Source organism: Cannabis sativa, chromosome X (assembly GCF_029168945.1).
Source record: "Cannabis sativa cultivar Pink pepper isolate KNU-18-1 chromosome X, ASM2916894v1, whole genome shotgun sequence".
NCBI classification, from domain to species: Eukaryota; Viridiplantae; Streptophyta; class Magnoliopsida; order Rosales; family Cannabaceae; genus Cannabis; species Cannabis sativa.
In genome coordinates, this window is record NC_083610.1 from 28,848,011 (window position 1) to 28,986,559 (window position 138,549).

Genomic DNA, 138,549 nt, shown 5'->3' on the forward strand with positions numbered 1-138,549 from the left:
ACTCAAAACCATGACTCTGACTCGGACCCAAGTTTGGGGTACGGGTCTGGGTATGAGTCTGGGTTTGGGTTTGAGTTCGGGTATGGGTCCTAGATCCAAAAACTAACTACGGGTTAGGTCCAAGCCCCGAGTGTAGATGTGGATCACGGTCTCGGGTCCCAGTGTAGTTCCACTTCGGGTCCTGTGTCCCGGTCCGCCCGGGGTCGGATTCTGGGTCTCAGTCCCAGTTCTAATGCCCGTGCCCTAGTGTTGGAAATTATTTTACCAGGATCTTAGATCTACTCACTATGTTGTTTAACACCCTAAATATGAACTTTCTAAAATGATAAATAAACACATATAAAGTTAAGAAAACCTTACATTGGTTGCAGCGGAATAATGTCTCCTTCCACTCGGAATCTCTAAACCTTCTATCCTTTTACGTCGCGAGTATTATCAAGATCTGAGCCCGAATGTCCTTCTCTTTGTGTGTGATCCTTCACAGTCTTCCAATCTATGATTGAGGTACCACTTGCTGTGTGTGGGCACTACTCTATCACTGAGGGTTTCGAAATTATGAAGAGGAAAAGAGAGAGGTATAGGGTCGGCTATAGAGAGAGAAGTGGAAGGCTCAGTTTTTTTGAAAAAGTAATTTTCTGAGAAAAAGGTTATGAAAACTTGTTATTTGACTGAGCCATCACTTTCTATTTATAGGCAACTACTAGGTTTAGGTTAGTAATTATTTGACATTAAAATAATGAAAATATTAATTAGAAAAACTATCCCAAGTGGTCGGCCATAGGTGTTATATGGATTTTGCAGTTTTCACAATTTTTATTTCTATTTTCTCAAAAACGCCAATTTTCAAATTCTAACCATTTAAATGCCAAAACTAATTATTTAATAACTAAAATAGATTATTAAATAATATTGTCATTTAATTTAATTATTAATTAGACATATAAAGTCTCTTAATTAATAAATAAACCTAGAATCTCTTTTCTTTACAATTTCACCCCCTTTGCTTAGTGAAAATTCACAAATTAGACATAGTCTAACTTTAGAATTATAATTGATTAATGACAAATCAATTATTGAGTCTTACAAGCAGTATAGTCTCAACTAGAATGGGGACCATGGATCTATATGCTGAGCTTCCAATAAGTGAACCGAATTTACTAAGTAAATTCCTACTTATTAATTCTTCGTTGAATCCACTCTGAGAACTTAGAATTGCACTCTCGTACTTATATAGAGCATATTATATGTTCTACGATATAGATATGCTATCTCATTTAATTAATAAATAAACCTAGAATCTCTTTTCTTTACAATTTCACCCCTGCTTAGTGAAAATTCACAAATTAGACATAGTCTAACTTTAGAATTATAATTGATTAATGACAAATCAATTATTGAGTCTTACAAGCAGTATAGTCTCAACTAGAACGGGGACCATGGATCTATATGCTGAGCTTCCAATAAGTGAACCGAATTTACTAAGTAAATTCCTACTTATTAATTCTTCGTTGACTCCACTCTTAGAACTTAGAATTGCACTCTCAGACTTATATAGAGCATATTATATGTTCCACGATATAGATATGCTATCTCATTTAACCATTGTTATAATCTTATTGTGATCAAAGATCCTCTATATAGATGATTTACATCGAGATGGGTTAATTTTACCGTTCTCACCCCTCAACGTATTTTGCCCCTTAAAACACTTAGCTACTGTAAATGATGTTTAGTGATCTAAGAATTAGTCACTTAAACAAGAGCTCATCCATTTACTTCTATTTAACTAAGCTCGAAGGGAATCATCACTTGACTTCTATACACCAGTAGAAGCTATAGATTCCATATTTATGTTCAGCACTCCCACTCAATCATACTATCATGTTCCCAAAATATACGTATCACCCTGACCCAAAAGTAGGCTTAACTAATAAATCAAAGAACATGAATAGCACTCCTGAGTTGAGCCTAATCATATCAGAATTTAGATTCTTTTAATCTTAAGATCAACTACTCATATTGACTTGGAAAGATATAACGGTAAGTTTATAATATCTTAACTAAGTTCAATATCGGTCCAATCTAATGTATACTCCATACATTCGAAACTAGTATACTTTACCAATGTCCTGGAAAGAACATAACACTTACTCCAAGTGTAAGTACACATCATCGCTGATTATCACATCAGTGCAAATCCAAAACACTGATGAAACAAGGACTTAGTCTTTTGATTCATATAATCACAATCACACTCCACTGTGTTGACAATACTGTAATTGTGAATAAACACTTGATCTGGACTTAACAGATTTTGTGTGTAAATGTAATAAACATATTAAACCATTAGCATGTAAAATTCATGCAAACATAAATCACTTCAAATTTCTTATATTGATAACTAATCAGATTGTAAAAGGGTTTTATTTAGGGCACGAAACCCAACACCTAGGTCCAAGTCCCCAATCCAGGTTCGAGTCCTAGGTCCCGTTCTGAGTCCAAGACCTGATCGGGGTTCAAGTCCTGGTCCGAGTACGGGTCGAGTTCTGATCTTGGCTTGGGTCTAGATCTCGGTTTGAGTCTAGCTCCAGGTCAAGGTCCGAGTCCTAGGTCTCGGTCTAGGTCCATGTTCGGGTTTGGGTCCTAGTCCTAGTTTCGATTTTGATTTAGTGTCTGGGTTCGGGTTTGGGTCTGAGTCTAGGTCGGGGTCTGAGTCCTTGTCCGAGTCTTGGTCCGAGTCTAGATTTAGGTCCAAATCCCAGTTTGGGTCTGGGTTCGGGTCCAGGTCCGAGTTCGGGTCCGGTTGCGGGTCCGGAGTCTAGGTCCGGGTCACGGTTTGGGTCCGGATCTAGGTCTCAAGTTTCGATCCCGTCCGGGTCCGGGTTCGAGTCCGGGTTCGTATCCGGATCCCTATCTAGATCCGAGTCTCGGGTCCGGATCGGGTCCTAGGTCTAGGTCTCGGGTCCGGGTCTCGGTCCCGGCTCGGGTACAAGACCGTGTCCGGTTAGGATCCAAGTCCGAGTGCGGGTCTCGGTGCGTGTTCGGTGCGGGTCCTTGTCTCGCGTCTTGGCCTAGTCTCGCGTCCGGGTCACGGTTAGGTTCTCGGTGTCCTATGTCTCGCATCGGGTCCCGGTCCCGGGTCCCGGTCCCGGGCCCGATCCGAGTTCAAGTCTTAGTCCAGTTCGGGCCTCGCCCCTAGTCGTGTCCGGATCGCAGTCCTGATCTAGGTCCGAGTCCGAGTTCGAGTATGAGTCCGGTCTCGGGTCATGGTGTGGGTTTTGCTCTAGTGTCTGGGTTTCAGTCCATGTCTAGGTCCGGGTTTTTGTCTGTGTCTAGGTCTAGGTTTAGGTCCGGGTTCTCGTATGAGTTTGGGTTCTGGTCAAGGTTCCGGGTCATGGGTCCTGGGTCGCAGGTACTGGCACAAGTCTGGGTCCGGGTTCGGGTCTGGGTTCGAGTTTCATCACGGTCTGGGTTTGGGTCCATGTTCGGTTTCGCGTCTAGATCCAGTTTTGGTTCAAAGTCCAATTCCTATTCCAAGGTCCTGATTTCGGTTCTTGTTCCAATTCGTCTCGGGTCCGAGTTTTTGTTTGGGTCCCGGGTCCGGAAATGGTTCCGTGTTCGGGTCTTGGTACGATTCCAAGATCTACACACCGACTACGGGTTGGGTCCAAGCCCCGCCGTGGGTAAAGATCCCGATCCCAATCTTTCGTCCCAATCTCGTTTCGATTCGAATCCTACATCCGTGTCCGTGTCTCGGGTTCGGGTCCGGGATCGAGATCGGGGTCGAGTCTTGGGTCCCAGTCCTAGTCCTTGGTCCCGATTCTGGCTCTAATTTAGGTCTGGATTGGGATCCAGCTCTGGGTCCAAGTTCGTGTTTAGGTTTGAGTTGGAGTCTTGTTCTTAGTCTGGTTACGGTTTCGAGTCTAGGTCTAGGTCCGGTTACGGTTCCGTGTCCATGTCCTAGTTTCGGTCCCATTCTCGGGTCCGGTATACTTCAAGTTTCGGTTCTAATTTTGGGTCACAGGGTACGAGTTCGGGTCTAGGTTTGGGTCCGGGACTCGGGTTCGAGGTCCGTGTCTTGGTTCGTGTCTTGGTCTTGGTTCAGGTCTGGAGTTGGTCAGCAAATGCAGACAACGGCTATGGGTTTGGTCCAAGCGCTGGGTCCATATCCGAATCACGATCTTGGGTCCTAGTTTGGTTCCATTTCGGATGCCGAGTCACAAGCTGGGTCCTAGGTTCAAGTCCATGTCGGGGTCGGGTACTAGGTCCCTGTCCTTGTTCCGGTTCCTAGGTCTCTATCCCAATTCTATGTCACAGTCCGGTTCTGGTTTGGGTTTTTGTCCTAGTCTAGGTTCGGATTTGAGTCCTAGTCTTTGTTCAGGTTTGGGTCTCGGTCTGGGTTTTTATCTAGGTTCGGGTTCGGGTTTAGGTCCTGGTCTTGGTCCGAATCCTAGTCCGATTCTAGTTCTAGTTGTGATTTGGAGTTTGAGTTAGGATTCGAGTTCAAGTCGGGCTTCAATCCCTGGTCTGAGTTTGGGTTCGGGTCGGGATTTTCTAGGTCTGGATCAGGCTCCGGGTGTGGGTTCGGGTCCTTGGTGTGGGTCCAGGTCCAGGTTCAAGTCCCAAGTTTTGAACTCGTTCTATGTTTAGGTTCAATTCTAGGTGTAAGTCCTGGTTCCAATCTCGGTCTGTGTTCGAGTTCAGGTTTAGGTCCAGGTCTATGTTTGGGTGTTATTCTAGGTCTGGGTCTGAGTTCGGGTCCCGAGTTCAGGTCCGATTTTGGGTTCAAGTATGGGTTCAGGTTTTGTCCTGGTCTGTGTCTAGGTTCCTGTCCTTGTTTTTGTTCGGGGCAGGTTCTGGGTCTGGGTCTGGGTCCGACTTCGGATTACCTGGGTCCAGGTCAGGTCCTGGTTTGGGTTTGGGTCTACATTTGGGTTCTAGTCCAGGTCCTGTGTTTCGATCCCAGTCTGGGTCTGGGTCGGTATTCTATTCTAGGTCTAAGTTTGTGTCTATGTCTAGGTCAAAATTCCAGTCTCGATCAAGGGCTTGGTCTAGGTCCGAGATCAAGTCCCGAGTTCAAGTTTGGGTTCGGGTTCGAGTCTCAGTCCTAGTCAAGGTTCGGTACCAGGTCCGGGATTGGGTCTAAGCTCGAGTTTTGGGGCTTGGTAATGGTTTAGTTTGGGTACGAGTCCTGAATTCCGATGTAGGTCTCGGTTCCAAGGCCTCGGTCTAAGTCCCCCATCCAAGTTCGGGTCCTAGGTCCCGGTCTGGGTCCATGTTTGGGTTTGGGTCTTAGTCCCAGTTTTGATTTTGATTTAGTGTCTCGGTTCGGGTTTGGGTCCGGGTTTGGGTCGGGGTCTAAGTCCTAGTCCGACTCTGGGATTAGGTTTGGGTCCAGGTTTAGATCCCAGTCTGGGTCTGGGGTCATTTCAAGTCCGAGTTTGGGTCCCGGGTGCGGGCCCAGGTCTGGGTCTGGGGTCATTTCAGGTCCGAGTGTGGGTCTCGGTTTGGGGTCAAGTCATGGATCTCGATCCAAGTTCTGAGGCCACAGTTCTGGTCCTAGTTCTTGGGCCCAATTCCCAGGTCTGGGTCCCCAATCTATGTTTAAGTCCTAGGTCCTGGTCCGGGTCCATGTTCTTGTTCCGGCTCAGGTTCGGGTCTCGAGTCCCGATCTGAGTCCAAGTCCCAGTTGTTGGAATTTATTTTACCAGGATCTTAGATCTACTCACAAGTATGTTTATTAACATCCTAAATATGAACTTTCTAAAACGATGAAATTAAACACATATAAAGTTTAAGAAACCTTACATTGGGTGCAGCGGAATATAATGACTCCTTCCGTTCAGATATCTAGCCCTTGATTCCTTTTCGTAGCGAGCATTATCAATATCTGAACCTGGATCTCTTTCTCTGAATCTTTGATGCTGAATCTCCTTTGCTGATGATCTTTCTTCACGATCTTCCTCACTATGATTGAGGTATCACTTGATGTGTGTGGGCACTACTCTAATCACTAAGAGAGGTTCGAAATATTGAGGAAGAAAAGAGAGAGAGAGTGGCGGCTAGAGAAGAGAGTGGAGGCTCAGGTTTTTCTGATTCAGAAAGTGTATATTTTCCTGAAGCCTTCACTATCTATTTATAGCATTCCTCTAGGGTTTGATTTGAATTATATGGCATTAAAATAATGAAAAAATCATTTAAAAAAGCTACAAAGGTGGCCGACCATACACTTAATGGATTGGGCCTTGGGCTTTGCAATTTTGCAATTTTAACACCTTTTGTATCTGATTTTCTCAAAAATGCCAATTTCCTAATTCAATCATTTAAATGCCAATTCTAACTATTTAATAACTATAAATAATTATTAAATAATATTGTCATTTATCATATTTATTAATTGAACCATACAAAGTATCATAATTAACAAATATGCCCTTATAAACTCTTTCTTTACAATTTCGCCCTTACTTAGTGAAAATTTCACAAATAGACATAGTCTAATTTGAGAATTATAATTGATTAATCAAAACCAATTACATGAGTCTTACAAGCAATATTATCTCAACTAGTGGGGGGACCATGGGTCTATATAACCGAGCTTCCAATAAGTAGATCAAGAATTTAGCACTAAAATTCACTAACTTATTAATTCTTCGTTGAATCCACGCATAGAACTCAGAATTGCACTCTCAGTATATAGAATGCTCTATATGTTCCACCATATAGACACATCATTAGTTATCCATTGTTATAATCCTAATGTGATCAATGATCCTCTATATGAATGATCTACACTGTAAAGGGATTAAATTACCGTTACACCCTACAATGTATTTATTCCTTAAAACACTTGACCCCGTATAAATGATATTTCAGCTTATGTGAAATGAGTACTCCACCATTTATGTTCGTTTGGTCAAGCTCGAAGGAGATCATCCTTTGCTTACTATTCGCCAGATAGAAGCTATAGATTCCATGTTTATGCTAGCGCTCCCACTCAATTGCACTACCGTGTTCCCAAAATGTACGTATCACCCTGACCTAAAAGTAGGCTTAACTAACAAATCAAAGAACACGAATAGCCTTTCAAGATTGAGCCTAATCATATCAGGATTAAGATCATTTGATCTAGGATCAACTTAGGCGATATTGACTTGAATAGATATTACGGTAAGTTTAATAAATCTAAGTCAAAGTTCAATATCGGTCCCTTCCGATGCATACTCCATGCATCCAACCTGAGCTTTACTTTAACCAATGTTCTGGAAAGAACATAGTATTTCTCCAAATACAAGTAAACTCTGTTGTAGATTATCATATCGCAAAACCCTGTGTCCGATAAATCTAGGAAACTTTATTCACATAGTCATGTTTACTTTCCAATGTGTTGACGACACAATAAACAGGATCAAGTATGTGAAAAGGGTTTCAGATGAATTTATACATTATGTACATATAATCATGAAATAAATCATGTGAACCATGCAACATTAAATGTTATTTCTGATCTATATTAATAAACAAATCTGATTATATTGAAATGAGTTTTATTTAGGGCATAAAACCCAACAAACTCCCACTTGCACTAATATAAAACAAAAAGTGCGTTTCAAATAATCTCAACACCTTGATATGCAAATCAAGTGTAGTAGTAGTAAACTCCTCGTAATAGGATCTGAAAGGTTGAATTAACCACAACCTTTTCTCCACCATTACTCTTCCTTTAATCACAAAATCATTGATAATGTGAAATTCCTCTCTATATGTTTACTCTCTTGGGATACTGGATTCTATACCTTTGGCAACTACTTTTGGTTAATCAGGAAATTAACACTAGTAGTTTAAGGCAATTTGGAATGGTGCCAAAGATGTATAGAACTTTCCTTAGACTGAATAAGTAACTTTCCTGCAGCTTTAACATTCAGTCCCTTTCTGGTAGACCTAGAGACTTCAGATAGGTTTTTACACTTCTCCAAAATCACTATTCCACCCCGCAGTAACCACCATCTTATCAGAAAGATTTACTAGCACATAGGCAAATTTCGAAATCTGATATGGTGTAGTCTAAGAGTTTTAAACACACCCTTATAGACTAACATATAGTTCCTCTTCTTTATCTTAAGATTTACTTGATTGTCTTCCAATGTTCTTCTCCTGGATTAATCTGATACCTACTCATTACTCCCACTCAACAGCAGGTGTCTGGTCTAAGGCATACAAAAGCATATCTAAGACCTCTCACTGTTGATATAAGAAATTCTTTCATGGCTTTATCTTTTCTGGAATAGTTAGGACTTTTCCTTAGATAAAATCTATGCCTAAGAAGTTGTGAAGCTTCTATAGATTGCCATTAGAAAGAAAATGCTTCAGCATCTTACTAAAGTAAGTTGCTTGCATTAGAGTAAGTAATTACCAGGTATACCACAAGCCATAGGTTTAGATAAACTCAAATCTATAATACTAGGAACAGGAAGTTTTGTTAAGTCCATTGAATGGACTTATAAACGAAAATTTACTTTTATGTCCTTGTAATAGAAAACTTTAGGTTACTCCATGTGAATGGATTAAACCATAGTTCTATTGGCTTTCTTCTTAGTTTCTTATCTTGACAATCCATTACTTGTTTAAACTCACAATGGATTTTAATCACTAGTGTCTCCCAAGTCATAAGAAGGTGAGTTCCTAGAAACTCTCCCACTACGACAAGGTACCGTGAATTATGTCTAAGAAAACTAAATGGTATTGATCTTTTCGGTTGTGACAAGACAACAGAGGCAGTGGGATCATCATATGTCATATAAGATGATAGAACACTTTTGGAATCAAGAATTAAGTATCTCCTTTATTTGCTACTTGTTTTTCGGACTTAGTCATTTTCTTAGAAAAGTAGTATTTGTTTGAACAAACACTTTCTTATCTATTGACAATGGGATGGTCCACCCCTAATCACTTAGAATAGCTAAGAAAACATGGTTAACAGTTCTAGCTTTTCTTAAGATTTTGATTAGGTCATCCATGAATCTAGTAATGATTTACATTAAGTATACAACCATTACATCATTCTGAAATTGTATTACCATAGAAGGATTTAGGCAACGACTAGTAACTAATCATCAACATGCAACTCGAAATTTCTGGGGAGGTAAGTTTGGATATAATTCAAAAATCAATTTAATGATCTTTGAACTGCATATCTACTAACTATTTCTCCACCCCTATCGCTCGCAAGATCTTTAACCACTTACCTTAATGGTTTTAACCATTGCTAGAAATTAATGAAATATTTAAACATTTCAAATTTCTTTGCATAAGGTATAATCTAGAGTTATCGTTTTAAGAATGCAACGAAAAACTCATATCCATCCCTGAATGTACATCCATCTTCGAATGAGATGAACTACTTTCAGTGGATATAGGCATATTAACTCTTTGCAGAGATTGATCTTGTCAAATACACTATGAACAAGATACAAATGCCATAGATTAAGAAAATGTGGTAGTGTCTATGATGACATAGGTTTAGTTACATCAAAGAGTTCTTAGAATACTTCAAGTGGATCCTGTCACGAATACCTAACTCATATTCCATACAACTTTGAATCCATTAATAAAAGATGGATATTAAACACTTGAGAAAGTGTAACTGTATTGTATCTGGAATTAGAAATATAAGAAAATTTCTGTTTGGATTCTAAAATTAAAGTCAAAGACTTAAATTCAACCAAATATAATGAGTAATTCTTTCTTGGACCACCACTACTAATACAAACTCTAAGTCAGATTTGCCCATACAAGTAGGAGATTTCTAAGATTGAGGATTTATATCAATTGGGAATAGAATTTCGGGATTATAATCATATGCGTCATATAAAATGACATGAAATGATTTATAGACCATTCATCCAATGATATGTTTTGAAAGCTAATTCGAAATGAATAAGCTAAGAGGAATTAGGATAATTTCGTTTAAAATAAGAATCCAACGATGCTTCGATTAGCGAAAGTCAAAGTAATCTTATTTATATAATCTTCTTGTTTCATATCGTAAAAATACTAGTCTAAGGTGTCATCAATTGATGAACAGCTAGATGTCGCATGTACAATATTTATCTTTCGAAATCTAACACTATTATGTATGTCTAATGGTGAAAATCCACTAGGGATTTATCTCATTAGATAAACAAGCCAAGTTAGACCAACAATGAAGATTCGAAATTAAACTACAACTTAATAACAGAAAATAACATGGTTCAATATAAATTCATACACAATTCAGAAATTATAAGCATATAGCAAGTAGGAATGACAAGTGAAAATACTAAAACATACAATCCTAAATAATTTCCAAGGTTTTCAACAAACTGATATCAGTGTCCCGTTTAGGCGAGAGTCAAAGCTACCATTCATTGAATAGAGTTGTCTGCTCGTCTAAAATGTTAAACATTCTAGCAACCTTTTATTCGATCAAGATTGGAATTCGCCGTTGTCCCGTTTAGGCGAGAGTCAAGGCAATTCTATCTTATGAGCTTCCACCATTGTTTCATAATTTGCAAGTCAAGTATGGTCGCCACCATTAGGGTGATCCATACCATACAAAACACTTACAAACTACTTATCATGCGAGGTTAAACGGTGCGAAATTGCTAATGAACGTTCCTCCATTAGGGAGGATTACTCACTAAAACAAACGCGGTGTAAAACCCACAATGGAGATCGAATGTCTTAATAATAAAGCTCATTATTTAAAAAGAGTTGTATTTTCTTTTATTCTCTTTATTTATTCTATTTATTTTAAATATATATTTATTTATTTAAAATTTCCAATTTAGAATGAAAAATTCTAAATATAAATTTTAATTTAATATTTATAAATTTTACTTAGATGGATATGAAAATAACATGAATTATTTCCATCTTAGTAATAATTTCCAATAAATATTTAGAAAAAAATATTTAAGTTGTTACAAAATTAATTTAAATTAATTTACAACTCAAATTTAATTTTCTATAAATATATATTGCATTTCGAAAAATTAAAGTATATAAGAATACAATTTTCGAAAAATGCATATTAAAATAAAAAATAAATCCCGGAAAAATTATTCTAATTTAATGTTGGCCCAAAATTAATTAATAAAATTAATTTACAACAAAAAATATAATTTTCCTATTTAATTAAATATATAAGAAAAATTACAAATATTTAAGTATGATGATGAAAATCAACTCAAATATTAATTTTCTATTTAATTAAATACACTAGAAAAATACTTCAAGCAAAAATATCACCTATCTAGATTTTCCTTTGACTAATTAATTCTATTTCTAATAATATACTTTAATTCAATTTATTTTAAATTAATCAATAAATGAAAAAATCATTGATTTAAGTTGATCCAAGAATTAATTAAAATAATTAATTTACAACTTAATCTATTTTTCAAGATAAAATTCGAAATTCTAGCATTTAAGAAATACAATTTCGAAAATTGATTAATAAAATAAAGAAAAAATATATTTTGAAAATTATTTAAATTTAGTTGAAAAAAATAAATTTCAACTAAAAATAATTTTCTATTTAATTAAATGTCATGAAAAAGAAATATTTAAGTATGATGATAAAAATCAACTTAGATATTTAATTTTCAAATTAATTAAATGTATTAAATTCAAGAAATAAATAATTAAGTGTAGAGAAGGCTTAATTATTAATCTCTAGTTTAATACTAGGAAAAAATATATTTAAAATAAATTGTACCAAAATTAATTAATAAATAATTAATTTCACAATTTATAATATTTTCCTATTTAATATTAGAAATAATAAGTAGTCTATAAATAACTATCTAGAAAATATCTTATTTGACTAAGTATCTTTTCCACAAAATTTGAAAAATATCTAATTTAAGTTGTACTAGAAAAATCTAGAACTTAAATATTTTCAAATTTAAATTTAATTAAATATCAAAAATTAAGTTGTAACCACTTAATTTGAAAATATTCCATTTTAAGTTAATATTTGAAAAAGATATTAACTTAAAAAAGTATCTAAAGAATCTTAATAACCAATGCCTAAAATTCCTCAACTTAATTTTGAAATTTTGAATTCAAAAGATATTCGCATTTAAGTTGGTTAGTTGAAGATAACTAAATATCAACTTAAATAGGAATATTTAATGAAAAATTTAAATTAAGTTCCAGAAAGAATCTAGATGGTTATAATTCTATATTTAATTAAATACAAGAAAATACATATAGTTTAGCTTAGAATATAAAATTCCTTAAACTATATTTTTCTTAAATTAATTTCAAAATAAATGAAATTAATTATGTTGCTAATCAATTTTATTAGGTTAAACTAGTTTAATTAACCTAGTACAGTCATTCAAATCAGGCAAATGGGCCTTCACAATTGGGGTGGTTTGTGTGAGGGGGTGCTGGGTTCAGTATGTCGTACCCACTTCTATGGCTCCCAACTCTCACACAAGGCCCAAAAGAGAGGAATTTAACCTTAATAAGAACAACTGTTATTCATTGAATAAGCCCAATAACTAAATGGGCCTAAATAAATTCTATCAAGAACTATGATAATTTATTTTAGCAACAACAACCTATATGTATCTATAATCAAATTAAACACATAGGCTCACACAGGCACACTTTGGATGGGTCCTATCATGTTGCTAGGTCATACACAGATGAAAGAAGATTGTAAAATTTACCTGTTACAAATTATTAACTTGACCAAGGGAGCCATCAGATCATTAGATCTGGCAAAAAGTAACCATGGCTATTTGCAATCAAGTAATAATAGGTTTTGAAAACTTACAAACAAGCTAAAACACATACTCCTGCAACAGGGTTAGTTGGATAGTTGGATGTAGGATTTATTTAATTTTAAATTAAATATTTAATTTCGAAAATAATTAATTAAATAAAAAAATAATTTTTCGAAAAATTTAAAAAAAAATTTGAAAAATTCGAAATTTTTTTTTTTTTTAAAAAAAAATAAAATTTAAAATTAAACCTACAATTTTTGAAAAATTAGGTTTCAACCAACCTAAATATCATTTCAAAAAAAAAATTTGCTAACTACTTTTAAATTTTAAATGTTATTTTATAAATAAAAATTAAATTAAAAATCAGAAAAGATAAATAAATATCTTTTTCAAATTTTAAATTTAATTTAAATAAATAAAATAACAAAATTTAAAAAATTAGCAAAATATCTTATATCATTTAAAAATTACATAATTATAAATATCTTATTTTTAAATTTAAAATAAGATAAGATATAATCAAATTTTAAAATAAGATAGATTTTTAAGCAAAAAGATAAATACTAATTCTATTCGAATTCAAATTACACTAATATCTTGAATTAATTTAAAAAAAATTAAATTAATTCAAAATGATAATTAGAATTGAATTAGGAATAGTAATAGTATATATACAAAACAATACAAAAAATTGGAAGTTAATTCCATGAAAAAGTATGAAAAATTGAAGAAAAAAGGAAAAAATCCGAAACTGTACGGACAGTTCTGCGATCATGTGAAACTATCAAGACAAATTTCCGATTTTGTCAAATCTTCAAAAAATCATAACTAATTCAAATAAAATCCAAATTGAGTTCTGTAAAAGGCTAACTTGCTTAATTTTTTCCATACTATCCAATAAAAATAATTCCAGAGATAAAATCGCAATTATTTTTCACGAAAATTTCACAAACATCAATCAATCATCAAATAACACTCAATACAACATGATACCATCCAAAGAACATACAAACAATCGTTTTAAAGTCCAAATTTCTTGCAAGTAAATCAATTACCATGGCTCTGAGGCCAGTTGTTGGATATTTATTTTACCAGGATCTTAGATCTACTCACAAGTATGTTTATTAACATCCTAAATATGAACTTTCTAAAACGATGAAATTAAACACATATAAAGTTTAAGAAACCTTACATTGGGTGCAGCGGAATATAATGACTCCTTCCGTTCAGATATCTAGCCCTTGATTCCTTTCTGTAGCAGAGCATTATCAATATCTGAACCTGGATCTCTTTCTCTGAATCTTTGATGCTGAATCTCCTTTGCTGATGATCTTTCTTCACGATCTTCCTCACTATGATTGAGGTATCACTTGATGTGTGTGGGCACTACTCTAATCACTAAGAGAGGTTCGAAATATTGAGGAAGAAAAGAGAGAGAGAGTGGCGGCTAGAGAAGAGAGTGGAGGCTCAGGTTTTTCTGATTCAGAAAGTGTATATTTTCCTGAAGCCTTCACTATCTATTTATAGCATTCCTCTAGGGTTTGATTTGAATTATATGGCATTAAAATAATGAAAAAATCATTTAAAAAAGCTACAAAGGTGGCCGACCATACACTTAATGGATTGGGCCTTGGGCTTTGCAATTTTGCAATTTTAACACCTTTTGTATCTGATTTTCTCAAAAATGCCAATTTCCTAATTCAATCATTTAAATGCCAATTCTAACTATTTAATAACTATAAATAATTATTAAATAATATTGTCATTTATCATATTTATTAATTGAACCATACAAAGTATCATAATTAACAAATATGCCCTTATAAACTCTTTCTTTACAATTTCGCCCTTACTTAGTGAAAATTTCACAAATAGACATAGTCTAATTTGAGAATTATAATTGATTAATCAAAACCAATTACATGAGTCTTACAAGCAATATTATCTCAACTAGTGGGGGGACCATGGGTCTATATAACCGAGCTTCCAATAAGTAGATCAAGAATTTAGCACTAAAATTCACTAACTTATTAATTCTTCGTTGAATCCACGCATAGAACTCAGAATTGCACTCTCAGTATATAGAATGCTCTATATGTTCCACCATATAGACACATCATTAGTTATCCATTGTTATAATCCTAATGTGATCAATGATCCTCTATATGAATGATCTACACTGTAAAGGGATTAAATTACCGTTACACCCTACAATGTATTTATTCCTTAAAACACTTGACCCCGTATAAATGATATTTCAGCTTATGTGAAATGAGTACTCCACCATTTATGTTCGTTTGGTCAAGCTCGAAGGAGATCATCCTTTGCTTACTATTCGCCAGATAGAAGCTATAGATTCCATATTTATGCTAGCGCTCCCACTCAATTGCACTACCGTGTTCCCAAAATGTACGTATCACCCTGACCTAAAAGTAGGCTTAACTAACAAATCAAAGAACACGAATAGCCTTTCAAGATTGAGCCTAATCATATCAGGATTAAGATCATTTGATCTAGGATCAACTTAGGCGATATTGACTTGAATAGATATTACGGTAAGTTTAATAAATCTAAGTCAAAGTTCAATATCGGTCCCTTCCGATGCATACTCCATGCATCCAACCTGAGCTTTACTTTAACCAATGTTCTGGAAAGAACATAGTATTTCTCCAAATACAAGTAAACTCTGTTGTAGATTATCATATCAGTAAAACCCTGTGTCTGATAAATCTAGGAAACTTTATTCACATAGTCATGTTTACTTTCCAATGTGTTGACGGCACAATAAACAGGATCAAGTATGTGAAAAGGGTTTCAGATGAATTTATACATTATGTACATATAATCATGAAATAAATCATGTGAACCATGCAACATTAAATGTTATTTCTGATCTATATTAATAAACAAATCTGATTATATTGAAATGAGTTTTATTTAGGGCATAAAACCCAACACCAGTTTGGGTTATGGTCCCAGTTTGGGTTCCGATCCTAGTGCGAGTCTGAGGTTCGGGTCCCTTGTTTGAGTCTGGTTCTTACGTCCTGGGTCCGGTCCCAATTTTTGGGTTTGTGTCTAGGTCTAGGTTCGGGATCCGGTCTAAGTCATAGGTCCCGGTCTAGGTCCAAGTCCCGGTATGGGTTTTGGTTTGAGTTTGGGTTTAGGTTTGGGTCCTGTTTCTGTCCCAGGTCTGGGTTCTAGTCCCATGCTTGGTTCGATTCCAATTTTGGGTCCGGGATCGTGTCTGGATGCCAGTTTGGGTCTGGGTCTAGGTCTGGGTATGGATTTGGGTATGGGTCATGGATTCAAGCACTGACTACGGATTAGGTCGAAGCCTCAGGTTCAGATTCGGATCTCAGTCTTAGATCTCAGTCTTGTTCCAGTTCGGCCCTAGGTCTAGCGTCGGGTCCTAAGTTTGGGTTTGGGTCCGTGTTTGGGGTTGTGTCCCCGTAGTCAGGTCCTGGGTTTCGGGTCTAGGGTCGGGTCCTCTGTCTCGAGTCTAGGGTCGAGTTTTGGGTCTTAGTCCCTGTTCCAAGGCCCAGTTTTGGGTCCAAGTCTCCTATCCAGGTCTGAATCCTTGGTCAAGGTCTGGGTCTAGGTTCGCGTTTTGGGCCCAGGTCCCCCATCTAGGTTTGGATCCTAGGTCGCGGTGTAGGTCCAAGTTCAGGTTCGGGTTTGGATCCCGAGTTTGGGTCTGAGTCTAGGTCGCAGTACAGGTTCAGGTTTGAGTTTGGGTCTGTGTCGCGGTCTGACTCCAGGTCCCTATTCGGGTCCGGGTTGGGGTCCTAATCTGGGTCCCAATGAAGGTCTAGGTCTCGAACCAGGTTCCGGTCTGTGTTTGGATCCAGGTTCAGGTCATGAGTCTGGGTCTAGGTTCGGGTCTATATTCAGGTTTGGGTCTGGGTCCTGGGTTCCGATCTCGGTATGGGTATGGGTCTAGGCCCATGTCCAGGTTAGGGTTTTGGGTTTATGGTTTTGGGTTTAGTGTTTAGGGATTTAATGTTTAGGGTTTAGGGCTTAGGATTTAGGGGTAAGTGTACAGAGTTTAGGATTTAGGGTTTAAGGTTTAGGGTTTAGGATTTAAGGGTCTTCTTCTAGTTCCAGTTCACATTTTTGGTCATAGGGTAAGATTTAAGGTTCGGGTGTGGGTCTAGGTCCGAATCCTGGTCTGGGTCTAGGTTCGTGTTTTGGTTTAGGTCCGAGTCTTTGTCCCAAATCCAGACACTAACCACATGTCGAATCTAGTTGGAGTTCTGGTACGGGTTCCAGTTCTGGTCTGGGTCTGGGTCCGGGTCCAAGTTCTGAGGCCAGAGTTCTGGTCCTAGTTCGTGGGCCCAATTCCCAGGTCTGGGTCCCCAATCTATGTTTAAGTCCTAGGTCCTGGTCCCAGTCTGGGTTCTAGTCCTAGGCCAAGTTCAGGTCTCAGTTTTTGTCCAGATCTGGGTCACAGTCCTAATCTTGGTTCGGGTCTGAGTCCCGGTTTCAAGTCAGAGTTTTGGTATGAGTCTGGGTATGGGTCTGGGTCCAGGTTTCAGTCAGTGTTTGGGTTCGGGTCTTGGTTTGAGTCTGGGTTTGGGTTCTTGTACGGGTCTGGCATCTGGTCCAAGTCCCGAGTCACGGGTCCTGGGTCGCAGGTCCTGGCACAAGTCTTGGTCCGGGTTCGCGTCTAGAGCTAGTTTAGGGTCCAGGTCCAATTCCTGTTCCAAGGTCCTTATTCCGGTTCTTGTTCCGATTTCGGCTCTCGGGTCTGAGTTTGGTTTTGGGTCCTGGTGTAGAAATGGTTCTAGGTTAGGGTCCTGGTACGATTCCAAGATCTAGACACCAACTACGGGTTGGGTCCAACCCTAGGTCGTGGGTCTAGATCTGCATCCCAATCTTGGGTCTCGATCTCGTTTTAATTCGGATCCTGGGTCCCAGTCCGTGTTCGGGTCTGGGTCTGGGACCGAGACCGTGGTCGGGTCTTGGGTCCCAATCCCAATCCTGGGTATCGATTCTGGTTCAAATTTTGAGTTTGGTTCCCCAATCTAGGTCTGGTCCTAGGTCCAGGTCCGAGTCTCCAATCTCAGTCCGAATCCTAGGTCTTGGTCTCGGTCCATGTCCGTGTCTGGGTTCAGGTTCGCGTCCCGAGTCCAAATCCAGTTCCAATTTCGGGTCACAGAGTACGATTTAAGGTTCGGGTGTGGGTCTGGGTCCGAGTCCTGGCTTAGGTCTAGGTCCGTGTTTTGGTTCAGGTCTGAGTCTTAGTCCCAAATCCAAACACAAACCACATGTCGAGTCTAGTTTCGAGATTTGGTACGAGTTCGAGTTCTGGTCTGGGTCTAGGTCCAAGCCTAGGTCTAATTACCAGATTTAGACACCGAATATGGGTCGGGTCCAAGCCTTGGGTCTTGGGTCTAGTCCCGGGTCTAAATCCAGATGCTGGTCCAGTTCGGGTTTGGGTCCTAGTCCCAGTTTGTATTTCGATTCAGTGTCTGAGTTCGAGTTTGGGTCCGGGCCTGGTTGGGGTCTGAGTCTTGGTTTGAGTCTAGGTCAGAGTCTGGGTCTAGGTCTGGGTCTGGGTTCGGGTCCAGGTCCAAGTTTTGGTCTTAGGTGCAGGTCCAGGTCTGGGTGTGGGTCAGGGTCTCAGTATGGATCTAGGTCCCGAGTTTCGATCCCGACTTGGGTCTGGGTCTGGGTTCGAGTCTAGGTTCGTATCCGGATCCCTATCTAGGTCCGAGTCTGTGTCTTGGATCGGGTCCCAGGTCTAGGTCCAGGTCCGGCTCTCGCTCCCAGTCTGGGTACACGATCGTGTTTGGGCTCGAGTTTTGGTCTCGCTTTGGGTTTGGGGCTAGGTCCGAGTTCGGTTCTAGGTTTGGGTCCGGGTCTTCGTCATAGTCCTAGTCTTGTTCAAGGGTCATGGTTTTGCAGTTCTTGTTCAGGTTCCAGTTCCGTCTCCCGGGTCTGGGTCAGGGTCCGCGTTTGGGTCGTGTTCGGGTTCGAGTCCTGGTTTGAGTCCCTAATCTGGTCCCGATCACCTATCCCAGTCTAGTTCCGGTTCAGGTCCTGGGTCCCAAGTCCGAGTTTGGGTTCGGGACAGAGATTTGGGTGCGGTTCTAGGTCTCGGCCCCAATTTTGTGTCCCGAGTCTGGTTCCATGTTTGGGTCTAAGTTTGGGTCTAGGTTCGGCACTGAGTCTAGGTATGAGTTGGGATCTAGGTTTGGGTCCCGATTCAGGTCTAGGTCCTTGTTTCCGGGTCCAGGGTTGGGTCCCGTCTCCCGAGTTTGGGGTCGAGTTTTGGGTCTTCATCCCAGTTCCGGTGCCTAGTTTCTAGTCCAAGTCCTCAATCAAGATCTGGATCCTTAGTGAAAATTTGTGTCCATGTTCGGGTTTGGGGCCCAAGTCCCCCATCTAGGTCCTAGTTGAGTTTCGGGTTTGAATCTCAAGTTTGGGTCTTACTCTAGGTCCCAGTATGGGTTCATGTATTAGTTTGGGTCTGGGTCCAGAATGAGTCCAAGTCCCTATTTGGGTCCAGGTCGGGGTCCCAAACCGGGGCCTAGTCAAGGTCTAGGTCACGAAACAGGTTTTGGTCTGGGTTTTGGTCCGGGTTTAGGTCTTGAGTTTGGGTCTAGGTTTGGGTCTGGATCTGGGTCTGGGTCTTGGTCCTGGGTTCCAATCTCGGTTTGGGTATGGGTTTTGGCCCATGTCCAGGTTTGGGTTTAGGGTTTAGGGTTTACTATTTAGGGCTTTAGGGCTTAGGGTTTAGGGGTAAGTGTAAAGAGTTTGGAATTTAGGGTTTAAGGTTTAGGATTTAGAGTTTAATGGTCCGCTTCCAGATCCAGTTCCAATTTCGGGTCACAGGGTACGATTTAAGGTTCGGGTGTGGGTCTGGGTCCGAGTCCTGGTTTAGGTCTAGGTCCGTGTTTTGGTTCAGGTCTGAGTCTTTGTCCCAAATCCAAACACAAACCACATGTCGAGTCTAGTTTCGAGTTTTGGTACGGGTTCGAGTTCTGGTCTGGGTCTATGTCCAAGCCTAGGTCTAATTACCAGATTTAGACACCGAACATGGGTCGGGTCCAAGCCTTGGGTCTTGGGTCAAGTCCCGGGTCTAAATCCAGATCCTGGTCCAGTTCTAGCTCATGTCTTGGGTCCTGGTCTGGGTCTTATGTCCAAGTTTGGGTATAGGTTTGGGTCTTGGGCCTGAGTCATGGGAACGGTGATGCAAACCAAGGAGCTGCTGGACATGCTGATCATGAACATGGGAATGGAGTTAAATTTGCACAAGACCATTTGTCACTTCCTAGTGGCCCAATTACAAGACTTAGAGCCAAACATTTCAAGGAAGCACTAAATGGGCTAATCCAAGAGAATTGGGCTGATTCTAAAAAGACCAAAATGGGTTCAAATAATAATCAAGGCTTAGTCCATGTCATCAAAGCCATTGAAGAGACTAATTAGCATACAAAAACGTGGTCAGCATGGTTTTAACATTAAAGGGCAAGAATCTGTTGAATTTCAAAAGATATTAGGTGGGGGAATAATAATGGCCTTGGTTGGTTATGTTAAATACATTGAATTTAGTCATCTAGATAATTTTGGCAGCCTTAAGAAGTCCAAAAGGCTAAAAAAACGTGGGACTTGTTTGTATTAATGTTTGTGTTGCTTTTATAACTATAGTTTTGACTTTTCCTATTCTTGGAGGGTTGTTCCAAGTATAAAAAGGGGGTACTACGAATTGTAAGGGCAGATTATGTTTTCAGAAATATTATTGTGAGGTGTGTTTCTCTTTGTTCTTAAAAGAACTCTTGAACTTATCAAGTTAATCTTGTGGTGTTCAAACAACCAAACTTATCACCTTGATTCTTGAGATATTCTTAGGTTTCTGGGTGTGGCGTTTCAATCCTTCGTAGTCTTGGTTTTCATCTAGTTAGGTGACGGGTCAAGGCTCAACAAATCTTGTCTACACGATCTTGGGGCTCCAACCCATCGTTGTTATTGGGTTTCATCACAATTGTTGGTGGAGTTCATATCATTTGGTATCAGAGCCTTGGTTCTAAGGCAAGTTTTGATTATCTTTTATTTTCGATTTTCTATTCCTTGTTGTAGCAAAAAAAAAAAAAAAGAAGAAGAAGAAGAAGAAGAAAAGAAGCAAAAAAAAAAAATATACGATTTTAATAAGAAAATTTCTTCATTTCATTTTCTCACCTTATTCAAGTTAGACCTTTTGATTAGTTTTGGTTGTTTTCTCATATTGTTTTTGTGCTGCTGGATTATTTTGGAATTTGTTTCTTAAAGTTCGATTAAGAACTAAAGAAAACACAAAAGAGTGGAAAAAGGCAAGAGTGTGTGAGACCATAAGAGGGTGAAAGCCATTTAGAGTGAAAACACGAGAGCAAGTGTATCAATTCTTGAGTGAAACACGTGAGGGAGTGCTTGTGAGGATTCTAACCTTGTTTTGCAGAGTCTAAACATGTGCAATAATCAAGAAGAACACTTAACCGAAGAATTTCGACAACCCCCAACTCCGAACCTCCAAATGCAAGCATTGTTAGGGGAGATGAGGCGTATGTTGAGGGCTGAATTAGAACCTATTCAAGAGAGGTTGGACAGGGTAGAAGCGGGAACTCGTAGGAGACAGCCACAAGACATCCACAATAATGGACGTGGTCCGTGGCGGAATGTTGAGGAAGAGGTGGAGTCGGAGGAGTTTGATGAGCCATATATGAACCGGGGCAGGTTTGAACGTGGGTATGGAAATAGAGAAGCTAGGATGGGTAGACCTAGGAGGGATAATGATTTAGGAAACATAAAAATTAAAATCCCATCTTTTCAAGGTAAAAATGATCCTGAAGCTTATTTGGAGTGGGAAACTAAAATGGAGATGGTGTTTGATTGTCACAACTACTCGGAGATAAAGCAGGTTAAGTTGGCTGCAATTGAATTCACCGATTATGCCATTGTTTGGTGGGATCAATTACTGATTAATAGGAGGAGGAATAGAGAGCCACCTGTGGACACTTAGGAGGAGATGAAAATGCTTATGAGGAAGCGTTTTGTACTCAGCCACTATTATAGGGGATTGTATCAAAAGTTGCAGAGGCTAATTCAAGGCTCCAAGAGCGTGGATGAGTATTACAAGGAGATGGAGGTAGCTATGATCCGGGCTAACGTAGAAGAGGACCGAGAAGCCACCATGGCTAGGTTTTTGCACGGTTTAAATCGTGAGATTGCGGATATAGTCGAGTTGCAACATTATGTTGAGTTGACAGATATGGTGCATCAAGCCATAAAGGTGGAGGAACAACTCAAACGGAAGGGAATGGCTAGGAGGGGACAACCTATGGCTACCACCAGCCCATGGAAGGCAGCTCCAAGGAGAGATGAGCAGCTGCAAAATAAGCCAAAATTTGAACCCTCAAAGAATGTCAAACCAACGCCTGCCACTACTTTAGGTAACACCGAGACTTCTACTTCTAAAACACGTGATATTAAGTGTTTTAAATGTCAGGGGCGGGGACACATAGCCAGCCAGTGTGTAAACAAAAGGGTGATGATGATAAACGCCCAAGGAGAGCTTGAGTCGGAGGATGAGGAAGAAGTAGATGATGATGACATGCCACATTTAGAATATGCCGATGATGAGCAAAATGCTGTGGTTGGAGATTTATTAGTAGCAAGGCGCATTCTCAATATGCAGCAGGTCAAGGAGGAGGAAATTAACCAAAGGGAGAACTTGTTTCATACGCGGTGCTTTGTCAATAACAAAGTTTGCAATGTCATTATCGATGGAGGGAGTTGTACAAATGTAGCCAGCACTTATTTGGTGGAGAAACTAGCCTTAACCACCTTAAAACATCCTCATCCTTACCGGCTTCAGTGGCTGAATGATTGTGGGGAAATCAAGGTGACAAGGCAAGTGTTGGTGGCATTATCCATTGGCAAATATGAGGATAAGGTGCTTTGTGATTTGGTTCCTATGCATGCATGCCATTTATTGTTGGGAAGACCATGGCAGTATGATCTGAGGGTTACACATGATGGATTCACAAATAGGTACTCTTTCACTCTTAAAAAGCAACCTATTACTCTTGTGCCATTAACTCCAAAACAGGTCATGGAGGACCAACTAAAATTACAAAGATCAAATGAAAAAAAGAAAGAATAAGGAAGGAAGGCTGAAATTGAAAACAAAGAGTTTAAAAAAAAAAGAAAGAGAGAAAAATATTGATCAGAGTGAAAAAGAAAGAGAGAAGATTTCAGCCATAGTGAGAGCAAGAGAGGAAAAATTCAATTACATTGTAAAAAAAAGTGAGATCAAGAGAGTATTATTTTCACACCAGCCCCTTATTGTACTCATGTACAAGGAGGCTCTTTTATGTACTAATGATCTCGTCGGTAGCTTGCCGAGCAATATTGTTTCTCTTTTGCAGGAGTTTGAAGATGTCCTGCCCGAAGAGGTACCATATGGCTTACCTCCAATCCGAGGGATTGAACATCAAATTGATTCATTCCGGGTGCATCAATTCCAAACCGACCAGCTTATAGGAGCAACCCCGAGGAGACCAAGGAGCTTCAAATTGGAGAAAGGGTATGTGCGTGAAAGCATGAGTCCTTGTGCGGTTCCGGTGCTATTAGTTCCTAAGAAGGATGGAACCTGGAGGATGTGTGTTGACTGCCGAGCCATCAACAACATAACGGTAAAGTATCGTCATCCCATTCCTAGATTAGAAGATATGTTGGATGAATTGCATGGTTCTTGTGTCTTTACAAAAATTGATCTTAAGAGTGGATATCATCAGATTAGGATGAAGGAAGGTGATGAATGGAAAACTGCTTTTAAGACTAAATATGGTTTGTATGAGTGGTTAGTGATGCCTTTCGGTTTAACTAATGCTCCAAGCACATTTATGCGTTTGATGAACCATGTTTTGCGTGCATTTATTGGCAGATTCGTAGTTGTGTATTTTGATGATATCCTAATTTATAGCAAAAACTTGGAAGAACATGTAATTCATTTAAAATCTATTTTGGACATTCTAAGGAAATAAAAATTGTTTGCTAACCTCAAGAAGTGCACCTTTTGCACGGATAAGCTTGTGTTTTATGGTTTTGTTGTTAGTAAGAGAGGAATTGAGGTGGACGAGGAAAAGGTGAAGGCAATCCAAGAGTGGCCAACCCCAAAAACAATCAGCCAAGTGAGGAGTTTCCACGGCTTAGCAAGCTTCTATAGACGGTTTGTGCGTGATTTTAGTAGCTTAGCCACCCCTCTTACTGAAGTCATCAAGAAAAATGTGCCGTTTAAGTGGGGAAAAGAACAAGAAAGGGCATTTAATCTGATCAAAGAAAAGTTAACTAATGCACCTTTGCTTGTTTTACCAAACTTTGCTAAAACTTTTGAAAGTGAGTGTGATGCTTCAGGAATAGGTATTGGAGCTGTTTTGATGCAAGAAGGTCGTCCAGCTTGCTTATTTTAGTGAAAAGCTGAGTGGGGCAGCCCTAAATTACCCCACTTATGATAAAGAGATGTATGCCTTGGTAAGGGCTTTGGATAATTGGCAGCACTATCTATGGCCAAAGGAATTCGTGATTCACACAGATCATGAATCTTTGAAGCATTTGAAGGGACATCAAAGGTTGAACAAATGCCATGCCAAGTGGGTGGAATTCATTGAAACATTTCCATATGTGATCAGGTACAAGCAAGGTAAGGAAAATGTGGTGGCTGATGCATTGTCCCGAAGGTATGCTTTACTTTCCATTTTAGATACAAAATTGCTCGGTTTTGAATACATTAAGGATTTGTATGCACAAGATTCTGATTTTGGTGATGTGTTCAATTCATGTGAAAAAGTGGCATTTGGTAAGTTTTATAGGCATGACGGATTTTTGTTTCGGGAAAATAAATTGTGTGTGCCTATGTGTTCTTTGCGTGAATTGTTTGTGAGAGAAGCTCATGGTGGTGGTTTGATGGTCATTTTGGTGTAGCTAAGACTTTAGGAATTTTGCATGATCATTTCTTCTGGCCCCATATGAAACGTGATGTGGAAAGAATCTGTGAGAAGTGTATCACGTGTAAATGGGCTAAGTCTAAGTTGAAACCCCACGGTTTGTACACCCCTTTGCCAATACCTAGTGAACCTTGGACTGATATTTCTATGGATTTTGTTTTAGGTTTGCCTAGGACTAAGAGGGGTAGAGATTCTATTTTTGTGGTGGTAGATAGATTTTCCAAGATGGCACACTTCATTGCATGTCATAAAACCGATGATGCATCACATATTGCTGATTTCTTCTTCAAAGAAATTGTTAGGTTACATGGCATGCCTAGGACCATTGTTTCTGATAGGGATGCAAAAGTTTTGAGTTACTTTTGGAAGACTTTACGGGGAAAATTGGGAACCAAGTTGTTATTTTCTACTACTTGTCATCCACAAACGGATGGTCAAACTGAAGTAGTGAATAGAACTTTGTCTTCTTTATTACGTGCTATCATTAAAAAGAACTTGAAAACATGGGAAGATTGTTTGCCACATGTTGAATTTGCTTACAATAGAAGTATACATTCTGCATCTAAGTTTTCACCATTTGAAATTGCTTATGGCTTTAACCCATTGTCACCTCTCGGATTTAACTTCTTTACCTTTGAGTGAACGTGTGAACTTAGATGGCAAAAAGAAGGCAGAATTTGTAAAGATGATTCATGAAAAGGCACGACTGAACATTGAACGAAGGACTAAACAATATGTCCATCAAGCCAACAAGGGGCGCAAGAAGGTAGTGTTTGAACTAGGAGATTGGGTTTGGTTGCACTTAAGGAAGGAACGATTTCCAGAGAAACGGCGTTCAAAACTCCTACCTCGTGGTGATGGACCATTTCAAGGAGTGGAACGCATCAATGATAATGCTTACAAGCTTGACTTACCAGGTGAGTATGGTGTTAGTGCAAGCTTTAATGTTGCTGATTTGTCTCCTTTTGAAATAGGTGATGATTTGAGGACAAATCCTTCTCAAGAGGGGGAGAATGATGCTAACCAAGGAAATGATGCAAACCAAGGAGCTGCTGGACATGCTAATCATGAACATGGGAATGGAGTTAAATTTGCACAAGACCATTTGTCACTTCCTAGTGGCCCAATTACAAGACTTAGAGCCAAGCATTTCAAGGAAGCACTAAATGGGCTAATCCAAGAGAATTGGGCTGATTCTAAAAAGACCAAAATGGGTTCAAATAATAATCAAGGCTTAGTCCATGTCATCAAAGCCATTGAAGAGACTAATTAGCATACTAATTGGTCAGCATGGTTTGAACATTAAAGGGCATGAATCTGTTGAATTTCAAAAGATATTAGGTGGGGGAATAATAATGGCATTGGTTGGTTATGTTAAATACATTGAATTTAGTCATCTAGATAATTTTGGCAGCCTTAAGAAGTCCAAAAGGCTAAAAAAACGTTGGACTTGTTTGTATTAATGTTTGTGTTGCTTTTATAGCTATAGTTTTGACTTTTTCTATTCTTGGAGGGTTGTTCCAAGTATAAAAAGGGGGTACTACGAATTGTAAGGGCATATTATGTTTTCAGAAATATTATTGTGAGGTGTGTTTCTTTTTGTTCTTAAAAGAACTCTTGAACTTATCAAGTTAATCTTGTGGTGTTCAAACAACCAAACTTATCACCTTGATTCTTGAGAGATTCTTAAGTTTCTGGGTGTGGCATTTCAATCCTTCGTAGTCTTGGTTTTCATCTAGTTAGGTGACGGGTCAAGGCTCAACAAATCTTGTTTACACGATCTTGGGGCTCCAAGCCATCGTTGTTATTGGGTTTCATCACAATTGTTGGTAGAGTTCATATCATTCGGGTCCCCGATTCATGTCAGGGTCCTAGGTCCCGATCTGGGTTAGGGTTCCAATCCGAGTCCTTATCTCGGGTCTTGGCCAGGTCAAGGTTTATTAACGGTTCGGTTCTGAGGTCCCGCGTTTGAGCATCGCGTCCCGTGCTCGGCCCCGTCCCGCCGAGTTCTAGTCCTAGTCTAAGTTTTGGTCTCGGTCCTAGTCTGGGTCTAAGTCCAAGTTCTGATCTATGTCCAGGTCTGAGTCCTGAGTTTGAGTCCGAGTTTTGGTACGAGTCTGCGTCTGGGTCAAGGTCTAGGTCTGGGTTTGGGTCTGGTCCCAGTTTTCAGTCCGTGTCTGTGTCCTGGTCTTGGTTTGGGTCTGGGTCTGGGTCTATGTTCGAGTTCTGGTACAGGAATGGGTTCTGGTCAAGGTCTTAGGTCACGGGTCCTAGGTCCCAGGTCCTGGCACAAATCTGGGTCCGCGTTCGGGCCTGGGTCCTGGTATTGATCCTAGTCTGGGTCCGGGTCTGTGTTCGGTTTCGTGTCTTGGTCTGGTTTTGGATCGAGGTCCAATTCCTGTTCCAAGGTCCTTATTCTAGTTCTTGTTCCTATTTCGGGTCTCGGGGTCCGGTTTGGGTTTGGGTCCTAGTCTAGAAATTGTTCCAGGTTCGGGTCTTGGTACGATTGCAAGATCTAGACACCAACTACGGGTCAGGTCCAAGGCCCACGTTGTGGGTCAAGATCCGAATCCCATTCTTGGGTCCCGGTCTCATTTCCATTCGGATCCTGGGTCCCAGTCTATGTCCGTGTCCGGGTCTGGGACCGAGATCGGGGTTGGGTCTTTGGTCTCAGTCCTAGTCCTGAGTCTTGATTCTGGTTCTAATTTTGAGTTTGGATCCCCAATCTAGGTCTCGGTCCTGGGTGCAGGTCTGAGTCTCCCATCCCGGTCTGGGTCCTGGGTTCGGGTCTAGCTCCAAGTCTGTGTCTCGGTTCGAGTTCGTGTCCCGAGTCCCGATCTGAGTTTTGATTCAGATGCGCGTCCTGATCTAGGTCTGCGTCCCAATCCGGGTCTGGGTCTGGGTCCTAGTCAAATTTTAGTTCCCGGATTCAAACCCGCATCGGGACTCGGACCCTGGTCTGGGGTACAGGTCTGGGTCTGGGCCGGGGTCTTGGTCCGACTCCGAGTCTGGTTTTGAGTCCGTATATGGGTCCTAGATCCAAACACTGACTACGGGTCAGGTCCAAGCCCTGGGTCTAGATCTGGATCACAGTCTCGAGTCCTAGTCTAGTTCCACTTGGGGTCCCAGGTTTCGGTCTGGGTCCTAGGTCAAGGTCCGGGTCCAAGTTCATATCCTGGGTCTCAGTCCCAGTTCTGAATCCCGTGTCCAGAGTCTAGGTCTGAGTCCTAGGTCTCGGTCCGAGTCCAGGACCCAATCGGGGTTCAAGTCTTGGTCCGAGTCTAGATTCAGGTTCCGATCTCGGTCTGGGTCCAGATCAGGGTTCGAGTCTAGTTCCAAGTTCAGGTCCAAGTCCCAAGTTTTGATCTGGGTCTGGGTTCTGAGGCCCAAGTCTAGGTCCCCCATCCATGTCTAGGTCATAGGTCCCGGTCTGGGTCCATGTTCGTGTTTGGGTCCTAGTCCCAGTTTCAATTTCCATTCAGTGTTTGGGTTCAGGTTTGGGTTGAGTTTGGGTCGAGATCTGAGTCCTGGTCTAAGTTTGGGTCGGGGTCTGAGTCTAGGTACAAATCCCGGTGTGGGTTTGTGTTCGGGTCCAGGTCTGGGTTTGGGTCCCAGGTGCGGGTCTAGATCTGGTTCTGGGTCAGGGTCTCTGTCCAGATCTAGGTCCCAAGTTTGGATCTCGGTCTGGGCTTAAGTCCAGGTTTGTATTCGGATACCTATCTAGGTCAAAGTTTGGGTTTGGGATCGTGTCCCAAATCTAGGTCCAGGTCATGGGACCCAGTTCTGAGTTTGGCTTCCAGACCGAGACTAGTGTTCGGTTACTAGGTCCCGAACCCACTCGTGTCCCGAGTCGGGTTCCATGTTGGGTTCTTAGTTCGGGTCCGTGTTCGGCACCGGTCGAGGTATGGGTTGGGATCCGGTTCGGCCTGGGTCCGGGTTGGAGTCCGAGTCCCGGTCCTACGGTTTTAGGTATAGGTTTGGTTACGGTTTGAGGTCCAAGTCCAGGTCTAAGTCCTTGTTCCGGTCCCATTCCCGGTCTCGATCTACTTGTGGTTTCAATTCCAATTTTGGGTCACAGGGTACGGGTTCGGGTCCATGTTTGTGTCTAGGATTGGGTTTGGGTCCGGGTCTGAGTTTGGTTCCTGCTCTGGGTTCGGGTCCGGGGTTGGGTCCTAGATCCAAACACCGACTACGGGTTCGGTCCAAGCCCCGTGTCGGCATCTAGATCCCGATCTTGGGTCTCGGGCTGCGGTTCCATTTCGGTGCCGGTCACGAGCCGTGTCCTATGTTCAAGTTCGGGTCCGGGGCTCCGGCTCTTGGGTCCCGGTCCTAGTTCCGTTGCCTAGGTCTCTATCCCGATTCTGGGTCCACGTCTCGGTTCTTGTCAGGCTTTGGGTCCTAATTGCGGTTTGGGTTTTGGTCTCATTATGTGTATTTTTTTGGGTTTGGGTCCTGGTCCTAGTCCTATTCCGGTTCGAATTCTAATTGTGATTCCAAGTTCGAGTTTGGGTTCGAGTTCGGGTTGGGGTTCGAGTTCTGGTCGGGGTTTGAGTCCTGGTCCGAGTTTGGGTTCGAGTTCGGATCTCGGTCTAGGTCCGGATCGGGCTCCGGGTGTGGGTTAGGGTCCTTGGTCTGGGTCCAGGTTTAGGTCCAGGTCCCAGGTTTCGATCTCGAACTGAGTTAGGGTTTAGTTCCTGGTCTACGTCCTGGGTTTCGATCACAATTTGGGTTCGTGTTCGGGTCTGGGAGCAGGTCCAGGTTTGGGTCTGATTCTGGGTCTGGGTCTGAGTTCGGGTCCTGAATTCAGGTTCGATTTTTAATTCGAGTCCAGGTTCGGGTTTTCTCCTGGTATGGGTTCGTGTCCAGGTTCCTATACTGGTTTGGGTCCGGGGAAGGTTTCGGGTCTAGGTCTAGGTCTGACTTCAGATTCCTGGGTCTAGGTCAGGTTCTAGTTTAGGTTTGAGTCCCGGTTTAGATCTAGGTCTGGTTCCGGGGCCTAGGTCCTTGGTCTAGGTCCCCCATCCAAGTCTAGTTCCTAGCTCCTGGTCTAGGTCCAGGTTCGTGTTCGGGTCTCGAGTCTTTGTTTTAGTCCAGGTCCTAGTTCGGGTTCGGGTCCAGGTCTCGGTCCTAGCCTTGGTCTGGGTCCTTATCAGGGTCCAGATCCTGGTCTGGGTCGCGGGTCTCACGTCCAGGGGAGGTTTTAGGACAAGGTCAAGTCGAGGTCCTAGTAAGGGTCCCGATCTAGGTTCCTGTCCCAGGTCTCAGGTCCCAGTCCTAGTCAAGGTCTCGGTCCCGGTTTTGGTCTAAGTTTGGGTTATGTTTTGGGTTCGATTCGGTCTCGAGTCCGGTCCTAGTCACAGTTCTAGTTTTGATTTTAGTTTTGGGTTTTGTTCCAGGTCCGGGTCTAGGTCTAAGTTGGGGTCAGGGTCCGAGTCTCAGTCCTAGTCCGGGTACGGGTTTTTCGGATCCCTTTCTAGGTCCAAGTCTGACTCCGGATCTAGGTTCGGGTATTGGGTCTGGTCCTGTGTTTGGGTCCGGTATGCGTCTGGGTCCGGGTTTGAGTTCGTGTCCATGTCTAGGTCCAAATCCCAATTTAGGTCAGGTGCTTAATTTGGGTCCGGGATCGAGTCCCGAGTTTGGGTTTAGGTTCTAGTCTAAGTCCTATTTTGGGTTCGGATCGGGTCCAAGCACGAGTTTCGGGCCGGGTTCGGTCTAGTTCTGGGTCCCAGTCCAGGTGTGGGTCCTGGTCACGTTCCCGGTCCTGTACCAGGGTCCTAGTCATGTTCTTGTTCATGTTTCAGTTTCGGGTCCAGTGTCCGGGTCTAGGTCCGTGTCCTGGGCCGGCTTCGGTCCTAATGCGGTTACAGTTTTGGGTCTGTGTCCAGGTCTTGTTCCTAGGTCCCGATCTGCTTCTAGTTTCGGTTCCAGTTTTATGTCACGGGGTACGGGTTCGACTCGAGTTTGGGTCCGAGTCTGGGTTAAGACATTATTTGGGTCTGGAGCTAGGTTCAGGTCTGAGTTTCGGTCTCGTTTAGGGTCCAAGGGTGGGTCCAGTTTCGGGTTCGATTCTGGGTCCAGGTCCCGGTCCCGTTCCAAGATCCCTGTCCGACATACCAAGTTTCGGTTTTGGTTCCCGAGTGTGGGTTTGGGTCTTGGTATGCGTCCGGTCCGTGCATGAGTTCGAGTGTGGGTTTATGTTCTTGTCTAAGTCCTAGATCCTAATACCGAGCTACGGTCCGGTCCAAGCATCGAGTCCTGGATCTTAAGTCCCGAGGTGGGTCCTAGGTCCAGGTTTGTGTCTGGGGTTGAGTCCCGGATCACGATCCAAGTTCTGACGCCCAAGTTCTGGTCCTAGTTCAGGGGCCCAATTTCCAGGTCTGGGTCCCCCCTCGATGTTCGGGTCCTAGGTCCCGGTTCGAGTCCAAGTTCGTGTTTCGGTTTGGGTTCGGTCCGGTCCAAGTCCAGTCCTGGTTAGGGTTCGAGTTTGAGTTCAGGTTCCAGCCCCAGTTCTGGGTCTAGGTCCAGGTCTCGGTCTGGGTCTAGGTCCCAGTCTTGGTTTAGGTCCCAAGTCACAAGTCCCGGCCTGGGTCCAAGTCCCGGTATGGGTTCTTGTCTCAGTATGGGTTTAGGTTTGGGTCCTGCTACTGTCTCATGTCTGGGTTCTAGTCCAGACCTGGTCTTATTCCAATTCTGGGTCTGAGATCGGGTTTGGATCCCGGTCTGAGTCTTAGTCTTGGTCTGGATCCCGGTCTGGGTCTGGGTCAAGGTATAGGTACAAATCCAGGTTAGAGTCCTAGTTTCAAACAATGACTACGGGTTAGGTCAAAGCCTTAGTTCCAAATTCGGATCTCAGTCTTGGATCTCGGTCTTGTTCCAGTCCCAATCCCGGTCTTCACCGGGTCCTTAATTTGGGTTCGGGTCTGGGTTCCGGTTTGTGTCCCTGTAGTCAGGTCCTCAGTTTGTGGTCCAAGGTCAGGTCCCGTGTCTCGAGTCTAGGGTCATGTTTTGGGTCTCCGTCCCGGTTTTAAGGCCTAGTTTCAGGTCCAAGTGCCTTATCTAGGTCTTGATCCTTGGTCCAGATGTGGGTCCAGGTTCGCGTTTGGGGCCCAGGTCCCCCATCTAGGTCTGGATCCTAGGTCCAGGTCAAGGTCCAAGTTTGGCTCCCAAGTTTGGGTCCGAGTCTAGGTCCCAGTATGGGTTCAAGTTTGATTCTGGGTCCGGTCTCGATTCGAGTCCAAGTCCCTATTCAGTCCGGCCTGGGACACGACAAGGTCCCACTCAAGGTCTAGATCTGAGACCAGGTTCTGGTCTCAGTTCGGTCCGAGTTAAGGTTCTAAGTTTGGTCTAGGTTTGGGTTTGGATCCGGGTCTGGGTCTGGGTCTTGGGTTCCAATCTCGGTATTGGTATTGGTCTAGGCTCGTGTCCAGGTTAGGGTTTAGGGTTTAGGGTTTTGGGTTTAGTATTTAGGGATTTAGGGTTTAGGATTTAGGGCTTAGGTCTTAGGGGTAACTGTAAAGAGTTTAGGGTTTAGGGTTTAAGGTTTCGGGTTTAGGGTTTTAATGGTGCGCTTCCAGCCTTCGGCCCAATTTCGGGTCACAAGGTACGATTTAAGGTTTGGGTGTGGGTGTTGGTCCGAGACCTGGTTTGGGTCTAGGTCCGTGTTTTGGTTCAGTTCTGAGTCTTGGTCCCCAATCCAAACACCAACCACATGTCAAGTCTAGTTCGAGTTCTGGTATGGGTTCTGGTTTTGGTCCGTGTCTAGGTCGAGGTCCGTGTCGAATTCCCTAATTTAGACAACGACTATGGGTTGGGTCCAATGCTCGGGTCTTGGATCCTGTCCTGGGTCAAAATCTAGATCTTGGTCCAGTTCTAGCTCATGTCTTGGGTCCTGGTTCGGGTCTTAGGTCCAAGTCATGGGTCTTGGTCCCCGATTCAAGTCAAAGTGGTAGTTCTCGATCTTGGTTAGGGTCCCAGTCCGCGTGTAGGTCCCGGTCTGTGTTCAGTAATGGTCCTTGTCTCGGGTCTATGCCTATTCTTGGTCTAGGTCACGGTTCAGTTCTCAGGTCCCAGGTCTGAGTATTGGGTCCTAGGTCCCAATCCCGGTCCTGTGTCCTGGGTCCCGTCCCTGTGTCCTGGTCCTGTGTCCTGGCCTTGAGTTGTAGTCCTAGTCCGGTTTGGGTCCCGGCCCCGATCTCCGTCCGGTCTAGGTCCGGGTTTGGGTCCGAGTCCGGTTTCGGTCTGTGTCTTGGTTCGGGTCTTGGTCTAGGTCTGGGTATGAGTCTGAGTTCTTGTACGGGTCTAGGTTCTAGTCCAGGTCTCGAGTCACGGGTCCTAAGTCACAAGTCTTAGCGCAAGTCTGGGTCCGGGTTTGGGCCTGGGTCCTGGTATTGATCCCGTTCTAGGTCTGGGTCTGTGTTCGATTCTGCGTCTAGATCCAATTTTGGGTCCAGTCCAATTCTTATTCCAGGGTCCTGATTCTGGTTCTTGTTCCGATTTCGGGTCTCGGGTCCGAGTCAGGGTTTAGGTCCTGGTTTGGAAATGGTTCCAAGTTCGGGTCTAGATATGATTCCATGATCCAGACACCGAATACGGGTTGGTTCCGAGCCCCGGGTTGTTGGTCAAAATTCAGATCCCAATCTTGTGTCCCTGTCTCATTTCAATTCGGATCTTAGGTCCTTGTACCGTGTCCGTGTCTTGGTCCGGGTCTGGGATAGAGACCGGGTCAGGTCTTGGGTCCCAGTCCCTGTCCCGGGGTCCTAATTGTTGTTCTAATTTTGAGTTTTGGTCCCCAATCTAGGTCTTGGTCCTAGGTCTAGGTTTGAGCCTCCAATCCCAGTCTGGGTCAAGGTCCAAGTCTGTGTCTCCGTTCGCGTTCGTGTCCCGAGTCCTGATCCGAGTTTTGATTAAAGTCCGCGTCCCAATCCGGGTTTGGGTCTGGGTCTTAGTCAGATTCCAGTTGTCGAACTCAAACCCAGTCTCGGACTCGGACCCAAGTTTGGGGTACGGGTCTGGGTCTGGGTCCGAGTCCGGGTTTGGGTTTGAGTCCGGTATGGGTCCTAGAACCAAACACGTACTACGGGTCAGGTCCAAGCCCCGAGTGTTGATGTGGATCACGGTCTCGGGTCCCGCCTAGTTCCACTTCGGGTCCCAGGTCTTGGTCCGGCTTTGGGGTCGGATTCTGGGTCTCAGTCCCAGTTCTAATGCCCGTGTCCTAGGTCCAAGTCCCCAATCCAGGTTCGAGTCCTAGGTCCCGGTCTGAGTCCAGGATCCAATCGGGGTTCAAGTCCTTGTCCGAGCCTGGGTCAGAGTTTCGATCTTGGCTTGGGTCTAGATCTCGGTTTGAGTCCAGCTCCAAGTATGGGTCCGAGTCCTGAGTTCCGATCTAGGTCGGGGTTCCAAGGCACAAGTCAATGTCTGAGTCCTAGGTCTTGGTCTGGGTCCATGTTCGGGTTTGGGTCCTAGTCCTAGTTTCGATTTCGATTTAGTGTATGGGTTCGGGTTTGGGTCTTAGTCTAGGTCGAGGTCTAAGTCCTGGTCCCAGTTTGGGTCTGGGTTTGGGTCCAGGTCCGAGTTCGTGTCCCAAGTGCGGGTCCACGTCTGGATCTGAGTCACGGTCGCAGTCTGGATTTAGGTCCCGAGCTCCGATCCAGGTCTGGGTCTTGGTCTGGGTCTAAGTTTGAGTCTAGGTTCGTATCCAGATCCCTATCTAGGTCTGAGTCTGGGTCTAGGATCGGGTCCTAGGTCTAGGTCTGGGTCCGGGTCTCGGTCCCGGTCTGGGTACACGATCGTGTACAGGTTAGGGTCCAAGTGTCTCGGTGCGTGTTCGGTACTGGTCCTTGTCTCGCGTCTTGGCCAAGTCTGGGTCTGGGTCACGGTTAGGTTCTATGTCCTGCATCCCGTTCTGTGTCCGTGTTTGGGTTCGGGTCTGGGATCGAGATCGGGGTCAGGTCTTGGGTCCCAGTCCTAGTCCTTGGTTCCGATTCTGGCTCTAATTTTGAGTTTGGGTCCCCAATCTAGGTCTGGTTCCTAATTCTAGGTCTGAGTCTCCTATCCCAGTCTGGGTCCTTGGTCCAGGTTTCGGTCCAAGTCCGTGTCGGGGTTCAAGTTCGTGTCCCGAGTCCGATAAGGGTTTTGATTCGGGTCCGCGTCCTACCCGGCTCGGGTCTAGGTCCTAGTCAGATTCCAGTTCCTGGACTCAAATCCAAACTCGGACTCGGACCCAAGTTTGGGGTACGGGTCTACGATCAGGTCAATTTCCCAAATGGCAAAAGGCCAAGGACTTTGCATCTGAGTTAACTCGTTGGGCGGAGCTCGAGGTATCTTTGAAAATCTTTGTTATTTATCACATTTTTTAACGTAGGCGTTTGAATCTTCGTTCATTTTCGGCTAGAAATAACCTTACCTTAGAATTTTCTTAGATAAACTCTGCCCGGTGGTGTGGTTTCCACAAAATCCATCGCGCACTTCAGACAAAATTCGTGCAACTTCTTCTTAGGTAACACATCTAAACAATGGCATGGAGAATCGTCGTCTGTACATAATTCCCTCTACTATGATGTACTGTGCAGCCTTCCCTCTCATCTTTTGAGATTCATTTCGATTATCTGGGAGTTCCCCAGTGTTGAGGTAGGGTTCTATTGGCGTCATCCAGTTTGGGGAAGTATCAATCATTTCAATCTCTTCTATGCCAATGATGCTAGGTTCTTCAAGGAAGTGTAAAGAGTATAGGATTTAGGGTTTAAGGTTTAGGGTTTAGAGTTTAAGGGTCCAATTCTAGTTCTTGCTCCAATTTTCGGTTATAGGGTAAGATTTATGGTTTCGGTGTGGGTCTGGGTAAGAGTCTGATGTCTCGGCTCTAGGTTCGTGTTTGGGTTCGTAACCGAGTCTCGGCCCCAAATCCAAACACCAACCACATGTCGAGTCTAGTTTGAGTTTTGGTTCGGGTTCGGGTTCTAGTCTGGGTTTGGGTCCAGGTTGAGGTCCGATTCCTAGATTTAGACACCGACTATGGGTCGGGTCCAAGCCTCGTGTCTTGGGTCCTAGGTCCTGGGTCCAAATCTAGATCCTGGTCCAAGTCAAGGTCTGGGTCCTTTGTCTGGGTCCTAGTTCTGGTCTCGGAGTCCGTGTTTGGGTCTAAGTTTGGGTCTTGGGTCCTGAGTCATGGGTCAAGGTCCCCGATTAAGGTCAGGGTCCTAGGTCCCAGTCTTGGTTATCATCCTAGTCTGAGTGCAGGTCCCAGTCCTTGTTCGGTACTTGTCCTTGTCTCAAGTCCGAGTATTGTGTCCCGTATCCTGGGCCTCGGTCCGGGGTCCTGGGCCCTGGGCCCTGGGTCCTCGGGGTCCTAGCCCCAGTCCATGTTCAGGTCTCGGTCGTTGTCCTGGTCTGGGTCCCAGTCTTGATCTCGGTCCTGCTCCAAGTCTCGTGTTCCAGTCCGTGTTCGTGTACGAGTCCGGGTTTGGGTCTGGGTCCCAGTTTCAGTCCGTTTTAGGGTCTGGGTCTTGGTCTCGATCAGGGTCTGGGTTCTTTTATGGGTCTGGGTTCTTGTCAACGTCTCAGGTCATGGGTCCTGGGTTCTGGGTTCTTGGTCGCAGGTCCTAACACAAGTATGGGTCCAGCTATCGATCCCAGTTGGGGTTCGGGTCTGTGTTCGGTTCTGCGTCTAGATCCGTTTTTGGGTCAACGTCCTGGGTTCGAGTCTAGGTCCAAGTCCGTGTCTCGGTTCGACTTCGTGTCCCGAGTCCCGATCTGAGTTTTGATTCAGATGCGCGTCCTGATCCGGGTCCGTGTCTCGATCCGGGTCTGGGTCTGGGTCCTAGTCAGATTCTAGTTCCCAGATTCAAACCCGGACTCGGACTCGGACCCTGGTTTGGGGTACGGGTCTGGGTCCGGGGCCGTGGTCTTGTCCGACTCCGGTCCGGGTTTGAGTCCGGATATGGGTCCTACATCCAAACATTGACTACAGGTCAGGTCCAAGCCCTGGGTCTAGATCTGGATCACAGTCTCGAGTCCTAGTCTAGTTCCACTTGGGGTCCTGTGTCTCGGTATGGGTCCTAGTTCAAGGTCCGGGTCAAAGTTCATATCCTGGGTCTCAGTCCAAGTTCTGATGCCTGTATCCCGGGTCTAGGTCTGAGTCCTAGGTCTCGGTCCGAGTCCAGGACCCAATCGGGGTTGAAGTCTTGGTCCGAGTCTAGATTCAGGTTCCGATCTCGGTATGGGTCCAGATCAGGGTTCGAGTCTAGTTCCAAGTTCAGGTCCAAGTCCCAAGTTTTGATCTGGGTCTGGGTTCCGAGGCCCAGGTCTAGGTCCCCCATCCATGTCTGGGTCATAGGTCCCGGTCTGGGTCCATGTTCGGGTTTGGGTCCTAGTCCCGCTTCAATTTCCATTCAGTGTTTGGGTTCGGGTTTGGGTCTGAGTTTGGGTCGAGGTCTGAGTCCTGGTCTAAGTTTGGGTCGGGGTCTGAGTCTAAGTATAAATCCCGGTGTGGGTCTGTGTTCGGGTTCAGGTCTGGGTTTGGGTCTCAGGTGCGGGTCTTGGTGTGGTTCTAGGACAGGGTCTCTGTCCGAATCTAGGTCTCGAGTTTTGATCTCGGTCTGGGTTTGAGTCCAGGTTTGTATTCGGATATCTAGGTCAAAGTTTGGGTTTGGGATCGTTTCCAGAATCTAGGTCCATGTCCGGGTTCGCGTCTCGGTCCCGGTCTGGGTACACGACCGTGTCTGGGCTCGAGTTCAGTTCTCGGTTTGGGTTTGGGGCTAGGTCTGAGTTCGTTTCTAGGAATGGGTCTACGTCCTCGTCACGATCCTAGTCTTGTTCAAGGGTCCTGGTCTGGCGGTTCTTGTTCAGGTTCTAGTTTCGGGTCTCAGGTTCTGCATCGAGTCGAGGTATGGGTTGGGATCCAGGTTCGGGCCTAGGTCTGGGTTGGATTTCGGGTCTTGGTCCGGTTACGGTTTTAGGTCTAGGTCTAGGTCTAGGTTTTGTTACGGTTCGAGTTCCAAGTCCAGGTCCAGGTCCTTGTTCCGGTCCCGTTCCCGGGTCTCGATCTAGAGCCAGGGCTTGGATCGAACCCATAGTCGGTGTATGGATTTGGGACACAACCCCGGACCCGAACCCAGACTAGCACCCGAACCAAAACTCAAACCAGAACCCAATCAAAGACCCAAACCTGGACCCGAAGCCGTACCTTGTGACCCGAAATTGGAACCGAAATCAGAAGTTGACCTTGACCAAGAAATGGGACCAGAACCAGGACTTGGACCTAGAGCTGTAAACGAACCTACACCTAGACCCAAAACTATAACCAGACCAAGACCAAGACTCAAACTTACACCTAGACCCAAACCGCGACCCGAACTCGGATCCCCACCCAGACTTGGACTCGAGACTTGAACCCAGACCCAAATTATGGGGAACCCAGAGCTGGGAATCGGGCCCACAAACTAGGACCAGAACTTGGGCCTCAGATCTTGGATCGGGATCCGGGACTCGACCCCAGACCAAAACCTGGACTAAGGACCCACCTCGGGACCTGGGATTCGGACTCGATGCTTGGACCCGACCCGTAGTCAGTGTCTGGATCTAAGACTTAGACCAGAACCCAAACCCAAACTCGAACTCAAACTAGGACCCAGACACATACAAAGACCCAGGCCCACACACGGGAACCAAAACCGAAACTTGAACTGGAACTAGACCGGGATCTTAGAACGGTACCGGGACCTAAACCCGAACCCGAACTCGAAACTAGACCCAGCCTCAGACCCTAACCGAGACCAAAACTCAGACCTGAACCTCGCCCCGGACCCAAATCAGGACCCGAACCTGGACTCGAACCAAAACTTGACCTGAACCTGTACCCCGTTACTTGAAACTGGAACCGAAACTAGAAGCGGATCGGGACCCATGAATAGGACCAGGACCAGGACTTGGACTTAGTCCCAAAACTGTAACCGGACCTGGACCCAGATTCGGACATAGACCCACCCTGGGATTGGGTCCAAAACCTGAACCTAAACCTAAACCGGGACTTGGGACCCGAACCCAAACCTGAACTCAGACTCGAACATTGAACAGGACTCGGGACCCAGAATTAGGATGGAGACCCAAAACTGGACCCCAGTCTCGGTCCCACACCTAGACCCATACCCAGAGCGGGACTTGGGGCATGAATTGAAACTCAACTACGACCCGTGATTAGGATCCAAATCTTGTCCAAGGATCCGAGAACCGGGGCTTGGACAAGACCCATAGTCGATGTCTTGATCTCGGACTCGGACAAAGACTCGAAGCTGGACCAATACCTGGACCTTGGACTCAGACCTTGGACCCGAAACAAAAACTTGAATCAGAATGTGACCAGGACCCTGGAACAGGACCGGGAATGTGACCAGTACCTGGACCTGGGCGGGGACCCGAATTACACCAGAACCCAACCCCAGAACTCGGCCTCAGACCTAGTCCTCGACCCAGTCCCGAACCTAGACTAGGACTGAGACTTGAGCCCAAAATCGGGACTCGATCCCGAAATCAAACAAAGCCCCTAACCTAAATTGGGATTCGGACCTGGACATGGACACGAACCCAGACCCAAACCTGAATACCGACCCTGACCCAGACCGGGATCAAAACACTGGACCTGGACACGGACCCAGACGTAGACCCAGACATGAACCTGGGACCCAGACCCAAGAATCGAACCTGGACCCCGACTGGGATCTGAAAAACCCGTACCCAAACTCGGAGGAAGACTCATTACCCGACCCCAACCTAGATCCATGCCCAGACCCGGAACCAAACCCAGACCCGGAATCATAATTGGAACTATGACTAGGACCCAAACTTGAGACCAGAATCGAACCCAAACCATAAGCCAAACTCAGACCAGAACCTGGACCGAGGCCTTGACTAGGACTGGGACCTGAGACTAAGGACCTGAACCTCGACCGAGACCCGGACCGGGACCTAGACCTGACCAGGTCCTAAACCCTCGCAAGGACCTGAGACCCGTGACCCAAACCAGGATCAAGACCCTAACAAGGACCCAAACCTGAACCCGGACCAAGACAGGGATCGAGACCTGGACCTGAACTTAGACCGAGACCTAGAATAAAACCAAGACTCGGGACCTGAACTCGAACCTCGACCTAGACCAGGACCTAGGAACCGGACTTGGATGGGGGACCTACACTAGGGACCTTGTCCCGGAACTAGGGATGCACATTTTCCCCATGGGGATGGGGCCCCGCGGGGACCCGCCCCTAATGGGGCGGGGATTCCCCATCTAAATGGGGAACGGGGCGGGGCGGGGATCAAATTTTGTCCCCGAATGTTAAACGGGGCGAGAACGGGGATGACACTCCCCCCCCCCCGACGGGGACCCGTTTAATTTATTAATTATTTTTTTATTAATATTTTATATTTAATATATGCGTTTGTATTTTTTTAGTATATTAATATCATTTTTACAATTTTTGAAGTTGTGTCTTTGTATAATAATTACTATATTGAATAGTAAATAATATGTTATATTTTATCTTTCATGTAATTTAATAATTTTAGACATTTAAATTTTTAAAATAAACTTTATTTTTACAATAGGGGATTCCCCGCCCCGTCCCCGATGGGGAATAAGCGGGGATGGGGCGGGGATGGGGATTAAAATCCTTAACGGGGATGGGGATGGGAAGAGCACTCCCCGCTAATTCCCCGCCCCGTGTGCATCCCTACCCAGAACCTAGACTAAGATCTAAATCTGGGACTCAAACCTGAACCAGGACCTGACCTAGACCCACGAATCTGAATTGGACCAAGACCCAGACCCGAAACCTGCCCCCGACCCAAGCTAGGACAGGAACCTGGACACGAACCCATATCAGGACAAAACCCGAACTAGGAACCGAACCAAAAATCAATCCCGAACCTGGGACCCAGACCCAAACCTTGGCCTGCAGCTGGACCCGAACTCGAACCCAAACTGGGATTGGATCCCACGACATAGACCTAGAACTAAACCCCGACTCAGATCGAGATCGAAACTTGGGACTCAGAGTCGAACCTAGAACTAGACCCAGGGCCCTAACCACAACTCGGAGTCCGATTCTGACCTAGACCGAGATCTAGACTTGAACCCAAACTCAGACCAGGACTCGATCCTTGACCCGAACTCAAACCCTAACCCAAACTCGAACTTGGAATCGCAACTAGAACTGAACCGAACTAGGACTAGGACCAAGACCAGGACCAAGACCCAGACTCGAACCCGAACCCAAATAAAAAACTGGGCCGAGATCCAAACTCGAACCGCGACTAGGACCCAAACCCGAACTTACACCTGGACACAAACCTTGACTAGAATTGGGACCTGGAACCAGAATCGGGATTGGGTCCTGGGCAACGTAACTAGGTCTGGGACCCAAGACTTGACGCCAGACCCGGACTTGAACCTAGGACCCAGCTCATGTCCCGACACCAAAAATGGACCTAGACCAGCACGCGAGATCAGGGTCCAGATCTGGACCCGGGGCTTGGACCAAACCCGTAGTCGGTGTCTAGGTTTGGGACCAAGCCCCAAACCCGAACCCAGACCAAGATGCAAACCTGAACCCAGACCCGAACTCATTACCAAACCCAAACCTTGATCCAAAGCCATACCCTGTGACCTGAAACTGGAACAAAAATCGGAAGTAGACCGAGACTGGGAACGGGACCGGAACCAGGACTTGGACCTAGACCTAAACCCGAAATTGTAACCGGACCAGGACCCAGTTTCGCACCCAGACCTAGATCCGAACTGGGACCCGGACCTGAATCCTAATCAAGACCTAGACTCGGTGCCGAACCTTGACCCAAACATGGAACCAGACTTGGGACACAGAATTTTTGGCAGAGACCTAGAGGTGCACCCTAGTCACACTCCCGAACCCAAACTTAGACATGGGACCCAAGACCTGAACCAGAACCAGAACCGGACCGAGACACGTGATAGGGATCTAGATCTGGGACTCAAACCAGGACCCGAACCCAGACTAGGACCAAAACTCGGACCCTAACCCAGACCCGAGACTTGAAACTGGAACCTGAACAAGAACTTCGAGACGAGGATACTCGAACAAGACTAGGACCGTGATTAAGACCCAAACCTAGACCTAGAACCAAACTCGGAACTCTGGCCCATGCACGATCATATACACAGACCGGGAACAAGACCCGGACCCAAACCTGGACCCAGACCTAGACCTAGGACCCGATCCAAGACCCAGGCGCGGACCTAGATAGGGATCCAGATACGAACCTGGAGTCGAACCCAGACTCAGACCCACATCGGGATCAAAATTCGAGACCTAGATCTGGACTGAGACCCTGACCCAGACCCAGACTTGGACCCACACCCGGGATCCAAACTCAAACTTGGACCCGAACGCAGACCCAAACCAGGATCCGAACCTGGACCCAAACCCGGACCCAAACTCGGACCAGGACTTCGACCAAAACCCAGACCCGGACCATAACCCAAACCTAGACACTGAATCGAAATCAAAATTGGGACTAGGACCCAAACCCGAACATGGACCCAAATCGGGACCTAGGACCCGGACCTGGATTGGGGACTTCGACATGGGCCTCAGATCTGAGACCCAGATCAGAACTCAAAACTCGAGACTCGGACCCGAACCTAGACCTAGACTCAAACCTAGATGCGGACCCAGACCTAGATCAGATCCTGAACCCAAACTCGGAGCAAGACTTGAACCCCGACTTGGTCCTGGACTCAGATCGAGACCTAGGACTCGGACTTGGATGGGGGACTTGGACCCGGGACACGGGCATGACAACTAGGATTGAGACCCACGACCCCACCCAGACCCGGACCCTGACCTAGGACCCGGACCGAGACCTGGCGTAAAGTGGAACTAGATAGGGACCAGAGACCGTGACCCAAATCTGGACCCGAGGCTTGGACCTAACCCGTAGTTAGTGTTTGGATCTGGGACCTATACCCAAACTCAAACCCAGACCCGTACTCGGACGAAGACCCTGACCCAGACCCGTACCCCAGACCTGGGTCCGAGTCCAAGTCTAGGTTTGAGTCCAGGAACCGGAATCTGACTAGGACCCAGACCCAGATCTGGACCGGGACACGAACCCGAATCAAAACTCAGATAACGACTTGGGACACAAACCCGAACTCAGACACGGACTTGGACCCAGTCCCAAATCCAAGACCCGAACCGAGATTGGTGACTAAGACCTGGACCCACGAGCCCGACAAAGATTGGGGGCCCAAACTCAACTGGGACTGTAATCCAAGACCCGACCCCGGTCTCAATCCTAGACCCAAACCCGGACACGAACACAGACCAGGATTTAGGATCCGAATCGAAATGAGACCGGGACCCAAGATTGGGATATAGATCATGACTCACAACCGTGGCCTAGACAAAACCCGTAGTCGGGGTCTAGATCTTGGAATCGTACAAAGACCCAAACCTGGAGTAATTTCTAGACTAGGACCCAAACTCAAACTCGGGCTCGCGACCCGAAATTAGAACAAGAACCGGAATGAAGACCTTGGAACAGGAATTGGACGTTGACCCAAAAACGGATATAGACGCAGAACCGATCACAGACCCGATCCCCAATTGGGATCGATAGCTGGACCCATACATGCATTAGGACCTGCGACCAAGAACCCAGAACCGAGGACCCGTGACCTGAGACCTTGACAAGAACCCAGACCCATACAAGAACACAGACCCAGACCCAGATCCAGACCAAGACCCGGACCCTAAAACGGACTGAAACCAAGACCCAAACCCAGACCCAAACCCAAACGCGGACTCGTACTGGAACCCGACACTTGGACCAGGACCGAGATCTGGACTGGGACCCAGACCAGGACAACGATCGAGACCTAAACATGGACTAGGGCTAGGACCTAGGCTGGGACTGGGACTGGGACTAAGGACCGAGACTGGGATACGGGACCCAATACTCGGACCTGAGACCTGAGAACCAAATTGTGACCCAAACCCAGACAACGCCAAGACCCGAGACAAGGACTAGTACCGAACAAGGACTGGGACCCCGCACTCGGACTAGGATGATAACCAAGACTGGGACCTAGGACCCTGACCTTAATCGGGGACCTTGACCCATGACTCAGGACCCAAGACCCAAACTTAGACCCAAACCTGGACCTGAGACCCGAACCAGGACCCAAACTAAGGACCTAGACCTTGACTTGGACCAGGATCTAGATTTGGACCCGGGACCCAGGACCCAAGACACGAGGCTTGGACTTGACCCATAGTCGGTATCTAAATATAGGAATCAGACCTCGACTTGGACCCAGACCCAGACTAGGATCCGAATCGAAACGAGACAGAGACCCAAGATTGGGATGCGGATCTTAACCCACGACCTAGGGTTGGACCCAACCCGTAGTCGGTGTCTAGATCTTGGAATCGTACAAGGACCCTAACCTAGAACCATTTCTAGACTAGGACCCAAACCCAAACTCGGACCCGAGACTCAAAATCGGAACAAGAAGTGGAATAAGGACCTTAGAACAGGAATTGGACCTGGACCTTAAACTAGCTCTAGACGCGAACCCGGACCAAGACTTGTGCCAGGACCTGTGACCCAGGACTCTAACTCGAGACCTAGACCAGTTGCCAGACCCGTATAAGAACCCAAACCCAAACCAAGACCCAGACTCAAACCAAGACTCGAACCCAAACACTAACTGAAACCTGGACCCAGACCCGGACTCATACCAAAACTCTGACTTGAAACTGGGACTCAGACTCGAACGAAGATTAGGACTGGGACCCAAACCTGGACAAAAACCGAGACCTGAACTTGGACTAGGACTAGAACCCAGACTGGGATCGCAATTGGGAACTGGAACGAGACCAGGACCCGATACTTGGACTTGGGACCTAAGAACCAAACCATGACCTAGACCCAAACTAGGCCATGACTCGAGAGAAGGACCGGTACCGAACAAGGATCGGGACCTGCACTCAGGTGGGACGCTAACCCAAACTTAGACCTAGCACCCTGATCTGAATTGGGGATCCAAACCCATGACTTAGGACCCAAGACCCAAAAGCTCGGACCTGAGACCCAAACCAGGACCCAAGACATGAGCTAGAACTAGACTAGGATTTAGATTTTGACTCTGGACAGGACCCAAGGCTCGAGGCTTGGACCCGACCCATAGTCGGTGTCTAAATCTGGGAATTGGACCTTAACCCAGACCCAGACCCGGACCAAAACCAGAACTCAAACTAGACTCGACATGTGGTTGGTATTTGGATTTGGGACCAAGACTCGGACCTGAACCTAAACACAGACCTAGACCCAGGCCAGGACTCAGACCCAGACCCACACCCGAACCTTAAATCGTACCCTTAAACCCGAAACCCTAAACCTTAAACCTAATTTTCTATTTAATTAAGTGTCATGAAAAAGAAATATTTAAGTATCATGATGAAAATCAACTTAGATATTTAATTTTTCAATTTAATTAATTGTATTAAATTCAAGAAATAAATAATTAAGTGTAAAGAAGGCTTAATTATTAATCTCTAGTTTAATACTAGGAAAAAATATACTTAAAATAAATTGTACCAAAATTAATTATTTAAATAATTAATTTCACAATGTATAATACTTTCCTATTTAATTATTAGAAATAATAAGTAGTCTAGAAATAACTATCTAGAAAATATCTTATTTGACTAAGTATCTTTTCCATAAAAATTTGAAAAAATATTTAATTTAAGTTGTTATAGAAAAAATCTAGAAGTTAAATATTTTCAAATTTAAATTTAATTAAATATCAAAAATTAAGTTGTAACCACTTAATTTGAAAAATATTCCATTTTAAGTTTAAAACTAACTTAAAAAATATCTTAAGAATCTTTAATAACTAATGCCTAGAATTCCTCAACTTAATTTTAAATTTAAATAAAATATTTAAATTTAAATTAGATAAGAAAAATCAGTTAAAGTAACTAATTTATAACTTAAATATGAATATTTAATTAAATAAGCTTCAAAAAGAATCTAGTTAGTTAAAATTCTTTATTTAATTAAATATAAGAAAAATACAAATAGCTTGTCTAGAAATAATATCTAAAACTTAGAGTGTTTTTCTTAAAATTAACTTTAAAATATTAAAATGAAAATAAATTTCATATATTTTAAAAGTTAATTATGTTGCTAATCAATTTTATTAGGTTAAACTAACTTAATTAACCTAGCACAGTTATTCAAATCAGGCAAATGGGCCTTCACAATTGGGGTAGTTCATGTGAGGGGGAGCTGGGTTCAGTATGTCGTACCCACTTCTAATGGCCCCCAACTCTCACACAAGGTCCAAAAAAGAGGAATTTAACCTTAAAATAAATAACTGTTATTAATTGAATAGGTCCAAAAACTAAATGGACCTAAATAAAATCTATCATGGTGTGACATTTTATTTAGCAACAACCTATATGCATCTATATAATAAAATAAACATATAGGCTCACACAGGCACACATTTGGATGGATCCTATCATGTTGCTAGGTCATACACAGATGAAAGAAGATTGTAAAATTTACCTGTTACAAATTATTTACTTGACCTATCGTCAATTGAACCATGGGTTAAAATCAGATCATTGGATCTGTCAACAAGTTAACCATGGAAATTTAGATCAAGCAATAATAGGTTTTATAAAACTTACACATAAGCTAAAACACATACTCCTGCAACAAGGTTAACTGGATAGTTGGATGTAGGATTTATTTAATTTTAAATAATTAAATTTCGAAAAAATAATTAAATAATAGAAATATATATATTTTCGAAATTAATAAAATAATAAATAAAATAATATTTAAAATTAAACCTACAATTTTGAAAAATTAGGTTTCAACTAACCTAAATATCATTTCAAAATTTGCTAACTACTTTTTAAAATTAATGTTATTTTATAAATTAATTATTCAATAAAAATTAAAAAAGATAAATAAATATCTTTTTCAGATTTTATAGTTTAATTTAAATAAATAAAATAACAAAATTTAAAAGTTAGCAAAATATCTTATTTCTATTCAAAATATCATGATTATAGTTATCTTATTTTAAATTTAAATAATGTCAAATTAAAAAAAATATTTAATTTAAAAAAAAAATTAATATCTGACCATAAATTTAAAAATAAGATAAGATATAATCAAATTTAAAAATAAGATAAAAAATCAAGCAAAAAGATAGATATTTACTTGTTTTCAAATTCAAATGACACTAATATCTAAGATTAATTTTAAAAAATTCAAATTAATTTATTTCTGATATTAGATTTGAAAATTGAAAAGTAAAAATCTAAATACAAAACTACACAAAAAATCGGAAGTTAAATCCATGAAATAGCATGAAAAATCAAAGAAAAACGAAAAAAAAAAATACGAGCTGTACGGACAGTATGTTGTGCATACTGCCCGCGCGCGCAAGGGGGGTGCATGGCCGAGGTCCCTCGGCGCAGGAGGCTGCACGCAGCCTGTTCTGCGCGCGCAAGGACGAGTTTCAGACAAAAACTCGGTCGAGCAGCTGTCTGAACGCGTGCTGTCCGAGGGTATCACCCTCATCCGCGCGCGTGAGAGGGTTGCACGACCCTGATATTTTTCGAAACTTCAAAAAATCATAACTAATTCAAATTAAATCGAAATTGAGTTCTGTAAAAAAGTAAATTGCTTAATTTTTTCCATACTATCCAACAAAAATAATTCCAGAAACATAATTTCAATTATTTTTCACGAAAATTCACAAACATCAATCAATCATCATACAACACACAACACAACATGAAACCATCCAAATCATAAACAAATCGTTTTAAAGTCCAAATTTCTTGCAAGCAAATCAATTACCATGGCTCTGAGGCCAGTTGTTGGAAATTATTTTACCAGGATCTTAGATCTACTCACAAGTATGTTGTTTAACACCCTAAATATGAACTTTCTAAAACGATAAATAAACACATATAAAGTTAAGAAAACCTTACATTGGTTGCAGTGGAATAATGTCTCCTTCCACTCAGATCTCTAATACTTGTATCCTTTCTGTCGCAGAGTATTATCAAGATCTGAGCCCGAATGTCCTTCTCTTTGTGTGTGATCCTTCACAGTCTTCCAATCTATGATTGAGGTACCACTTGCTGTGTGTGGGCACTACTCTATCACTGAGGGTTTCGAAATTATGAAGAGGAAAAGAGAGAGGTATAGGGTCGGCTATAGAGAGAGGAGTGGAAGGCTCAGTTTTTCTGAAAAAGTAATTTTCTGAGAAAAAGGTTATGAAAACTTGTTATTTGACTGAGCCATCACTTTCTATTTATAGGCAACTACTAGGTTTAGGTTAATAATTATTTGGCATTAAAATAATGAAAATATTAATTGGAAAAACTATCCCAAGTGGCCGGCCATAGGTGTTAATGGGCCTTAGTTGGATTTTGCAGTTTTCACAATTTTTATTTCTATTTTCTCAAAAACGCCAATTTTCAAATTCTAACCATTTAAATGTCAAAACTAATTATTTAATAACTAAAATAGATTATTAAATAATATTGTCATTTAATTTAATTATTAATTAGACATATAAAGTCTCTTAATTAATAAATAAACCTAGAATCTCTTTTCTTTACAATTTCACCCCTGCTTAGTGAAAATTCACAAACTAGACATAGTCTAACTTTAGAATTATAATTGATTAATCACAAATCAATTATTGAGTCTTACAAGCAGTATAGTCTCAACTAGAATGGGGACCATGGATCTATATGCTGAGCTTCCAATAAGTGAACCGAATTTACTAAGTAAATTCCTACTTATTAATTCTTCGTTGAATCTACTCTTAGAACTTAGAATTGCACTCTCAGACTTATATAGAGCATATTATATGTTCCACGATATAGATATGCTATCTCATTTAACCATTGTTATAATCTTATTGTGATCAAAGATCCTCTATATAGATGATTTACATCGAGATGGGTTAATTTTACCGTTCTGACCCCTCAAAGTATTTTTCCCCTTAAAACACTTAGCTACCTGTAAATGATGTTTAGTGATCTAAGAATTAGTCACTTAAACAAGAGCTCATCCATTTACTTCTATTTAACTAAGCTCGAAAGGAATCATCACTTGAGAAATACACCAGTAGAAGCTATATTTTCCATATTTATGTTCAGCACTCTCACTCAATCATACTATCATGTTCCCAAAATATACGTATCACCCTGACCCAAAAGTAGGCTTAACTAATAAATCAAAGAACATGAATAACACTCCTGGGTTGAGCCTAATCATATCAGGATTTAGGTCCAGGTCCGAGTCTCCAATCTCAGTCCGAATCCTAGGTCTTGGTCTCGGTCCATGTCCGTGTCTGGGTTCAGGTTCGCGTCCCGAGTCCAAATCCAGTTCCAATTTCGGGTCACAGAGTACGATTTAAGGTTCGGGTGTGGGTCTGGGTCCGAGTCCTGGCTTAGGTCTAGGTCCGTGTTTTGGTTCAGGTCTGAGTCTTAGTCCCAAATCCAAACACAAACCACATGTCGAGTCTAGTTTCGAGATTTGGTACGAGTTCGAGTTCTGGTCTGGGTCTAGGTCCAAGCCTAGGTCTAATTACCAGATTTAGACACCGAATATGGGTCGGGTCCAAGCCTTGGGTCTTGGGTCTAGTCCCGGGTCTAAATCCAGATGCTGGTCCAGTTCGGGTTTGGGTCCTAGTCCCAGTTTGTATTTCGATTCAGTGTCTGAGTTCGAGTTTGGGTCCGGGCCTGGTTGGGGTCTGAGTCTTGGTTTGAGTCTAGGTCAGAGTCTGGGTCTAGGTCTGGGTCTGGGTTCGGGTCCAGGTCCAAGTTTTGGTCTTAGGTGCAGGTCCAGGTCTGGGTGTGGGTCAGGGTCTCAGTATGGATCTAGGTCCCGAGTTTCGATCCCGACTTGGGTCTGGGTCTGGGTTCGAGTCTAGGTTCGTATCCGGATCCCTATCTAGGTCCGAGTCTGTGTCTTGGATCGGGTCCCAGGTCTAGGTCCAGGTCCGGCTCTCGCTCCCAGTCTGGGTACACGATCGTGTTTGGGCTCGAGTTTTGGTCTCGCTTTGGGTTTGGGGCTAGGTCCGAGTTCGGTTCTAGGTTTGGGTCCGGGTCTTCGTCATAGTCCTAGTCTTGTTCAAGGGTCATGGTTTTGCAGTTCTTGTTCAGGTTCCAGTTCCGTCTCCCGGGTCTGGGTCAGGGTCCGCGTTTGGGTCGGGTTCGGGTTCGAGTCCTGGTTTGAGTCCCTAATCTGGTCCCGATCACCTATCCCAGTCTAGTTCCGGTTCAGGTCCTGGGTCCCAAGTCCGAGTTTGGGTTCGGGACAGAGATTTGGGTGCGGTTCTAGGTCTCGGCCCCAATTTTGTGTCCCGAGTCTGGTTCCATGTTTGGGTCTAAGTTTGGGTCTAGGTTCGGCACTGAGTCTAGGTATGAGTTGGGATCTAGGTTTGGGTCCCGATTCAGGTCTAGGTCCTTGTTTCCGGGTCCAGGGTTGGGTCCCGTCTCCCGAGTTTGGGGTCGAGTTTTGGGTCTTCATCCCAGTTCCGGTGCCTAGTTTCTAGTCCAAGTCCTCAATCAAGATCTGGATCCTTAGTGAAAATTTGTGTCCATGTTCGGGTTTGGGGCCCAAGTCCCCCATCTAGGTCCTAGTTCAGTTTCGGGTTTGAATCTCAAGTTTGGGTCTGAGTCTAGGTCCCAGTATGGGTTCATGTATTAGTTTGGGTCTGGGTCCAGAATGAGTCCAAGTCCCTATTTGGGTCCAGGTCGGGGTCCCAAACCGGGGCCTAGTCAAGGTCTAGGTCACGAACCAGGTTTTGGTCTGGGTTTTGGTCCGGGTTTAGGTCTTGAGTTTGGGTCTAGGTTTGGGTCTGGATCTGGGTCTGGGTCTTGGTCCTGGGTTCCAATCTCGCTTTGGGTATGGGTTTTGGCCCATGTCCAGGTTTGGGTTTAGGGTTTAGGGTTTACTATTTAGGGCTTTAGGGCTTAGGGTTTAGGGGTAAGTGTAAAGAGTTTAGAATTTAGGGTTTAAGGTTTAGGATTTAGAGTTTAATGGTCCGCTTCCGCATCCGGTTCCAATTTCGGGTCACAGGGTACGATTTAAGGTTCGGGTGTGGGTCTGGGTCCGAGTCCTGGTTTAGGTCTAGGTCCGTGTTTTGGTTCAGGTCTGAGTCTTTGTCCCAAATCCAAACACAAACCACATGTCGAGTCTAGTTTCGAGTTTTGGTACGGGTTCGGGTCTATGTCCAAGCCTAGGTCTAATTACCAGATTTAGACACCGAACATGGGTCGGGTCCAAGCCTTGGGTCTTGGGTCTAGTCCGGGTCTAAATCCGCATCCCGGTCCGGTTCTAGCTCATGTCTTGGGTCCCGGTGCAGGTCTTATGTCCAAGTTTGGGTATAGGTTTGGGTCTTGGGCCTGAGTCATGGGAACGGTGATGCAAACCAAGGAAATGATGCAAACCAAGGAGCTGCTGGACATGCTGATCATGAACATGGGAATGGAGTTAAATTTGCACAAGACCATTTGTCACTTCCTAGTGGCCCAATTACAAGACTTAGAGCCAAACATTTCAAGGAAGCACTAAATGGGCTAATCCAAGAGAATTGGGCTGATTCTAAAAAGACCAAAATGGGTTCAAATAATAATCAAGGCTTAGTCCATGTCATCAAAGCCATTGAAGAGACTAATTAGCATACAAAAACGTGGTCAGCATGGTTTTAACATTAAAGGGCAAGAATCTGTTGAATTTCAAAAGATATTAGGTGGGGGAATAATAATGGCGTTGGTTGGTTATGTTAAATACATTGAATTTAGTCATCTAGATAATTTTGGCAGCCTTAAGAAGTCCAAAAGGCTAAAAAAACGTGGGACTTGTTTGTATTAATTGTTGTGTTGCTTTTATAACTATAGTTTTGACTTTTCCTATTCTTGGAGGGTTGTTCCAAGTATAAAAAGGGGGTACTACGAATTGTAAGGGCAGATTATGTTTTCAGAAATATTATTGTGAGGTGTGTTTCTCTTTGTTCTTAAAAGAACTCTTGAACTTATCAAGTTAATCTTGTGGTGTTCAAACAACCAAACTTATCACCTTGATTCTTGAGATATTCTTAGGTTTCTGGGTGTGGCGTTTCAATCCTTCGTAGTCTTGGTTTTCATCTAGTTAGGTGACGGGTCAAGGCTCAACAAATCTTGTCTACACGATCTTGGGGCTCCAAGCCATCGTTGTTATTGGGTTTCACCACAATTGTTGGTGGAGTTCATATCATTTGGTATCAGAGCCTTGGTTCTAAGGCAAGTTTTGATTATCTTTTATTTTCGATTTTCTATTCCTTGCTGTAGCAAAAAAAAAAAAAAAAGAAGAAGAAGAAAAGAAGCAAAAAAAAAAAAATATACGATTTTAATAAGAAAATTTCTTCATTTCATTTTCTCACCTTATTCAAGTTAGACCTTTTGATTAGTTTTGGTTGTTTTCTCATATTGTTTTTGTGCTGCTGGATTATTTTGGAATTTGTTTCTTAAAGTTCGATTAAGAACTAAAGAAAACACAAAAGAGTGGAAAAAGGCAAGAGTGTGTGAGACCATAAGAGGGTGAAAGCCATTTAGAGTGAAAACACGAGAGCAAGTGTATCAATTCTTGAGTGAAACACGTGAGGGAGTGCTTGTGAGGATTCTAACCTTGTTTTGCAGAGTCTAAACATGTCCAATAATCAAGAAGAACACTTAACCGAAGAATTTCGACAACCCCCAGCTCCGAACCTCCAAATGCAAGCATTGTTAGGGGAGATGAGGCGTATGTTGAGGGCTGAATTAGAACCTATTCAAGAGAGGTTGGACAGGGTAGAAGCGGGAACTCGTAGGAGACAGCCACAAGACATCCACAATAATGGACGTGGTCCGTGGCGGAATGTTGAGGAAGAGGTGGAGTCGGAGGAGTTTGATGAGCCATATATGAACCGGGGCAGGTTTGAACGTTGGTATGGAAATAGAGAAGCTAGGATGGGTAGACCTAGGAGGGATAATGATTTAGGAAACATAAAAATTAAAATCCCATCTTTTCAAGGTAAAAATGATCCTGAAGCTTATTTGGAGTGGGAAACTAAAATGGAGATGGTGTTTGATTGTCACAACTACTCGGAGATAAAGCAGGTTAAGTTGGCTGCAATTGAATTCACCGATTATGCCATTGTTTGGTGGGATCAATTACTGATTAATAGGAGGAGGAATAGAGAGCCACCTGTGGACACTTAGGAGGAGATGAAAATGCTTATGAGGAAGCGTTTTGTACTCAGCCACTATTATAGGGGATTGTATCAAAAGTTGCAGAGGCTAATTCAAGGCTCCAAGAGCGTGGATGAGTATTACAAGGAGATGGAGGTAGCTATGATCCGGCTAACGTAGAAGAGGACCGAGAAGCCACCATGGCTAGGTTTTTGCACGGTTTAAATCGTGAGATTGCGGATATAGTCGAGTTGCAACATTATGTTGAGTTGACAGATATGGTGCATCAAGCCATAAAGGTGGAGGAACAACTCAAACGGAAGGGAATGGCTAGGAGGGGACAACCTATGGCTACCACCAGCCCATGGAAGGCAGCTCCAAGGAGGGATGAGCACCTGCAAAATAAGCCAAAATTTGAACCCTCAAAGAATGTCAAACCAACGCCTGCCACTACTTTAGGTAACACCGAGACTTCTACTTCTAAAACACGTGATATTAAGTGTTTTAAATGTCAGGGGCGGGGACACATAGCCAGCCATGTAAACAAAAGGGTGATGATGATAAACGCCCAAGGAGAGCTTGAGTCGGAGGATGAGGAAGAAGTAGATGATGATGACATGCCACATTTAGAATATGCCGATGATGAGCAAAATGCTGTGGTTGGAGATTTATTAGTAGCAAGGCGCATTCTCAATATGCAGCAGGTCAAGGAGGAGGAAATTAACCAAAGGGAGAACTTGTTTCATACGCGGTGCTTTGTCAATAACAAAGTTTGCAATGTCATTATCGATGGAGGGAGTTGTACAAATGTAGCCAGCACTTATTTGGTGGAGAAACTAGCCTTAACCACCTTAAAACATCCTCATCCTTACCGGCTTCAGTGGCTGAATGATTGTGGGGAAATCAAGGTGACAAGGCAAGTGTTGGTGGCATTATCCATTGGCAAATATGAGGATAAGGTGCTTTGTGATTTGGTTCCTATGCATGCACAGGTGCGGACGTAGTTACTACAATATAGGGCCATGGCTCCCCTAGAATATATATGCTTAATTAAATTTATATATCCAAACTATTTTTTTTTTATAATTATTGTATGAAATTCTTTTGAAAAAGTCAAACTAAAATTTATAAATATTAACTTCTTTCAATCTATATGTAATTACTTTATTTATTTATTTTACATGAAAAATTTATTTGTTTTTTTTTTCTTTAAAGCATTTATTTCTTCTTTAATAATATTCAAGACATACATTTTTTTTTATTTATTTCTTCTTTAATAATATATATTGATTTGCTTAGTAAGACATACCATTTTTTTTTTTTTGAGGTACCACTTTAAATTTTTTTTAATTGTGTATAAAGTGATAAATCTTATAACTACATTTTTATAACTACTATAAAATAATCATTTTCAGCTATGAATATAGTAAAAACTGCATTTCGCAACAAGATAAAAAAAATGAATATTTAAGTAGTCGTTCGCTAGTATTATACATTAAAAAAGAAAAATTATCAAAAAAATTTAGTATGGATTCACTTATAGATAACTTTTATGATATGTAAGAAAGATGTTCTACATTTTAATTTAAATTATAAAGTTAATAAAGTATTTTGAAAACATTTATCACCTAAATTTAGAAAATAGTTTGGCCCCCCTAATTTTATATTCTGGCTCCGCCCCTGTGCATGCATGCCATTTATTGTTGGGAAGACCATGGCAGTATGATCTGAGGGTTACACATGATGGATTCACAAATAGGTACTCTTTCACTCTTAAAAAGCAACCTATTACTCTTGTGCCATTAACTCCAAAACAGGTCATGGAGGACCAACTAAAATTACAAAGATCAAATGAAAAAAAGAAAGAATAAGGAAGGAAGGCTGAAATTGAAAACAAAGAGTTTAAAAAAAAAGAAAGAGAGAAAAATATTGATCAGAGTGAAAAAGAAAGAGAGAAGATTTCAGCCATAGTCAGAGCAAGAGAGGAAAAATTCAATTACATTGTAAAAAAAAAGTGAGATCAAGAGAGTATTATTTTCACACCAGCCCCTTATTGTACTCATGTACAAGGAGGCTCTTTTATGTACTAATGATCTCGTCGGTAGCTTGCCGAGCAATATTGTTTCTCTTTTGCAGGAGTTTGAAGATGTCCTGCCCGAAGAGGTACCATATGGCTTACCTCCAATCCGAGGGATTGAACATCAAATTGATTCATTCCGGGTGCATCAATTCCAAACCGACCAGCTTATAGGAGCAACCCTGAGGAGACCAAGGAGCTTCAAAATTGGAGAAAGGGTATGTGCGTGAAAGCATGAGTCCTTGTGCGGTTCCGGTGCTATTAGTTCCTAAGAAGGATGGAACCTGGAGGATGTGTGTTGACTGTCGAGCCATCAACAACATAACGGTAAAGTATCGTCATCCCATTCCTAGATTAGATGATATGTTGGATGAATTGCATGGTTCTTGTGTCTTTACAAAAATTGATCTTAAGAGTGGATATCATCAGATTAGGATGAAGGAAGGTGATGAATGGAAAACTGCTTTTAAGACTAAATATGGTTTGTATGAGTGGTTAGTGATGCCTTTCGGTTTAACTAATGCTCAAAGCACATTTATGCGTTTGATGAACCATGTTTTGCGTGCATTTATTGGCAGATTCGTAGTTGTGTATTTTGATGATATCCTAATTTATAGCAAAAACTTGGAAGAACATGTAATTCATTTAAAATCTATTTTGGACATTCTAAGGAAATAAAAATTGTTTGCTAACCTCAAGAAGTGCACCTTTTGCACGGATAAGCTTGTGTTTTATGGTTTTGTTGTTAGTAAGAGAGGAATTGAGGTGGACGAGGAAAAGGTGAAGGCAATCCAAGAGTGGCCAACCCCAAAAACAATCAGCCAAGTGAGGAGTTTCCACGGCTTAGCAAGCTTCTATAGACGGTTTGTGCGTGATTTTAGTAGCTTAGCCACCCCTCTTACTGAAGTCATCAAGAAAAATGTGTCGTTTAAGTGGGGAAAAGAACAAGAAAGGGCATTTAATCTGATCAAAGAAAAGTTAACTAATGCACCTTTGCTTGTTTTACCAAACTTTGCCAAAACTTTTGAAAGTGAGTGTGATGCTTCAGGAATAGGTATTGGAGCTGTTTTGATGCAAGAAGGTCGTCCAGTTGCTTATTTTAGTGAAAAGCTGAGTGGGGCAGCCCTAAATTACCCCACTTATGGTAAAGAGATGTATGCCTTGGTAAGGGCTTTGGATAATTGGCAGCACTATCTATGGCCAAAGGAATTCGTGATTCACACAGATCATGAATCTTTGAAGCATTTGAAGGGACATCAAAGGTTGAACAAATGCCATGCCAAGTGGGTGGAATTCATTGAAACATTTCCATATGTGATCAGGTACAAGCAAGGTAAGGAAAATGTGGTGGCTGATGCATTGTCCCGAAGGTATGCTTTACTTTCCATTTTAGATACAAAATTGCTCGGTTTTGAATACATTAAGGATTTGTATGCACAAGATTCTGATTTTGGTGATGTGTTCAATTCATGTGAAAAAGTGGCATTTGGTAAGTTTTATAGGCATGACGGATTTTTGTTTCGGGAAAATAAATTGTGTGTGCCTATGTGTTCTTTGCGTGAATTGTTTGTGAGAGAAGCTCATGGTGGTGGTTTGATGGTCATTTTGGTGTAGCTAAGACTTTAGGAATTTTGCATGATCATTTCTTCTGGCCCCATATGAAACGTGATGTGGAAAGAATCTGTGAGAAGTGTATCACGTGTAAATGGGCTAAGTCTAAGTTGAAACCCCACGGCTCAACAAATCTTGTTTACACGATCTTGGGGCTCCAAGCCATCGTTGTTATTGGGTTTCATCACAATTGTTGGTGGAGTTCATATCATTCGGGTCCCCGATTCATGTCAGGGTCCTAGGTCCCGATCTGGGTCAGGGTTCCAATCCGAGTCCTTATCTCGGGTCTTGGCCAGGTCAAGGTTTATTAACGGTTCGGTTCTGAGGTCCCGCGTTTGAGCATCGCGTCCCGGTGCCGGTCCCGGTCCCAGTCTGAGTTCTAGTCCTAGTCTAAGTTTTGGTCTCGGTCCTAGTCTGGGTCTAAGTCCAAGTCCTGATCTATGTCCAGGTCTGAGTCCTGAGTTTGAGTCCGAGTTTTGGTACGAGTCTGGGTCTGGGTCAAGGTCTAGGTCTGGGTTTGGGTCTGGTCCCAGTTTTCAGTCCGTGTCGTCTTGGTCTGGGTCTGGGTCTGGGTCTATGTTCGAGTTCGGCACGGGAATGGGTTCTGGTGAAGGTCTCGGGTCACGGGTCCTAGGTCCCAGGTCCTGGCACAAATCTGGGTCCGCGTTCGGGCCTGGGTCCTGGTATTGATCCTAGTCTGGGTCCGGGTCTGTGTTCGGTTTCGTGTCTTGGTCCGGTTTTGGATCGAGGTCCAATTCCTGTTCCAAGGTCCTTATTCTAGTTCTTGTTCCTATTTCGGGTCTCGGGGTCCGAGTTTGGGTTTGGGTCCTAGTCTAGAAATTGTTCCAGGTTCGGGTCTTGGTACGATTGCAAGATCTAGACACCAACTACGGGTCAGGTCCAAGGCCCACGTCGTGGGTCAAGATCCGAATCCCATTCTTGGGTCCCGGTCTCATTTCCATTCGGATCCTGGGTCCCAGTCTATGTCCGTGTCCGGGTCTGGGACCGAGACCGGGGTTGGGTCTTTGGTCTCAGTCCTAGTCCTGAGTCTTGATTCTGGTTCTAATTTTGAGTTTGGATCCCCAATCTAGGTCTCGGTCCTGGGTGCAGGTCTGAGTCTCCCATCCCGGTCTGGGTCCTGGGTTCGGGTCTAGCTCCAAGTCTGTGTCTCGGTTCGAGTTCGTGTCCCGAGTCCCGATCTGAGTTTTGATTCAGATGCGCGTCCTGATCTAGGTCTGCGTCCCAATCCGGGTCTGGGTCTGGGTCCTAGTCAAATTTTAGTTCCCGGATTCAAACCCAGACTGGGACTCGGACCCTGGTCTGGGGTACAGGTCTGGGTCTGGGCCAGGGTCTTGGTCCGACTCCGAGTCTGGTTTTGAGTCCGTATATGGGTCCTAGATCCAAACACTGACTACGGGTCAGGTCCAAGCCCTGGGTCTAGATCTGGATCACAGTCTCGAGTCCTAGTCTAGTTCCACTTGGGGTCCCAGGTTTCGGTCTGGGTCCTAGGTCAAGGTCCGGGTCCAAGTTCATATCCTGGGTCTCAGTCCCAGTTCTGAATCCCGTGTCCCGAGTCTAGGTCTGAGTCCTAGGTCTCGGTCCGAGTCCAGGACCCAATCGGGGTTCAAGTCTTGGTCCGAGTCTAGATTCAGGTTCCGATCTCGGTCTGGGTCCAGATCAGGGTTCGAGTCTAGTTCCAAGTTCAGGTCCAAGTCCCAAGTTTTGATCTGGGTCTGGGTTCTGAGGCCCAAGTCTAGGTCCCCCATCCATGTCTAGGTCATAGGTCCCGGTCTGGGTCCATGTTCGTGTTTGTGTCCTAGTCCCAGTTTCAATTTCCATTCAGTGTTTGGGTTCAGGTTTGGGTTGAGTTTGGGTCGAGGTCTGAGTCCTGGTCTAAGTTTGGGTCGGGGTCTGAGTCTAGGTACAAATCCCGGTGTGGGTTTGTGTTCGGGTCCAGGTCTGGGTTTGGGTCCCAGGTGCGGGTCTAGGTCTGGTTCTGGGACAGGGTCTCTGTCCAGATCTAGGTCCCAAGTTTGGATCTCGGTCTGGGCTTAAGTCCAGGTTTGTATTCGGATACCTATCTAGGTCAAAGTTTGGGTTTGGGATCGTGTCCCAAATCTAGGTCCAGGTCATGGGACCCAGTTCTGAGTTTGGCTTCCAGACCGAGACTAGTGTTCGGTTCTAGGTCCCGAACCCAATTCTGTGTCCCGAGTCAGGTTCCATGTTGGGTTCTTAGTTCGGGTCCAGGTTCGGCACCGGGTCGAGGTATGGGTTGGGATCCGGGTTCGGGCCTAGGTCTGGGTTGGAGTCCGAGTCCTGGTCCGGTTACGGTTTTAGGTATAGGTTTGGTTACGGTTCGAGGTCCAAGTCCATGTCTAAGTCCTTGTTCCGGTCCCATTACCGGGTCTCGATCTACTTGTGATTTCAATTCCAATTTTGGGTCACAGGGTACGGGTTCGGGTCCATGTTTGTGTCTAGGATTGGGTTTGGGTCCGGGTCTGAGTTTGGTTCCTGCTCTGGGTTCGGGTCCGGGGTTGGGTCCTAGATCCAAACACCGACTACGGGTTCGGTCCAAGCCCCAGGGTCAGATCTAGATCCCGATATTGGGTCTCGGTCTGGTTCCATTTCGGGTGCCGGGTCACGAGCTGGGTCCTATGTTCAAGTTCGGGTCTGGGGTCGGCTCTTGGGTCCCGGTCCTAGTTCCGTTGCCTAGGTCTCTATCCCGATTCTGGGTCCACGTCTCGGTTCTTGTCAGGCTTTGGGTCCTAATTGCGGTTTGGGTTTTGGTCTCATTATGTGTATTTTTTTGGGTTTGGGTCCTGGTCCTAGTCCTATTCCAGTTCGAATTCTAATTGTGATTCCAAGTTCGAGTTTGGGTTCGAGTTCGGGTTGGGGTTCGAGTTCTGGTCGGGGTTTGAGTCCTGGTCCGAGTTTGGGTTCGGGTTCGGATCTCGGTCTAGGTCCGGATCGGGCTCCGGGTGTGGGTTAGGGTCCTTGGTCTGGGTCCAGGTTTAGGTCCAGGTCCCAGGTTTCGATCTCGAACTGAGTTAGGGTTTAGTTCTTGGTCTAAGTCCTGGGTTTCGATCACAGTTTGGGTTCGTGTTCGGGTCTGGGAGCAGGTCCAGGTTTGGGTCTGATTCTGGGTCTGGGTCTGAGTTCGGGTCCTGAATTCAGGTTCGATTTTTAATTCGAGTCCAGGTTCGGGTTTTCTCCTGGTATGGGTTCGTGTCGAGGTTCCTATACTGGTTTGGGTCCGGGGAAGGTTTCGGGTCTAGGTCTAGGTCTGACTTCAGATTCCTGGGTCTAGGTCAGGTCCTAGTTTAGGTTTGAGTCCTGGTTTAGATCTAGGTCTGGTTCCGGGGCCTAGGTCCCTGGTCTAGGTCCCCCATCCAAGTCTAGTTCCTAGCTCCTGGTCTAGGTCCAGGTTCGTGTTCGGGTCCCGAGTCTTTGTTTTAGTCCAGGTCCTAGTTCGGGTTCGGGTTCGGGTCCAGGTCTCGGTCCTAGCCTTGGTCTGGGTCGCGGGTCTCATGTCCAGGGGAGGTTTTAGGACAAGGTCAAGTCGAGGTCCTAGTAAGGGTCCCGATCTAGGTTCCTGTCCCAGGTCTCAGGTCCCAGTCCTAGTCAAGGTCTCGGTCCTGGTTTTGGTCTAAGTTTGGGTTATGTTTTGGGTTCAGTTCTGGTCTCAGGTCCGGGTCCTAGTCACAGTTCTAGTTTTGATTTTAGTTTTGGGTTTTGTTCCAGGTCCGGGTCTAGGTCTAAGTTGGGGTTAGGGTCCGAGTCTCAGTCCTAGTCCGGGTACGGGTTTTTCGGATCCCTTTCTAGGTCCAAGTCTGACTCCGGATCTAGGTTCGGGTATTGGGTCTGGTCCCAGGTTTGGGTCTGGGTATGCGTTTGGGTCCGGGTTTGAGTTCGTGTCCATGTCTAGGTCCAAATCCCAATTTAGGTCAGGTGCTTAATTTGGGTCCGGGATCGAGTCCCGAGTTTGGGTTTAGGTTCTAGTCTAAGTCCTATTTTGGGTTCGGGACTGGGTCCAAGCACGAGTTTCGGGGCTGGGTTCTGGTCTAGTTCTGGGTCCCAGTCCAGGTGTGGGTCCTGGTCACGTTCCCGGTCCTGTTCCAGGGTCCTAGTCATGTTCTTGTTCATGTTTCAGTTTCGGGTCCCAGGTCTGGGTCTAGGTCCAGGTCCTGGGCCAGCTTCGGGTCCTAATCTAGTTACAGTTTTGGGTCTGTGTCCAGGTCTTGTTCCTAGGTCCCGATCTGCTTCTAGTTTCGGTTCCAGTTTTATGTCACGGGGTACGGGTTCGACTCGAGTTTGGGTCCGAGTCTGGGTTAAGACATTATTTAGGTCTGGAGCTAGGTTCAGGTCTGAGTTTCGGTCTCGTTTAGGGTCCAAGGGTGGGTCCACTTTCGGGTTCGATTCTGGGTCCAGGTCCCGGTCCCGTTCCAAGATCCCTGTCCGGTTACAGTTCAAGTTTCGGTTTTGGTTCCCGAGTGTGGGTTTGGGTCTTGGTATGTGTCCGGGTCCTGGTATGAGTTCGAGTGTGGGTTTGGGTTATTGTCTAAGTCCTAGATCCTAATACCGACTACGGGTCTGGTCCAAGCATCGAGTCCTGGATCTTAAGTCCCGAGGTGGGTCCTAGGTCCAGGTTTGTGTCTGGGGTTGAGTCCCGGATCACGATCCAAGTTCTGACGCCCAAGTTCTGGTCCTAGTTCAGGGGCCCAATTTCCAGGTCTGGGTCCCCCCTCGATGTTCGGGTCCTAGGTCCCGGTTCGAGTCCAAGTTCGTGTTTCAGTTTGGGTTCGGGTCTGGTCCAAGTCCAGGTCCTGGTTAGGGTTCGAGTTTGAGTTCAGGTTCCAGCCCCAGTTCTGGGTCTAGGTCCAGGTCTCGGTCTGGGTCTAGGTCCCAGTCTTGGTTTAGGTCCCAAGTCACAAGTCCCGGTCTGGGTCCAAGTCCCGGTATGGGTTCTTGTCTCAGTATGGGTTTAGGTTTGGGTCCTGCTACTGTCTCATGTCTGGGTTCTAGTCCAGACCTTGTCTTATTCCAATTCTGGGTCTGAGATCGGGTTTGGATCCCGGTCTGAGTCTTAGTCTTGGTCTGGATCCCGGTCTGGGTCTGGGTCAAGGTATAGGTACAAATCCAGGTTAGAGTCCTAGTTTCAAACAATGACTACGGGTTAGGTCAAAGCCTTAGTTCCAAATTCGGATCTCAGTCTTGGATCTCGGTCTTGTTCCAGTCCCAATCCCGGGTCTTCGGCTGGGTCCTTAATTTGGGTTCGGGTCTGGGTTCCGGGTTGTGTCCCTGTAGTCAGGTCCTCAGTTTGTGGTCCAAGGTCAGGTCCCGTGTCTCGAGTCTAGGGTCAAGTTTTGGGTCTCCGTCCCGGTTTTAAGGCCTAGTTTCAGGTCCAAGTGCCTTATCTAGGTCTTGATCCTTGGTCCAGATGTGGGTCCAGGTTCGCGTTTGGGGCCCAGGTCCCCCATCTAGGTCTGGATCCTAGGTCCAGGTCAAGGTCCAAGTTTGGCTCCCAAGTTTGGGTCCGAGTCTAGGTCCCAGTATGGGTTCAAGTTTGATTCTGGGTCCGGGTCTCGATCTGAGTCCAAGTCCCTATTCAGGTCCGGGTCGGGGACACGACCAGGTCCCACTCAAGGTCTAGATCTGAGACCAGGTTCTGGTCTCAGTTCGGTCCGAGTTAAGGTCCTAAGTTTGGTCTAGGTTTGGGTTTGGATCCGGGTCTGGGTCTGGGTCTTGGGTTCCAATCTCGGTATTGGTATTGGTCTAGGCTCGTGTCCAGGTTAGGGTTTAGGGTTTAGGGTTTTGGGTTTAGTATTTAGGGATTTAGGGTTTAGGATTTAGGGCTTAGGTCTTAGGGGTAACTGTAAAGAGTTTAGGGTTTAGGGTTTAAGGTTTCGGGTTTAGGGTTTTAATGGTGCGCTTCCAGTTTCGGTTCCAATTTCGGGTCACAAGGTACGATTTAAGGTTTGGGTGTGGGTGTTGGTCCGAGACCTGGTTTGGGTCTAGGTCCGTGTTTTGGTTCAGTTCTGATTCTTGGTCCCCAATCCAAACACCAACCACATGTCAAGTCTAGTTCGAGTTCTGGTATGGGTTCTGGTTTTGGTCCAGGTCTAGGTCCAGGTCCAGGTCGAATTCCCTAATTTAGACAACGACTATGGGTTGTTTCCAAGGCTCGGGTCTTGGATCCTGTCCTGGGTCAAAATCTAGATCTTGGTCCAGTTCTAGCTCATGTCTTGGGTCCTGGTTCGGGTCTTAGGTCCAAGTCATGGGTCTTGGTCCCCGATTCAAGTCAAAGTGGTAGTTCTCGATCTTGGTTAGGGTCCCAGTCCGCGTGTAGGTCCCGGTCTGTGTTCAGTAATGGTCCTTGTCTCGGGTCTATGCCTATTCTTGGTCTAGGTCACGGTTCAGTTCTCAGGTCCCAGGTCTGAGTATTGGGTCCTAGGTCCCAATCCCGGTCCTGTGTCCTGGTCCCAGTCCTGTGTCCTGGTCCGGGTCCCGGCCTTGAGTTCTAGTCCTAGTCCGGTTTGGGTCCCAGTCCTGATCTCTGTCCGGGTCCCAATCCTGGGTTCTAGTACGAGTTATAGTACTAGTCCAGGTTTGGGTCCGGGTCTAGGTCTGGGTTTGGGTCTGAGTCCGGGTTTCAGTCTGTGTCTTGGTCCGGGTCTTGGTCTAGGTCTCGGGTATGAGTCCGAGTTCTTGTACGGTCTAGGTTCTAGTCCAGGTCTCGAGTCACGGGTCCTAAGTCACAAGTCTTGGCGCAAGTCTGGGTCCGGGTTTGGGCCTGGGTCCTGGTATTGATCCCGTTCTAGGTCTGGGTCTGTGTTCGATTCTGCGTCTAGATCCAATTTTGGGTCCAGGTCCAATTCCTATTCCAGGGTCCTGATTCTGGTTCTTGTTCCGATTTCGGTCTCGGTCCGAGTCGTGGTTTAGGTCCTGGTTTGGAAATGGTTCCAAGTTCGGGTCTAGATATGATTCCATGATCCAGACACCGAATACGGGTTGGTTCCGAGCCCCGAGTTGTTGGTCAAAATTCAGATCCCAATCTTGTGTCCCTGTCTCATTTCAATTCGGATCTTAGGTCCCGGTCTGTGTCCGTGTCTGGGTCCGGGTCTGGGATAGAGACCGGGGTCAGGTCTTGGGTCCCAGTCCCTGTCCTGGGGTCCTAATTGTTGTTCTAATTTTGAGTTTTGGTCCCCAATCTAGGTCTTGGTCCTAGGTCTAGGTTTGAGCCTCCATTCCCAGTCTGGGTCAAGGTCCAAGTCTGTGTCTCCGTTCGCGTTCGTGTCCCGAGTCCTGATCCGAGTTTTGATTAAAGTCCGCGTCCCAATCCGGTTTTGGGTCTGGGTCTTAGTCAGATTCCAGTTGTCGAACTCAAACCCGCTCGACTCGGACCCAAGTTTGGGGTACGGGTCTAGGTCTGGGTCCGAGTATGGGTTTGGGTTTGAGTCCGGGTATGGGTCCTAGAACCAAACACTTACTACAGTGTCGTGTCCAAGCCCCGAGTGTTGATGTGGATCACGGTCTCGGGTCCCAGTCTAGTTCCACTTCGGGTCCCAGGTCTTGGTCCGGCTTTGGGGTCGGATTCTGGGTCTCAGTCCCAGTTCTAATGCCCGTGTCCTAGGTCCAAGTCCCCAATCCAGGTTCGAGTCCTAGGTCCCGGTCTGAGTCCAGGATCCAATCGGGGTTCAAGTCCTTGTCCGAGCCTGGGTCAGAGTTTCGATCTTGGCTTGGGTCTAGATCTCGGTTTGAGTCCAGCTCCAAGTATGGGTCCGAGTCCTGAGTTCCGATCTAGGTCGGGGTTCCAAGGCCCAAGTCAATGTCCGAGTCCTAGGTCTTGGTCTGGGTCCATGTTCGGGTTTGGGTCCTACCAGGAGTGGGATTGGGACCCAAGACCCAACCCCGGTTTCAATCCTCGACCCGGACCCGGACCCGGACCCGGACACGGACTAGGACCCAGTATCCGAATCGGAACAAGACCGGGACCCAAGATTGGGATCCGAATCTTGACCCACGACCTAAAGCTTAGACCCAACCCGTAGTCAGTTTCTCGATCTTAGAATCGTACCAAGACCCGAACAATTTCTAGACCAGGACCCAATCCAGACTCGGACTCGGGACCCGAAATCGGAACAAGAATCGGAATGAGGACCTTCGAACTGGAATTGGACCTAGACCCAAAATAAGATTTAAATGCAGAACTGAACATGAACCCGTACCCAAACTAGGATCGATACCAAGACCCAAACTCAAACCTGAACCGACACTTGCCAGGACCTGCGACCTAGAACCTGGAACCCTGGACCCGTGACCCAAGACCTGGACCAGAACCCAGACCCGTACAAGAACCTAGACCTAAACCACGACCCAGACCCAGACCGAAAACCGGACCCAGACCGAGACCCAGACAAGCAGCCGGATTCATACCACAACTAAGACTCGAACCCAAGACTCAGACCCGGACCGAGATCAGGACTGGGACCCAGACATAGACTAGGACCGAGCCCTGAACCTCCACTAGGACCAGAACTTGGATTGGGACCGGGACCCGAGAACCGAGACCGAGACCCGAGACCCAAGACTCAAACCTGGGACCTAAGAACTGAACCGTGACCTAGATGGGGGACTTTGGCCCCAAACCCGAACCTGGACCAAGACTTGGACAAAGGATCTGAACCTAGATGGGGGACTTGGACCCAATACTGGGCCGAAGAACCGGGGTCTGAGACCCAAAATTTGACCCTAGACTCGAGACACAGGACCCAACCTTAGACTTGGAACCCAGGACCTCACTACCAGGACACAACCCCAAACTCGGACCCAAACTAAAACTTAGGACTCGGCCCGGGACCCGGGACCCGAACTAGAGCAAGACTGAGATCCAAGACCGAGATCTGAATCTGAACTAGAGTCTTCAACATGACCCATAATCAGTGTTGGAATCCAGGACCCAGACCCATCCCCGAACTGGGATCCAGACCCAATCTTGGACACAGAATCAGAATCAAACCAGGACTGGGACGAGAACCCTGACCTGGGACTGTAACAGGACCCAAACCTAAACCCAAACTCATCCTGAACCCATATCGAGACTTGGACCCAGACTGGGACATGTGACCTGGGACCTAAACCAAGACCGAGACCCGGACCTAGACCCAGACCCAAGAACTGGGGTTGGATCTAGGAACAAAGAACCAAACTCGGACCCGAGATTCGGGACCTGACCCCAGACCCAAACCTTGACCTAGGACCCACCCCGAGACTTAGGATCCAGGACTCGATGCTTGGACTCGACCCGTACCCCATGACTTGAAAGTAGAACAAAAACTAGAAGCGAATCGGGACCCAAGAACAGGACCAGGACCAGGACCTGGACCCAAACCCAAAACTGTAACTGGACCAGGGCGCGGACTCGGACATAGACCCACACTCGGATTCTGTGTTTGGGTTTGGGTTTGGGTCTGGGTCTTGGTCGGGGTTTGAGTCCTTGTTGAGTCTAGGTCCAGGTCTGGGTCCAAGTGTGGATCCCAATCTGGGTCTGGGTTCGGTCCAGGATGAGTTCAGGTCCCTGGTGCGGTCCAGGTTTGGGTTTGGGTCTGGATCTAGGTCCCAGGTTTCGATCTTGGTCTGGGTCTAGGTCTGAGTCCAGGTTAATACCTTGATCCCTATCTAGGTCTGAGTCTGTGTTTGGGATTAGGTCCTTGATTTAGGTCTAATCCAATTCTCGGTTCTGATCTGGGTACACGACCATGTCTAAGCTTGAGTTTCTGGCCCCGCTTGGGTCTTGGGCTTGGTTCGAGTTCGGTTCCAGGTCTTGGTCTGTGATGAGGACATCAAGGACCAAGTATCAAGTCCAATTCCAGTGGGTCCAGTGACTAGGGCACGAGCTAAGAGATTCAAGGAAGAGCTTAACAACCTAGTACACAAAGTCTTAAATCAAGAAGAGACCGTGGTCAACACGGAAGGAGAACAAAGATTGGTCATACTCATCAAAGTGGACTGAATTTTGAAGCTTCATTATATGTGTCACGTTTTTATCATATGGTCGTAGTTGTCACATTTATATGTGTCAAGTTCTTTTGTGTGGGAGTTACAAGAGTGGAGTCAAAAGGTCTTCATTATGGAGCTTTCATTATGAAGACCAAGAGTCTTATTTAGTATGCTTTTATTGGAAAGACCAAAGGTCTTAGGTGTGTTAATGTTGAAGTCCAAAGGTCTTGTAGGTGTCATTTTCGTCCTATAAAAGGGACTACTACCTTTCCATTGTAAAAATCAGATTATCATATATGCAAATTGTGAGTTTTTATCTTCTAGAGTTCTTGAAGAAACTTGTGAACTTATCAAGGAGGTATCCTTGTGGCGTTCAACTTGACTTATCAAACGGATTTCCATCCCCGTTTGTGGCGTCTTCCTTATACCAAGGTTCGTGCTTCGCGAAGCATTGGGTCGAGGTTCCATTCCAACATCGTTTGTTCTTGGTGGCTGTTCCATATTTGGTGTCGGGTTTCATCACAAGTTGGTGTGGTTCGTATCAGTTGGTATCAGAGCCAGGTTCATCCGGTTTGGCTTATCCTTTTTATTCTTTTAGTGTCTCAATATTTCAAAAAAAAAAACTCTATTCGTGTTCTTTATTATTATTTTTTTTTTGTTGTTAGTCTTGTTCTTGTTCTCTTTCTTAAAATCCGTAACCATTGTTGTTAATTTCTTTGTCACACTCGTTTCCTTGTTCAATCTTTCCTTATTTTTTTTTCTTGTCCTTGTGAAATTCCTTGAAATTCGAATCTGTTTGATATTGCTAAGTCCTAATCTGTCTTCATTTCAACTCATTTGTTTTCCCTTGTTCCCATTGTTTACTCTAGTGTCAAAGAGTTTTGGAAGCATTGTTATTGAAGCGTTTTGGTATTAATTCGTACTTGAATTCAGGTTGGCTTTTGGTATTCAAAAAAAAAAAAAATTCGTACTTGAAGTCTGGAAACCCATCTTAAATTTTTTTTTGTTATATTCTTGTTCCTTATAGTCTAAAGGCCATTTTGCCTAAACCCCACTCTAGTGTTCCAAAATCACCACTTTTCGCCACTTTTTCATCGGTTTTCGTTTGCTTTATTGGGTAGAATTGACTGCTTGAACCTCCATTTCACTAGTTTTCAAAGAGCTTAAAGAAGATAAAGAGCGGAAAAAGGCAGAGGTGTGAGCTTATTTGAGGGTAAAAGCCATCATTGAGTGAAACACGAGTGACTTTGAGTGACCACTTTTCTTTGAGTGGAACACGTGAGGGAGTGTAGTGAGGTCCTTTCTATACTTGTCTAACTTTATTGTTTTGCAGAATTTTTAATCATGTCACAAAACACGGGTGATAACAATCCACAACCTACAGTTCCAAATCTACAACTTCAAGCCATTATGGGGGAGATGAGGAGATTGTTGAGGGAGGAGTGTGAGCAAATACATGAGCGGTTGGATAGGGTGGAAGAAGGAGCACAACGGAGACCAAGGGGGAGAAGAGTACACCAAAGGGGGAATGAAAATGAAGGAGATTTCGAAGGAGTAGTTTCTGATGAAGAGGTTGATAGGATGTCGACGGGTACCAATAGGAGGTATGGTGGGAATAGAGAAGATAGGAACCAAGTAGACTATTATTTGGGGAATATAAAGATGAGAATCCCAGCCTTTCAAGGGAAGAGTGATCCTGAAGCATACCTAGAGTGGGAGAAGAAAATGGAGTTAGTCTTTGATTGTCACAACTATTCAGACATGAAGAAGGTAAAACTTAATGCCATTGAGTTTACTGATTATGCTATTGTTTGGTGGGATCAGTTGTGCACTAACAGGAGACGGAGTGGAGATCGCCCTATTGAAACATGGGAGGCAATGAAGAGGGTAATGAGGCGACGGTTTGTACCACCTCATTATTATCGTGATCTCTATCTTAAGTTGCAAGGCCTTCGTCAAGGCTACAGAAGTGTTGATGAGTATTACAAGGAGATGGAGATGGCTATGATTAGAGCCAATGTTGAAGAGGATCGGGAGGCAACAATGGCGAGGTTTTTAAATGGGTTGAACCGAGAGATTGCTGACCCAATTGAGCTACACCATTATGTGGAGTTAGAAGATTTGGTTCACATGGCAATCAAAGTTGAGAGACAGCTCAAGAAGGGTAGTTCAAGTTCGAGATCAAGGCCGAGCACACACAAGCCAAGTACAACACCTTGGAGGTCGAACTATCCAAAGAAGGATGACCAACCCAGTTCATCATCTACACCAAAACCATCCACTACAGCCACGCCACCTCAAGGTAAAACAACTCAATCTAAGTCTCATTCTAGTGAGATAATGTGTTTCAAATGCCAGGGGCGGGGACATATAGCCAGTCAGTGTCCAAACCAAAGAGTTATGGTGATTCGGGAAAGTGGAAAAATAGATTCTGAAGATGAAGATGATCTTGCTGACATGCCACCATTGGAAGATGCTTCTGACAATGAATATGGCCCAGAATCTGGAGAGATGCTTGCACTAGTTACAAGGCGAGTCCTGAATTTGCAAGCAAAAGAAGAGGCGTAAGAAGTGCAAATGAGAACATCTTTCACACTCGATGTCATGTGAGGGACAAGGTATGTAGTGTCATTATTGATGGAGGCAGTTGTACTAACGTTGCAAGTGCTTCTATGGTTGACAAGCTTGGGCTTACAACGCTTAAGCATCCTTGTCCATACAAGTTGCAATGGTTGAATGATAGTGGTGAAGTGAAGGTTACAAAACAAGTACTTGTTTCATTTCGCATTGGCAAGTATGAAGATGAGGTGCTGTGTGACGTCGTTCCAATGCAAGCTGGACACCTCCTTCTAGGAAGGCCTTGGCAATTTGATCGACGAGTACAACATGATGGCTTCACCAACAAGTACTCATTTACTTTCCGTCAGCGGGCAATCACTCTAGCGCCTTTGACACCAAAACAAGTGTATGAAGATCCAGCGAGGTTGCAAAAATTGAGTGACAAAAAGAAACTGAGTGAGCAAAAAGAGAGTGGAAGGATGAGTGAGAGGAAACAGAATGAGAGAAAAAGAGAGAAAAGTGTGGAATCAAGTGAGAGAAAACAACACTTTTATGCAAACAAAAGTGAGATTAAGAGAGCATTGTGCACAAAACAGCCCATGATTTTACTAGTGTATAAGGAGGCTCTTTTAAATGCTAACCAACTTGATTCTTCGCTGCCAAGTACCATTGTGTCTCTTTTGCAGGAATTTGATGATGTATTTCCTGAGCAGGTACCACATGGGTTACCACCTATTAGAGGAATAGAACATCAAATTGATTTTGTTCCAGGTGCTTCCATCCCAAACCGACCAGCCTACAGAAGCAATCCTGATGAAACAAAGGAATTGCAAAGGCAAATTGAAGAATTGATGGAGAAAGGACATGTGAGAGAAAGCATGAGTCCTTGCGCTGTTCCAGTGATTCTAGTTCCAAAGAAGGATGGAACATGGAGGATGTGTGTTGACTGTCGAGCCATCAACAATATAACGGTAAAGTATCGACATCCCATTCCTCGTTTAGATGACATGCTAGATGAATTGCATGGTTCTTGTGTGTTTTCAAAAATTGATCTCAAAAGTGGGTATCATTACGTATGAAAGAAGGGGATGAATGGAAAACTGCTTTTAAAACTAAACATGGTTTGTATGAGTGGTTAGTCATGCCTTTTGGATTAACTAATGCACCTAGTACTTTCATGCGCTTAATGAATCATGTATTGCGTGCTTTCATTGGCAAATTTGTGGTTGTGTATTTTGAAGATATTCTTATTTACAGTAAGAATTTGCATGACCATGTGTTGCATTTGCAATCTGTTTTGGAAGTCCTTAGGAAACAAAGTTTATACGCTAACCTTAGCAAGTGTACATTCTGCACCGATAAGCTTGTATTCCTAAGTTTTGTTGTAAGTGCTACAGGTATTCAGGTGGATGAGGAAAAGATCAAAGCCATCCAAGAGTGGCCGACCCCTACATCGATAGGTAATGTTAGAAGTTTTCATGGACTTGCTAGCTTCTACAGGAGGTTTGTGCAAAATTTTAGCACAATTGCCGCTCCACTTACAGAAGTAATAAAAAAGAATGTGTCATTCAAATGGGGTGAAGCTCAAGAGGAGGCATTTCAGCTGCTGAAATACAAGCTTACGCATGCTCCTTTACTTGCTTTGCCTAACTTTTCTAACACTTTTGAAATTGAATGTGATGCTTCTGGGCTTGGTATTGGCGCTGTTCTTATGCAGATGGGAGACCGCTTGCATACTTTAGTGAAAAGCTAAGTGGGGCTGCCCTCAATTACCCCACTTATGACAAAGAATTGTATGCACTAGTGCGTGCCTTAGAAACATGGCAGCACTATTTGTGGCCAAAGGAGTTTGTGATTCGCACGGATCATGAATCCTTGAAACATTTGAAAAGCCAACACAAACTCAACAAGAGACATGCACGATGGGTTGAGTTCATTGAGACCTTTCCTTATGTCATTCGGTATAAACAAGGTAAGGAGAATGTGGTTGCTGATGCCCTTTCTCGCAGGTATGCTCTAATCTCTACTCTTGATGCTAAATTGCTTGGGTTTGAACATATAAAAGAGTTGTATTCTGCTGACCATGATTTTGGGGAAATTTATGCTCTTTGTGAAAAGACTGCTGAAGGAAAGTTTTATCGGCATGAGGATTTTCTATTTAGGGAACATAGATTGTGTGTGCCTAATTGTTCTGTGAGAGATTTGCTTGTTAGAGAGTCCCACTGGAAGGGTTGATGGGACATTTTGGAGTTGCTAAAACTCTAGCTATGTTGCAAGAGCATTTCTTTTGGCCCCATATGAAACGGGACGTTGAGCGAATTTGTGGTAGGTGTGTCACTTGTAGGCAAGCTAAATCAAGAGTGCAGCCAAATGGCCTTTACACACCCCTACCTATCCCTAGTTCACCATGGGTTGACATTTCTATGGATTTTGTGTTAGGTCTACCAAGAAGTAAGCGTGGGAGGGATTCAATCTTTGTGGTAGTAGACCGATTTTCTAAAATGGCTCATTTTATCCCTTGTCATAAAACTGATGATGCATCTAATGTTGCAGATTTGTTCTTTAGGGAAATTGTGAGATTACATGGTATGCCTAGAACAATTGTATCAGATAGGGATGCTAAGTTCCTAAGTTACTTTTGGAAAACATTGTGGGGAAAACTTGGGACAAAATTGTTATTTTCTACTACTTGTCACCCTCAAACAGATGGTCAAACAGAAGTAGTTAATAGGACCCTATCCACCTTGTTAAGGGCAATCATAAGTAAAAACATTAAGACTTGGGAAGATTGTTTGCCACATGTTGAGTTTGCCTATAATCGTGCAATGCATTCTGCTACGAAATTTTCACCATTTGAAATTGTGTATGGTTTTAATCCTCTAACTCCTTTGGATTTATCACCTTTACCTGTTTCTGAGCATTTGAATTTAGATGGCGAGAAGAAGGCAGAATTTGTGAAGAAATTCCATGAGAGGGCCCGACTCAACATAGAAAGGAGGACTGAACAATACCTTAAGCAAAGCTAACAAGGGTCGTCACAAGGTGTTTTTGAACCAGGTGATTGGGTATGGTTACACATGAGGAAAGAGAGATTTCCAACACAAAGGCGTTCTAAATTGTCGCTCGCGGAGATGGTCCATTTCAAGTACTTGAACGGATCAATGACAATGCCTACAAACTCGATTTGCCAGGTGAATATAATGTTAGTGCTACATTTAATGTTTCTGATTTAAGTCCATTTGATACAGGTGAAGATTTGAGGACAAATCCTTCTAAAGAAGGGGGGAATGATGAGGAAATCAAGGACCAAGTATCAAGTCCAATTCCAGTGGGTCCAGTGACTAGGCACGAGCTAAGAGATTCAAGGAAGAGCTTAACAAATGTACCTAGTACACAAAGTCTTAAATCAAGAAGAGACCGTGGTCAACACGGAAGGAGAACAAAGATTGGTCATACTCATCAAAGTGGACTGAATTTTGAAGCTTCATTATATGTGTCACGTTTTTATCATATGGTCGTAGTTGTCACATTTATATGTGTCAAGTTCTTTTGTGTGGGAGTTACAAGAGTGGAGTCAAAAGGTCTTCATTATGGAGCTTTCATTATGAAGACCAAGAGTCTTATTTAGTATGCTTTTATTGGAAAGACCAAAGGTCTTAGGTGTGTTAATGTTGAAGTCCAAAGGTCTTGTAGGTGTCATTTTCGTCCTATAAAAGGGACTACCTTTCCATTGTAAAAATCAGATTATCATATATGCAAATTGTGAGTTTTTATCTTCTAGAGTTCTTGAAGAAACTTGTGAACTTATCAAGGAGGTATCCTTGTGGCGTTCAACTTGACTTATCAAACGGATTTCCATCCCCGTTTGTGGCGTCTTCCTTATACCAAGGTTCGTGCTTCGCTAAGCATTGGGTCGAGGTTCCATTCCAACATCGTTTGTTCTTGGTGGCTGTTCCATATTTGGTGTCGGGTTTCATCACAAGTTGGTGTGGTTCGTATCAGTCTGGGTCTTGGTCACGGTCCTAGTCTTGTTACACAGTCCTGGTCTAGCAGTTCTTGTTTAGGTGCTAGTTTTGGGTCCCGGGTCTAGGTCCGGGTTTGGGCTTGGGTCCTAGTCCGGGTTCGGGTCCAAGTCTAACTCCCGCATTCAAACACCGACTTCGGTCTATTTCAAGCCCCATTTACCGCATTTCGAGTCAAGATCCGGAACCCCGTCACGGTCTAGGTCCGGTTCGGGTCCCGGGTTTCAGTCCGAGTTTGGGTTCCGGATTGAGATCGGGTGCGATTCTAGGTCCCAGCCCCGTTGCCAGTGTCCCGAGTCTAGTTCTATGTTTGGGTTTGAGTTTGGGTCCTGGGTTCGGTCCCGAGTCCATGTCCGGGTGGGGATCCGGTCCGGTCCCGCTTGGGTCTAGGTCTAAGTTTGAGTCCGGGTCTTGGTCCGTTATAGTTTTGGGTCTAGGTCCAGTTCTACACGCTCTAGGTCCAAGTCCCGGTTCATGTCCCATTTCCGGGTTAAGGTCAACTTTTGATTTCGGTTCAAATTTCGGGTCACAAGGTATGGTTTCGGTGTCCGAGTTTTGGTTCTGTGTGCCGGTCTAGGTTCGGTTCCTGGCCGTGTCCCCTGATCCATACGCCGACTATGCGTTCGATCCAAGCCCTGGCTCTAGATCCAGATCTTGATCTCGGGTCCTGGTCTGGTTCCATTTTGGGTGCCATGTCATGAGCTGGGTCTTAGGTTCAAGTCCAGGTCTGGGGTCGGGTACTAGGTTTCGGTCCTAGTTCCGTTGCCCAGATCCCTATCCTGATTGTGGGTCCAAGTCCCACTCGGGTCCGGGATTGGGTCCCGCCCAGGGTTCGGGTTGAGTCCTAGTCTCGATTCGAGTTTGGGTCTTTGTCTTGATTTTATCTCGGGTCGTTTGGGTCTAGGCCTTAGTCCTAGTCCTAGTTCGGTTCCGCTCTAGTTGCAATTCTGAGTTTGAGTTTGGATTCAAGTTCATGTCGTGGTTCGAGTCTTGGTCCGAGTTCGGCTTTCAAATTTCGGTCTAGGTTCTGGATAGGCTCGGGTGTGGGTTCGGGTCTAGGTCCGGTCTCGGGTCCGAGTCCCAAGTTCCATTCTCGATCCGAGTTTGGGTTCGCTTTTGGGTCTAGGTCCCGGGTTCCGATCCTAGTCTCGGGGTTTGAGTTCGTGTCCGTGTCTAGGTCTAGGTTTGGGTCCGATTCTACGTCCGTGTCCGAGTTCGTGTCTCGAGTCGTGGTCCAATTTTGGGTTTGGGTCCTGGGTTCGGGTTTGATCCTTGTTCGTGTCCGTGTTCCTATCCTAGTTTGGGTTCGGTAGGTTTCTGTCCGGTCTAGGTCTCGACTTCGCATTCTCGGTCTAGGTCAAGTCCTAGTTCGGGTTCTAGTCCCGGATTTCGATTTGGGTCTGGGTTCTGGGGCCTAGGTCCCTAGTCTAGGTCCCCCATCTATGTACGGTTCCTAGGTCTTTGTCTTGGTCCAGGTTTAGGTTTGGGTCCCGAGTCTTGGTTTGAGTTTGGGTCCCATTTCGGGTTCAGTCCAAGTTTCGTTCCCGCATTGGTCCGTGTTCGGTTCGGTCCGGTCCTGGCCCCGGTGTGGTCCGATTTTTAAGTCCCATGTCTAAGTCTTGTTGTTAGTTCCTGGGTGTGGTCCCAGTTTTTTGGTCTAGGTCTAGGTCGTGGTCCGGACACGGCCCGGGTCCTTGTCCCGGTCTTGCTTTAGGTCCCAAGTCACAGTGTCCCGTCCGGTCGAAGTCCCGCATTGGTTCTCGTCCGAATTTGGGTTTAGGTCCGAGTCTTGATCTAGGGCTCGGGTCCCGTGTCTCGAGTCTAAGGTTCAATTTTTGATCTCGCTCCTAGTTCTCGGGGCCCAATTTTTGTCAAAGTCCCCCATCTAGGTCCCGATCCTTGGTCTAGGTCTTGGTCAAGGTTCGTGTTTGGGGCCCAAGTCCCCTATCTAGGTCCGGATCCTAGAACCCGCCTAGGTCCAAGTTCAGGTTCGGGTTTGGATCCCGAGTTTGGGTTTAAGTCTAGGTCCCAAGACGTGTTCAGTTTGAGTTTGGGCCTAGGTCCCGGTCCGAGTCCAGTCCCTGTTCGGCCGTGGTCGCACCCCGATCTCGTGTCCCGCCAAGGTCTAGGTGCGAGACAACGTTGTGGTCTAGGTTTGGGTCTAGGTTCAGGTCCTGAGTTTGTGTCTAGGTTGAGGACTAGATCTGGGTCTGGGTTTGGGTCTTGGGTTCTGATCTCGTATGGGTATTTAGGGTTTCAGTGGTTTTGGGTTTAGTGTTTAGGGATTCGTGGTTTAGGGCTTAGGGCTTAGGGTTTAGGGATAAGTGTAAAGAGTTTAGGATTTAGGGTTTAAGGTTTAGGGTTTAGGGTTTAAGGGTACGATTTAAGGTTCGCGTGTGGGTCAGGGTGTGAGTCCTGGTCTGGGTGTAGGTCCGTGTTTGGGTTCAGGTCCGAGTCTTGGTCCCAAATCCAAACACCAAGCACATGTCGAGTCTAGTTTGAGTTCTCGGTTCCGTCCGGTCCGGGTCCGGTTAAGGTCCAATTCCCGCATTTAGACACCGACTATGGGTCGGGTCCAAGCCTCGAGCCTTGGGTCCCGTCCACAGTCCAAATCTAGATCCTAGTCTAGTTCTAGCTCATTTCTTGGGTCCTGGTTCGGGTCTCATGTCCAGGTTTGGGTCTAGGTTTGGGTCTTGGGTCCTGAGTCATGGGTATGGATCCCCAATTCAGGTCAGGGTGCTAGGTCTCGGTCTGGGTTAGCGTCCCACCCAAGTGCAGGTCCCGGTCCTTGTTCGCATCGTTCCTTCCCTCGAGTCATGGCCTCGGTCCGGGTCCGGGTCACGCGCTTGGTTCTTAAGTCCTGTGTCCAAGTATCGGTCCTCGGTCCCGTTCCTAGTTCCCACTCACGGCCACAGTCTGGGTTCTAGTCCTAGTCCAAGTTCGGTGTCTCGGCTTTTGTCCGTGTCCGGGTCCCGGCCCTAATCTTGGTTCGGTCCCTGCTTTAAGTCGCAGTTCGGTATGAGTACGGGTCCGGGTCCGGGTCTAGGTTTCGCCGTTGTTTGGGTTCGAGTCATGGTTTGAGTTTGGGTCTGGGTTACGGTTTGGGTTCTTGTACGGTCCGTACCCGGTCCAGTCCCGAGTCACGGTCCCGGGTCGCAGTCCCGGCACAAGTCTTGGTCCGGTTCGCGTCTAGAGCTAGTTTTGGGTCTAGGTCCAATTCCCGTTCCAAGGTCCTTATTCCGGCTTCTTGTTCGATTTCGGTCTCGGGTCCGAGTCTAGGTTTGGGTCCTGGTCTAGAAATTGTTCTAGGTTAGGGTCCTTGTACGATTCCAAGATGTAGACACCGACAACGGGTTGGGTCCAACCCTATGTCGTGGGTCAAGATCCGCATCCCAATCTTGGGTCTCGGCCTCGTTTCGATTCGCATCCTCGGGGTCTCAGTCCGTGTTCGGGTCTGGGACCGAGACCGGGGTCGGGTCTTGGGTCCCAATCCCAATCCTGGGTCCCGATTCTGGTTCTAATTTTGAGTTTAGGTCCCCAATCTAGGTCTAGTCCTAGGTCCAGGTGTGAGTCTCCCGCCTCGGTCCGAGTCCCGGGTTAGGGTCTTGGTCCATGTTTGTGTCTGGGGTCAAGTTCGCGTCTCGAGTCTAGATCCGAGTTTTGATTTGGATCCGCGTCTCGATCCGGTCTCGGGTCTAAGGTCCTAGTCCGATTCAAGTTCCCAAACTCAAACCCAAACTCAAACTTGGACCTGTGTCCGGGGTACGGGTCTAGGTCTAGGTCTAGGTCCGGGGTCCGAATCTAGGTATGGGTCCCAAATCCAAACACTCGATCGGCGGGTCAGGTCTAAGCCCCAAGTCCAGATCTGGATCACAATCTCGTGTCCCAGTTTAGTTCCACTTCGGGTCCCAAGTCCAAGGTCTCGGTCCATGTCCGAGGTTAGGGTCTGGGTCTAGGGTTAGGCCTTGGGTCTCGGTCCCAATTCTGATGCCCGTGTCCCGTCCATGCCCTAGGTTAGGGTTTGAGTCCCGTTTCGGTTTCCAATCTCGGCCTAGGTCGGATCCGGGTTTGAGTCCCGGTCCAAGATTGAGTCCGAGTACCGTGTTCGAATTTGGGTCTAGGTTCCGAGGCGCAGTCATGGTCTCGGGTCCTAGGTCCCGATCCGGGTCCATGTTTGGGTTTGGGTCCTAGTCCCAGTTTTGATTTCGATTCAATGTCTGAGTTCGAGTTTGGGTCTGGGCCTTTTTGGGGTCTGAGTCTTGGTTTGAGTGTAGGTCCGAGTCTGGGTCTAGGTCTGGGTTTGGGTTCAGGTCCAGGTCCGAGTTTTGGTCTTAGGTGCAGGTCTAGGTCTCGTCCGGTTAGGGTCTCGCATGGATCTGTGTCCCGAGTTTCGATCCCGACCCGGGTCCGGTGTGGGTTCGAGTCTAGGTTCGTATCCGCATCCCTATCTAGGTCCGAGTCTCGGGTCTTGGATTAGGTCCCAAGTCTAGGTCTAGGTCCCGCTCTCGCTCCCGCCCAGGTACACGATCGTGTTTGGGCTCAAGTTTTTGTCTCGCTTTGGGTTTGGGGCTAGGTCCGAGTTCGGTTCTTGGCTTGGGTCCGGTCCCGGTCACAATCCTTGTCTTGTTCAAGGGTCCTCGGTTTGCGCTTCTTGTTCATGTTCCAGCTCCATCTCCCGGGTCTAGGTCGTGGTCCGCGTTGGGGTCCCGGTCCGAGTTCGGTTCGGGTCCCGGTTTGAGTCCGTGATCCGGTCCCGCCACTTGTCCCGCCTAGTTTCGGCTCGTGTCCCGGGTCCCAAGTCCGAGTTTGGGTTCGGGACCGAGAGTGGGGTGTGGTTCTAGGTCCCGAGTGTGGTTCCATGTTTGGGTTTGAGTTTGGGTCTAGGTTCAAAGCACTAAGTATAGGTATAAGTTGGGATCTAGGTTTGGCTCCCGATTCGGGTCTAGGTCTTGGTTGGAGTCCGGCACCCGGTCCAAGCTTACGCTTCCGGGTCTAGGTTTAAGTCCAAGCATCGTTCTAGGTCTAAGTCCAAGTTCGGTTACGGTTGCCTAGTCCGTTCCCGCATCCCGGTCTACTTCCGGTTTCGTTTCAAACTTTTGGTCGCAGTGGTACGGATTCGGGTCCAAGTTTGGGTTTGGGACTGGTTTTGGTCCTGGGTCTTTGTTCTGGGTCCTCGTCTTATTCTAGTTCGGGTCCCGGGTCTTGGGCCGGTCCTAAGTTTAGGATGGGATCCGAGTTCGGGTTGTGTCCCGATAGTCAAGTCCTTATTTCCGGTCCAAGGTTGGGTCCGATCTCTCGAGTTTGGGGTCGAGTTTTGGGTCTTCATCCCGCTTCCGTGCCTAGTTTCTAGTCCAAGTCCTCAATCAGATCCGCATCCTTTGTCAAAATTTGTGTCCATGTTCGGGTTTGGGGCCCAAGTCCCCCATCTAGGTCTAGATCTTAGGTCCCGGTCTAGGTCCAAGTTCAAGTTCGGTTTGACTCTCAAGTTTGGGTCCGAGTCTAGGTCCCAAGACGGTTCGTGTGTTAGTTTGGGTCTCGGGTCTCGTAATGAGTCCAAGTCCCTATTTGGGTCCAGTCGGGGTCCCAAACCGGCCCAATTAAGGTCTAGGTCACGAACTGTGTTTTGGTCTGGGTTTTGGTCCGGGTTCAAGTCTTGAGTTTGGGTCTAGGTTTGGGTTTGGATCTGGGTCTGGGTCTTGGTCCTGGGTTCCGATCTCGGTTTGGGTATGGGTCTAGGCCCGTGTTCAGGTTTGGGTTTAGGGTTTAGGGTTTAGTATTTAGGGCTTAGGGCTTAGGGTTTAGGGGTAAGTGTAAAGAGTTTAGAATTTAGGGTTTAAGGTTTAGGATTTAGAGTTTAATGGTCCGCTTCAAGATCCGGTTCCAATTTCAGGTCACAGGGTACGAGTCCTGGTTTAGGTCTAGGTCCGTGTTTTGGTTCAGTTCGACTCTTAGTCCCAAATCAAAACACAAACCACATGTCGAGTCTAGTTTCTAGTTTTGGTATGGGTTCGAGTTCGTCCGGGTCTAGGTCCGAGCCTAGGTCTAATTACCGCATTTAGACACCGAATATGGGCTCGGGTCCAAGCCTCGGGTCTTGGGTCCAGCCTCGGGTCTAAATCCGCATCCTAGTCCAGCTTCTAGCTCATGTCTTGGGTCCTGGTCTGGGTCTTATGTCCAAGTTTGGGTCTAGGTTTGGGTCTTGGGCCTGAGTCATGGGTCTGAGTCCCCGATTCAGGTCAGGGTCCTAGGTCCCAATCTGGGTTAGGGTCCCAGTCCGAGTGCAAGTCCCAGTCGATGTTCGGAACTGGTCCTTCTCCCGGGTCTTGGCCTCGGTCTCGGGTTTATTTAATGGTCTCTGGTTCTGAGGTCCCGTGTTTGAGTATCGGGTCCCGGTCCCAGTCCCAGTCTAAGTTCTAGTCCTACTCCAAGTTTAGGTCTCGGTCCTAGTCTGGGTCTAAGTTCGAGTCGTGATCTATGTCCAGGTCTGAGTCCTGAGTTTGAGTCTGAGTTTTGGCACGAGTCTGGGTCTGGGTCCAGGTCTAGGTCTTGGTTTGGGTCTAGGCCCAGTTTTCAGTCCGTGTCTGTGTCCGAGTCTTGGTCTGAGTCTGGGTTTGGGTCTATGTTCGAGTTCCGGCACGGAATGGGTTCTCGTCAAGGTCTCGGGTCACGGGTCCTAGGTCCTGTGTCCCGGCGCAAGTCCGGGTCCGCGTTCGGCCTCGGGTTTGCTATTGATCCCGCCCCGGGTCCGGCCGTTGTTCGGTTTCGTGTCTTGATCCGGTTTTGGATCAAGGTCCAACTCCCGTTCTAGGGTCCTTATTCGGTTCTTGTTCCTATTTCGGGTCTCGGGGTCGGAGTTTGGGTTTGGGTCCTGGTCTAGAAATTGTTCCAGGTGGGGATCTTAGTATGATTGCAAGATCTAGACACCAACTACGGGTCGGGTCCAGGCCCCAAGTCGTGGGTCAAGATCCGGATCACAATCTTGGGTCCCGGCCACATTTCCATTCGGATCCCGGGGTCCCGCCTATGTTTGTGTCCGGTCCTGGGACCGAGACCGGGTTGGGTCTTTGGTCTCGGCCCTAGTCCTAAGTCTTGATTCTGGTTCTAATTTTGAGTTTGGGTCCCCAATCTAGGTCTCGGGTCCCGGGTGCAGTCTAAGTCTCCCATCCCGTCCGGTCCCGGGTTCGGGTCTAGGTCCAGGTTCGTGTCTCGGTTCGAGTTCGTGTCCCGAGTCCCGATCCGAGTTTTGATTCGCATCCGCGTCCCGATATGTGTCCGCGTCCCAATCCGGTCCGGGTCTCGGGTCCTAGTCGATTCTAGTTCCCGAATTCAAACCCGAACTTGGACTCGACCTTGGTCTCGGGGTATGGGTTCGTGTCTAGGCCAGTTCTTGGTCCAACTCCGGTCTCGGGTTTGAGTCCGGCATGGATCCGTCGGATCCAAGCCTTGGGTCTAGATCCGGATCACGCCTCGAGTCCTAGTCTAGTTCCACTTGGGGTCCTGTGTCCCAGCCTCGGTTCCTAGGTCAAGGTCCGGTCAAAGTTCATAAGCCGGGTCGCAGTCCCACTCGATGCCCGTGTCCCGGTCTAGGTCGAGTGCTAGGTCTCGTCCGAGTCCAGACCCGATCGGGTTCAAGTCTTGGTCCGAGTCTAGAATCGTGTTTCGATTTCGTCCGGGTCCGCATCGTGGTTCGAGTCTAGTTCCAAGTTCAAGTCCAAGTCCGAATTTTTCATCCGGGTCCGGGTTCCGAGGCCCAGTCCAGTCCCCCATCCAGGTCTGGGTCATAGGTCCCAATTTGGGTCCATGTTCGTGTTTGGGTCCTAGTCCCGCTCAATTTCCATTCGGTGTTTGGGTTCGGGTTTGGGTCTGAGTCTGGGTCGAGGTCTGTGTCCTAGTCTAAGTTTGGGTCCGGTCTGAGTCTAGGTACAAATCTCGTGTAGGTCTCGTGTTCGGGTCCGTGTTCTGGTTTGGGTCCTGTGTGCGGTCTAGGTTCGGTTCAGTGATTGTGGTCTCTGTCCGGATCTAGGTCCCGAGTTTTGATCTCGGTCCGGGTTTGAGTCCGTGTTTGTATTCGTATACCTATCTAGGTCCAAGTTTGGGTTTGGGATCGTGTCCCAAATCTAGGTCCAGTCCGGTTCGAGTCTCGGCCGCGGTCCGGTTGCATGACCGTGTCTGGGCTCGAGTTCCGGTCTCGGTTTGGGTTTGGGGCTAGGTGTGAGTTCGTTTCTAGGAATGGGTCTGGGTCCTCGTCACGTCCCTAGTCTTATTCAAGGGTCCCGGTGTGGCGGTTCTTGTTCGTGTTCCAGCCAGTTGCCGGTTCTAAGCACCGAGTCGAGGTATGGGTTGGGATCCGGTTCGGGCCTAGGTCCGGGTGGGAATCCGGTCCCGGTCCGTTACGGTTTTAGGTCTAGGTCTATGTTTGGTTACGGTTTGAGGTCCAAGTCCGTGTCCAAGTCCTTGTTCCTGGTCCGTTCCCGGTCTCGATCTACTTGTTGTTTCATTTCCAATTTTGGGTCCGGGTCCGAGTTCGGTTCCCGAGTTCAGTTCGATTTTAATTCGAGTTTGCGTTCGGGTTTTGTCCTTGTATGGGTTCGTGTCCGTGTTCCTATCCTTGTTTGGGTCCGAGGAAGGTTTCAGTGTCTAGGTCTAGGTCCGACTTCGCATTCCCCGGGTCTAGGTCAGTCCTAGTTCGGGCTTGAGTACCGGCTTAGATCCGGGTCCGGGTTCCGTGGCCTAGGTCCCCGGTCTAGGTCCCCCATCCAAGTCCATTTCCTAGCGCCCGGTCTAGGTCCAGTTCGTGTTCGGTCCCGAGTCTTGGTTTTAGTCCAGTCCTAGTCCGGTTCTAGTCCGTGTCTCGGTCCTATCCTTGGTCTGGTTTCAGGTTTGGGTCCTTATCAGGGTCTGGATCCTGATCTGGGTCGCGGGTCTCAGGTCCCGGGAGGGTTTAGGACAAGGTCAAGTCCAGTCCTAGTACGGTCCCGGCTTAGGTTCCCCGTCCCAGTCTCGTGTCCCGGTCCTAGTCAAGGTCTTGGTCCGTGTTTTGGTCTAAGTTTGGGTTATGTTTTGGGTCTCGGTTCGGTCTCAGTCCGGTCCTAGTCACGCCTAGCTTTGATTTTAGGTCCGGGTTTTGTTCCGGTTCGGTCTAGGTCCAAGTTGGGGTCGTGGTCCGAGTCTCGGCTCGTCCAAATAAGGGTTTTTCGAATCCCTATCGTGGTCCAAGTCCGAGTTCGGTTCTAGGTTCGGTATTGGATCTTGTCCCGTGTTTGGGTTTGGGTATGCGTCTGGGTCCCGGTTTGAGTTCGTGTCCATGTCCAGGTCCAAATCCCAATTTAGGTCAGGGGCTTGATTTGGGTCCCGGATCGAGTCCCGAGTTCGGGTTTAGGTTCTAGTCTAAGTCCTATTCTGGGTCCGGACCGGTCCAGGATCGGGTCCGAGCACGAGTTCCGTGGCCGGGTTCGGTCTAGTTCCGGGTCCTAGTCCGTGCATGGGTCCCGGTCAGTTCCCCGTCCCGTTCCAGGTCCTAGTCATGTTCTCGTTCATGTTTCAGCTTTTGGTCCTGTGTCTAAGTCTAGGTCCGTGTCCCGGGCCGCCTTCGGGTCCTAATCCAAGCATGCTTTGGGTCTCGTGTCCGTGTCTTGTTCCTAGGTCCCGATCCGCTTCTAGTTTCGGTTCTAGTTTCAAGTCACGGGGTACGGTTCGACTCGAGTTTGGGTCCGAGTCGAGTTAAGACGTTATTTGGGTCCGGAGCTAGGTTCGTGTCCGAGTTTCGGTCTTGGTTAGGGTCCAAGGGTGGGTCCAGCTTCGGTTCGAGTCCGGGTCTTGGTCCCGTCCCGTTCCAAGATCCTTGTCCTACAGCTCTAGTTTCGGTTTTGGTTCCCGAGTGCTCGGCTTGGGTCTTGGTATGTGTCCGGTCCCGGTATGAGTTCGAGTGTGGGTTCGGGTTCTTAGCTAAGTCCTAGATCTAAATACCGACTACGGGTCCAGTCCAAGCATCGAGTCCTGGATCTTAAGTCCCGAGGTGGGTCCTAGGTCCAGGTTTGGGTCTGATGCCGAGTCTCGGATCGCGATCCAAGTTCTGACGCCCAAGTTCTGGTCCTAGTTTAGGGGCCTAATTTCCTGTGTCCGGGTCCCCCTCGATGTTCGGGTCCTAGGTCCCGTCCGAGTCCAAGTTCGTGTTTCGGTTTGGGTTCTGTCCGGTCCGAGTCCGTGTCCCGGTTAGGGTTCAAGTCTCGTGTTCTAGCACCACCCCGGGTCTAGGTCCGGGTCTCGGTCATGGTCTAGGTCCCGCCTTGCTTTAGGTCCCAAGTTACAAGTACTGCCTCGGGTGCAAGTCTCGGTATGGGTTCTTGTCTGAGTATGGGTTTAGGTTTGGGTCCTGTTACTGTCTCATGTCTGGGTTCTAGTCCAGACCTGGTCTGATTCCAATTCTGGGTCCGAGATCGGGTATGGATCCTGGTCTGAGTTTGAGTCTAGGTCTGGATCCCGGTCTGGGTCTGGGTCCAGGTATATGTACGGATCCAGGTCCGAGTCCTAGATTCAAACACTGACTGCGGGTTACGTCAAAGCCTTAGGTCCAAATTCGCATCTCGCCTTGATCTCGGTCTTGTTCCGGCTCCCAATCCTGTGTCTTCTACCGGGTCCTTAATTTGGGTTTGGGTCTAGGTTCGGGGTTGTGTCCCCGTAGTCGTGTCCTCGCTTTGGGTCCAAGGTCGTGTCCCGTGTCTCGAGTCTAGTGGTCAAGTTTTGGGTCTCTCGTCCCGGCTTTTAGGGCCTAGTTTCGTGTCCAAGTGCCTCATCTAGGTCTTGATCCTTGGTCCAGAATCGGGTCCAGTTCGTGTTTGGGGCCTGTGTCCCCCATCTAGGTCCGGATCCTAAGTCCCGCCAAGGTCCAAGTTCAGTTCGAGTTTGGCTCCAAAGTTTGGGTCCGAGTCTAGGTCCCGCATGGGTTCAAGTTTGAGTCCGGGTCCGGTCTCGATCCGAGTCCAAGTCCATATTCGGCCGGGTCGGGGACACGATCCGGTCCCATTCAAGGTATAGATCCCGTACAAGGTTCTCGTCCGGCTTTGGGTCCCGGTTTAGGTCTCGAGTTTAGGTCTAGGTTTGGGCTTGTATCCGGGTCTGGGTCTGGGTCTTGGGTTCCAATCTCGGTATGGGTATTGGTCTAGGCCCGTGTCCAGGTTAGGGTTTAGGGTTTAGGGTTTAGGGTTTAGGGTTTTGGGTTTAATATTTAGGGATTTTGGGTTTAGGATTTAGGGCTTAGGTCTTAGGGGTAAATGTAAAGAGTTTAGGGTTTAGGTTTTAAGGTTTAGGGTTTAATGGTCCACTTCCAGTTTCGGTTCTAATTTCGGGTCACAAGGTATGATTTAAGGTTTGGGTGTGGGTCTTAGTCCGAGTCCTGGTTTGGGTCTAGGTCCGTGTTTTGGTTCAGGTCTGAATCTTGGTCCCCAATCCAAACACCAACCACATGTCGAGTCTAGTTCGAGTTCTGGTATGGGTTCTGGTTTTGGTCCGGGTCTAGGTCTAGGTCCAGGTCGAATTCCCTAATTTAGACACCGACTATGGGTCGGGTCCAAGCCTTGGGTCTTGGGTCCTGTCCCGGGTCAAAATCTAGATCCTGGTCCAGTTCTATCTCATGTCTTTTGTCCTGGTTCGGGTCTTAGGTCAAAGTCATGGGTCTTGGTCCCCGATTCAAGTCAAAGTGGATATTCCCGGTCTTGGTTAGGGTCTCAGTCCGCGTGTAGGTCCCGGTTTGTGTTCAGTAATGGTCCTTGTCTCAGATCGTGGCCTGGTCTGGGTCTAGGTCACGGTTGGGTTCTCAGGTCCCCGGTCCGAGTATCGGGTCCTAGGTCCCGGCCCCGTCCCGCTTGAGTTCTAGTCTTAGTCCGTGTTTAGGTCTCGGCCCTAGTCCCGGTTTGGGTCCTGGCCAGGATCTCGGTCCGGTCCCGGCCCCGGGTTCAAGTACGAGTTCTAGTACTAGTCGTTTGGGTCCGGGTCTAGGTTTGGGTTTGGGTCTGAGTCCAGGTTTCAATCTATGTCTTGGTCCGGGTCTTGGTCTAGGTTTGGGTCTGGGTCTGAGTTCTTGTACGGGTCTAGGTTCTGGTCCAGGTCTCGAGTCACGGGTCCTAAGTCACAATTCTTGGCGTAAGTCTGGGTCGGGGTTTGGGCCTGGGTCTTGGTATCGATCCCTGTCTGGGTCTGGGTCTGTGTTCGGTTCTGCGTCTAGATCCAGTTTTGGGTCTAGGTCCAATTCCTATTCCAAGGTCCTGATTCTGGTTCTCGTTCCGATTTCGGGTTTGGGCCCGAGTCAGGGTTTAGGTCCTGGTCTGGAAATGGTTACAAGTTCGGGTCTTGGTATGATTCCAAGATCCAGACACCGACTACGGGTGGGTTCCGAGCCCCGGGTCGTTGGTCAAGATTCAGATCCCAATCATGGGTCCCAGTCTCATTTCAATTCGGATCTTAGGTCCCGGTCTTTGTCCGTGTCTGGGTCCGGGTCTGGGATCGAGACCGGGGTTAGGTCTTGGGTCCAAGTCCCAGTCCTGGGTCTTAATTATTGTTCTAATTTTGAGTTTTGGTCCCCAATCTAGGTCTGGGTCTAGGTTTGAGTCTCCAATCCCGCTCTGGGTCAAGGTCCAAGTCTGTGTCTCCGTTCACGTTGGTGTCCCGAGTCCTGATCCGAGTTTTGATTTCAGTCTGCGTCCCGATCCGAGTTTGGGTTTGGGTTTTGGGTTGTAGTCAGATTCCAGTTCTCAAACTCAAAACCATGACTCTGACTCGGACCCAAGTTTGGGGTACGGTCCGGGTCCGGGTATGAGTCCGGGTTTGGGTTTGAGTTCGGCATGGGTCCTAGATCCAAAAACTAACTACGGGTTAGGTCCAAGCCCCGAGTGTAGATGTGGATCACGGTCTCGGGTCCCGTTGTAGTTCCACTTCGGGTCCTGTGTCCCGGTCCGCCCGGGGTCGGATTCGGGTCTCGCTCCCGCTCTAATGCCCGTGCCCTAGTGTTGGAAATTATTTTACCAGGATCTTAGATCTACTCACTATGTTGTTTAACACCCTAAATATGAACTTTCTAAAATGATAAATAAACACATATAAAGTTAAGAAAACCTTACATTGGTTGCAGCGGAATAATGTCTCCTTCCACTCAGATCTCTAACCCTTCTATCCTTTCTGTCGCAGAGTATTATCAAGATCCGAGCCCGAATGTCCTTCTCTTTGTGTGTGATCCTTCACAAGCCTTCCAATCTATGATTGAGGTACCACTTGCTGTGTGTGGGCACTACTCTATCACTGAGGGTTTCGAAATTATGAAGAGGAAAAGAGAGAGGTATAGGGTCGGCTATAGAGAGAGAAGTGGAAGGCTCAGTTTTTTTGAAAAAGTAATTTTCTGAGAAAAAGGTTATGAAAACTTGTTATTTGACTGAGCCATCACTTTCTATTTATAGGCAACTACTAGGTTTAGGTTAGTAATTATTTGACATTAAAATAATGAAAATATTAATTAGAAAAACTATCCCAAGTGGTCGGCCATAGGTGTTATATGGATTTTGCACTTTTCACAATTTTTATTTCTATTTTCTCAAAAACGCCAATTTTCAAATTCTAACCATTTAAATGCCAAAACTAATTATTTAATAACTAAAATAGATTATTAAATAATATTGTCATTTAATTTAATTATTAATTAGACATATAAAGTCTCTTAATTAATAAATAAACCTAGAATCTCTTTTCTTTACAATTTCACCCCTGCTTAGTGAAAATTCACAAATTAGACATAGTCTAACTTTAGAATTATAATTGATTAATGACAAATCAATTATTGAGTCTTACAAGCAGTATAGTCTCAACTAGAATGGGGACCATGGATCTATATGCTGAGCTTCCAATAAGTGAACCGAATTTACTAAGTAAATTCCTACTTATTAATTCTTCGTTGAATCCACTCTTAGAACTTAGAATTGCACTCTCAGACTTATATAGAGCATATTATATGTTCTACGATATAGATATGCTATCTCATTTAATTAATAAATAAACCTAGAATCTCTTTTCTTTACAATTTCACCCCTGCTTAGTGAAAATTCACAAATTAGACATAGTCTAACTTTAGAATTATAATTGATTAATGACAAATCAATTATTGAGTCTTACAAGCAAGATAGTCTCAACTAGAATGGGGACCATGGATCTATATGCCGAGCTTCCAATAAGTGAACCGAATTTACTAAGTAAATTCCTACTTATTAATTCTTCGTTGAATCCACTCTTAGAACTTAGAATTGCACTCTCAGACTTATATAGAGCATATTATATGTTCCACGATATAGATATGCTATCTCATTTAACCATTGTTATAATCTTATTGTGATCAAAGATCCTCTATATAGATGATTTACATCGAGATGGGTTAATTTTACCGTTCTCACCCCTCAACGTATTTTGCCCCTTAAAACACTTAGCTACCTGTAAATGATGTTTAGTGATCTAAGAATTAGTCACTTAAACAAGAGCTCATCCATTTACTTCTATTTAACTAAGCTCGAAGGGAATCATCACTTGACTTCTATACACCAGTAGAAGCTATAGATTCCATATTTATGTTCAGTACTCCCACTCAATCATACTATCATGTTCCCAAAATATACGTATCACCCTGACCCAAAAGTAGGCTTAACTAATAAATCAAAGAACATGAATAGCACTCCCGAGTTGAGCCTAATCATATCAGAATTTAGATTCTTTTAATCTTAAGATCAACTACTCATATTGACTTGGAAAGATATAACGGTAAGTTTATAATATCTTAACTAAGTTCAATATCGGTCCAGTCCAATGTATACTCCATACATTCGAAACTAGTATACTTTACCAATGTCCTGGAAAGAACATAACACTTACTCCAAGTGTAAGTACAATTGAACGATGATTATTTCTTTATTGAAAATCGAAAACACTGATGAAACAAGGACTTAGTCTTTTGATTCATATAATCACAATCACACTCCACTGTGTTGACAATACTGTAATTGTGAATAAACACTTGATCTGGACTTAACAGATTTTGTGTGTAAATGTAATAAACATATTAAACCATTAGCATGTAAAATTCATGCAAACATAAATCACTTCAAATTTCTTATATTGATAACTAATCAGATTGTAAAAGGGTTTTATTTAGGGCACGAAACCCAACACCTAGGTCCAAGTCCCCAATCCAGGTTCGAGTCCTAGGTCCCGTTCTGAGTCCAAGACCTGATCGGGGTTCAAGTCCTGGTCCGAGTCTGGGTCAGAGTTCTGATCTTGGCTTGGGTCTAGATCTCGGTTTGAGTCTAGCTCCAGGTCAAGGTCCGAGTCCTAGGTCTCGGTCTAGGTCCATGTTCGGGTTTGGGTCCTAGTCCTAGTTTCGATTTTGATTTAGTGTCTGGGTTCGGGTTTGGGTCTGAGTCTAGGTCGGGGTCTGAGTCCTGGTCCGGGTCTTGGTCCGAGTCTAGATTTAGGTCCAAATCCCGCTTGGGTCTCGGGTTCGGGTCCAGTCCGAGTTCGGGTCCTGGGCTTGCGGGTCCAGGTCTAGGTCCGGGTCACGGTTTGGGTCCGGATCTAGGTCTCAAGTTTCGATCCCGTCCGGGTCTCGGGTTCGAGTCCAGTTCGTATCCGCATCCCTATCTAGATCCGAGTCCGGGTCCGGATCGGTCCTAGGTCTAGGTCTCGGGTCCGGGTCTCGGTCCCGGTCTGGGTACAAGACCGTGTCCGGGTTAGGATCCAAGTCCGAGTGCGGGTCTCGGTGCGTGTTCGGTGATCGGGTCCTTGTCTCGCGTCTTGGCCTAGTCTCGCGTCCGGGTCACGGTTAGGTTCTCGTGTCCTATGTCTCAAGACGGTCCCGGTCCTCGGGTCCCGGTCCCTGGGCCCCATCCGAGTTCAAGTCTTAGTCCAGTTCAGCCTCGGTCCTAGTCGTGTCCGGATCGCAGCCCCGATCTAGGTCCGAGTCCGAGTTCGAGTATGAGTCCGGTCCGGGTCATGGTGTGGGTTTTGCTCTAGGTCCGGGTTTCGGTCCATGTCTAGGTCCGGGTTTTTGTCTGTGTCTAGGTCTAGGTTTAGGTTCGGGTTCTCGTATGAGTTTGGGTTCTGGTCAAGGTTCCGGGTCATGGGTCCTGGGTCGCAGGTACTGGCACAAGTCTGGGTCCGGGTTCGGGTCTGGGTTCGAGTTTCATCACGGTCTGGGTTTGGGTCCATGTTCGGTTTCGCGTCTAGATCCGCTTTTGGTTCAAGGTCCAATTCCTATTCCAAGGTCCCGGTTTCGGTTCTTGTTCCACTTCGTCTCGGTCCGAGTTTTTGTTTGGGTCCCGGTCCGGAAATGGTTCCGTGTTCGGGTCTTGGTACGATTCCAAGATCTACACACCGACTACGGGTTGGGTCCAAGCCCCGCCGTGGGTAAAGATCCTGATCCCAATCTTTCGTCCCAATCTCGTTTCGATTCGAATCCTACATCCGTGTCCGTGTCTGGGTTCGGTCCGGGATCGAGATCGTGGTCGTCTTGGGTCCCGGTCCTAGTCCTTGGTCCCGATTCGGCTCTAATTTAGGTCCGGATTGGGATCCGGCCCGGGTCCAAGTTCGTGTTTAGGTTTGAGTTGGAGTCTTGTTCCTAGTCTGGTTACGGTTTCGAGTCTAGGTCTGTGTCCTGCTACTTTGCCTGTGTCCATGTCCTAGTTTCAGTCCCATTCTCGGGTCCCGGTATACTTCAAGTTTCGGTTCTAATTTTGGGTCACAGGGTACGAGTTCGGGTCTAGGTTTGGGTCTGGGACTGGGTTCAGGTCCAGGTCTTGGTTCGTGTCTTGGTCTTGGTTCAGGTCTGGAGTTGGTCAGCAAATGCAGACAACGGCTATGGGTTTGGTCCAAGCGCCGGGTCCATATCCGAATCACGATCTTGGGTCCTAGTTTGGTTCCATTTCGGATGCCGAGTCACAAGCCGGGTCCTAGGTTCAAGTCCATGCTCGGGGTCGGGTACTAGGTCCCCGTCCTTGTTCCGGTTCCTAGGTCTCTATCCCAATTCTATGTCACGGTCCCCGGTTCCGGTTTGGGTTTTTGTCCTAGTCTAGGTTCGGATTTGAGTCCTAGTCTTTGTTCAGGTTTGGGTCTCGGTCTGGGTTTTTATCTAGGTTCGGGTTCGGGTTTAGGTCCTGGTCTTGGTCCGAATCCTAGTCCGATTCTAGTTCTAGTTGTGATTTGGAGTTTGAGTTAGGATTCGAGTTCAAGTCGGGCTTCAATCCCTGGTCTGAGTTTGGGTTCGGGTCGGGATTTTCTAGGTCTGGATCAGGCTCCGGTGTGGGTTCGGTCCTTGGTGTGGGTCCGTGTCCGTGTTCAAGTCCCAAGTTTTGAACTCGTTCTATGTTTAGGTTCAATTCTAGGTGTAAGTCCTGGTTCCAATCTCGGTCTGTGTTCGAGTTCAGGTTTAGGTCCAGGTCTATGTTTGGGTGTTATTCTAGGTCTGGGTCTGAGTTCGGGTCCCGAGTTCAGGTCCGAATTTGGGTTCAAGTATGGGTTCAGGTTTTGTCCTGGTCTGTGTCTAGGTTCCTGTCCTTGTTTTTGTTCGGGGCAGGTTCTGGGTCTGGGTCTGTGTCCGACTTCGGATTACCTGGGTCCAGGTCAGGTCCTGGTTTGGGTTTGGGTCTACATTTGGGTTCTAGTCCAGTGTCCCGTGTTTCGATCCCGGCCTCGGGTCCGGGTCGGTATTCTATTCTACGTCTAAGTTTGTGTCTATGTCTAGGTCCAAATTCCAGTCTCGATCAAGGGCTTGGTCTAGGTCCGAGATCAAGTCCCGAGTTCAAGTTTGGGTTCGGGTTCGAGTCTCGATCCTAGTCAAGGTTCGGTACTGTGTCCGGATTGGGTCTAAGCTCGAGTTTTGGGGCTTGGTAATGGTTTAGTTTGGGTACGAGTCCCGAATTCCGATGTAGGTCTCGGTTGCCCAAGGCCTTGCCTAAGTCCCCCATCCAAGTTCGGGTCCTAGGTCCCGGTCTGGGTCCATGTTTGGGTTTGGGTCTTAGTCCCGCTTTGATTTTGATTTAGTGTCTCGGCCGGGTTTGGGTCCGGGTTTGGGTCTGGGTCTAAGTCCTAGTCCGACTACGGGATTAGGTTTGGGTCCAGTTCGCATCCCGGCCTCGGGTCTGGGGTCATTTCAAGTCCGAGTTTGGGTCCCGGGTGCGGGCCCAGGTCTGGGTCTGGGGTCATTTCAGGTCCGAGTGTGGGTCTCGGTTTGGGGTCAAGTCATGGATCTCGATCCAAGTTCTGAGGCCACGCTCGGTCCTAGTTCTTGGGCCCAATTCCCTGTGTCCGGGTCCCCAATCTATGTTTAAGTCCTAGGTCCCGGTCCGGTCCATGTTCTTGTTCCGGCTCAGGTTCGGGTCTCGAGTCCCGATCTGAGTCCAAGTCCCAGTTTGGGTTCCGATCCTAGTGCGAGTCTGAGGTTCGGGTCCCTGGTTTGAGTCTGGTTCTTACGTCCTGGGTCCGGTCCCAATTTTTGGGTTTGTGTCTAGGTCTAGGTTCGGGATCCGGTCTGGGTCAAGGTCTCGATCTTGGTTTACGTCCTAAGTCATAGGTCCCGGTCTAGGTCCAAGTCCCGGTATGGGTTTTGGTTTGAGTTTGGGTTTAGGTTTGGGTCCCGTTTCCGTCCTGTGTCCGGGTTCTAGTCCCATGCTTGGTTCGATTCCAATTTTGGGTCCGGGATCGTGTCTGGATCCTAGTTTGGGTCTGGGTCTAGGTCTGGGTATGGATTTGGGTATGGGTCATGGATTCAAGCACTGACTACGGATTAGGTCGAAGCCTCGTGTTCGCATTCGGATCTCGCCCTTAGATCTCGGCCTTGTTCCGTTCGGCCCTAGGTCTAGCGTCGGGTCCTAAGTTTGGGTTTGGGTCCGTGTTTGGGGTTGTGTCCCCGTAGTCGTGTCCCGGGTTTCGGGTCTAGGGTCGGGTCCTCCGTCTCGAGTCTAGGGTCGAGTTTTGGGTCTTAGTCCCCGTTCCAAGGCCCAGCTTTGGGTCCAAGTCTCCTATCCGTGTCCGAATCCTTGGTCAAGGTCTCGGGTCTAGGTTCGCGTTTTGGGCCCAGGTCCCCCATCTAGGTTTGGATCCTAGGTCGCGGTGTAGGTCCAAGTTCAGGTTCGGGTTTGGATCCCGAGTTTGGGTCTGAGTCTAGGTCGCAGTACAGGTTCAGGTTTGAGTTTGGGTCTGTGTCGCGGTCTGACTCCAGGTCCCTATTCGGGTCCGGTTGGGGTCCTAATCCGGGTCCCAATGAAGGTCTAGGTCTCGAACTGTGTTCCGGGCTCGTGTTTGGATCCGTGTCTGTGTCATGAGTCTGGGTCTAGGTTCGGGTCTATATTCAGGTTTGGGTCTGGGTCCTGGGTTCCGATCTCGGTATGGGTATGGGTCTAGGCCCATGTCCAGGTTAGGGTTTTGGGTTTATGGTTTTGGGTTTAGTGTTTAGGGATTTAATGTTTAGGGTTTAGGGCTTAGGATTTAGGGGTAAGTGTACAGAGTTTAGGATTTAGGGTTTAAGGTTTAGGGTTTAGGATTTAAGGGTCTTCTTCTAGTTCCAGTTCACATTTTTGGTCATAGGGTAAGATTTAAGGTTCGGGTGTGGGTCTAGGTCCGAATCCCGGGTCCGGGTCTAGGTTCGTGTTTTGGTTTAGGTCCGAGTCTTTGTCCCAAATCCAGACACTAACCACATGTCGAATCTAGTTGGAGTTCTGGTACGGGTTCCAGCCTTCCGTCCGGGTCCGGGTCCGGTCCAAGTTCTCGAGGCCGCAGTTCGGTCCTAGTTCGTGGGCCCAATTCCCTGTGTCCGGGTCCCCAATCTATGTTTAAGTCCTAGGTCCCGGTCCCGGGCCTCCGGGTTCTAGTCCTAGGCCAAGTTCAGGTCTCAGTTTTTTACCAGGTCTGGGTCACAGTCCTAATCTTGGTTCGGGTCTGAGTCCCGGTTTCAAGTCAGAGTTTTGGTATGAGTCTGGGTATGGGTCTGGGTCCGTGTTTCGCCGTTGTTTGGGTTCGGGTCTTGGTTTGAGTCTGGGTTTGGGTTCTTGTACGGGTCTGGCATCTGGTCCAAGTCCCTAGTCACGGGTCCTGGGTCGCAGGTCCTGGCACAAGTCTTGGTCCGGGTTCGCGTCTAGAGCTAGTTTAGGGTCCAGGTCCAATTCCTGTTCCAAGGTCCTTATTCCGGTTCTTGTTCCGATTTCGGCTCTCGGGTCTGAGTTTGGTTTTGGGTCCTGGTGTAGAAATGGTTCTAGGTTAGGGTCCTGGTACGATTCCAAGATCTAGACACCAACTACGGGTTGGGTCCAACCCTAGGTCGTGGGTCTAGATCCGCATCCCAATCTTGGGTCTCGATCTCGTTTTAATTCGGATCCTGGGTCCCAGTCCGTGTTCGGGTCTGGGTCTGGGACCGAGACCGTGGTCGGGTCTTGGGTCCCAATCCCAATCCTGGGTATCGATTCTGGTTCAAATTTTGAGTTTGGTTCCCCAATCTAGGTCTGGTCCTAGGTCCAGGTCCGAGTCTCCAATCTCAGTCCGAATCCTAGGTCTTGGTCTCGGTCCATGTCCGTGTCTGGGTTCAGGTTCGCGTCCCGAGTCCAAATCCAGTTCCAATTTCGGGTCACAGAGTACGATTTAAGGTTCGGTGTGGGTCTAGGTCCGAGTCCTGGCTTAGGTCTAGGTCCGTGTTTTGGTTCAGGTCTGAGTCTTAGTCCCAAATCCAAACACAAACCACATGTCGAGTCTAGTTTCGAGATTTGGTACGAGTTCGAGTTCTGGTCTGGGTCTAGGTCCAAGCCTAGGTCTAATTACCGCATTTAGACACCGAATATGGGCTCGGGTCCAAGCCTTGGGTCTTGGGTCTAGTCCCGGTCTAAATCCGCATGCCGGTCCAGCTTCGGGTTTGGGTCCTAGTCCCGCTTGTATTTCGATTCGTTGTCCGAGTTCGAGTTTGGGTCCGGCCCGGTTGGGGTCCGAGTCTTGGTTTGAGTCTAGGTCGAGTCCGGGTCTGTGTCCGGGTCCGGGTTCGGGTCCAGTCCAAGTTTTGGTCTTAGGTGCAGTCCGTGTCCGGGTGTGGGTCGTGGTCTCGCATGGATCTAGGTCCCGAGTTTCGATCCCGACTTGGGTCTGGGTCTGGGTTCGAGTCTAGGTTCGTATCCGGATCCCTATCTAGGTCCGAGTCTGTGTCTTGGATCGGGTCCCGTGTCTAGGTCCAGTGTCCGCTCTCGCTCCCGCCTCCGGGTACACGATCGTGTTTGGGCTCGAGTTTTGGTCTCGCTTTGGGTTTGGGTCTAGGTCCGAGTTCGGTTCTAGGTTTGGGTCCGGTCTTCGTCATAGTCCTAGTCTTGTTCAAGGGTCATGGTTTTGCGCTCTTGTTCAGGTTCCAGTTCCGTCTCCCGGGTCTGGGTCAGGGTCCGCGTTTGGGTCGTGTTCGGGTTCGAGTCCCGGTTTGAGTCCCTAATCGGGTCCCGATCACCTATCCCGCCTAGTTCCGGCTCGTGTCCCGGGTCCCAAGTCCGAGTTTGGGTTCGGGACGTAGATTTGGGTGCGGTTCTAGGTCTCGGCCCCAATTTTGTGTCCCGAGTCTGGTTCCATGTTTGGGTCTAAGTTTGGGTCTAGGTTCGGCACTGAGTCTAGGTATGAGTTGGGATCTAGGGTTGGGTCCCGATTCAGGTCTAGGTCCTTGGTTCCGGGTCCAGGGTTGGGTCCCGTCTCCCGAGTTTGGGGTCGAGTTTTGGGTCTTCATCCCAGTTCCGGTGCCTAGTTTCTAGTCCAAGTCCTCAATCAAGATCTGGATCCTTAGTGAAAATTTGTGTCCATGTTCGGGTTTGGGGCCCAAGTCCCCCATCTAGGTCCTAGTTCAGTTTCGGGTTTGAATCTCAAGTTTGGGTCTGAGTCTAGGTCCCGCATGGGTTCATGTATTAGTTTGGGTCTCGGGTCCGTAATGAATCCAAGTCCCTATTTGGGTCCAGCCTGGGTCCCAAACCAGGCCTAGTCAAGGTCTAGGTCACGAACTGTGTTTTGGTCCGGGTTTTGGTCCGGGTTTAGGTCTTGAGTTTGGGTCTAGGTTTGGGTCTGGATCTGGGTCTGGGTCTTGGTCCTGGGTTCCAATCTCGGTTTGGGTATGGGTTTTGGCCCATGTCCAGGTTTGGGTTTAGGGTTTAGGGTTTACTATTTAGGGCTTTAGGGCTTAGGGTTTAGGGGTAAGTGTAAAGAGTTTGGAATTTAGGGTTTAAGGTTTAGGATTTAGAGTTTAATGGTCCGCTTCCAGATCCGGCCCAATTTTGGGTCACAGGTACGATTTAAGGTTCGGTGTGGGTCTGGGTCCGAGTCCTGGTTTAGGTCTAGGTCCGTGTTTTGGTTCAGGTCTGAGTCTTTGTCCCAAATCCAAACACAAACCACATGTCGAGTCTAGTTTCGAGTTTTGGTACGGGTTCGAGTTCTGGTCTGGGTCTATGTCCAAGCCTAGGTCTAATTACCAGATTTAGACACCGAACATGGGTCGGGTCCAAGCCTTGGGTCTTGGGTCCAGTCCCGGGTCTAAATCCAGATCCTGGTCCAGTTCTAGCTCATGTCTTGGGTCCTGGTCTGGGTCTTATGTCCAAGTTTGGGTATAGGTTTGGGTCTTGGGCCTGAGTCATGGGAACGGTGATGCAAACCAAGGAAATGATGCAAACCAAGGAGCTGCTGGACATGCTGATCATGAACATGGGAATGGAGTTAAATTTGCACAAGACCATTTGTCACTTCCTAGTGGCCCAATTACAAGACTTAGAGCCAAACATTTCAAGGAAGCACTAAATGGGCTAATCCAAGAGAATTGGGCTGATTCTAAAAAGACCAAAATGGGTTCAAATAATAATCAAGGCTTAGTCCATGTCATCAAAGCCATTGAAGAGACTAATTAGCATACAAAAACGTGGTCAGCATGGTTTTAACATTAAAGGGCAAGAATCTGTTGAATTTCAAAAGATATTAGGTGGGGGAATAATAATGGCCTTGGTTGGTTATGTTAAATACATTGAATTTAGTCATCTAGATAATTTTGGCAGCCTTAAGAAGTCCAAAAGGCTAAAAAAACGTGGGACTTGTTTGTATTAATGTTTGTGTTGCTTTTATAACTATAGTTTTGACTTTTCCTATTCTTGGAGGGTTGTTCCAAGTATAAAAAGGGGGTACTACGAATTGTAAGGGCAGATTATGTTTTCAGAAATATTATTGTGAGGTGTGTTTCTCTTTGTTCTTAAAAGAACTCTTGAACTTATCAAGTTAATCTTGTGGTGTTCAAACAACCAAACTTATCACCTTGATTCTTGAGATATTCTTAGGTTTCTGGGTGTGGCGTTTCAATCCTTCGTAGTCTTGGTTTTCATCTAGTTAGGTGACGGGTCAAGGCTCAACAAATCTTGTCTACACGATCTTGGGGCTCCAACCCATCGTTGTTATTGGGTTTCATCACAATTGTTGGTGGAGTTCATATCATTTGGTATCAGAGCCTTGGTTCTAAGGCAAGTTTTGATTATCTTTTATTTTCGATTTTCTATTCCTTGTTGTAGCAAAAAAAAAAAAAGAAGAAGAAGAAGAAGAAGAAAAGAAGCAAAAAAAAAAATATACGATTTTAATAAGAAAATTTCTTCATTTCATTTTCTCACCTTATTCAAGTTAGACCTTTTGATTAGTTTTGGTTGTTTTCTCATATTGTTTTTGTGCTGCTGGATTATTTTGGAATTTGTTTCTTAAAGTTCGATTAAGAACTAAAGAAAACACAAAAGAGTGGAAAAAGGCAAGAGTGTGTGAGACCATAAGAGGGTGAAAGCCATTTAGAGTGAAAACACGAGAGCAAGTGTATCAATTCTTGAGTGAAACACGTGAGGGAGTGCTTGTGAGGATTCTAACCTTGTTTTGCAGAGTCTAACCATGTCCAATAATCAAGAAGAACACTTAACCGAAGAATTTCGACAACCCCCAACTCCGAACCTCCAAATGCAAGCATTGTTAGGGGAGATGAGGCGTATGTTGAGGGCTGAATTAGAACCTATTCAAGAGAGGTTGGACAGGGTAGAAGCGGGAACTCGTAGGAGACAGCCACAAGACATCCACAATAATGGACGTGGTCCGTGGCGGAATGTTGAGGAAGAGGTGGAGTCGGAGGAGTTTGATGAGCCATATATGAACCGGGGCAGGTTTAAACGTGGGTATGGAAATAGAGAAGCTAGGATGGGTAGACCTAGGAGGGATAATGATTTAGGAAACATAAAAATTAAAATCCCATCTTTTCAAGGTAAAAATGATCCTGAAGCTTATTTGGAGTGGGAAACTAAAATGGAGATGGTGTTTGATTGTCACAACTACTCGGAGATAAAGCAGGTTAAGTTGGCTGCAATTGAATTCACCGATTATGCCATTGTTTGGTGGGATCAATTACTGATTAATAGGAGGAGGAATAGAGAGCCACCTGTGGACACTTAGGAGGAGATGAAAATGCTTATGAGGAAGCGTTTTGTACTCAGCCACTATTATAGGGGATTGTATCAAAAGTTGCAGAGGCTAATTCAAGGCTCCAAGAGCGTGGATGAGTATTACAAGGAGATGGAGGTAGCTATGATCCGGGCTAACGTAGAAGAGGACCGAGAAGCCACCATGGCTAGGTTTTTGCACGGTTTAAATCGTGAGATTGCGGATATAGTCGAGTTGCAACATTATGTTGAGTTGACAGATATGGTGCATCAAGCCATAAAGGTGGAGGAACAACTCAAACGGAAGGGAATGGCTAGGAGGGGACAACCTATGGCTACCACCAGCCCATGGAAGGCAGCTCCAAGGAGAGATGAGCAGCTGCAAAATAAGCCAAAATTTGAACCCTCAAAGAATGTCAAACCAACGCCTGCCACTACTTTAGGTAACACCGAGACTTCTACTTCTAAAACACGTGATATTAAGTGTTTTAAATGTCAGGGGCGGGGACACATAGCCAGCCAGGTTGTGTAAACAAAAGGGTGATGATGATAAACGCCCAAGGAGAGCTTCGAGTCGGAGGATGAGGAAGAAGTAGATGATGATGACATGCCACATTTAGAATATGCCGATGATGAGCAAAATGCTGTGGTTGGAGATTTATTAGTAGCAAGGCGCATTCTCAATATGCAGCAGGTCAAGGAGGAGGAAATTAACCAAAGGGAGAACTTGTTTCATACGCGGTGCTTTGTCAATAACAAAGTTTGCAATGTCATTATTGATGGAGGGAGTTGTACAAATGTAGCCAGCACTTATTTGGTGGAGAAACTAGCCTTAACCACCTTAAAACATCCTCATCCTTACCGGCTTCAGTGGCTGAATGATTGTGGGGAAATCAAGGTGACAAGGCAAGTGTTGGTGGCATTATCCATTCGCAAATATGAGGATAAGGTGCTTTGTGATTTGGTTCCTATGCATGCATGCCATTTATTGTTGGGAAGACCATGGCAGTATGATCTGAGGGTTACACATGATGGATTCACAAATAGGCACTCTTTCACTCTTAAAAAGCAACCTATTACTCTTGTGCCATTAACTCCAAAACAGGTCATGGAGGACCAACTAAAATTACAAAGATCAAATGAAAAAAAGAAAGAATAAGGAAGGAAGGCTGAAATTGAAAACAAAGAGTTTAAAAAAAAAAGAAAGAGAGAAAAATATTGATCAGAGTGAAAAAGAAAGAGAGAAGATTTCAGCCATAGTCAGAGCAAGAGAGGAAAAATTCAATTACATTGTAGAAAAAAGTGAGATCAAGAGAGTATTATTTTCACACCAGCCCCTTATTGTACTCATGTACAAGGAGGCTCTTTTATGTACTAATGATCTCGTCGGTAGCTTGCCGAGCAATATTGTTTCTCTTTTGCAGGAGTTTGAAGATGTCCTGCCCGAAGAGGTACCATATGGCTTACCTCCAATCCGAGGGATTGAACATCAAATTGATTCATTTCGGGTGCATCAATTCCAAACCGACCAGCTTATAGGAGCAACCCCGAGGAGACCAAGGAGCTTCAAAATTGGAGAAAGGGTATGTGCGTGAAAGCATGAGTCCTTGTGCGGTTCCGGTGCTATTAGTTCCTAAGAAGGATGGAACCTGGAAGATGTGTGTTGACTGCCGAGCCATCAACAACATAACGGTAAAGTATCGTCATCCCATTCCTAGATTAGAAGATATGTTGGATGAATTGCATGGTTCTTGTGTCTTTACAAAAATTGATCTTAAGAGTGGATATCATCAGATTAGGATGAAGGAAGGTGATGAATGGAAAACTCGCTTTTAAGACTAAATATGGTTTGTATGAGTGGTTAGTGATGCCTTTCGGTTTAACTAATGCTCCAAGCACATTTATGCGTTTGATGAACCATGTTTTGCGTGCATTTATTGGCAGATTCGTAGTTGTGTATTTTGATGATATCCTAATTTATAGCAAAAACTTGGAAGAACATGTAATTCATTTAAAATCTATTTTGGACATTCTAAGGAAATAAAAATTGTTTGCTAACCTCAAGAAGTGCACCTTTTGCACGGATAAGCTTGTGTTTTATGGTTTTGTTGTTAGTAAGAGAGGAATTGAGGTGGACGAGGAAAAGGTGAAGGCAATCCAAGAGTGGCCAACCCCAAAAACAATCAGCCAAGTGAGGAGTTTCCACGGCTTAGCAAGCTTCTATAGACGGTTTGTGCGTGATTTTAGTAGCTTAGCCACCCCTCTTACTGAAGTCATCAAGAAAAATGTGCCGTTTAAGTGGGGAAAAGAACAAGAAAGGGCATTTAATCTGATCAAAGAAAAGTTAACTAATGCACCTTTGCTTGTTTTACCAAACTTTGCTAAAACTTTTGAAAGTGAGTGTGATGCTTCAGGAATAGGTATTGGAGCCGTTTTGATGCAAGAAGGTCGTCCAGTTGCTTATTTTAGTGAAAAGCTGAGTGGGGCAGCCCTAAATTACCCCACTTATGATAAAGAGATGTATGCCTTGGTAAGGGCTTTGGATAATTGGCAGCACTATCTATGGCCAAAGGAATTCGTGATTCACACAGATCATGAATCTTTGAAGCATTTGAAGGGACATCAAAGGTTGAACAAATGCCATGCCAAGTGGGTGGAATTCATTGAAACATTTCCATATGTGATCAGGTACAAGCAAGGTAAGGAAAATGTGGTGGCTGATGCATTGTCCCGAAGGTATGCTTTACTTTCCATTTTAGATACAAAATTGCTCGGTTTTGAATACATTAAGGATTTGTATGCACAAGATTCTGATTTTGGTGATGTGTTCAATTCATGTGAAAAAGTGGCATTTGGTAAGTTTTATAGGCATGACGGATTTTTGTTTCGGGAAAATAAATTGTGTGTGCCTATGTGTTCTTTGCGTGAATTGTTTGTGAGAGAAGCTCATGGTGGTGGTTTGATGGTCATTTTGGTGTAGCTAAGACTTTAGGAATTTTGCATGATCATTTCTTCTGGCCCCATATGAAACGTGATGTGGAAAGAATCTGTGAGAAGTGTATCACGTGTAAATGGGCTAAGTCTAAGTTGAAACCCCACGGTTTGTACACCCCTTTGCCAATACCTAGTGAACCTTGGACTGATATTTCTATGGATTTTGTTTTAGGTTTGCCTAGGACTAAGAGGGGTAGAGATTCTATTTTTGTGGTGGTAGATAGATTTTCCAAGATGGCACACTTCATTGCATGTCATAAAACCGATGATGCATCACATATTGCTGATTTCTTCTTCAAAGAAATTGTTAGGTTACATGGCATGCCTAGGACCATTGTTTCTGATAGGGATGCAAAAGTTTTGAGTTACTTTTGGAAGACTTTACGGGGAAAATTGGGAACCAAGTTGTTATTTTCTACTACTTGTCATCCACAAACGGATGGTCAAACTGAAGTAGTGAATAGAACTTTGTCTTCTTTATTACGTGCTATCAGGTTTTGGTCTGGGTTTTGGTCCGGGTTTAGGTCTTGAGTTTGGGTCTAGGTTTGGGTTTGGATCTGGGTCTGGGTCTTGGTCCTGGGTTCCGATCTCGGTTTGGGTATGGGTCTAGGCCCGTGTTCAGGTTTGGGTTTAGGGTTTAGGGTTTAGGGTTTAGTATTTAGGGCTTAGGGCTTAGGGTTTAGGGGTAAGTGTAAAGAGTTTAGAATTTAGGGTTTAAGGTTTAGGATTTAGAGTTTAATGGTCCGCTTCAAGATCCGGTTCCAATTTCAGGTCACAGGGTACGAGTCCTGGTTTAGGTCTAGGTCCGTGTTTTGGTTCAGGTCTGACTCTTAGTCCCAAATCAAAACACAAACCACATGTCGAGTCTAGTTTCTAGTTTTGGTATGGGTTCGAGTTCTGGTCTGGGTCTAGGTCCGAGCCTAGGTCTAATTACCAGATTTAGACACCGAATATGGGCTCGGGTCCAAGCCTCGGGTCTTGGGTCCGCCCTCGGTCTAAATCCGCATCCTAGTCCAGCTCTAGCTCATGTCTTGGGTCCTGGTCTGGGTCTTATGTCCAAGTTTGGGTCTAGGTTTGGGTCTTGGGCCTGAGTCATGGGTCTGAGTCCCCGATTCAGGTCAGGGTCCTAGGTCCCAATCTGGGTTAGGGTCCCAGTCCGAGTGCAAGTCCCAGTCGATGTTCGGAACTGGTCCTTCTCCCGGGTCTTGGCCTGGTCTGGGTTTATTTAATGGTCTCTGCCTCCGAGGTCCCGTGTTTGAGTATCGGTCCCGGCCCCCGTCCCGCCTAAGTTCTAGTCCTACTCCAAGTTTAGGTCTCGGTCCTAGTCTGGGTCTAAGTTCGAGTCGTGATCTATGTCCAGGTCTGAGTCCTGAGTTTGAGTCTGAGTTTTGGCACGAGTCTGGGTCTGGGTCCAGGTCTAGGTCTGGGTTTGGGTCTAGGCCCAGTTTTCAGTCCGTGTCTGTGTCCGAGTCTTGGTCTGAGTCTGGGTTTGGGTCTATGTTCGAGTTCTCGTACGGAATGGGTTCCGCCAAGGTCTCGGGTCACGGTCCTAGGTCCTGTGTCCCGGCGCAAGTCCGGGTCCGCGTTCGGCTCGGGTTTGCTATTGATCCCGCCTCCGGGTCCGGTCGTTGTTCGGTTCGTGTCTTGATCCGGCTTTTGGATCAAGGTCCAACTCCCGTTCTAGGTCCTTATTCGGTTCTTGTTCCTATTTCGGTCTCGGGGTCGGAGTTTGGGTTTGGGTCCCGGTCTAGAAATTGTTCCGTGGGGATCTTAGTATGATTGCAAGATCTAGACACCAACTACGGGTCGGGTCCAGCCCCAAGTCGTGGGTCAAGATCCGGATCACAATCTTGGGTCCCGGTCACATTTCCATTCGGATCCCGGGTCCCGCCTATGTTTGTGTCCGGTCCGGGACCGAGACCGGGTTGGGTCTTTGGTCTCACCCTAGTCCTAAGTCTTGATTCGGTTCTAATTTTGAGTTTGGGTCCCCAATCTAGGTCCGGGTCCCGGGTGCAGTGTCTAAGTCTCCCATCCCGTCCGGTCCCGGGTTCGGTCTAGGTCCAAGTTCGTGTCTCGGCTCGAGTTCGTGTCCCGAGTCCCGATCCGAGTTTTGATTCGCATCCGCGTCCCGATACAGTCCGCGTCCCAATCCGGTCCGGGTCTCGGGTCCTAGTCGTATTCTAGTTCCCGAATTCAAACCCGAACTTGGACTCGGACCTTGGTCCGGGGTATGGGTTCGGTGTCCGGGCCAGTTCTTGGTCCGACTCCGGTCCGGGTTTGAGTCCGGCATGGATCCTAGATCCAAACACCGACTAAGGGTCGCATCCAAGCCTTGGGTCTAGATCCGGATCACGCCTCGAGTCCTAGTCTAGTTCCACTTGGGGTCCTGTGTCCCGGGCCTCGGTTCCTAGGTCAAGGTCCGGTCAAAGTTCATAAGCCGGGTCGCAGCCCCACTCGATGCCCGTGTCCCGGTCTAGGTCGAGTGCTAGGTCTCGGTCCGAGTCCAGACCCGATCGGGGTTCAAGTCTTGGTCCGAGTCTAGAATCGTGTTTCGATTTCGGTCCGGGTCCGCATCGTGGTTCGAGTCTAGTTCCAAGTTCAAGTCCAAGTCCGAATTTTTCATCCGGGTCCGGGTTCCGAGGCCTGTGTCCAGTCCCCCATCCGTGTCCGGGGTCATAGGTCCCGATTTGGGTCCATGTTCGTGTTTGGGTCCTAGTCCCGCTTCAATTTCCATTCGGTTTGGGTTCGGGTTTGGGTCTGAGTCTGGGTCGAGGTCTGTGTCCTGGTCTAAGTTTGGGTCCGGGTCTGAGTCTAGGTACAAATCTCGGTGTAGGTCTGTGTTCGGGTCCAGGTTCTGGTTTGGGTCCTGTGTGCGGTCTAGGTCCGGTTCGTGATTGTGGTCTCTCGTCCGGATCTAGGTCCCGAGTTTTGATCTCGGTCCGGGTTTGAGTCCAGTTTGTATTCGCATACCTATCTAGGTCCAAGTTTGGGTTTGGGATCGTGTCCCAAATCTAGGTCCAGTCCGGTTCGAGTCTCGGCCGCGGTCCGGTTACATGACCGTGTCCGGGCTCGAGTTCCGTCTCGGCTTGGGTTTGGGGCTAGGTGTGAGTTCGTTTCTAGGAATGGGTCTGGGTCCTCGTCACGTCCCTAGTCTTATTCAAGGGTCCTGGTGTGGCGGTTCTTGTTCAGGTTCCAGTTTCAGGTTGCTGGTTCGGCACCGAGTCGAGGTATGGGTTTGGATCCGGGTTCGGGCCTAGGTCTGGGTGGGAATCCGGGTCCTGGTCCGGTTACGGTTTTAGGTCTAGGTCTATGTTTGGTTACGGTTTGAGGTCCAAGTCCAGGTCCAAGTCCTTGTTCCGGTCCTGTTCCCGGTCTCGATCTACTTGTGGTTTCATTTCCAATTTTGGGTCACAGTGGTACGGTTCGGGTCCTTGTTAGTGTCTAGGATCGGGTTTGGGTCCGGGTCTAAGTTTCGCTCCATCTTTAGGTTCGGGTCCGGGGTTGGGTCCTAGATCCAAACACCGACTACGGGTTCGGTCCAAGCCCCGGGTCCAGATCTAGATCCCGATCTTGGGTCTCGGTCTGGTTCCATTTCGGGTGTCGGGTCACGAGTTGGGTCCTATGTTCAAGTCCGGGTTTGTTGGGGTCGGCTCATGGGTCCCGGTCCTAGTTCCGTTGCCTAGGTCTCTATCCCGATTCTGGGTCCACGTCTCAGTACTGGTCTGGGTTTGGGTCCCAATCTAGGTTTGGGTCTGGGTCCTAATTGCGGTTTGGGTTTTGGTCTCGTTATGTGTATTTTTTTTAGTTTCGCTCCTGGTTCGTGTCCTGGTCCTAGTCCTAGTCCTGGCTCCAATTCCAATTATGATTCCAAGTTAGAGTTTGGGTTCGAGGTCGAGTTGGGGTTCGAGTTCGGGTCGGGGTTCGAGTCCTGGTCCGAGTTTGGGTTCGGGTTCGAATCTCGGTCCAGTCCGGATCGGCTCCGGTGTGGGTATGGGTTAGGGTCCTTAGTCTGGGTCCAGGTTTAGGTCCAGGTCCCAGGTTTCGATCTCGAACATAGTTAGGGTTTAGTTCTATGTCTAAGTCCTGGGTTTCGATCACAGTTTGGGTTTGTGTTTGGGTCTGGGTGCAGGTCTAGGTTTGGGTCTGGGTCTGAGTTCGGTTCCCGAGTTCAGGTTCGATTTTAATTCGAGTTTGCGTTCGGGTTTTGTCCTTGTATGGGTTCGTGTCCGTGTTCCTATCCTTGTTTGGGTCCGAGGAAGGTTTCGTGTCTAGGTCTAGGTCCGACTTCGCATTCCCGGGTCTAGGTCAGTCCTAGTTCGGGTTTGAGTACCGGTTTAGATCTGGGTCTGGGTTCCAGGGCCTAGGTCCCCGGTCTAGGTCCCCCATCCAAGTCCATTTCCTAGCGCCCGGTCTAGGTCCAGTTCGTGTTCGGGTCCCGAGTCTTGGTTTTAGTCCGTGTCCTAGTCCGGTTCGGGTCCGTGTCTCTGGCCCTATCCTTGGTCCGGTTTCGTGTTTGGGTCCTTATCGTGTCCGGATCCCGATCCGGGTCGCGGGTCTCGTGTCCCGGAGGGTTTAGGACAAGGTCAAGTCCGTGTCCTAGTACGGGTCCCGGTTTAGGTTCCCGTCCCAGTCTCGTGTCCTGGCCCTAGTCAAGGTCTTGGTCCGTGTTTTGGTCTAAGTTTGGGTTATGTTTTGGGTTCGGTTCTGGTCTCGTGTCCGGTCCTAGTCACGGTTCCAGCTTTGATTTTAGGTCCGGGTTTTGTTCCGGTTCGGTCTAGGTCCAAGTTGGGGTCGTGGTCCGAGTCTCGCCCTCGTCCAAATAAGGGTTTTTCGAATCCCTATCGTGGTCCAAGTCCGAGTTCGGTTCTAGGTTCGGGTATTGGATCTTGTCCCGTGTTTGGGTTTGGGTATGCGTCCGGGTCCCGGCTTGAGTTCGTGTCCATGTCCAGGTCCAAATCCCAATTTAGGTCAGGGGCTTGATTTGGGTCCCGGATCGAGTCCCGAGTTCGGGTTTAGGTTCTAGTCTAAGTCCTATTCTGGGTCCGGGACCGGGTCCAGGACTGGGTCCGAGCACGAGTTCCGTGGCCGGGTTCGGTCTAGTTCTCGGGTCCTAGTCCGTGCATGGGTCCCGGTCAGTTCCCCGTCCCGTTCCAAGGTCCTAGTCATGTGCTCGTTCATGTTTCAGCTTGGGTCCTGTGTCTAAGTCTAGGTCCGTGTCCCGGGCCGCCTTCGGGTCCTAATCCAAGCTTCTTTGGGTCTCAGTGTCCGTGTCTTGTTCCTAGGTCCCGATCCGCTTCTAGTTTCGGTTCTAGTTTCAAGTCACGGGGTACGGGTTCGACTCGAGTTTGGGTCCGAGTCAGAGTTAAGACGTTATTTGGGTCTGGAGCTAGGTTCGTGTCCGAGTTTCGGCCTTGGTTAGGGTCCAAGGGTGGGTCCAGCTTTCGGGTTCGAGTCCGGGTCTTGGTCCCGTCCCGTTCCAAGATCCTTGTCCTACATGCTCTAGTTTCGCTTTGGTTCCCGAGTGCTCGGTTTGGGTCTTGGTATGTGTCCGGTCCCGGTATGAGTTCGAGTGTGGGTTCGGGTTCTTAGCTAAGTCCTAGATCTAAAAACCGACTATGGGTCCACCAAGCATCGAGTCCTCGGATCTTAAGTCCCGAGGTGGGTCCTAGGTCCGTGCTTTGGGTCCGATGCCGAGTCTCGGATCGCGATCCAAGTTCGACGCCCAAGTTCGGTCCTAGTTTAGGGGCCTAATTTCCTGTGTCCGGGTCCCCCTCGATGTTCGGGTCCTAGGTCCCGTCCGAGTCCAAGTTCGTGTTTCGGTTTGGGTTCGGGTCCGGGTCCGAGTCCGTGTCCCGGTTAGGGTTCAAGTCTCGTGTTCTAGCACCACCCCGGGTCTAGGTCCGGTCTCGGCCATGGTCTAGGTCCCAGTCTTGCTTTAGGTCCCAAGTTACAAGTACCGGTCTGGGTGCAAGTCTCGGTATGGGTTCTTGTCTGAGTATGGGTTTAGGTTTGGGTCCTGTTACTGTCTCATGTCTGGGTTCTAGTCCGTACTGTCCGATTCCACTCGGGGTCCGAGATCGGGCATGGATCCCGGTCCGAGTTTGAGTCTGTGTCCGGATCCCGTCCGGGTCTCGGGGTCCGTGCATATGTACGGATCCGTGTCCGAGTCCTAGATTCAAACACTCGATCGGCGGTTACGTCAAAGCCTTAGGTCCAAATTCGCATCTCACTTGATCTCGGTCTTGTTCCATCCCCAATCCTGTGTCTTCTACGGGTCCTTAATTTGGGTTTGGGTCTAGGTTCGGGGTTGTGTCCCCGTAGTCGTGTCCTCGCTTTGGGTCCAAGGTCGTGTCCCGTGTCTCGAGTCTAGTGGTCAAGTTTTGGGTCTCGTCCCGGTTTTAGGGCCTAGTTTCGTGTCCAAGTGCCTCATCTAGGTCTTGATCCTTGGTCCAGAACCGGGTCCAGTTCGTGCTCGGGGCCCGTGTCCCCCATCTAGGTCCGGATCCTAAGTCCCGTCAAGGTCCAAGTTCAGGTTCGAGTTTGGCTCCAAAGTTTGGGTCTGAGTCTAGGTCCCGCATGGGTTCAAGTTTGAGTCCGGGTCCGGTCTCGATCCGAGTCCAAGTCCATATTCTGGCCGGGTCGGGGACACGATCCGGTCCCATTCAAGGTATAGATCCCGTACAAGGTTCTCGTCCGGCTTTGGGTCCGGTTTAGGTCTCGAGTTTAGGTCTAGGTTTGGGCTTGTATCCGGGTCTGGGTCTGGGTCTTGGGTTCCAATCTCGGTATGGGTATTGGTCTAGGCCCGTGTCCAGGTTAGGGTTTAGGGTTTAGGGTTTAGGGTTTTGGGTTTAATATTTAGGGATTTTGGGTTTAGGATTTAGGGCTTAGGTCTTAGGGGTAAATGTAAAGAGTTTAGGGTTTAGGTTTTAAGGTTTAGGGTTTAATGGTCCACTTCCAGCTTTGCCTAATTTCGGGTCACAAGGTATGATTTAAGGTTTGGGTGTGGGTCTTAGTCCGAGTCCCGGTTTGGGTCTAGGTCCGTGTTTTGGTTCAGGTCTGAATCTTGGTCCCCAATCCAAACACCAACCACATGTCGAGTCTAGTTCGAGTTCTGGTATGGGTTCTGGTTTTGGTCCGGGTCTAGGTCTAGGTCCAGGTCGAATTCCCTAATTTAGACACCGACTATGGGTCTGGGTCCAAGCCTTGGGTCTTGGGTCCCGTCCCGGTCAAAATCTAGATCCCGGTCCAGCTTCTATCTCATGTCTTTTGTCCCGGTTCGGGTCTTAGGTCAAAGTCATGGGTCTTGGTCCCCGATTCAAGTCAAAGTGGATATTCCCGGCCTTGGTTAGGGTCTCGGTCCGCGTGTAGGTCCCGGTTTGTGTTCGCAATGGTCCTTGTCTCGCATCGTGGCCTCGGTCTCGGGTCTAGGTCACGGTTGGGTTCTCGTGTCCCCGGTCCGAGTATCGGGTCCTAGGTCCTGGGCCCTGGGCCCCGCTTGAGTTCTAGTCTTAGTCCGTGTTTAGGTCTCGGCCCTAGTCCCGGGTTTGGGTCCCGGTTGTGATCTCGGTCCGGTCCTGGCCCCGGGTTCAAGTACGAGTTCTAGTACTAGTCGTTTGGGTCCGGGTCTAGGTTTGGTTTTGGGTCTGAGTCCAGGTTTCAATCTATGTCTTGGTCCGGGTCTTGGTCTAGGTTTGGGTCTGGGTCTGAGTTCTTGTACGGGTCTAGGTTCTGGTCCAGGTCTCGAGTCACGGGTCCTAAGTCACAATTCTTGGCGTAAGTCTGGGTCGGGGTTTGGGCCTGGGTCTTGGTATCGATCCCTGTCTGGGTCTGGGTCTGTGTTCGGTTCTGCGTCTAGATCCGCTTGGGTCTAGGTCCAATTCCTATTCCAAGGTCCCGATTCGGTTCTCGTTCCGATTTCGGGTTTGGGCCCGAGTCGTGGTTTAGGTCCCGGTCTGGAAATGGTTACAAGTTCGGGTCTTGGTATGATTCCAAGATCCAGACACCGACTACGGTGGGTTCCGAGCCCCGGTCGTTGGTCAAGATTCGCATCCCAATCATGGGTCCCGGCCTCATTTCAATTCGGATCTTAGGTCCCGTCTTTGTCCGTGTCTCGGGTCCGGTCTGGGATCGAGACCGGGGTTAGGTCTTGGGTCCAAGTCCCAGTCCTGGGTCTTAATTATTGTTCTAATTTTGAGTTTTGGTCCCCAATCTAGGTCTGGGTCTAGGTTTGAGTCTCCAATCCCGCTCTGGGTCAAGGTCCAAGTCTGTGTCTCCGTTCACGTTGGTGTCCCGAGTCCTGATCCGAGTTTTGATTTCAGTCTGCGTCCCGATCCGAGTTTGGGTTTGGGTTTTGGGTTGTAGTCAGATTCCAGTTCTCAAACTCAAAACCATGACTCTGACTCGGACCCAAGTTTGGGGTACGGGTCTGGGTCTGGGTATGAGTCTGGGTTTGGGTTTGAGTTCGGGTATGGGTCCTAGATCCAAAAACTAACTACGGGTTAGGTCCAAGCCCCGAGTGTAGATGTGGATCACGGTCTCGGGTCCCAGTGTAGTTCCACTTCGGGTCCTGTGTCCCGGTCCGCCCGGGGTCGGATTCTCGGGTCTCGGATCCCGCTCTAATGCCCGTGCCCTAGTGTTGGAAATTATTTTACCAGGATCTTAGATCTACTCACTATGTTGTTTAACACCCTAAATATGAACTTTCTAAAATGATAAATAAACACATATAAAGTTAAGAAAACCTTACATTGGTTGCAGCGGAATAATGTCTCCTTCCACTCAGATCTCTAAACCTTCTATCCTTTCTGTCGCAGAGTATTATCAAGATCTGAGCCCGAATGTCCTTCTCTTTGTGTGTGATCCTTCACAGTCTTCCAATCTATGATTGAGGTACCACTTGCTGTGTGTGGGCACTACTCTATCACTGAGGGTTTCGAAATTATGAAGAGGAAAAGAGAGAGGTATAGGGTCGGCTATAGAGAGAGAAGTGGAAGGCTCAGTTTTTTTGAAAAAGTAATTTTCTGAGAAAAAGGTTATGAAAACTTGTTATTTGACTGAGCCATCACTTTCTATTTATAGGCAACTACTAGGTTTAGGTTAGTAATTATTTGACATTAAAATAATGAAAATATTAATTAGAAAAACTATCCCAAGTGGTCGGCCATAGGTGTTATATGGATTTTGCAGTTTTCACAATTTTTATTTCTATTTTCTCAAAAACGCCAATTTTCAAATTCTAACCATTTAAATGCCAAAACTAATTATTTAATAACTAAAATAGATTATTAAATAATATTGTCATTTAATTTAATTATTAATTAGACATATAAAGTCTCTTAATTAATAAATAAACCTAGAATCTCTTTTCTTTACAATTTCACCTCGCTTAGTGAAAATTCACAAATTAGACATAGTCTAACTTTAGAATTATAATTGATTAATGACAAATCAATTATTGAGTCTTACAAGCAGGATAGTCTCAACTAGAATGGGGACCATGGATCTATATGCTGAGCTTCCAATAAGTGAACCGAATTTACTAAGTAAATTCCTACTTATTAATTCTTCGTTGAATCCACTCTTAGAACTTAGAATTGCACTCTCAGACTTATATAGAGCATATTATATGTTCTACGATATAGATATGCTATCTCATTTAATTAATAAATAAACCTAGAATCTCTTTTCTTTACAATTTCACCCCTGCTTAGTGAAAATTCACAAATTAGACATAGTCTAACTTTAGAATTATAATTGATTAATGACAAATCAATTATTGAGTCTTACAAGCAGTATAGTCTCAACTAGAATGGGGACCATGGATCTATATGCTGAGCTTCCAATAAGTGAACCGAATTTACTAAGTAAATTCCTACTTATTAATTCTTCGTTGAATCCACTCTTAGAACTTAGAATTGCACTCTCAGACTTATATAGAGCATATTATATGTTCCACGATATAGATATGCTATCTCATTTAACCATTGTTATAATCTTATTGTGATCAAAGATCCTCTATATAGATGATTTACATCGAGATGGGTTAATTTTACCGTTCTCACCCCTCAACGTATTTTGCCCCTTAAAACACTTAGCTACCTGTAAATGATGTTTAGTGATCTAAGAATTAGTCACTTAAACAAGAGCTCATCCATTTACTTCTATTTAACTAAGCTCGAAGGGAATCATCACTTGACTTCTATACACCAAAGAGAAGCTATAGATTCCATATTTATGTTCAAGACTCCCACTCAATCATACTATCATGTTCCCAAAATATACGTATCACCCTGACCCAAAAGTAGGCTTAACTAATAAATCAAAGAACATGAATAGCACTCCTGAGTTGAGCCTAATCATATCAGAATTTAGATTCTTTTAATCTTAAGATCAACTACTCATATTGACTTGGAAAGATATAACGGTAAGTTTATAATATCTTAACTAAGTTCAATATCGGTCCAGTCCAATGTATACTCCATACATTCGAAACTAGTATACTTTACCAATGTCCTGGAAAGAACATAACACTTACTCCAAGTGTAAGTACACATCATCGTCGATTATCACATCGCTGCAAATCCAAAACACTGATGAAACAAGGACTTAGTCTTTTGATTCATATAATCACAATCACACTCCACTGTGTTGACAATACTGTAATTGTGAATAAACACTTGATCTGGACTTAACAGATTTTGTGTGTAAATGTAATAAACATATTAAACCATTAGCATGTAAAATTCATGCAAACATAAATCACTTCAAATTTCTTATATTGATAACTAATCAGATTGTAAAAGGGTTTTATTTAGGGCACGAAACCCAACACCTAGGTCCAAGTCCCCAATCCAGGTTCGAGTCCTAGGTCCCGTTCTGAGTCCAAGACCTGATCGGGGTTCAAGTCCTGGTCCGAGTCTGGGTCAGAGTTCTGATCTTGGCTTGGGTCTAGATCTCGGTTTGAGTCTAGCTCCAGGTCAAGGTCCGAGTCCTAGGTCTCGGTCTAGGTCCATGTTCGGGTTTGGGTCCTAGTCCTAGTTTCGATTTTGATTTAGTGTCTGGGTTCGGGTTTGGGTCTGAGTCTAGGTCGGGGTCTGAGTCCTGGTCCGAGTCTTGGTCCGAGTCTAGATTTAGGTCCAAATCCCAGTTTGGGTCTCGGGTTCGGGTCCGTGTCCGAGTTCGGGTCCTGGGCCATGGGTCCGTGTCTAGGTCTCGGGTCACCGGCTTGGGTCCGGATCTAGGTCTCAAGTTTCGATCCCGTCCGGGTCCGGGTTCGAGTCCGTGTTCGTATCCGCATCCCTATCTAGATCCGAGTCTCGGGTCCGGATCGGGTCCTAGGTCTAGGTCTCGGGTCTCGGGTCTCGTCCCGGCTGGGTACAAGACCGTGTCCGGTTAGGATCCAAGTCCGAGTGCGGTGTCTCGGTGCGTGTTCTGTGATCGGTCCTTGTCTCGCGTCTTGGCCTAGTCTCGCGTCCGGGTCACGGTTAGGTTCTCGTGTCCTATGTCTCGCATCGGGTCCCGGTCCCGGGTCCCGGCCCTGGGCCCGATCCGAGTTCAAGTCTTAGTCCAGGGTTCAGCCCTCGGCCCCTAGTCGTGTCCGGATCGCAGCCCCGATCTAGGTCCGAGTCCGAGTTCGAGTATGAGTCCGGGTCTGGGTCATGGTGTGGGTTTTGCTCTAGGTCTGGGTTTCAGTCCATGTCTAGGTCCGGTTTTTGTCCGTGTCTAGGTCTAGGTTTAGGTCCGGTTCTCGTATGAGTTTGGGTTCGGGTCAAGGTTCCGGTCATGGGTCCTGGGTCGCAGGTACTGGCACAAGTCTGGGTCCGGTTCGGTCCGGGTTCGAGTTTCATCACGGTACGGGTTTGGGTCCATGTTCGGTTTCGCGTCTAGATCCGCTTTGGTTCAAAGTCCAATTCCTATTCCAAGGTCCCGATTTCGGTTCTTGTTCCAATTTCGTCTCGGTCCGAGTTTTTGTTTGGGTCCCGGTCCGGAAATGGTTCCGTGTTCGGTCTTGGTACGATTCCAAGATCTACACACCGACTACGGGTTGGGTCCAAGCCCCGCCGTGGGTAAAGATCCCGATCCCAATCTTTCGTCCCAATCTCGTTTCGATTCGAATCCTACATCCGTGTCCGTGTCCGGGTTCGGGTCCGGGATCGAGATCGTGGTCGTCTTGGGTCCCGTCCTAGTCCTTGGTCCCGATTCTCGCTCTAATTTAGGTCTGGATTGGGATCCAGCTCTGGGTCCAAGTTCGTGTTTAGGTTTGAGTTGGAGTCTTGTTCTTAGTCTGGTTACGGTTTCGAGTCTAGGTCTAGGTCCGGTTACGGTTCCAGGTCCATGTCCTAGTTTCAGTCCCATTCTCGGGTCCCGTATACTTCAAGTTTCGGTTCTAATTTTGGGTCACAGGTACGAGTTCGGGTCTAGGTTTGGGTCCGGGACCGGGTTCGTGTCCGTGTCTTGGTTCGTGTCTTGGTCTTGGTTCAGTGTCCGGAGTTGGTCGGCAGAATGCGTACAACGGCTATGGGTTTGGTCCAAGCGCCGGGTCCATATCCGAATCACGATCTTGGGTCCTAGTTTGGTTCCATTTCGGATGCCGAGTCACAAGCTGGGTCCTAGGTTCAAGTCCATGTCGGGGTCGGGTACTAGGTCCCTGTCCTTGTTCCGGTTCCTAGGTCTCTATCCCAATTCTATGTCACGGCTCCTGGGCTTCGGTTTGGGTTTTTGTCCTAGTCTAGGTTCGGATTTGAGTCCTAGTCTTTGTTCAGGTTTGGGTCTCGGTCTGGGTTTTTATCTAGGTTCGGGTTCGGGTTTAGGTCCTGGTCTTGGTCCGAATCCTAGTCCGATTCTAGTTCTAGTTGTGATTTGGAGTTTGAGTTAGGATTCGAGTTCAAGCTCGGGCTTCAATCCCCGGTCCGAGTTTGGGTTCGGGCCGGGATTTTCTAGGTCCGGATCAGCTCCGGTGTGGGTTCGGGTCCTTGGTGTGGGTCCAGGTCCAGGTTCAAGTCCCAAGTTTTGAACTCGTTCTATGTTTAGGTTCAATTCTAGGTGTAAGTCCCGGTTCCAATCTCGGTACGTGTTCGAGTTCGTGTTTAGGTCCGTGTCTATGTTTGGGTGTTATTCTAGGTCCGGGTCCGAGTTCGGTCCCGAGTTCAGTCCGATTTTGGGTTCAAGTATGGGTTCAGGTTTTGTCCTCGTCCGTGTCTAGGTTCCCGTCCTTGTTTTTGTTCGGCGGTGTTCGGGTCCGGGTCTCGGGTCCGACTTCGGATTACACAGGTCCGGAGTCGGAGTCTGGTTTGGGTTTGGGTCTACATTTGGGTTCTAGTCCAGTCCCGTGTTTCGATCCCGCCCGGGTCTCGGGCCGTATTCTATTCTAGGTCTAAGTTTGTGTCTATGTCTAGGTCAAAATTCCAGTCTCGATCAAGGGCTTGGTCTAGGTCCGAGATCAAGTCCCGAGTTCAAGTTTGGGTTCGGGTTCGAGTCTCAGTCCTAGTCAAGGTTCGGTACTGTGTCCGGATTGGGTCTAAGCTCGAGTTTTGGGGCTTGGTAATGGTTTAGTTTGGGTACGAGTCCTGAATTCCGATGTAGGTCTCGGTTCCAAGGCCTCGGTCTAAGTCCCCCATCCAAGTTCGGTCCTAGGTCCCGGTCTGGGTCCATGTTTGGGTTTGGGTCTTAGTCCCAGTTTTGATTTTGATTTAGTGTCTCGGTTCGGGTTTGGGTCCGGGTTTGGGTCGGGGTCTAAGTCCTAGTCCGACTCTGGGATTAGGTTTGGGTCCAGGTTTAGATCCCAGTCTGGGTCTGGGGTCATTTCAAGTCCGAGTTTGGGTCCCGGGTGCGGGCCCAGGTCTGGGTCTGGGGTCATTTCAGGTCCGAGTGTGGGTCTCGGTTTGGGGTCAAGTCATGGATCTCGATCCAAGTTCTGAGGCCACAGTTCTGGTCCTAGTTCTTGGGCCCAATTCCCAGGTCTGGGTCCCCAATCTATGTTTAAGTCCTAGGTCCTGGTCCGGGTCCATGTTCTTGTTCCGGCTCAGGTTCGGGTCTCGAGTCCCGATCTGAGTCCAAGTCCCAGTTTGGGTTATGGTCCCAGTTTGGGTTCCGATCCTAGTGCGAGTCTGAGGTTCGGGTCCCTTGTTTGAGTCTGGTTCTTACGTCCTGGGTCCGGTCCCAATTTTTGGGTTTGTGTCTAGGTCTAGGTTCGGGATCCGGTCTAAGTCATAGGTCCCGGTCTAGGTCCAAGTCCCGGTATGGGTTTTGGTTTGAGTTTGGGTTTAGGTTTGGGTCCTGTTTCTGTCCCAGGTCTGGGTTCTAGTCCCATGCTTGGTTCGATTCCAATTTTGGGTCCGGGATCGTGTCTGGATGCCAGTTTGGGTCTGGGTCTAGGTCTGGGTATGGATTTGGGTATGGGTCATGGATTCAAGCACTGACTACGGATTAGGTCGAAGCCTCAGGTTCGCATCTCGGATCTCGGCCTTAGATCTCGGCCTTGTTCCGGCCGCCCCTAGGTCTAGCGTCGGGTCCTAAGTTTGGGTTTGGGTCCGTGTTTGGGGTTGTGTCCCCGTAGTCAGGTCCTGGGTTTCGGGTCTAGGGTCGGGTCCTCTGTCTCGAGTCTAGGGTCGAGTTTTGGGTCTTAGTCCCTGTTCCAAGGCCCAGTTTTGGGTCCAAGTCTCCTATCCAGGTCTGAATCCTTGGTCAAGGTCTGGGTCTAGGTTCGCGTTTTGGGCCCAGGTCCCCCATCTAGGTTTGGATCCTAGGTCGCGGTGTAGGTCCAAGTTCAGGTTCGGGTTTGGATCCCGAGTTTGGGTCTGAGTCTAGGTCGCAGTACAGGTTCAGGTTTGAGTTTGGGTCTGTGTCGCGGCTCGACTCCGTGTCCCTATTCGGTCCGGTTGGGGTCCTAATCCGGGTCCCAATGAAGGTCTAGGTCTCGAACTGTGTTCCTGGTCTCGTGTTTGGATCCGTGTCTGTGTCATGAGTCTGGGTCTAGGTTCGGGTCTATATTCAGGTTTGGGTCTGGGTCCTGGGTTCCGATCTCGGTATGGGTATGGGTCTAGGCCCATGTCCAGGTTAGGGTTTTGGGTTTATGGTTTTGGGTTTAGTGTTTAGGGATTTAATGTTTAGGGTTTAGGGCTTAGGATTTAGGGGTAAGTGTACAGAGTTTAGGATTTAGGGTTTAAGGTTTAGGGTTTAGGATTTAAGGGTCTTCTTCTAGTTCCAGTTCACATTTTTGGTCATAGGGTAAGATTTAAGGTTCGGGTGTGGGTCTAGGTCCGAATCCTGGTCTGGGTCTAGGTTCGTGTTTTGGTTTAGGTCCGAGTCTTTGTCCCAAATCCAGACACTAACCACATGTCGAATCTAGTTGGAGTTCGGCACGGTTCCAGCTTCCGGGTCCGGGTCCGGGTCCGGTCCAAGTTACGAGGCCGTAGTTCGGGTCCTAGTTCGTGGGCCCAATTCCTGTGTCCGGGTCCCCAATCTATGTTTAAGTCCTAGGTCCCGGTCCCGGCCTCCGGGTTCTAGTCCTAGGCCAAGTTCAGTGTCTCGCTTTGTCCAAATCCGGGTCACGGTCCTAATCTTGGTTCGGGTCCGAGTCCCGTTTCAAGTCGAGTTTTGGTATGAGTCCGGGTATGGGTCCGGGTCCGGGTTTCGCCGTTGTTTGGGTTCGGGTCTTGGTTTGAGTCTGGGTTTGGGTTCTTGTACGGGTCTGGCATCTGGTCCAAGTCCCGAGTCACGGGTCCTGGGTCGCAGGTCCTGGCACAAGTCTTGGTCCGGGTTCGCGTCTAGAGCTAGTTTAGGGTCCAGGTCCAATTCCTGTTCCAAGGTCCTTATTCCGGTTCTTGTTCCGATTTCGGCTCTCGTCCGAGTTTGGTTTTGGGTCCTGGTGTAGAAATGGTTCTAGGTTAGGGTCCTGGTACGATTCCAAGATCTAGACACCAACTACGGGTTGGGTCCAACCCTAGGTCGTGGGTCTAGATCTGCATCCCAATCTTGGGTCTCGATCTCGTTTTAATTCGGATCCTGGGTCCCAGTCCGTGTTCGGGTCTGGGTCTGGGACCGAGACCGTGGTCGGGTCTTGGGTCCCAATCCCAATCCTGGGTATCGATTCTGGTTCAAATTTTGAGTTTGGTTCCCCAATCTAGGTCTGGTCCTAGGTCCAGGTCCGAGTCTCCAATCTCAGTCCGAATCCTAGGTCTTGGTCTCGGTCCATGTCCGTGTCTGGGTTCAGGTTCGCGTCCCGAGTCCAAATCTAGTTCCAATTTCGGGTCACAGAGTACGATTTAAGGTTCGGGTGTGGGTCTGGGTCCGAGTCCTGGCTTAGGTCTAGGTCCGTGTTTTGGTTCAGGTCTGAGTCTTAGTCCCAAATCCAAACACAAACCACATGTCGAGTCTAGTTTCGAGATTTGGTACGAGTTCGAGTTCTGGTCTGGGTCTAGGTCCAAGCCTAGGTCTAATTACCAGATTTAGACACCGAATATGGGCTCGGGTCCAAGCCTTGGGTCTTGGGTCTAGTCCCGGTCTAAATCCGGATGCCGGTCCGCCGGGTTTGGGTCCTAGTCCCGCTTGTATTTCGATTCGGTGTCCGAGTTCGAGTTTGGGTCCGGCCTGGTTGGGGTCTCGAGTCTTGGTTTGAGTCTAGGTCGAGTCCGGGTCTAGGTCTCGGGTCCGGGTTCGGGTCCAGTCCAAGTTTTGGTCTTAGGTGTGTGTCCGTGTCTGGGTGTGGGTCAGGGTCTCAGTATGGATCTAGGTCCTGAGTTTCGATCCCGACTTGGGTCTGGGTCTGGGTTCGAGTCTAGGTTCGTATCCGGATCCCTATCTAGGTCCGAGTCTCGTGTCTTGGATCGGGTCCTGTGTCTAGGTCCAGTGTCCGCTCTCGCTCCCGCCTCCGGGTACACGATCGTGTTTGGGCTCGAGTTTTGGTCTCGCTTTGGGTTTGGGGCTAGGTCCGAGTTCGGTTCTAGGTTTGGGTCCGGTCTTCGTCATAGTCCTAGTCTTGTTCAAGGGTCATGGTTTTGCGCTCTTGTTCAGTTCCAGCCCGTCTCCCGGTCTGGGTCAGGGTCCGCGTTTGGGTCGTGTTCGGGTTCGAGTCCTGGTTTGAGTCCCTAATCTGGTCCCGATCACCTATCCCAGTCTAGTTCCGGTTCAGGTCCTGGGTCCCAAGTCCGAGTTTGGGTTCGGGACAGAGATTTGGGTGCGGTTCTAGGTCTCGGCCCCAATTTTGTGTCCCGAGTCTGGTTCCATGTTTGGGTCTAAGTTTGGGTCTAGGTTCGGCACTGAGTCTAGGTATGAGTTGGGATCTAGGTTTGGGTCCCGATTCAGGTCTAGGTCCTTGTTTCCGGGTCCAGGGTTGGGTCCCGTCTCCCGAGTTTGGGGTCGAGTTTTGGGTCTTCATCCTGGGCCGTGCCTAGTTTCTAGTCCAAGTCCTCAATCAAGATCTGGATCCTTAGTGAAAATTTGTGTCCATGTTCGGGTTTGGGGCCCAAGTCCCCCATCTAGGTCCTAGTTGAGTTTCGGGTTTGAATCTCAAGTTTGGGTCTGAGTCTAGGTCCCAGTATGGGTTCATGTATTAGTTTGGGTCTGGGTCCAGAATGAGTCCAAGTCCCTATTTGGGTCCAGGTCGGGGTCCCAAACCGGGGCCTAGTCAAGGTCTAGGTCACGAAACAGGTTTTGGTCTGGGTTTTGGTCCGGGTTTAGGTCTTGAGTTTGGGTCTAGGTTTGGGTCTGGATCTGGGTCTGGGTCTTGGTCCTGGGTTCCAATCTCGGTTTGGGTATGGGTTTTGGCCCATGTCCAGGTTTGGGTTTAGGGTTTAGGGTTTACTATTTAGGGCTTTAGGGCTTAGGGTTTAGGGGTAAGTGTAAAGAGTTTGGAATTTAGGGTTTAAGGTTTAGGATTTAGAGTTTAATGGTCCGCTTCCAGATCCAGTTCCAATTTCGGGTCACAGGGTACGATTTAAGGTTCGGGTGTGGGTCTGGGTCCGAGTCCTGGTTTAGGTCTAGGTCCGTGTTTTGGTTCGGTTCGAGTCTTTGTCCCAAATCCAAACACAAACCACATGTCGAGTCTAGTTTCGAGTTTTGGTACGGGTTCGAGTTCTGGTCTGGGTCTATGTCCAAGCCTAGGTCTAATTACCAGATTTAGACACCGAACATGGGTCGGGTCCAAGCCTTGGGTCTTGGGTCAAGTCCCGGGTCTAAATCCAGATCCTGGTCCAGTTCTAGCTCATGTCTTGGGTCCTGGTCTGGGTCTTATGTCCAAGTTTGGGTATAGGTTTGGGTCTTGGGCCTGAGTCATGGGAACGGTGATGCAAACCAAGGAGCTGCTGGACATGCTGATCATGAACATGGGAATGGAGTTAAATTTGCACAAGACCATTTGTCACTTCCTAGTGGCCCAATTACAAGACTTAGAGCCAAACATTTCAAGGAAGCACTAAATGGGCTAATCCAAGAGAATTGGGCTGATTCTAAAAAGACCAAAATGGGTTCAAATAATAATCAAGGCTTAGTCCATGTCATCAAAGCCATTGAAGAGACTAATTAGCATACAAAAACGTGGTCAGCATGGTTTTAACATTAAAGGGCAAGAATCTGTTGAATTTCAAAAGATATTAGGTGGGGGAATAATAATGGCCTTGGTTGGTTATGTTAAATACATTGAATTTAGTCATCTAGATAATTTTGGCAGCCTTAAGAAGTCCAAAAGGCTAAAAAAACGTGGGACTTGTTTGTATTAATGTTTGTGTTGCTTTTATAACTATAGTTTTGACTTTTCCTATTCTTGGAGGGTTGTTCCAAGTATAAAAAGGGGGTACTACGAATTGTAAGGGCAGATTATGTTTTCAGAAATATTATTGTGAGGTGTGTTTCTCTTTGTTCTTAAAAGAACTCTTGAACTTATCAAGTTAATCTTGTGGTGTTCAAACAACCAAACTTATCACCTTGATTCTTGAGATATTCTTAGGTTTCTGGGTGTGGCGTTTCAATCCTTCGTAGTCTTGGTTTTCATCTAGTTAGGTGACGGGTCAAGGCTCAACAAATCTTGTCTACACGATCTTGGGGCTCCAACCCATCGTTGTTATTGGGTTTCATCACAATTGTTGGTGGAGTTCATATCATTTGGTATCAGAGCCTTGGTTCTAAGGCAAGTTTTGATTATCTTTTATTTTCGATTTTCTATTCCTTGTTGTAGCAAAAAAAAAAAAAGAAGAAGAAGAAGAAGAAGAAAAGAAGCAAAAAAAAAAAATATACGATTTTAATAAGAAAATTTCTTCATTTCATTTTCTCACCTTATTCAAGTTAGACCTTTTGATTAGTTTTGGTTGTTTTCTCATATTGTTTTTGTGCTGCTGGATTATTTTGGAATTTGTTTCTTAAAGTTCGATTAAGAACTAAAGAAAACACAAAAGAGTGGAAAAAGGCAAGAGTGTGTGAGACCATAAGAGGGTGAAAGCCATTTAGAGTGAAAACACGAGAGCAAGTGTATCAATTCTTGAGTGAAACACGTGAGGGAGTGCTTGTGAGGATTCTAACCTTGTTTTGCAGAGTCTAAACATGTGCAATAATCAAGAAGAACACTTAACCGAAGAATTTCGACAACCCCCAACTCCGAACCTCCAAATGCAAGCATTGTTAGGGGAGATGAGGCGTATGTTGAGGGCTGAATTAGAACCTATTCAAGAGAGGTTGGACAGGGTAGAAGCGGGAACTCGTAGGAGACAGCCACAAGACATCCACAATAATGGACGTGGTCCGTGGCGGAATGTTGAGGAAGAGGTGGAGTCGGAGGAGTTTGATGAGCCATATATGAACCGGGGCAGGTTTGAACGTGGGTATGGAAATAGAGAAGCTAGGATGGGTAGACCTAGGAGGGATAATGATTTAGGAAACATAAAAATTAAAATCCCATCTTTTCAAGGTAAAAATGATCCTGAAGCTTATTTGGAGTGGGAAACTAAAATGGAGATGGTGTTTGATTGTCACAACTACTCGGAGATAAAGCAGGTTAAGTTGGCTGCAATTGAATTCACCGATTATGCCATTGTTTGGTGGGATCAATTACTGATTAATAGGAGGAGGAATAGAGAGCCACCTGTGGACACTTAGGAGGAGATGAAAATGCTTATGAGGAAGCGTTTTGTACTCAGCCACTATTATAGGGGATTGTATCAAAAGTTGCAGAGGCTAATTCAAGGCTCCAAGAGCGTGGATGAGTATTACAAGGAGATGGAGGTAGCTATGATCCGGGCTAACGTAGAAGAGGACCGAGAAGCCACCATGGCTAGGTTTTTGCACGGTTTAAATCGTGAGATTGCGGATATAGTCGAGTTGCAACATTATGTTGAGTTGACAGATATGGTGCATCAAGCCATAAAGGTGGAGGAACAACTCAAACGGAAGGGAATGGCTAGGAGGGGACAACCTATGGCTACCACCAGCCCATGGAAGGCAGCTCCAAGGAGAGATGAGCAGCTGCAAAATAAGCCAAAATTTGAACCCTCAAAGAATGTCAAACCAACGCCTGCCACTACTTTAGGTAACACCGAGACTTCTACTTCTAAAACACGTGATATTAAGTGTTTTAAATGTCAGGGGCGGGGACACATAGCCAGCCAGTGTGTAAACAAAAGGGTGATGATGATAAACGCCCAAGGAGAGCTTGAGTCGGAGGATGAGGAAGAAGTAGATGATGATGACATGCCACATTTAGAATATGCCGATGATGAGCAAAATGCTGTGGTTGGAGATTTATTAGTAGCAAGGCGCATTCTCAATATGCAGCAGGTCAAGGAGGAGGAAATTAACCAAAGGGAGAACTTGTTTCATACGCGGTGCTTTGTCAATAACAAAGTTTGCAATGTCATTATCGATGGAGGGAGTTGTACAAATGTAGCCAGCACTTATTTGGTGGAGAAACTAGCCTTAACCACCTTAAAACATCCTCATCCTTACCGGCTTCAGTGGCTGAATGATTGTGGGGAAATCAAGGTGACAAGGCAAGTGTTGGTGGCATTATCCATTGGCAAATATGAGGATAAGGTGCTTTGTGATTTGGTTCCTATGCATGCATGCCATTTATTGTTGGGAAGACCATGGCAGTATGATCTGAGGGTTACACATGATGGATTCACAAATAGGTACTCTTTCACTCTTAAAAAGCAACCTATTACTCTTGTGCCATTAACTCCAAAACAGGTCATGGAGGACCAACTAAAATTACAAAGATCAAATGAAAAAAAGAAAGAATAAGGAAGGAAGGCTGAAATTGAAAACAAAGAGTTTAAAAAAAAAAGAAAGAGAGAAAAATATTGATCAGAGTGAAAAAGAAAGAGAGAAGATTTCAGCCATAGTGAGAGCAAGAGAGGAAAAATTCAATTACATTGTAAAAAAAAGTGAGATCAAGAGAGTATTATTTTCACACCAGCCCCTTATTGTACTCATGTACAAGGAGGCTCTTTTATGTACTAATGATCTCGTCGGTAGCTTGCCGAGCAATATTGTTTCTCTTTTGCAGGAGTTTGAAGATGTCCTGCCCGAAGAGGTACCATATGGCTTACCTCCAATCCGAGGGATTGAACATCAAATTGATTCATTCCGGGTGCATCAATTCCAAACCGACCAGCTTATAGGAGCAACCCCGAGGAGACCAAGGAGCTTCAAATTGGAGAAAGGGTATGTGCGTGAAAGCATGAGTCCTTGTGCGGTTCCGGTGCTATTAGTTCCTAAGAAGGATGGAACCTGGAGGATGTGTGTTGACTGCCGAGCCATCAACAACATAACGGTAAAGTATCGTCATCCCATTCCTAGATTAGAAGATATGTTGGATGAATTGCATGGTTCTTGTGTCTTTACAAAAATTGATCTTAAGAGTGGATATCATCAGATTAGGATGAAGGAAGGTGATGAATGGAAAACTGCTTTTAAGACTAAATATGGTTTGTATGAGTGGTTAGTGATGCCTTTCGGTTTAACTAATGCTCCAAGCACATTTATGCGTTTGATGAACCATGTTTTGCGTGCATTTATTGGTAGATTCGTAGTTGTGTATTTTGATGATATCCTAATTTATAGCAAAAACTTGGAAGAACATGTAATTCATTTAAAATCTATTTTGGACATTCTAAGGAAATAAAAATTGTTTGCTAACCTCAAGAAGTGCACCTTTTGCACGGATAAGCTTGTGTTTTATGGTTTTGTTGTTAGTAAGAGAGGAATTGAGGTGGACGAGGAAAAGGTGAAGGCAATCCAAGAGTGGCCAACCCCAAAAACAATCAGCCAAGTGAGGAGTTTCCACGGCTTAGCAAGCTTCTATAGACGGTTTGTGCGTGATTTTAGTAGCTTAGCCACCCCTCTTACTGAAGTCATCAAGAAAAATGTGCCGTTTAAGTGGGGAAAAGAACAAGAAAGGGCATTTAATCTGATCAAAGAAAAGTTAACTAATGCACCTTTGCTTGTTTTACCAAACTTTGCTAAAACTTTTGAAAGTGAGTGTGATGCTTCAGGAATAGGTATTGGAGCTGTTTTGATGCAAGAAGGTCGTCCAGTTGCTTATTTTAGTGAAAAGCTGAGTGGGGCAGCCCTAAATTACCCCACTTATGATAAAGAGATGTATGCCTTGGTAAGGGCTTTGGATAATTGGCAGCACTATCTATGGCCAAAGGAATTCGTGATTCACACAGATCATGAATCTTTGAAGCATTTGAAGGGACATCAAAGGTTGAACAAATGCCATGCCAAGTGGGTGGAATTCATTGAAACATTTCCATATGTGATCAGGTACAAGCAAGGTAAGGAAAATGTGGTGGCTGATGCATTGTCCCGAAGGTATGCTTTACTTTCCATTTTAGATACAAAATTGCTCGGTTTTGAATACATTAAGGATTTGTATGCACAAGATTCTGATTTTGGTGATGTGTTCAATTCATGTGAAAAAGTGGCATTTGGTAAGTTTTATAGGCATGACGGATTTTTGTTTCGGGAAAATAAATTGTGTGTGCCTATGTGTTCTTTGCGTGAATTGTTTGTGAGAGAAGCTCATGGTGGTGGTTTGATGGTCATTTTGGTGTAGCTAAGACTTTAGGAATTTTGCATGATCATTTCTTCTGGCCCCATATGAAACGTGATGTGGAAAGAATCTGTGAGAAGTGTATCACGTGTAAATGGGCTAAGTCTAAGTTGAAACCCCACGGTTTGTACACCCCTTTGCCAATACCTAGTGAACCTTGGACTGATATTTCTATGGATTTTGTTTTAGGTTTGCCTAGGACTAAGAGGGGTAGAGATTCTATTTTTGTGGTGGTAGATAGATTTTCCAAGATGGCACACTTCATTGCATGTCATAAAACCGATGATGCATCACATATTGCTGATTTCTTCTTCAAAGAAATTGTTAGGTTACATGGCATGCCTAGGACCATTGTTTCTGATAGGGATGCAAAAGTTTTGAGTTACTTTTGGAAGACTTTACGGGGAAAATTGGGAACCAAGTTGTTATTTTCTACTACTTGTCATCCACAAACGGATGGTCAAACTGAAGTAGTGAATAGAACTTTGTCTTCTTTATTACGTGCTATCATTAAAAAGAACTTGAAAACATGGGAAGATTGTTTGCCACATGTTGAATTTGCTTACAATAGAAGTATACATTCTGCATCTAAGTTTTCACCATTTGAAATTGCTTATGGCTTTAACCCATTGTCACCTCTGGATTTAACTTCTTTACCTTTGAGTGAACGTGTGAACTTAGATGGCAAAAAGAAGGCAGAATTTGTAAAGATGATTCATGAAAAGGCACGACTGAACATTGAACGAAGGACTAAACAATATGTCCATCAAGCCAACAAGGGGCGCAAGAAGGTAGTGTTTGAACTAGGAGATTGGGTTTGGTTGCACTTAAGGAAGGAACGATTTCCAGAGAAACGGCGTTCAAAACTCCTACCTCGTGGTGATGGACCATTTCAAGGAGTGGAACGCATCAATGATAATGCTTACAAGCTTGACTTACCAGGTGAGTATGGTGTTAGTGCAAGCTTTAATGTTGCTGATTTGTCTCCTTTTGAAATAGGTGATGATTTGAGGACAAATCCTTCTCAAGAGGGGGAGAATGATGCTAACCAAGGAAATGATGCAAACCAAGGAGCTGCTGGACATGCTAATCATGAACATGGGAATGGAGTTAAATTTGCACAAGACCATTTGTCACTTCCTAGTGGCCCAATTACAAGACTTAGAGCCAAGCATTTCAAGGAAGCACTAAATGGGCTAATCCAAGAGAATTGGGCTGATTCTAAAAAGACCAAAATGGGTTCAAATAATAATCAAGGCTTAGTCCATGTCATCAAAGCCATTGAAGAGACTAATTAGCATACTAATTGGTCAGCATGGTTTGAACATTAAAGGGCATGAATCTGTTGAATTTCAAAAGATATTAGGTGGGGGAATAATAATGGCATTGGTTGGTTATGTTAAATACATTGAATTTAGTCATCTAGATAATTTTGGCAGCCTTAAGAAGTCCAAAAGGCTAAAAAAACGTTGGACTTGTTTGTATTAATGTTTGTGTTGCTTTTATAGCTATAGTTTTGACTTTTTCTATTCTTGGAGGGTTGTTCCAAGTATAAAAAGGGGGTACTACGAATTGTAAGGGCATATTATGTTTTCAGAAATATTATTGTGAGGTGTGTTTCTTTTTGTTCTTAAAAGAACTCTTGAACTTATCAAGTTAATCTTGTGGTGTTCAAACAACCAAACTTATCACCTTGATTCTTGAGAGATTCTTAAGTTTCTGGGTGTGGCATTTCAATCCTTCGTAGTCTTGGTTTTCATCTAGTTAGGTGACGGGTCAAGGCTCAACAAATCTTGTTTACACGATCTTGGGGCTCCAAGCCATCGTTGTTATTGGGTTTCATCACAATTGTTGGTAGAGTTCATATCATTCGGGTCCCCGATTCATGTCAGGGTCCTAGGTCCCGATCTGGGTTAGGGTTCCAATCCGAGTCCTTATCTCGGGTCTTGGCCAGGTCAAGGTTTATTAACGGTTCGGTTCTGAGGTCCCGCGTTTGAGCATCGCGTCCCGGTGCCGGTCCCGGTCCCAGTCTGAGTTCTAGTCCTAGTCTAAGTTTTGGTCTCGGTCCTAGTCTGGGTCTAAGTCCAAGTTCTGATCTATGTCCAGGTCTGAGTCCTGAGTTTGAGTCCGAGTTTTGGTACGAGTCTGCGTCTGGGTCAAGGTCTAGGTCTGGGTTTGGGTCTGGTCCCAGTTTTCAGTCCGTGTCTGTGTCCTGGTCTTGGTTTGGGTCTGGGTCTGGGTCTATGTTCGAGTTCTGGTACAGGAATGGGTTCTGGTCAAGGTCTTAGGTCACGGGTCCTAGGTCCCAGGTCCTGGCACAAATCTGGGTCCGCGTTCGGGCCTGGGTCCTGGTATTGATCCTAGTCTGGGTCCGGGTCTGTGTTCGGTTTCGTGTCTTGGTCTGGTTTTGGATCGAGGTCCAATTCCTGTTCCAAGGTCCTTATTCTAGTTCTTGTTCCTATTTCGGGTCTCGGGGTCCGGTTTGGGTTTGGGTCCTAGTCTAGAAATTGTTCCAGGTTCGGGTCTTGGTACGATTGCAAGATCTAGACACCAACTACGGGTCAGGTCCAAGGCCCACGTTGTGGGTCAAGATCCGAATCCCATTCTTGGGTCCCGGTCTCATTTCCATTCGGATCCTGGGTCCCAGTCTATGTCCGTGTCCGGGTCTGGGACCGAGATCGGGGTTGGGTCTTTGGTCTCAGTCCTAGTCCTGAGTCTTGATTCTGGTTCTAATTTTGAGTTTGGATCCCCAATCTAGGTCTCGGTCCTGGGTGCAGGTCTGAGTCTCCCATCCCGGTCTGGGTCCTGGGTTCGGGTCTAGCTCCAAGTCTGTGTCTCGGTTCGAGTTCGTGTCCCGAGTCCCGATCTGAGTTTTGATTCAGATGCGCGTCCTGATCTAGGTCTGCGTCCCAATCCGGGTCTGGGTCTGGGTCCTAGTCAAATTTTAGTTCCCGGATTCAAACCCGCATCGGGACTCGGACCCCGGTCCGGGGCATGTGTCCGGGTCCGGGCCGGGTCTTGGTCCGACTCCGAGTCTGGTTTTGAGTCCGTATATGGGTCCTAGATCCAAACACTGACTACGGGTCAGGTCCAAGCCCTGGGTCTAGATCCGGATCACGCCCCGAGTCCTAGTCTAGTTCCACTTGGGGTCCCGTGTTTCGGCCTCGGGTCCTAGGTCAAGGTCCGGTCCAAGTTCATATCCCGGGTCTCGGTCCCGCCCGAATCCCGTGTCCAGAGTCTAGGTCTGAGTCCTAGGTCTCGGTCCGAGTCCAGGACCCAATCGGGGTTCAAGTCTTGGTCCGAGTCTAGATTCAGGTTCCGATCTCGGTCTGGGTCCAGATCAGGGTTCGAGTCTAGTTCCAAGTTCAGGTCCAAGTCCCAAGTTTTGATCTGGGTCTGGGTTCTGAGGCCCAAGTCTAGGTCCCCCATCCATGTCTAGGTCATAGGTCCCGGTCTGGGTCCATGTTCGTGTTTGGGTCCTAGTCCCAGTTTCAATTTCCATTCAGTGTTTGGGTTCAGGTTTGGGTTGAGTTTGGGTCGAGATCTGAGTCCTGGTCTAAGTTTGGGTCGGGGTCTGAGTCTAGGTACAAATCCCGGTGTGGGTTTGTGTTCGGGTCCAGGTCTGGGTTTGGGTCCCAGGTGCGGGTCTAGATCTGGTTCTGGGTCAGGGTCTCGTCCGCATCTAGGTCCCAAGTTTGGATCTCGGTCTGGGCTTAAGTCCAGGTTTGTATTCGGATACCTATCTAGGTCAAAGTTTGGGTTTGGGATCGTGTCCCAAATCTAGGTCCAGGTCATGGGACCCAGTTCTGAGTTTGGCTTCCAGACCGAGACTAGTGTTCGGTTCTAGGTCCCGAACCCACTCGTGTCCCGAGTCGGGTTCCATGTTGGGTTCTTAGTTCGGGTCCGTGTTCGGCACCGGTCGAGGTATGGGTTGGGATCCGGTTCGGGCCTAGGTCCGGGTTGGAGTCCGAGTCCCGGTCCGGTTACGGTTTTAGGTATAGGTTTGGTTACGGTTTGAGGTCCAAGTCCGTGTCTAAGTCCTTGTTCCGTCCCATTCCCGGTCTCGATCTACTTGTGGTTTCAATTCCAATTTTGGGTCACAGGGTACGGGTTCGGGTCCATGTTTGTGTCTAGGATTGGGTTTGGGTCCGGTCCGAGTTTGGTTCCCGCTCCGGGTTCGGGTCCGGGTTGGGTCCTAGATCCAAACACCGACTACGGTTCGGTCCAAGCCCCAGGGTCAGATCTAGATCCCGATCTTGGGTCTCGGTCTGGTTCCATTTCGGGTGCCGGGTCACGAGCTGTGTCCTATGTTCAAGTTCGGGTCTGGGGTCGGCTCTTGGGTCCCGGTCCTAGTTCCGTTGCCTAGGTCTCTATCCCGATTCTGGGTCCACGTCTCGGTTCTTGTCAGGCTTTGGGTCCTAATTGCGGTTTGGGTTTTGGTCTCATTATGTGTATTTTTTTGGGTTTGGGTCCTGGTCCTAGTCCTATTCCGGTTCGAATTCTAATTGTGATTCCAAGTTCGAGTTTGGGTTCGAGTTCGGGTTGGGGTTCGAGTTCGTCGGGGTTTGAGTCCCGGTCCGAGTTTGGGTTCGAGTTCGGATCTTGCCTAGGTCCTGATCGGCTCCGGTGTGGGTTAGGGTCCTTGGTCCGGGTCCGTGTTTAGGTCCAGTCCTGTGTTTCGATCTCGAATCGAGTTAGGGTTTAGTTCCTGGTCTACGGCCTGGGTTTCGATCACAATGTGGGTTCGTGTTCGGGTCTGGGAGCAGGTCCAGGTTTGGGTCTGATTCTGGGTCTGGGTCTGAGTTCGGGTCCTGAATTCAGGTTCGATTTTTAATTCGAGTCCAGTTCGGGTTTTCTCCCGGTATGGGTTCGTGTCCGTGTTCCTATACCGGTTTGGGTCCGGAAGGTTTCGGGTCCAGGTCTAGGTCCGACTTCAGATTCCCGGGTCTAGGTCAGGTCCTAGTTTTGGTTTGAGTCCCGTTTAGATCTAGGTCCGGTTCCGGGCCTAGGTCCTTGGTCTAGGTCCCCCATCCAAGTCTAGTTCCTAGCTCCCGGTCTAGGTCCGTGTTCGTGTTCGGGTCTCGAGTCTTTGTTTTAGTCCGTGTCCTAGTTCGGGTTCGGGTCCAGGTCTCGGTCCTAGCCTTGGTCTGGGTCCTTATCGTGTCCGCATCCCGGTCTCGGGTCGCGGGTCTCACGTCCAGGAGGTTTTAGGACAAGGTCAAGTCGAGGTCCTAGTAAGGGTCCCGATCTAGGTTCCCGTCCTGTGTCTCGTGTCCCGCCCTAGTCAAGGTCTCGGTCGGTTTTGGTCTAAGTTTGGGTTATGTTTTGGGTTCGCTCGGTCTCGTGTCCGGTCCTAGTCACGCTCTAGTTTTGATTTTAGTTTTGGGTTTTGTTCCGTGTCCGGTCTAGGTCTAAGTTGGGGTCGTGGTCCGAGTCTCAATTCTAGTCCGGCACGGTTTTTTCGGATCCCTTTCTAGGTCCAAGTCCGACTCCGGATCTAGGTTCGGGTATTGGGTCCGGTCCCGTGTTTGGGTCCGGTATGCGTCCGGGTCCGGTTTGAGTTCGTGTCCATGTCTAGGTCCAAATCCCAATTTAGGTCAGGTGCTTAATTTGGGTCCGGGATCGAGTCCCGAGTTTGGGTTTAGGTTCTAGTCTAAGTCCTATTTTGGGTTCGGGATCGGGTCCAAGCACGAGTTTCGGGCCGGGTTCTGGTCTAGTTCTCGGGTCCCGCCTGTGTGTGGGTCCCGGTCACGTTCCCGGTCCTGTTCCAGGGTCCTAGTCATGTTCTTGTTCATGTTTCAGTTTCGGGTCCCAGGTCTGGGTCTAGGTCCAGGTCCTGGGCCAGCTTCGGGTCCTAATCCATGCTTTGGGTCCGTGTCCGTGTCTTGTTCCTAGGTCCCGATCTCGCTTCTAGTTTCGGTTCCCAGCTTTATGTCACGGGGTACGGGTTCGACTCGAGTTTGGGTCCGAGTCTGGGTTAAGACATTATTTGGGTCTGGAGCTAGGTTCAGGTCTGAGTTTCGGTCTCGTTTAGGGTCCAAGGGTGGGTCCAGTTTCGGGTTCGATTCTGGGTCCAGGTCCCGGTCCCGTTCCAAGATCCCTGTCCGGTTACAGTTCAAGTTTCGGTTTTGGTTCCCGAGTGTGGGTTTGGGTCTTGGTATGCGTCCGGGTCCAGGTATGAGTTCGAGTGTGGGTTTATGTTCTTGTCTAAGTCCTAGATCCTAATACCGACTACGGGTCTGGTCCAAGCATCGAGTCCTGGATCTTAAGTCCCGAGGTGGGTCCTAGGTCCAGGTTTGTGTCTGGGGTTGAGTCCCGGATCACGATCCAAGTTCTGACGCCCAAGTTCTGGTCCTAGTTCGGGGCCCAATTTGTGTCCGGGTCCCCCTCGATGTTCGGGTCCTAGGTCCCGGTTCGAGTCCAAGTTCGTGTTTCGCTTTGGGTTCGGGTCGGGTCCAAGTCCAGTCCCGGTTAGGGTTCGAGTTTGAGTTCGTGTTCCAGCCCCCGCCCGGGTCTAGGTCCAGTGTCTCGGTCGGGTCTAGGTCCCGCCTTGGTTTAGGTCCCAAGTCACAAGTCCCGCCCGGGTCCAAGTCCCGTATGGGTTCTTGTCTCGGCATGGGTTTAGGTTTGGGTCCCGCTACCGTCTCATGTCTCGGGTTCTAGTCCGTACCCGGTCTTATTCCACTCGGGTCTGAGATCGGGTTTGGATCCCGGTCTGAGTCTTAGTCTTGGTCTGGATCCCGGTCTGGGTCTGGGTCAAGGTATAGGTACAAATCCAGGTTAGAGTCCTAGTTTCAAACAATGACTACGGGTTAGGTCAAAGCCTTAGTTCCAAATTCGGATCTCAGTCTTGGATCTCGGTCTTGTTCCAGTCCCAATCCCGGGTCTTCAGCTGGGTCCTTAATTTGGGTTCGGGTCTGGGTTCCGGGTTGTGTCCCCGTAGTCGTGTCCTCGCCTTGTGGTCCAAGGTCAGGTCCCGTGTCTCGAGTCTAGGGTCATGTTTTGGGTCTCCGTCCCGGTTTTAAGGCCTAGTTTCAGGTCCAAGTGCCTTATCTAGGTCTTGATCCTTGGTCCAGATGTGGGTCCAGGTTCGCGTTTGGGGCCCAGGTCCCCCATCTAGGTCCGGATCCTAGGTCCGTGTCAAGGTCCAAGTTTGGCTCCCAAGTTTGGGTCCGAGTCTAGGTCCCAAAGATGGGTTCAAGTTTGATTCTCGGGTCCGGTCTCGATTCGAGTCCAAGTCCCTATTCGTGTCCGGCCTGGGACACGACAAGGTCCCACTCAAGGTCTAGATCCGAGACCGTGTTCGGTCTCGGCTCGGTCCGAGTTAAGGTTCTAAGTTTGGTCTAGGTTTGGGTTTGGATCCGGGTCTGGGTCTGGGTCTTGGGTTCCAATCTCGGTATTGGTATTGGTCTAGGCTCGTGTCCAGGTTAGGGTTTAGGGTTTAGGGTTTTGGGTTTAGTATTTAGGGATTTAGGGTTTAGGATTTAGGGCTTAGGTCTTAGGGGTAATCGTAAAGAGTTTAGGGTTTAGGGTTTAAGGTTTCGGGTTTAGGGTTTTAATGGTGCGCTTCCAGCTTTGCCCAATTTCGGGTCACAAGGTACGATTTAAGGTTTGGGTGTGGGTGTTGGTCCGAGACCCGGTTTGGGTCTAGGTCCGTGTTTTGGTTCGCTTCGAGTCTTGGTCCCCAATCCAAACACCAACCACATGTCAAGTCTAGTTCGAGTTCGGTATGGGTTCCGGTTTTGGTCCGTGTCTAGGTCGAGGTCCGTGTCGAATTCCCTAATTTAGACAACGACTATGGGTTGGGTCCAATGCTCGGGTCTTGGATCCCGTCCCGGGTCAAAATCTAGATCTTGGTCCAGCTTCTAGCTCATGTCTTGGGTCCCGGTTCGGGTCTTAGGTCCAAGTCATGGGTCTTGGTCCCCGATTCAAGTCAAAGTGGTAGTTCTCGATCTTGGTTAGGGTCCCGGTCCGCGTGTAGGTCCCGGGCTCCGTGTTCGCAATGGTCCTTGTCTCGGTCTATGCCTATTCTTGGTCTAGGTCACGGTTCGCCTCTCGTGTCCTGTGTCCGAGTATTGGGTCCTAGGTCCCAATCCCGGCCCTGTGTCCTGGGCCCTGGCCCTGTGTCCTGGCCTGTGTCCTGGCCTTGAGTTGTAGTCCTAGTCCGGTTTGGGTCCCGCCCCGATCTCCGTCCGGTCTAGGTCCGGGTTTGGGTCCGAGTCCGGTTTCGTACTCGTGTCTTGGTTCGGGTCTTGGTCTAGGTCCGGTATGAGTCCGAGTTCTTGTACGGGTCTAGGTTCTAGTCCGGGTCTCGAGTCACGGGTCCTAAGTCACAAGTCTTAGCGCAAGTCCGGGTCCGGCTTGGGCTCGGGTCCCGGTATTGATCCCGTTCTAGGTCCGGGTCCGTGTTCGATTCTCGCGTCTAGATCCAATTTTGGGTCCAGTCCAATTCTTATTCCGTGGTCCTCGATTCTGGTTCTTGTTCCGATTTCGGGTCTCGGGTCCGAGTCAGGGTTTAGGTCCTGGTTTGGAAATGGTTCCAAGTTCGGGTCTAGATATGATTCCATGATCCAGACACCGAATACGGGTTGGTTCCGAGCCCCGGTTGTTGGTCAAAATTCAGATCCCAATCTTGTGTCCCTGTCTCATTTCAATTCGGATCTTAGGTCCCGGTCTGTGTCCGTGTCTTGGTCCGGGTCTGGGATAGAGACCGGGTCGTGTCTTGGGTCCCAGTCCCTGTCCCGGGGTCCTAATTGTTGTTCTAATTTTGAGTTTTGGTCCCCAATCTAGGTCTTGGTCCTAGGTCTAGGTTTGAGCCTCCAATCCCAGTCTGGGTCAAGGTCCAAGTCTGTGTCTCCGTTCGCGTTCGTGTCCCGAGTCCTGATCCGAGTTTTGATTAAAGTCCGCGTCCCAATCCGGGTTTGGGTCTGGGTCTTAGTCAGATTCCAGTTGTCGAACTCAAACCCAGTCTCGGACTCGGACCCAAGTTTGGGGTACGGGTCTGGGTCTGGGTCCGAGTCTGGGTTTGGGTTTGAGTCCGGCATGGGTCCTAGAACCAAACACTTACTACGGGTCGTGTCCAAGCCCCGAGTGTTGATGTGGATCACGGTCTCGGGTCCCGCCTAGTTCCACTTCGGGTCCTGTGTCTTGGTCCGGCTTTGGGGTCGGATTCTGGGTCTCAGTCCCAGTTCTAATGCCCGTGTCCTAGGTCCAAGTCCCCAATCCAGGTTCGAGTCCTAGGTCCCGGTCTGAGTCCAGGATCCAATCGGGGTTCAAGTCCTTGTCCGAGCCTGGGTCAGAGTTTCGATCTTGGCTTGGGTCTAGATCTCGGTTTGAGTCCAGCTCCAAGTATGGGTCCGAGTCCTGAGTTCCGATCTAGGTCGGGGTTCCAAGGCACAAGTCAATGTCTGAGTCCTAGGTCTTGGTCTGGGTCCATGTTCGGGTTTGGGTCCTAGTCCTAGTTTCGATTTCGATTTAGTGTATGGGTTCGGGTTTGGGTCTTAGTCTAGGTCGAGGTCTAAGTCCTGGTCCCAGTTTGGGTCTGGGTTTGGGTCCAGGTCCGAGTTCGTGTCCCAAGTGCGGGTCCACGTCTGGATCTGAGTCACGGTCGCAGTCTGGATTTAGGTCCCGAGTTCCGATCCAGGTCTGGGTCTTGGTCTGGGTCTAAGTTTGAGTCTAGGTTCGTATCCAGATCCCTATCTAGATCTGAGTCTGGGTCTAGGATCGGGTCCTAGGTCTAGGTCTGGGGTCGGGTCTCGGTCCCGGTCTGGGTACACGATCGTGTACAGTTAGGGTCCAAGTGTCTCGGTGCGTGTTCTAAGATGCGGTCCTTGTCTCGCGTCTTGGCCAAGTCTGGGTCTGGGTCACGGTTAGGTTCTATGTCCTGCATCCCGTTCTGTGTCCGTGTTTGGGTTCGGGTCTGGGATCGAGATCGGGGTCAGGTCTTGGGTCCCAGTCCTAGTCCTTGGTTCCGATTCGGCTCTAATTTTGAGTTTGGGTCCCCAATCTAGGTCTCGGTTCCTAATTCTAGGTCCGAGTCTCCTATCCGTACCGGGTCCTTGGTCCGTGTTTCGGTCCAAGTCCGTGCTCTGGGGTTCAAGTTCGTGTCCCGAGTCCGATAAGGGTTTTGATTCGGTCCGCGTCCTGGCCCGGCTCGGGTCTAGGTCCTAGTCGATTCCGCTCTCGGACTCAAATCCAAACTCGGACTCGGACCCAAGTTTGGGGTACGGGTCTACGATCAGGTCAATTTCCCAAATGGCAAAAGGCCAAGGACTTTGCATCTGAGTTAACTCGTTGGGCGGAGCTCGAGGTATCTTTGAAAATCTTTGTTATTTATCACATTTTTTAACGTAGGCGTTTGAATCTTCGTTCATTTTCGGCTAGAAATAACCTTACCTTAGAATTTTCTTAGATAAACTCGCCCTATGGTGTGGTTTCCACAAAATCCATCGCGCACTTCAGACAAAATTCGTGCAACTTCTTCTTAGGTAACACATCTAAACAATGGCATGGAGAATCGTCGTCTGTACATAATTCCCTCTACTATGATGTACAGTGCAGCCTTCCCTCTCATCTTTTGAGATTCATTTCGATTATCTGGGAGTTCCCCAGTGTTGAGGTAGGGTTCTATTGGCGTCATCCAAGCTTTGGGGAAGTATCAATCATTTCAATCTCTTCTATGCCAATGATGCTAGGTTCTTCAAGGAAGTGTAAAGAGTATAGGATTTAGGGTTTAAGGTTTAGGGTTTAGAGTTTAAGGGTCCAATTCTAGTTCTTGCTCCAATTTTCGGTTATAGGGTAAGATTTATGGTTTCGGTGTGGGTCTGGGTAAGAGTCCTGGTCTGGCTCTAGGTTCGTGTTTGGGTTCAGAACCGAGTCTCGGTCCCAAATCCAAACACCAACCACATGTCGAGTCTAGTTTGAGTTTTGGTTCGGGTTCGGGTTCTAGTCCGGGTTTGGGTCCGTGTTGAGGTCCGATTCCTAGATTTAGACACCGACTATGGGCTCGGGTCCAAGACTCGTGTCTTGGGTCCTAGGTCCCGGGTCCAAATCTAGATCCTGGTCCAAGTCAAGGTCTCGGGTCCTTTGTCTGGGTCCTAGTTCGGTCTCGGTGTCCAGGGTTTGGGTCTAAGTTTGGGTCTTGGGTCCCGAGTCATGGGTCAAGGTCCCCGATTAAGGTCGGTGTCCTAGGTCCCGCCTTGGTTATCATCCTAGTCTCGAGTGCAGTCCCGGGCCCTTGTTCGGTACTTGTCCTTGTCTCAAGTCCGAGTATTGTGTCCCGTATCCCGGCCTCGGCCCGGGGTCCTGGGCCCTGGGCCCTGGGCCCTGGGCTCGGGTCCTAGCCCCAGTCCATGTTCAGGTCTCGGTCGTTGTCCTGGTCTGGGTCCCAGTCTTGATCTCGGTCCTGCTCCAAGTCTCGTGTTCCAGTCCGTGTTCGTGTACGAGTCCGGGTTTGGGTCCGGGTCCTGGCCACCGTTTTAGGGTCCGGGTCTTGGTCTCGATCGTGTCCGGGTTCTTTTATGGGTCCGGGTTCTTGTCAACGTCTCGGTGTCATGGGTCCCGGGTTCTGGGTTCTTGGTCGCAGGTCCTAACACAAGTATGGGTCCAGCTATCGATCCCAGTTGGGGTTCGGGTCTGTGTTCGGTTCTGCGTCTAGATCCGTTTTTGGGTCAACGTCCTGGGTTCGAGTCTAGGTCCAAGTCCGTGTCTCGGTTCGACTTCGTGTCCCGAGTCCCGATCTGAGTTTTGATTCAGATGCGCGTCCTGATCCGGGTCCGTGTCTCGATCCGGTCTCGGGTCTCGGGTCCTAGTCAGATTCTAGTTCCCAGATTCAAACCCGGACTCGGACTCGGACCCTGGTTTGGGGTACGGGTCTGGGTCTGGGCCAGGGTCTTGGTCCGACTCCGGTCCGGGTTTGAGTCCGGATATGGGTCCTACATCCAAACATTGACTACAGGTCAGGTCCAAGCCCCGGGTCTAGATCCGGATCACGGCCTCGAGTCCTAGTCTAGTTCCACTTGGGGTCCTGTGTCTCGGTATGGGTCCTAGTTCAAGGTCCGGGTCAAAGTTCATATCCTGGGTCTCAGTCCAAGTTCTGATGCCTGTATCCCGGGTCTAGGTCTGAGTCCTAGGTCTCGGTCCGAGTCCAGGACCCAATCGGGGTTGAAGTCTTGGTCCGAGTCTAGATTCAGGTTCCGATCTCGGTATGGGTCCAGATCAGGGTTCGAGTCTAGTTCCAAGTTCAGGTCCAAGTCCCAAGTTTTGATCTGGGTCTGGGTTCCGAGGCCCAGGTCTAGGTCCCCCATCCATGTCTGGGTCATAGGTCCCGGTCTGGGTCCATGTTCGTGTTTGGGTCCTAGTCCCAGTTTCAATTTCCATTCAGTGTTTGGGTTCGGGTTTGGGTCTGAGTTTGGGTCGAGGTCTGAGTCCTGGTCTAAGTTTGGGTCGGGGTCTGAGTCTAAGTATAAATCCCGGTGTGGGTCTGTGTTCGGGTTCAGGTCTGGGTTTGGGTCTCAGGTGCGGGTCTTGGTGTGGTTCTAGGACAGGGTCTCTGTCCGAATCTAGGTCTCGAGTTTTGATCTCGGTCTGGGTTTGAGTCCAGGTTTGTATTCGGATATCTAGGTCAAAGTTTGGGTTTGGGATCGTTTCCAGAATCTAGGTCCATGTCCGGGTTCGCGTCTCGGTCCCGGTCTGGGTACACGACCGTGTCTGGGCTCGAGTTCAGTTCTCGGTTTGGGTTTGGGGCTAGGTCTGAGTTCGTTTCTAGGAATGGGTCTAGGTCCTCGTCACGATCCTAGTCTTGTTCAAGGGTCCTGGTCTGGCGGTTCTTGTTCAGGTTCTAGTTTCGGGTCTCAGGTTCTGCATCGAGTCGAGGTATGGGTTGGGATCCAGGTTCGGGCCTAGGTCTGGGTTGGATTTCGGGTCTTGGTCCGGTTACGGTTTTAGGTCTAGGTCTAGGTCTAGGTTTTGTTACGGTTCGAGTTCCAAGTCCAGGTCCAGGTCCTTGTTCCGGTCCCGTTCCCGGGTCTCGATCTAGAGCCAGGGCTTGGATCGAACCCATAGTCGGTGTATGGATTTGGGACACAACCCCGGACCCGAACCCAGACTAGCACCCGAACCAAAACTCAAACCAGAACCCAATCAAAGACCCAAACCTGGACCCGAAGCCGTACCTTGTGACCCGAAATTGGAACCGAAATCAGAAGTTGACCTTGACCAAGAAATGGGACCAGAACCAGGACTTGGACCTAGAGCTGTAAACGAACCTACACCTAGACCCAAAACTATAACCAGACCAAGACCAAGACTCAAACTTACACCTAGACCCAAACCGCGACCCGAACTCGGATCCCCACCCAGACTTGGACTCGAGACTTGAACCCAGACCCAAATTATGGGGAACCCAGAGCTGGGAATCGGGCCCACAAACTAGGACCAGAACTTGGGCCTCAGATCTTGGATCGGGATCCGGGACTCGACCCCAGACCAAAACCTGGACTAAGGACCCACCTCGGGACCTGGGATTCGGACTCGATGCTTGGACCCGACCCGTAGTCAGTGTCTGGATCTAAGACTTAGACCAGAACCCAAACCCAAACTCGAACTCAAACTAGGACCCAGACACATACAAAGACCCAGGCCCACACACGGGAACCAAAACCGAAACTTGAACTGGAACTAGACCGGGATCTTAGAACGGTACCGGGACCTAAACCCGAACCCGAACTCGAAACTAGACCCAGCCTCAGACCCTAACCGAGACCAAAACTCAGACCTGAACCTCGCCCCGGACCCAAATCAGGACCCGAACCTGGACTCGAACCAAAACTTGACCTGAACCTGTACCCCGTTACTTGAAACTGGAACCGAAACTAGAAGCGGATCGGGACCCATGAATAGGACCAGGACCAGGACTTGGACTTAGTCCCAAAACTGTAACCGGACCTGGACCCAGATTCGGACATAGACCCACCCTGGGATTGGGTCCAAAACCTGAACCTAAACCTAAACCGGGACTTGGGACCCGAACCCAAACCTGAACTCAGACTCGAACATTGAACAGGACTCGGGACCCAGAATTAGGATGGAGACCCAAAACTGGACCCCAGTCTCGGTCCCACACCTAGACCCATACCCAGAGCGGGACTTGGGGCATGAATTGAAACTCAACTACGACCCGTGATTAGGATCCAAATCTTGTCCAAGGATCCGAGAACCGGGGCTTGGACAAGACCCATAGTCGATGTCTTGATCTCGGACTCGGACAAAGACTCGAAGCTGGACCAATACCTGGACCTTGGACTCAGACCTTGGACCCGAAACAAAAACTTGAATCAGAATGTGACCAGGACCCTGGAACAGGACCGGGAATGTGACCAGTACCTGGACCTGGGCGGGGACCCGAATTACACCAGAACCCAACCCCAGAACTCGGCCTCAGACCTAGTCCTCGACCCAGTCCCGAACCTAGACTAGGACTGAGACTTGAGCCCAAAATCGGGACTCGATCCCGAAATCAAACAAAGCCCCTAACCTAAATTGGGATTCGGACCTGGACATGGACACGAACCCAGACCCAAACCTGAATACCGACCCTGACCCAGACCGGGATCAAAACACTGGACCTGGACACGGACCCAGACGTAGACCCAGACATGAACCTGGGACCCAGACCCAAGAATCGAACCTGGACCCCGACTGGGATCTGAAAAACCCGTACCCAAA

At 47.0% G+C, this 138,549-nt stretch overlaps 4 protein-coding genes across 4 annotated transcripts; all 4 read left to right on the plus strand.

Moving 5' to 3' along the window:
* Window positions 1-21,225: 21,225 nt before the first annotated feature.
* Window positions 21,226-23,018, plus strand: LOC115702564 (uncharacterized). Its single transcript, XM_061105465.1, has one exon. It carries the CDS (start codon window positions 21,226-21,228, stop codon window positions 21,775-21,777), a length of 552 nt encoding a protein of 183 aa, XP_060961448.1. The 3' UTR covers window positions 21,778-23,018.
* A 2,377-nt stretch (window positions 23,019-25,395) lies between these two features.
* LOC133029015 (uncharacterized) lies at window positions 25,396-26,338 on the plus strand. The gene has a single exon (XM_061105464.1). It carries the CDS (start codon window positions 25,449-25,451, stop codon window positions 26,034-26,036), a length of 588 nt encoding a protein of 195 aa, XP_060961447.1. The 5' UTR covers window positions 25,396-25,448; the 3' UTR covers window positions 26,037-26,338.
* A 26,889-nt stretch (window positions 26,339-53,227) lies between these two features.
* On the plus strand, window positions 53,228-55,086 carry LOC133031814 (uncharacterized). The gene is made up of 2 exons (XM_061105515.1): window positions 53,228-54,044; window positions 54,764-55,086. The coding sequence occupies exons 1-2, from the start codon at window positions 53,253-53,255 to the stop codon at window positions 54,776-54,778; spliced, it is 807 nt and encodes a 268-aa protein (XP_060961498.1). The 5' UTR covers window positions 53,228-53,252; the 3' UTR covers window positions 54,779-55,086.
* A 65,228-nt stretch (window positions 55,087-120,314) lies between these two features.
* On the plus strand, window positions 120,315-122,107 carry LOC133031791 (uncharacterized). Its single transcript, XM_061105466.1, has one exon. It carries the CDS (start codon window positions 120,315-120,317, stop codon window positions 120,864-120,866), a length of 552 nt encoding a protein of 183 aa, XP_060961449.1. The 3' UTR covers window positions 120,867-122,107.
* Window positions 122,108-138,549: the final 16,442 nt, after the last annotated feature.

Excerpts from the sequence above, each read along its gene's own strand:
- LOC115702564 (XM_061105465.1), top strand. The coding sequence starts at position 21,226 with ATGTGCAATAATCAAGAAGAACACTTAACCGAAGAATTTCGACAACCC.
- LOC133029015 (XM_061105464.1), top strand. The coding sequence starts at position 25,449 with ATGATTCATGAAAAGGCACGACTGAACATTGAACGAAGGACTAAACAA.
- LOC133031814 (XM_061105515.1), top strand. The coding sequence starts at position 53,253 with ATGGCTAGGTTTTTGCACGGTTTAAATCGTGAGATTGCGGATATAGTC.
- LOC133031791 (XM_061105466.1), top strand. The coding sequence starts at position 120,315 with ATGTGCAATAATCAAGAAGAACACTTAACCGAAGAATTTCGACAACCC.